This window comes from Microtus oregoni, unplaced genomic scaffold (assembly GCF_018167655.1).
Source record: "Microtus oregoni isolate MIOR12 unplaced genomic scaffold, Mior012 000014F_ref0000157, whole genome shotgun sequence".
Classification (NCBI taxonomy): Eukaryota; Metazoa; Chordata; class Mammalia; order Rodentia; family Cricetidae; genus Microtus; species Microtus oregoni.
The window spans coordinates 43,884,364-44,027,860 of record NW_024543073.1 but is presented as its reverse complement, the minus strand read 5'-3'; the positions used below and the strand labels follow the sequence as shown (position 1 = coordinate 44,027,860).

At 45.4% G+C, this 143,497-nt stretch overlaps 4 protein-coding genes across 9 annotated transcripts in view; all 4 read right to left on the bottom strand.

Moving 5' to 3' along the window:
* The window catches only part of LOC121455985 (DNA replication licensing factor MCM5), a 21,510-nt gene extending 16,769 nt beyond the window's left edge, over positions 1 to 4,741 (bottom strand). Inside the window, exons 1-4 of the mRNA XM_041663789.1 lie at positions 4,507 to 4,741; positions 4,223 to 4,349; positions 4,014 to 4,142; positions 1,009 to 1,181 (exon numbers count right to left, since the gene is read on the bottom strand). Coding sequence (XP_041519723.1) covers positions 1,009 to 1,181; positions 4,014 to 4,142; positions 4,223 to 4,349; positions 4,507 to 4,673 — 596 coding nt within the window. The 5' untranslated portion in view covers positions 4,674 to 4,741. The remainder of the gene's footprint in view (positions 1 to 1,008; positions 1,182 to 4,013; positions 4,143 to 4,222; positions 4,350 to 4,506) is intronic.
* A 5,389-nt stretch (positions 4,742 to 10,130) lies between these two features.
* Hmox1 (heme oxygenase 1) lies at positions 10,131 to 17,706 on the bottom strand. The gene is made up of 5 exons (XM_041663524.1): positions 17,548 to 17,706; positions 15,536 to 15,656; positions 14,029 to 14,520; positions 12,476 to 12,575; positions 10,131 to 10,939 (listed from the first exon to the last, which is right to left on the bottom strand). Exons 1-5 carry the CDS (start codon positions 17,568 to 17,570, stop codon positions 10,803 to 10,805), a joined length of 873 nt encoding a protein of 290 aa, XP_041519458.1. The 5' UTR covers positions 17,571 to 17,706; the 3' UTR covers positions 10,131 to 10,802.
* A 29,059-nt stretch (positions 17,707 to 46,765) lies between these two features.
* On the bottom strand, positions 46,766 to 80,238 carry Tom1 (target of myb1 membrane trafficking protein). Of its 3 annotated transcripts, none has more exons than XM_041663692.1 (15): positions 80,105 to 80,238; positions 69,211 to 69,295; positions 65,746 to 65,824; positions 64,336 to 64,485; positions 63,941 to 64,075; positions 63,702 to 63,848; positions 61,384 to 61,500; positions 58,692 to 58,825; positions 57,723 to 57,756; positions 57,105 to 57,198; positions 55,333 to 55,453; positions 52,891 to 52,966; positions 49,585 to 49,644; positions 47,711 to 47,750; positions 46,766 to 47,617 (listed from the first exon to the last, which is right to left on the bottom strand). In XM_041663692.1, the coding sequence occupies exons 1-15, from the start codon at positions 80,154 to 80,156 to the stop codon at positions 47,463 to 47,465; spliced, it is 1,479 nt and encodes a 492-aa protein (XP_041519626.1). In that variant the 5' UTR covers positions 80,157 to 80,238; the 3' UTR covers positions 46,766 to 47,462. The 3 variants fall into 3 exon arrangements, with proteins under 3 accessions (XP_041519626.1, XP_041519627.1, XP_041519628.1); XM_041663693.1 differs by lacking the exon at positions 80,105 to 80,238 and adding an exon at positions 73,027 to 73,224; XM_041663694.1 differs by lacking the exon at positions 80,105 to 80,238 and adding an exon at positions 71,022 to 71,163.
* Positions 80,239 to 81,718: 1,480 nt separating this feature from the next.
* Positions 81,719 to 137,191, bottom strand: Hmgxb4 (HMG-box containing 4). Of its 4 annotated transcripts, none has more exons than XM_041663507.1 (11): positions 136,757 to 137,191; positions 131,691 to 131,792; positions 130,922 to 131,070; positions 130,738 to 130,816; positions 129,027 to 129,973; positions 93,146 to 93,227; positions 91,228 to 91,292; positions 89,805 to 89,910; positions 88,327 to 88,496; positions 84,016 to 84,138; positions 81,719 to 83,639 (listed from the first exon to the last, which is right to left on the bottom strand). In XM_041663507.1, exons 2-11 carry the CDS (start codon positions 131,719 to 131,721, stop codon positions 83,595 to 83,597), a joined length of 1,797 nt encoding a protein of 598 aa, XP_041519441.1. In that variant the 5' UTR covers positions 131,722 to 131,792; positions 136,757 to 137,191; the 3' UTR covers positions 81,719 to 83,594. The 4 variants fall into 4 exon arrangements, with proteins under 4 accessions (XP_041519441.1, XP_041519442.1, XP_041519443.1 ...); XM_041663508.1 differs by having other exon boundaries at positions 136,876 to 137,190; XM_041663509.1 differs by lacking the exon at positions 131,691 to 131,792 and adding an exon at positions 130,516 to 130,630 and having other exon boundaries at positions 136,876 to 137,182.
* Positions 137,192 to 143,497: the final 6,306 nt, after the last annotated feature.

The window sequence follows — 143,497 nt, the reverse complement described above, 5'->3', positions numbered from 1 at the left end:
ACAGCAGTGAACCAAAAGTCCCTGGTCTAGAAGCTAAGTTCCCATTAGGATTGAAAACTATCTGTATAGTATAATGACATTCAGTAAAAATAGGCAGGTGGGAGGGTGTAAGCACAGGATAAGGAAGAGGATAAGGTAAGAGGACAGGTAAGGAGCCTAAAGAGACAGAAAAAATGTGGCAGCCTGAGGAAAAACCATTTAGGCAGAGAGAACTAGACCCAAGGCAGCCTATGGAAGGGCCAAGTCACTCTGCTCCTGAATAGGGAATAGACTGAGGAGCAGTAAAGCTGGGACATGAGGAGACGGAGGAACTCCTCTGTGGCTGCAGGTGAGGGCAAGCAACAGCCTAGGACAAGGCCAGTATGCCTCAAGCAACGCGGAAGCTGAGAAGAAACCAGAAGAGAAAGCCAAAAGCAGGCAGGATACAAGTAGGGTTCATTGGGTCAGAGTCAAACATTTCCTAATAAGACCATACAGTAAATATTTTAAGTACTGCTAACTGAAAGTCCATTTGTTCTACCACTATAGTGGAACAACATGCAAAATATCAAGTAGGATAGCCATGTTCTCAGGCAGTACAGTGGGCACTCTGGCTCTAGCCCAGCAAGTCAATTTGCTTTAGAAGATTCTATGAGTGGGGTAGTGGTAGCACATGCAGGCAGATTTCTGAGTTCAAGGCTAGCCTGATGTACAGAGTGAGCCGCAGAATAACCAAAGCTACACAGAGAACCTTTCCCCTCAAGATCCCATATAGAATCCATCTCTATGGACTGTTTCCTCTTCAACCTTGCATCTCCCACATAGGTTGTGTGACATTCAGGTGGGGCACCCACATGAAGGAACACCATGCCGGGTCTGACCCAAGGATATCGTGCTACCCAGCCCTTCACAGAAGGCCTAGAACAAGTAGCTACATACAGGCAGTACTTGCCAGGGTTGTAGGCTTTTTGATCTGAAGTGATTCATTCAGGTCACTTCCCCCAGAATCCCTCCCGGCTATACACTCACATATTGCACTTCCTGGGGAGAGCATAGCCCTCCAGTCCTGGACGCATGGCAATATTGGTGAGGGTGTTGTGGCAGCTGCGGCACTGAATGGAGATACGAGTAGCTTTGGCACGAACCGCAGAGGCTGAGATGATGATGCCGGGGATCTTCACCAGGTGTGACATCATGTCTGACTGTAACAGAGACACAAGGAGACTTGATAGTTAAGGAGAACCAGGAGACATGAGAAGGTGTTGAGGAAAGACACGGACAAGATCTGGAGGAGGTGACAAAGCCATGGCTCATAGTTTAGCTCAGACTTTCCAGAGCATTCAATGCCAGGCTACCTGGACACCAGGTTCAGGAGCCTCAGACACAGGCCGGTACTTTCAGGGGCCTCGCAGAACAATGGGAGAGGACTGGAGAGACAAAGGAAACATGAAACACCTTTTATGACAAAACCATAAGACCCAAACTCCAGCTCTAACAGTAACTTCCTGTGCTGTACACCACAGAGAACAGACATGGGGCAGAAGCCCAGGCTCTAGTTCAAGTTCCATCTCCAGCCACTATGGACCTTCTGCCAGCCTTAAGTTCCCCATCGTAATGACTACTGGATACTAACACTAAGTTTTTGGGGGGATAGGGGCGGTTCAAGACAGGGTGGACAGGGTGTCTCTGGAGACTGCCTGGAAATCCTGGTTCCAGGACAGGAACCAAAAGCTACAGAGAAACCCTGTCTCGAAAATCAAAAAAAAAAAAAAAAAAGGCATATACAACATTCAGCTTAAAATTCTTCAGAAATAAACAGGAAAAGGCAGAAAACTAGATAAAATATTAGCATTCAATCTCAGTTAACAGCATATGGAGCTCATTACACTTTTCTCTACACTTCTGTATGTGATAAGTTTCTCACAGTGGGCAGGTAGGCTAGAGATAGCTCAGCAGTTAAGAGCATTGGCTGTCCTCCACAACTCCCAAGTTTGGTTTCCAGCACCCACATGGTGCCTCACGACCACCCGTAATTCCAATTCCAGGGATCCAATGTTCTCTTCTGACCTCCATGTACGCATACATTGTACACACAGGCAAAATACTCATGCACGTAAAATAAACCTAAAACAAACAACAAGCAAAGTTCCTTTTTCCATCTTTCCATTCCAAGTTTTTCTGGAACAAAGGGGCTCCACTGTTCGAAGGAGAAACATAGGAAAAAGTGGCCACCTCTGGGAAATGAGGATGGAGTCACAAAGACCTGCCCAGGCATTACAACCCTTGAACAATCCATATAACAACTTTTTTGAAAATTACCTACAAAGGTGCAGATATCCCATCCCTAGTAGGGGAATCCCTCTAGAATACTGGTTCTCAATCTTCATAATGCTATAACCCTTTAATACGGTTCTCATGTTTTGGTGGCCCCTCCAACCATAAAAATATCTGTTGCTACTTCATAACTGTAAATTTGCTGTTAGGAATCGTAATGGAAAATTCTGGCATACAGAATATCTGACATGTCACCTCCAAAGGGGTGCAACCCACAGGTCAAGAAGTACTGCTCTGGGGCTGGAGAGATGGCTCAGTGGTTAAGAGCATTGCCTGCTCTTCCAAAGGTCCTGAGTTCAATTCCCAGGAACCACATGGTGCCTCACAATCATCTGCTATGAGGTCTGGTGCCCTCTTCTGGCCTGCAGGCATACACACCAACAGAATGTTGTATACATAAGTAAATAAATAAATATTTAAAAAAAAAAAAGTACTGCTCTATAGGGCCAAGTACTCACTGCAACCAGTACATTTGCAGTACGTTTCCCAGAGTGGAAGAGGCATGGCTCTGTACAACCCACCCCGCCCAAACTCCGCCAGAAGAGTTCTCTTTCCAATGAAATAGCAGCCCCCACCCAGACAGATCCAATGCCACCATCAGAGAGAGAACCTACGATGCAGTTCAGTTCTAGACCACGAGACTTGAGAAGAAACCAACAGACACTGTGCAAAGGACTCAGCTGTCTGTGGAAGCGAGGCTGTCCTGCTAACCGAGAACAATTTGACAGGGCCTCCAAAACTGCAGAGCTCTACACGGTCCAAGCAAGATAAATAGCCTTCGGTGTAGTGACACCAAGTCAATGGTGACACCTGGACACTACTACAGAGTACTGCCACATGTACTGTGCCTTTGATTCTCAACAACCCTAAGACAGAACAACAATCAGTGTTGCGTCCTCCTCCCTGCCTGCATTATAAATCCTCTTCTACATAGCAGCTAGAGGGATCTTTTGAACTCGGCATCAGTCTCCGGCTGGAGTTAGATAGAGTACTTCACCAGCCTCAGAGAAAGAAAATGGAATCAGGGCCAGTGAGTAAAGACACCTGCTTGCCTCCAGGAACTGCACATGTGGACGGCACCTGCACACATCCACCTCTTGTTTACCAACATTCAGGCTCAGGGGACTCCAGCTGCACTGCTTTCTCTCCACTCCTCCAAACAGGCGACCATTTTCACCCCTGGGCCTCTGCACCTGCTGCTCTTCCTTGAGCTGGTGGAAAGCCCTTCCAGGTTTTGACCTGGCTGGCTACACACCCTTCAGTTTTAGCTCCAAGATTACTTGCTCAGAAGGATTCTCTCCCAACTCTCCACCCATCTCAGCCATGGCCACGGTGTCCCCCATTTCTTTGGTCTTTTTATTTTTTTTATTTTTTATGTTTTTTTTTTTTCTGAGACTGGGTCTTACTATGTAGACCAGGCTGGCCTCATAGATTTGCTTGCCTCTGCCTGTGAGTTATCGATGGTGTTTACTGGTTTGTCAGTCTCCCCAATGGACAGGAAGTCACTGCTGTTTCTACAAGACTCAACTCTGCCTTCCCTTAGGACATCAATCTACAGAAGTATTTTATACATAAGGACACAGGCTTACTTAAGTGTCCTGCTCAGAGTCACACATCTGGTGCCACAGGCTACCGATGCCAGAGCCTTGTGCACCATATATCAACCACGCCACCCTGACTGGCCCACTCAATAGACCCACCTTCAGAATCCGAATGCTAGATGGGCTGGCATCTGACTTGAGCATGACCTGGATGTCCTGGAGCTGCTCATCACCTGCAGGCCGGGGTCGGGTCACCTCATCTGCTACCTCCTTGGCAGCTTCCTCAAGCTGAAGAAGAGGAAAGGTATAAACTGCTGGTGACGGGACTGGGCCAGGCTACACAAGACTCTGAAACGGGCGCTACTCACCAGTTGCAGGTGCTCGGCTGGCTGTTTGTACAAGTAGTCGGCCAGCTCCTCGTCAAAGCTGGCCAGGTCCTCCATCTCCACCTCGACCCAGTATTCCCCCAGGTTGTAATGCCGCTTCAGTTCATCTCTGCGGTGGCCAACAAGACGGCGAGGAGGAGCCGTCAGCCGCGGTGCCCACGCTACAGCCCTGCCCCCACCTCCCTCCACACCTGACCCGAGGGCGGTCCAGCCTCTACCCAGAGGGTCCTCCCTAGACCTCCTTCGCCTCACGCAAGTGGTCCCACCTGTACTTGAAGGTGAAGCCCGTGCGGTCGGTGCCCACTCGATACTGTCGCAAGAACTCCTTGAAGCGCCTCTGCAGCTGCGACTTGCGGGCCTGGCCGTCGTCGGCGCCCGGGTCGCCACCGAAGCTGTCGCTGTAGAAAATGCCGGGGTCGTCGAAGCCCGACATGACTGCACCTCGGTCCCTCACCTCTCAGCGCCGCGCCACAGGAACCTCGATCCCCTACAAGCCGGCTTTCGCGGGAAAACCAGCCTTGACGTTCGTCCGCCGCGGCGTCTGCGCTCGCATTGGTTATTCGGCCGCTCTGGTCCGTCGAGTCCCGCCCCCCTGCCTGATTCCCAAAATGATTGGCTGTGATTCCTGGGGGGGGGGGGGGTTCGTGCACCACTTCCTTCCGGTCTCCATTTTGTGAGCGGCACGTTTTGGCGCGAAAAATTGTGAAAAAGGTGGAAGCTGTGACTGTGGCGCGAGCCAAGCCACGCAAAGACGGCGGAGCGTCACGGGAGCTTTGTGCTCATTTCTTAAAGTCTGGCGAGGAAGCCGAGCCTGGTGGCGCAGGTCTGTCCGGCCCGCTCCAGGAGGATCGCGGTAAAAAGATGGGCCTGAGAGATGACTCCATGATGAACAGCGGCGCTTTCTGTTCTTACTCCTCGGTTCCCAGAGGGGCTCACAACTGCATCTAACTCCAGCTCCAGGGGATCCAACGTCCTCTCTGGCCTCAGTGGGCACATATACGTGATATAGAGATGCATGTATTTTTTAACTTAAAAAAATGAACTGTTGCAATGGCTCAGCAGTGTAAAGAGCGTATTGCTCTTGCAGAAGACAGTTCCCACACACATGCCCATATCGGGCATCTCACAGGCTTGTAACTCCAGTTCCGGGGGATCAGATGTTCTCGGGCCTCTGCAGGCACGAGCACTTACTACTTGGGCACATATAAATCTCCCACGGGTATACACAGACACGCATAAAGGGTAGACTCCCATGTCACTGAGTATGGTGATTTGTTCTAGCCCTGACGAAAATGAATGAAACTAGGCCTTAAAAGTGGAAGGGACTAGAGAGATGGCTCAGCGGTTAAGGGTACCCTGGTTCAATTCCCAGCGCTCACATGGCCGCTCACAACGGTATGTATTTACAATTCCAAGGGATCCAACACCCTTACACAGACAAAATAAGTTTTTAAAGAATATGCAGATACTGTAAGAAAAATCACCCCTCTCTGAGCTACTGGGAGAAAGTAGTATGCCTGAGAGGTGTTCTTTTGCCCCAGCCCAGCAGGAGACGCCAGAGTACTGTCCCTGGCAGCTAGCTCTTGGTTGGTTTCCTGTGTCTGACAGCTCACCTACCCCTAGAGCCAGATGGTACCAAAACTAAAATAAACTAAAAGGGATTGTTTTCTTTTTTTTTTTTCTTTTAAGATTTACTTATTATGTATACAACATTCCTTCCATGTATGCTTGCATGCCAGAAGAGGGCACCAGATCTCATTACAGATGGTTGTGAGCCACCATGTGGTTGCTGGAAATTGAACTCAGAACCTCTGGAAGAACAGTCAGTGCTCTTAACCTCTGAGCCATCTCTCCAGCCCAGGAACTGTTTTCTTTTATCCAGGTCCAGGTGAATGATGATGACGATGGTAGAAATTTTTTAATTCTTTGGCAATGCTTAAGGTGAAATTCATAAGCATATTTCTAAATTGAAATCTTGAAAAAAATGACAGGTTTGGTAGAGCAACACTGGTTGTGTAATTCCTCTTGGCTGAGTTCCTACCGTGCACATGAACAAGTGGAAACCTGTTCTATGCCACAGCCACTCAAACATGTATTTACAGAGGATAAATATATATATTTTTGTAGTTTATAAAAAATATCAAGTGAATCTAAGGCTTAGTTTTCTCAACATTTCATGGTCATCCCTGTGTGACAAGAGATCTAGCACTTTCTATTTGAAGCTGCTGTAGTCTCTTCTCGACCAAAATCTAGGCTCTGAGTCTGTTCTCAACAGTTGTCACCAACAGCAGAGACGTAATTCCATATGGTTGACTGGAGCCTCCATCAGGTGCAGATGGGATACTTGACTTACTGTACAGAAAAGAATTTTAGGGGGCTAGAGAGATGGCTCAGAGGTTAAGAGCATTGCCTGCTCTTCCAAAGGTCCTGAGTTCAATTCCCAGAAACCACATGGGGGCTCACAACCATCTCTAATGGGGTCTGGTGCCCTCTTCTGGCCTTCAGGCATACACACAGACAGAATATTGTATACATAATAAATAAATAAATATTTAAAAAGAAAAAAAAGAATTTTAGGGTGAGGCAGAGTCAGCAGGATCACTGGTCAAGAAACAGGCAGTATTAGAGAGATGGCTCAGCAGTTAAGAGCACTGGCTGCTCTTGCAGAGAATCCCAGTTCAGCTCCCAGCACATATATAGTGGCTCACAACCATCTGTAACTCCAGTACCAGGGCATCGGATGCTCTCTTCTGGCTTCTACAGGTACCAGACATACATGTAGTGAACATATGTAGATGCAACCAAAACATTCATACACATAAATATAACCTTAAAAATAAATAAATTGCAGAGGGAGGTTGATCTCTGAATTTGAGGCCAGCCTGATCTAAAGAGTGAGTCCCAGTACAGCCAGCATTACACAGATGAATCCTGTCTCAGATAATAATAATAATAAATCTTAAAAGAAAAGAAAAAATAAATGGACAGATGCACTTACAGAGAGCCAAATGAAGGCATAAGTGCTTCAGATCCATTAAACAGACAGCTTGGGGGCTTGGAATTCAACTGTGTATAGGAGTGAACCTATACTCACTCAAGTGGGAGGAGTGAGGAGTGTGTTGGTCTATTCATTTCCTTATCAAAAGATTTTCTCTTTTTGTTTGTTTTGCTTTTTCGGTTTTTTTTTTTTTTTTTTTTTTTTGGTTTTTCGAGACAGGGTTTCTCTGTGGCTTTGGAGCCTGTCCTGGAACTAGCTCTGTAGACCAGGCTGGTCTCGAACTCACAGAAATCCGCCTGCCTCTGCCTCCCGAGTCCTGGGATTAAAGGCGTGCGCCACCATCGCCTGGCTGCTTTTTCGTTTTTTGAGAGAAAGTTCCTCTGTGTAGCTTTGGCTAACTTGGAACTAGCTCTGTAGACCAGACTGACCTCCAACTCAGAGATCCACCTGTCTCTGCCTCCTGAGTGCTGGGATTAAAGGAGTGTGCCACCACCGCTCGACTGTTTGTTTTAATTTTAAGATATCTGTTTTATTTTATCTGTATGATAGTGTTTTACCTGCATGATGGTTTGTGCATGAGAAAGTGTGAGAGACCTGAAATGGATGGTTTGTGAGTCATCATTGAAACTCTTGACCAGTCGGCAAGGCAAGAGACATGAGCCATGTCCAGACAGGTGAGGGTGGCTGGGCTGTTTTCCTGCCTATCCCTGCTTTGCCTCTATCTTAAAAAAAAAAAAACAAAAAACAACAACAACAAAAAAAAACCACTTGAATAACCATTATTATTTGGAATGGTTCAAGGCCATTCTCTAGCCAAAGAAAATGGAAGGTGACCAAATCACCGGCACTGTTTGCTCCACCCAGCCCTGAGGATAGGACCTGTTGCCCAGTCTCTGTAAGAAGATAGAATTTGGACTTTGATAACTGTCTGCTGGCAGGCACAGCTGGCCTCAAAACATCTACATTTACTAACCCTTTGTAATTCTCACTCCCTTAACTCTGGTCAGCCCCTTAACCCCCTTCTAGTTCACAAACCTACCACTAAAGACCCAGGGCAGGCTGGCACTTAACTATTCTTTTGTGGAATTCAAAACTAGTTTTGCTTTGTCCCTTTTTCCTTCCCTTTACTTCCTCACCCTCCAGGTATTATGTTTGAACCCAAGGCATCCCACATGTTAGGCAAGCACTTTGCCACTGAGCTATATCCCCAGGCTTTTTGTTTAATTTTATATGTATGGATGTTTCATGTGCATGTATGTCAGTGCATTACATGTGTGTCAGGTACCCAAGAAGGACAGGAAGAGTGTTTCAGATCCCTTGAAACTAGAGTTACAAACTGTTGTGAGCCACCATGTGGGTGCTGGGAATTGCACTAGGGTCCTTTGTAAGAGCAGGCAGTGCTTTTAAGCACTAAGCCATCACTTCAGGACCTCCCCCTCAACCTTTCTTACTTTATCACAATGAAAATGTTCACAGGTGAGGAAATTGAGCCCACAATAGGAGAGCAATCATTGTTATCTTTGCGTATATCTATACCTCTATCCTGAATTTCATAAAGAATGACTTCCTGACCTGGTTGTATGTATATCTGAACCATCCAGAATGTCTTTCTTGTATGGTGACTCTGGGATCCCACCTCTTGGCAAAGATCTAAGCTCTGTGACTGAGTACCTCCATGGAGTTCTGGAGTTTCTGTGCACAGAATAGTATTTTGACATATTTTAACATTACTGTATTCCTTCATCAGCAGTGAGAGGCAGATGTATTGCTCATCTTTTTCCATGAGCAAATGAGATTTGAAGCAATGTGCCCATGGTTCCAGACTTGGTAATAAAGCCAGTATGAGGGACAAAGATCTGCTAACTTCCAGACCTCTGGTACCAGTGGTCCAAAGTAGGTACTTCGTTCCCTGCTCTACTTCCACTAAACATACAGTGGGAGCTTCCCGTTCAATGTTTGGATGGCTTTCATCACTTGGGCTGAAATCCTGACACTGGCACGTTTGCCACAAGGATATATATCCACACGCATGACAGATGACTCCTCCAGTACAAGAGTCAGAAGACACTGCATAAGAGAGCTGGGTAATGGAAGGCCTTGGGATTGAATGTGCTTCTCAAGACAAGCAGGTGAGGTCAACATCATTGCATTAATGTCACAGGTGGTGAATTTGAGTCCCAGAGAGGTTAAGTGACCAACTCCCAAGTGCAGAAGTAGATGGTTCAGCAGGAAAAGTACTTGCTGCCCAAGTCTAAACTCAACTTCTGGAACCCACATAAAGTGGAAGGAACTGTCTCCTCACACTGACTACAGGGCTATGCCTCCCAACATGCATCACACACACACAATGAGAGAAAAGTTAGAAAGAAAAAACTTGAACCCAGGTATTCATCCTAAGTATCATTCATAGTATTAACAACTTTACCCCCAAATCTGCCCATTTCAGCCTCAGGCAATGTGAGTCTTTGGGCTGAAGAGATTATGTCAGTCAGGCATGGTGCCATGTGCTTGTAATTTTAGGACTGTAGAGGCAGCAACAGGAGGGTCCCTGGAGCTATATATATATTTGGGAGCTAGAGGCCAGTGAGACGCTGTATCTAAAAATCAGGTGGACTGGCCAAGCATGGTGGCCCATGCCTTAGTCCCAGTTGTTGAGAAAGAGGTAAGAGGATCTCAGTGAGTTCAAGGCCAGTTGCTCTACACAGCAAGTTCCAAATCAACCAGGATTACATAGTGAGATCCTTTTAAAATAAGATCACTTCCCCAAATGTCAAGCACAGTCCAATATTGCAGCTACCAACATCACCTGCCCTCCTGCCAGGTACTGAAGAGACAAGAGGGGTAGGGCCCGTTTCATGGGCAGTAGAGACATGAAGACACTTCGGTGACTGTTAGATAATGTCATTTATTATTTCATACAGAAATTCAAGACAAAGGTTACAACTATTAAATACTTCTTTCCCACCCACCCCTCAAAAGACAGCCCAACTTTGTTAGGAAAAAACCAAGACAAAATACCACCTTTCTGGTGGAATTGGGGAAATAATAAAAAAAGACATAAACACTCTGGATGGTGGTAGTGCGTCTTTAATCCCAGCACTCGGGAGGCAGAGACAGGTAGATTTCTTTGAGTTTGAGGCCAACCTGGTCTACAGAGCAAGTTCCAGGACAGGCTCCAAAAGCTACAGAAAAGAAATCTTGCCCACAAAACAAAACAAAACAAAACAACAAACAAACAAAGACAGAAACACAAGACTGAACACCTCTGCACACTGTTATCAAAGTGGCCATGAAACCTTAGGAAAGCGGTCATGGCCAGTTTACACAGATGCCAACAACCAAAGCCTTGGCTCAGATCAGCTGCCACTTAAGGCCACTGGCTGGATGTGCTTTTGGTGAAGGAAAAAAATGCATTGATCATCTTTCTCCATTGCAGAGAGGGGGTTAGGAGCCCCCAAAGCATCTTAGAGGCCCAAGAGAAGAGAGCCAGGCAAGATCTCCCTTATAGAGAGAAGGTTCTTCATGGACAGAGTTCACAGCCCCTGGGGGCCAGCACATTTGCATTTACATGGCATAAATTCCCACTGCCACTGTTGCCATCAGAAAGCTAAGAGTAAGGACCCATCGGAGGAATGGCGCCTGGGATGAGCTAGTGCTGCTGATTCGGGACTTCCCTCTGGGTATCTCTTCAGGGGTAGTGTCTGAAAGAGAAAGATAGACAAGGTCAAACACATGTAGCCTGGGGAATATGACATTAAAGTACACAGTGTAAAGGAGACACAGTGTCTGTCTCTGGTACAGCTCCTGCAATAGCACAGAGTGTCCACTAGCAACTGAGTGAATGAATACCTTCAAAGCTAGGAACTCCCTCCCTCCTAAGCTGTTCATTCTCCTGTGTTCAGCCATGTCATATCAAGGGACAGTCCCAATCAGGTAGCCAGTACCATCAGGACTGGTCACATTTCAGGCACCAGAAGCAATACCATGGGATCCTGTCCCAGTTGGGAGAATGGGAGTACTTTAGGCAAAATGTTAGGATGGCATCGAGCAAAACAGTTTCACATAACCTGCCCTGCCCATCCTCTTGTCACCCACTCCCTGCTGTGGGACAATGCTCTTGCACACAGTAAAGATGTGTCACTTGTATTGGTTTGATAAAATGCTGATTGACCAGTAGCCAGGCAGGAAGTATAGGAGGGGCAACCAGACAAAGAGAATTCTGGGAAGATGAAAGGTGGAGAAAGAGGAAGCAAGATGAGAATGCCTTACTGAGAAAAGGTACCAAGCCACGTGGCTAAATATAGACAAGAATTATGGGTTAATTTAAGTTGTAAGAGCTAGTTAATTTACAATTAATATAAACCTCTGTGTATTTCTTTGGGACTGAATGGCTGCAGGACCAGGCAAGACAGAAACTGTCTACAACTTCCCTGTGCCATACTCTGTCCCAGGGGTGGCAGGCTCAGGAAAGGCACATTTTGTATCACTTTGGTCTTTTTTGGAGTCTTAATATAGGTCCAGCTATCATGTAGGAAGGCACAGGAGAAAGGGGCTGGCACCCAGGGTCCAATAATCACATGCATTCCTAGTGTCCCCTGGAAGATCAGCACTTAAAATAGGTTCCCAAAGGTCTGGAGAGATGGCTCAGTGGTTAAGAGCATTGCCTGCTCTTCCAAAGGTCCTGAGTTCAATTCCCAGCAACCACATGGTAGCTCGCAACCATCTCTAATGGGGTCTGGTGCCCTCTTCTGACCTGCAGGCATACACACAGACAGAATATTGTATACATAATAAATAAATAAATATTAAAAAAAAATAAGTTCCCAAAGCCCTGCCTTATATGGGGGTCTTCCAGAGCCTTTAGTGGGTCTGAAAAAGAAAACACAATCGCAGCTATTCATGAAAGATTGAGGCAGGAGGATTGTTTGTTACCAGGGGTTTGAGGCCAACCTGGGTAACACAGTATAACTGCCTCAAAAACACTTTGGAGGGATGTTCCTAAATGAAAGGATTTCTCTGCCAGTGACTTCTAAGGGATTTCTGTATACCTCAGCCAATGTCCAATGTGGGGAAACTGCTCACCCAGTCACATATTACAGGCTGACCCTGGGTCCTTTTATCTGTACTCTATTTCTAATTTAAAACATTCAGAAAAGAGGAGAATAAAGAAATCCCAGAGACAGACAGCTGTGCCATGTTCCTGCCAAGAAGAGCCGGAGGCGAGAAGGCATCTTTACCTTGCACCAGGCTACCAGAGCGCTGGCGAAGCCGCTCCATCTGTGAGGGGATCTGATCCTTGTGGTCCTGTGTCAGCAGCCCCTGCAGCTCCTCAAACAGCTAGAAGACAAGACATACTGTCATCAAACACCCATGTGTCTTTCACCTACCCTAGGAGAGATATGACAGGTTTAGTTAGCTCTCCTGCCTGTGCTTCCCCAGTGCTGTCTGTACCCCGACCTGGTCCCCACCAGTAACAGCTGTTCTGAATCTGGAATTTCAAGATTTTATGTGTATGCCCACAAGGAGAGCCACTTTGCCTCCTCTGAAATAACACATGGATGTGCGGTGGCTGTGCAGCATACAACCATTCAAACTGCTGTCTCTTCTGAGCTGTGCACTGCTCGGCTCATCCTTGCTAAGAGGCTGCTTGTGCAGGTGAGGAAACCACAGCTCCTGGAGCAGAGCTTGCTCGAGATTGAGCAAGGTAAGGATGGAGACCCAGCTCTCAACTGGGCTGAGGCTTTTTGTTTGTTTTTTTCCAGACAGGGTTTCTCCGTGCAACCCTGGCTGTCCTGGAATTCATTCTGTAGACAGGGCTAACCTTAAATTCAGAGATCCATCTGTTTCTGCTTCCCAGAGAGTGCTGGGATTAAGGGCGCGTGCCACCACCTCCCAGCTTCAAATCCTCAGAAGGATACAAATGGTCTAGATGTGGTTGGATTTAGAGATTTGAAAGGCTAGTTTGCTAACAGGTGCTTGCCTGATGAAGCTTTTAAGGGATCCCAGACTGAAAGCAGGGAGCCAGGAGGATATGAAGTGAAACCCTGACCATCAAAGAACCCCATCAATAGGACACTATACCCTTCCAGCTCTATCTTTCAAACCCTTGCTCAAAATCCACTTTCTTAGAGACTGGGAAGATGGTTCAGAGGTTAAGAGGACCAGCTCTCTAGGGAACCCAAGTTCAGTTCCCAGCACCTACATGGCAGTTCACAACTGCCTGTAACTCTAGCTCCAAGGAATCTGACACCCTCACACAGACACACATGCAGGCAAAAAAACAATGCACATCAAAAAAAAAAAAAATAAAACCATTACAAGACCCACATTTGCAGAAAGTGAGACATCTCTGTGACTACATAGAAAATCTCCTAAAGCAAATGCCACCAGAAGCATTCCAGCCTCTGAAACCCTTACAGTGCCAACCTGGCTATGCATAAGTGCATAACTACCCTGACAGTCACACCACTGCCAGAGGATGCCATCTCCACAACAATCATGTCCCATAACACCAGAGAGCAATGGCATCACAGAGCTTACCCTATACCAGCCCTTCCACAAGGTCTGAACTGTATCCGCTTGCTTGCCCCTCACTCACACCTTGAAAATGGACACTATCATTATCCCTATTTTGCAAATAGAGAAACTGATGAACTGGGAGATGAGATTTGTCCGTGATCACCCAGCTACTAATCAGGCCTCTGGTCCCAAGTCCTTGTACTTAACTGTGACTTCTGGACCCTCCCCCTCTAATAACAGGAGTGGGACTTGGAAGAGCAGTGGGGCTCACCTCGATGTTGAGCAGGAACGCGGTCTTGGCCTCCTCTGTCACCCTGTGCTTCACCTCAGGTGTCATCTCCAGGGTGTTCATGCGAGCACGATAGAGCTGTTTGAACTTGGTGGCATTGTCGATGTTGGGGAAGGTGAAAAAAGCCAAGCCCTCACCAGAGCCAGGCAGGGCCAGGGACTTCTGTGCGATCTTCTTCAGGACCTGGCCCCCGGAGAGGTCACCCAGGTAACGGGTATACGTGTGGGCCACCAGCAGCTCGGGATGAGTGTGCCCCACCTCGTGGAGGTGTCTCACATAGTGCTGTGTGGCTGGAGTGTAAGGAATGGTCTCTTGCCAGTGGGGCCCATACCAGAAGGCCATGTCCTGCTCCAGGGCAGTCTTTCGGTGCAGCTCCTCAGGGAAGTAGAGCGGGGCATAGACAGGGTTCTGCTTGTTGCGTTCTATTTCCTCCTCCAGGGCCGCGTAGATGTGGTATAAGGAAGCCATCACCAGCTGAAACCAGAGCCAGTTTCTCAGAAACCCTCTGTGGCTGCCTACCGGGAGACTCTCTGTCTCCACCACTCTGCAGCCCCTCAATCTCTGCCCAGCTCACAGTGATCTCTACTGTGTGTCTAGTATTTTCTTTTTCTCCTCTTTTTGGCTTTTTGAGACAGGTTTCTCTGTGTAGCCCTGGCTACACAGTCTTGTCTGTAGACCAGAATGGCCTTGAACTCAGAGATCTCCCTGCCTCTACCTTCTGATTGCTGGGATTAAAGGTGTGTGCCACCACTGCCCGGCTGTATCTAATGTTTTTTACTGACATCAGTTTCACAACTGTGCCAGGAAATAGCAGAATCAGAGTCTATTGTGTATGCTGGGTTTCTCAGAAGCACTCGGGAGGCTGAATGAGCTAGACAATCTCACTGTGAGGACAAGACACTGCAGGGCTAATTGGAATTGGGTTAAAGATCTGGGTATGGTGGTACAAGCCTGTGGTCCAAATACTCAGGAGACTGACTCGGGAGCATTGAGCGTTCCTGAACTATGTAGTAAGACCCTATCCAATAATCCAAGGTCAGCGGTTGGTTGAGAAGCTATCCAGCCCATGCAAGGCACAGGGTTAGTCAGGTCAGGAGTGCATACTCTGAAATTAGGCCATCTCTGTTTGGTTTTGGTCTTTTCCACATAATGCTCACTGTGTGGCCTCTTAACCTCTCAGGGCTTTCCCCTTATCGCCTCCTCAAGGCTGAGACAGGAGTATAAAGCGATCAACATAGAGTAGGTGTTCAATTAGCCATCCTGCTGTCCAAGCTCCTCTGTCAGCATCACACAGCAGGCCAAGAACTTGCTGTGTGACCCTCTCCTCTCTTCTCTGAGCTAGTGTCAAAATTAGTAGGATGACTTCCTTCGACAAGCCTTCATCATCCCTGACTCCAACCTCTCCATTCAATTATTGGCCTGAGATCTCTGGGCGTACCTCCTACACCCCCCCCCCCCCAAATGTTCTGGCTAACCGACAGTCACATACCTTAAAGCCTTCCCTGGTCACCTGGCCCTTCTGAAAGTTCCTCATGAACTCAACGTTCTCTGCCTGGGTGTGCACCTCCTTGGTGGCCTCCTTCAAGGTCTCAGACAGATCCTTGGGCATGCTGTGGAGGAAGGGAGGAGAATCAGCAGGGGTTGGATGTGAATGGTTCTTCCCAAGCTAAAGACAGAATGCTGGGACCTCGCACATCCTGCTGGGACCTCACCATCACAGATTGGACCTACAGATAGGTCCAGCCTCCAATCTAGACAAGCCATGGTCTTAACCATGCAAATAATCATCAATCATTAAATACTATGGGATGTAGTTCCCCAAACCACAGGGAAAATTCCAGTTACTCCCAGTGAAGGGGAGAAAAGGTATGGGCTGACCACAGAGAGGAGTCCCACCACTCCATGTTCAAGGTCCATGTTCAAGAACAGATCTTTTCTTTTAATTTGGTTTTTGAGACAAGGTTTCTGTGTGTAGCCCTGCCTGTCCTAAAACTCACTTTGTAGACCAGGCTGGCCTCAAACTCAGAGATCTGCCTTCTGCCTCCTGAGTGCTGGGATTAAAGGAGTGCGCCACCACTGCCTAGCTAAGGATAGATAACTTGATAAGCTTTGCCCAATGTGAAGGCATTTCTTTCAAAAAGTTTCAATTATGAATTTCACAACCAGTTAACTGTGTGTGGTGGTGCAGCCTTTAATCCCTGCACTCAGGAGCAGAGGCAGGCAGATCTCTGGGAGTTTGAAGCCTGGTCTATTTGAATGGTGAATTTCAGGACTATGTAGGAAGGCAGTTGAAAAAAAAAGAAAGAAAGAAATTAAAAGACAGAAAGAAACTTGCACACGCACCCACATTACACGCGAAGTGTCTGCATTAAACAGTGTTTGTAACCCAACTTTACTCAAAGGAGTTCTGCTGCAGGAAGATTTGAGAGTTCCAGGCCAGCCTGAAGGACTCATTTAAGACACTGTTTCTAAAGATAAAAAAGGGCGGTTGTTGTACATTAGTGGTAGAGTGCTTGCCTGGAATGTCTGAAGTCCTAAATTCAGTCCTTAATGCTGAAAGGACAGGGGTCGGGGGTAGACAGTATGAGAGGGCTCTGCCGGTATAGGTGCTTGCCACCAAGTCAGATAACCTCACCTTCCTTGGAATCCACATGGTGGAAGAAGAGCGACCCTCAAGTTGTCCTCTGACCCCTACATGTTTAGTGTGGCACATATGTAGCCACTCGCCATTCTATATGCACAATAAATAAAACATAGTGGCCGTGGTGGTTCATATTTTTAAACCCAGCACTTGGGAGGCTGAGGCAGGCAGGTCGTTGTGAGTTCAAGACCAGCCTGGTCTACAAAGCAAGTTCCACGATAGCCTGGGCTGTTACAGTGAGAAACCCTGCCTCAAAGAAAAAAACAAAAACAAAACAAAACAAAAAACAAAAAAGAGGAGGAGGAAAAGCTAAGTATGGTGGTGTTGTAACTTTATTCCAGCACACTGAAGGCAAAGGGACGAGGATCTGAGTTCAAAGGTTCAAAGACAACCTGGTCTATATATCGAGTTCCAAGACAGCTAGAGAGACTCTGTCTCAAATAAAAAAATAAATGAAATGAAATAAAACAATCCCCCCCCCCCAAAAAAAATCCCAGGTTATAAACACCCACTAGTTCTGCTGTTGCTGCCTCCCTAAGCCTTCATTCTCCCGCGAGGTTGAAAACTGCACAGCCACGGTTATGTACAGCCTGAGACCACTCCACGCCACCAGGAGAGCCAAAGCATCCCCCTAGAATGGTGGTGAGTCCAGGATCCAGGACTCGGCAGTGCGCGATGCCATAAGGACACTCTCATCCCGTCACCCACAGCGTGTCAGAGGGGTGAATCACATTTCCTCCCTCCAGCTGCCCATGGCTACAGGTAGACTGGGCGGCAACTCGTCCGCCGGCCCCACAGCATTCCCAGGCTGAACAGGGAACACGGGTCGCCACACTTCCCGTCCCCACGCAGCTACTTGCCTGTCGGGCTGTGGGCGCTCCATCACCGGGCTGAGCTGGCTCAGGCTGGTTCTGTCTGCTTTAGGCTCCGGGCTATGCTGGAGAGGATTCTGCTCTGGCAGGCTCCACTCAGTAGTCGTGTGCTGAAACTCTGAAGGCGGCTGGCGACTGTGAGCAGCTGCCTAAGCCAGCCCTTTAAGTAAGCAGGTCACGTGGCGGCCGCCTAGCTGAACTCGAGTTCAGGCTCCAGTTGCAACACCACGCCCCGGGGCGGGCTGGCCTGGTCTGCAAGGGGATAAGTCATATGACTCTGGCAAGCTCTGCTACAGGATCTTGGGGGGGTGGGGGTGGGGGAGGAAATCTGAGTGAGTTGCCTGTGGGCAGGATTTGGATTCTTTCCAGAACCCTCTCTACACTACTCAGTGACAGGAGGACAGGAGTAGCCCCTCAAGAATCTTGAAGATTCCAGAACTAAGAGACCTTGCTGATGGGCAACCCCAGGGACTGACCCACGGGACCCTGGGTTCACCTGAATCTGCCTTCCCAGAACTCTGTGAGGACGAGACAGCTGGTTTTCTCAACTCCTTTATGGACACTCAGACCTGCTTGGTTTGCCAGCACCCGCAGAGATTAACTTTTCTGTAGTTTGTCCCTACACATAGTGCTGGGTGGATGGCTCAGGCTTCACAGGTGGGAAAACTGAACAGGAGGATGAGTGGGCTGCCCAGCAGGGAGTCACGGAGAACAGCACCTGAGTGTCTGGTTGCCTTCTCCTCACTCCTAGAACCTGGTCCACACCATGGCTTCCTAATGCTTCCTAAGTCAGGACACATCCACCATCACAGATACCCACTGAGGCTTATCAAGGTAGGGCTTGGACAATCACCCAAATTCTTGGTGATGTGGACCCCTCGGGACCGGACAGAAAATACACAAACATACTGGATGATTACACGAAGCACCCATAATACTTAGTTGTCCTTTTTTGGGTTAAAAGTGACTTATTTAAAAAAAATATGTATTGCTGGGTGGTGGTGGTGCAAGCCCTTATTCCCATCACTCAGAAGGCAGCAGCAGGCAGATCTCTGTGAGTTCAAGGTCTGCCTGGTCTAGAAAGTGAGTTCCAGGACTACACTGAGCAGCTGTATTTCAAAAAAGAAAAAAAAATGAAAATCAAAACAAAAAAAATTATATTTATTTGTGTGTGTGTGTGGACCCAAGTACATGTATATATATTCATGATTCATGCCACATGCATTCAGTTGCCTGAGAAAGCCAGAAGAAAGCATTGGATCCCCTGGAACTAGAGTTACATACAGGTGGTTGTGAGCTGCCCGTGTGGGTACTGAGAACCAACTCGTGTTCTCCAGAAGACCAGCAAGTACTGTCAGCCTCTGAGCCACCCCTCCAGCCTAAAAGTGACTTCTAATGTCAACAAGATTTCATTTTTGTTTGTTTGCTTGTTTGTTTCTTCTTTTTTTGGTTTTTCGAGACAGGGTTTCTCTGTGGCTTTGGAGCCTGTCCTGGAACTAGCTCTTGTAGACCAGGCTGGTCTCGAACTCACAGAGATCCGCCTGCCTCTGCCTCCCGAGTGCGGGGATTAAAGGCGTGCGCCACCACCGCCCGGCTTTCTTCTTTTATTTTTAAGGATATTGTTTAGAAATGGTGGTTGCAAGTCCTCAACTCAGAAGAAAGACAAATGGAGGTTGGCAACTGCCTATCAAGGGTGGACCCCCCTCAAGGGGAGCGGGATGGCCAAGTCTCACCCCCGTGTGCCCAAAGAATCTGTCACACTTGGTCAACTCCCTTGTGTCATCACTGTCCCACTCAGCACAGTGACAAGAGAATAACAGCTCCAGTAACTGAAGACCCACAGCACGTGCACAACTCATCTCTCAAGAACTCCACCAGAAAAGCCCAGGGGCTGACTTTAGAGAACAGGACAGAGGCTTCCGATAGTACGTGAATTCACTGAACCAGGAGGACTCCACATTCCCCGGGAAGCAGGCGGCGGATCTTCTGCCTGCGAATGGTGTAGACAGGACAAGTGGCTATGGCCACTGCCAACCAGCAGGTGCTTCTCTACGTGTTCTGGATGGAAAGCAAGTGGGCCCCGACTCTATCCACTTGGTGCCGTAAATCCCCAGGGCTGGACCTGTGCCTGGCACATGACAGACGGTTAATAATAACTGCAGGGACAAGGTTGCCCAAAGACTCCTGATGAGAACGGGGATGAGGTGATGGTGTTGTTTGGCTGTCGTGGCTCGAAGCTGCCAGGAAGGGCACAAAGTGCAATCCTAGCCAACCTTTGCTCTTGCTGTGTGCAGAGGCTCAGCTAATCCGGGCAGCAGCGTGAGATCTGTGCAACTGCCATCTGCATCTCTTTCGTCTACTGGAGTCTAATGAGGAGTAGTGAAGTCAAGGAAGTTTCTTGTCACTCGGCTATGTTGATGTCGGAATCAAAATTCTTGCCCTGGTAACAGGAAGCTAGGCCTCCCTCCTGACCACCTTACCCCAACCCCTGTCATGGAGGGTCCAGGAGTTTAGGGGGCAATAATGGGAAATATGGGCAATAATAGGGATCTACAGCCTGTTATTCTAAGGACTGCAAAAAATGAAACTCACAACATGAATCTCCTTTTTAACATGGGCATCCAAAGAGAGAGGCATTGACTCAGGCTGTGGCCCCATTAGAGACACAACCTTTGCTTAGCCTTTGTTTCTGACTTCTGGGCACTGGCTTGTTCTCTGGAAGCCCCAGATGTATATAGAAGATAGACTACACAAAATTTGGGGACAGAAGCAGCCAGACCAACCTCCCCCCATTGTGCGCGCGCATGTGAGTGCACACACATGTGTACACACACACATAAACACACACTGCCCATATTAACTCAGGTAGGCATACCAGGCTGTTCTGGTTCCATCCCAGATATCTCCATCCCCCAACACACACACACACACACACACACACACACACACACACCATGCACACTGTGCCCACACTGACTCAGGCAGCCAGACCAGGCTGTTCTGGTTCCTTCCCAGCATTCCCCCACCCCACACCCCACTCCCACGCCCATACTAATTCAACTTCCTTGCTTCCTTTGCCTCATGCACCCAAAAGACCCCAATCCATGCCCTTTCTCTTGCTGCAGTGACTAGCTGAATACCCACCCCTCAAAGATGTCTGACATCAAGACCAGAGAAAAATTCTGAAGGCAGATGTGACACTGCCCTAGACCGTCCCTCAAGATTTAGGGTCATTGTTAGTATCCAGGCACCCCTTGGCCCTGCCCCATGGGAACCCTTGCCTGGATACTAACAGTCATTACAAGTACATGATGGGGGCTGGGCGATGGTGGCGCACGCCTTTAATCCCAGCACTCGGGAGGCAGAGGCAGGCGGATCTCTGTGAGTTCGAGACCAGCCTGGTCTACAAGAGCTAGTTCCAGGACAGGCTCCAAAGCCACAGAAAAACCCTGTCTCGAAAAACCAAAAAAAAAAAAAAAAAAACAAAAAAAAAAAACAAGTACATGATGGGTGCAGAGACAGTTGATAGGTGAGGAAAGATGGAGAGGGACAGGAGACGGGAAGACGCTGTCCTGCCTTCTGCAAAGATGAGGGACACAGCAGCAAATTGACTGACATGCGCAAGCAGCATCAGGAAGCTAGAAACACAAGGAACTCCTGCTACAGGAGTTGCCCACGCCACCCGCTCCCCAGCCCATCTCACAGGCTCCTGCGGTGAATTTCAGGATAGAACAGACGTAAGAGAGCGGTCAGTCATAACTCCTAAGCTTTCCAAACTTTGTGTGTGTGTGTACCTCACATTCAGGCCAGTTTAGTGTGTGTGTGTGTGTGTGTGTGTGTGTGTGTGGTGTGTGTGCGCGCACGCGGGCGCCTTACATTCACGCCAGCTTGAAACGTTTCAAACAGGGCTTTACAATTTAGAACCAAACAAGCGGCTTCTGTACCTTGCTGGAACTTTCATTTCCTCCTGCCTGGGGCTAAAGCTACCCTTTTACCAACTAACTTATTCAGAGGGAAGCTGAAGAAACCGAGAGTGACTCAGCAAAATCTGCCTTCCCTTTGTCTGCAATCTCCCTCCCAACCATGACACAGCATAAAAGCAGCTGCAAAGCAGAGGAAACCACAACTCAGCATGGGAAGAGGGCGGGGTCAGATTTGGGTTTGGGTTCTACTTCCAGTTGCTGTGGAAAACAAGGTCCAGGCTCCGGGACAGGGCGGGGGCGGGGGGGGGGGGGGGGCAGTGGGAAGTGGGGTTGGAGTCCTGGGCCAGGGGTGGAGCTCTTGTGCCTTCTGCCCCAGTTAGATGGCAGAAAGGGGATTTGTGTGGGTATCTTCGAGTAAGAATTCTCAGAGGGCATATTGACTACACCATGCCTGAGACAGTCCAGGAGGGGACGGAGGGCAAAGGACTCTTCAGCCTACATATACTCCCTGATGACATGATGACAGGAGGATCATAAGTGGAAATCGTCTGACAGGCAGACAAATACATGCTGCCACACACTAGGACAGAAAAAGAGCATTCCTAATGAAACAGTTGCCCAAAGCAGAAAGACAGGTCCCTACAACTGACCTCTGGTAGGGAGCTCCATGACAAACCCTCACATAGACAGCAGGTGGACAGCTGGATCAGACGCTGGACCACCATGACATCACTGCACACCCGTGGTCAACACCTGTCAAGGGCTCCCTGCTGTCCCTGGGGTAAAGTACAAGGCCTTTATCCGGGCACAGCTGGCCTTGCAGATCTAGCTGAGCCCACCTCTCCGGCAGTGGAGTCTCACACCCATACACACTCCAAGCATGTCAGACTCAGAGGAGCACTTCCAGTCTGGAACCACCAAGACTGTTATCCTCAGGGTTGCTAGCCTCCCCTAGAATACCACTTGCCAAGAGACTAGTGAGGTACATGCCTGTCACCTAGCACTGTGGAGGTGGAAGCAGGAAGAACAACAAATTCACTAAAGATGTAAGAGTTACTTATGTAAGATTTTTTTTTTTTTTAATTTTTCGAGACAGGGTTTCTCCGTAGCTTTTGGTTCCTGATTTTTTTTATCAGAACCATCAGCTCACAAGTAACAACACCATGATTTATTACTAATTATGAAAGCTCGACCTTAGCTTTTACACTTTGTCCCACTAGTTTTTATAACTATAATATAATTATAACTTAAATTAATCCATTTATATTAATTTATGTTCTGCCATAAAACATTACCTCTCTTCCACCTTATGCCTCCTGTTTCCTCTCCATGTCTTGCTGGAGAATCCACCTTTCTTCTTCCCTGAGTTCTCTCTTTGCCCAGAAGTCCTGCGTATATCTCCTGCCTTGGCTGTTCAGCTTTTATTTATTTTTTTAAAATATTATTTATTATGTATACAAGGGCACCAGATCTCATTACAGATGGTTGTGAGCCACCATGTGGTTTCTGGGAATTGAACTCAGAACCTTTGGAAGAGCAGTGTGTTCAAGATCAGCCTGGTCTACACAGCAAGTTTCAAGATAGGTAGGGCTACACAGAGGGACCCTGTGTTAAGAATTCAAAAAGCAAAAAGGCACTTGCTGTGTAATTCTATTTACATAAGAACATGTATAAAATACATAACTAACAGAAGATAATATATATATATATACATATATTAAACTAACTTAAAAATCTAGAAAATGTCAAGCAAACAAAGTATCATGTTACCTGGTAGAAGGCTGGTCTCACCAAGGTGAGAAAAGCCTTAGGAGTGATGAACATGCTCAGAACCTTGGCGGTGGAGTTGCTTTCATAGATCACGGGGCTTGAACTCACCATACTTTGTACATATGTAAAGTTTGCTACAGTTCAGTTTCAGCTCCATGAAGCTATAGACTCAGCCAAGGCTTTCCTGCTTTTTCCTATATCCAAACACTTTAAAGGGCCTGCCCTCCAGACCTAGTGCCCTAAGACACTCCACTCCACCTAGTGGTAAGCAACCCAATATTGGGAAGCCAGATGACTCAGGCATCACCTTCCTAAGCTAGAGCTTAGTAGCATCACACAGGCAGTGTCTGCCTGCTTAATGTTGGAGGCTTGGAAAGCTGAGCTTAACTCCTACTTTGAGGCCTCATACTCACCTAAAATGTGAAGCCAGGTGTACCTGGTATCCTGCATGTTCCTCTTCAGAGTAACCCGCCAGGCCTAAATACCGAGGGTGTGGATAGAGCCACACCCTTTCAAAACATCATCCAGAGCCGGGCGGTGGTGGCGCATGCCTTTAATTCCAGCACTCGGGAGGCAGAGGTAGGCAGATCTCTGTGAGTTCAAGGCCAGCCTGGTCTACAAGAGTTAGTGCCAGGACAGGCTCCAAAGCTACAGAGAAACCCTGTCTAGAAAAACTAAAAAAAAACAAAAAAAACAAAAAAAAACCATCATCAGCCTCCCTCAGGATGGAGGTCTTCTGTTTGCACACCTAGACCACAAGGACCATATTACCATGTACAACCTGGCTACGCTTGGTTATGCACGAAGGAGGGACGCCCAGGACAGTATAAACGCTAAGGAAATGGACTTCAAGCAAAGGTTTGCAGCTCAAAGCAAGATCCTGACAAATAGCTGTGTCCACTTGAATTCCCTAAGCCTCTATTTCCTCATTTGACAAAATGAGAATAAAAAATTGCATCCACTCAGTGTGGGGGAGGGTTGGGTCACTTAGTATCTATAAGAAGCTCAGCGGAGGCTGAGAGACAGCTCAGAGGTTAAGAACAGCACTGGCTGCTCTTCCAGAGGTCCTGAGTTCAATTCCCAGCACCCACATGGCAGCTCACAACTGTCTGTAAATCCAGGATCCAACACAGACAGGCAAAACAGAAATAAATTAAAAAAAAAAAAAAGGAAGAAGCAGCAGCTGCTCAGAATTGGATGTGGCTTAGGGAACAAACAGAGGAAGTGTCAGGGAGAGCCAGTTCCCCTTTCACCATTCAGACCCAGCTTTTCTCTAGAAATTTCCAAAGGGTTCTCTGACCAACCTTGTTCTCCACCACAAGTTGTGAGCACCAGCTTCCTTCTGTCTCTTTTCAATTGTTTATTTGGCAAGATGGCTCAGTGGATAAAGAGCATGACAAGCGTCTTTGACAACCTGAATCTGATCCCTGCAGACCATGTAAAGATGGAAGGAGAGAGCCAACTCCACGCAGTTGTCCTCTGACCTCCAACTGTGTACCTCTCCGTTCTGAGGTATCCACCACAGAAAACTCCTCCAACATGGATTTTTTAATCAGCCAGTTAACACACTGGCTGTTCAGGATCCCTGTGAGGCCTGAGCTTTCCTCAGGGGGAGCTTTTAAGCACAAAAAATGTACCCTGGATGTGTGTACCACCACTGCCTGGGGGATCCTATACAATTTACTGTAGCTTAGAGGTTTTTTTTTTTTTTTTGGTTTTTCGAGACAGGGTTTCTCTGTAGCTTTGGTGCCTGTCACAGAACTAGCTCTTGTAGACCAGGCTGGCCTCAAACTCCCAGAGATCCGCCTGCCTCTGCCTCCCAAGTGCTGGGATTAAAGGTGTGCGCCACCACCGCCCGGGCTGTAGCTTAGAGTTTTGTCACATATATATGTGTCCGGCTCCACCTGCCCCTGCCCCTCACCAAAGACCATTTTCCTTTACCTTAAATTCTTCACCAAGTTTTGCCTAAGTTTCTTTTCTTTGCTTTTTCTTTCTTTTTTTTTTTTTTTTTCCGAGACAGGGTTTCTCTGTAGCTTTTGGTGCCTGTCCTGGAACTAGCTCTTGTAGACCAGGCTGGCCTCGAACTCACAGAGATCCACCTGCCTCTGCCTCCCAAGTGCTGGGATTAAAGGCATGCGCCACCACCACCAGGCTTAGTTGACAGTTTCTTTGCACTGCTAAACAACTGCAAATATCAGACAAGTCAATTGATAGGGTCCATTATATTGTTAAGCAGAGGCAAAGTGCTTTAGGTACAGAGGTCTTGTCCGGATCTGGGAGTTAACTGAAAAGATTAACAGGGAGAAAGTGTACACATGTATGTAACATGAATGTGTGTGATGGAGGACCACTCAAGGAAGCAGAGACAAGAAATATTTGACAGGCAGTGGTGGTACACACCTTTAATCCCAACACTCGGGAGGCAGTGGTAGGCTGATCTCTGAGCTTGAGGCCAGCCTGGTCAACAAATTGAGTTCTAGGACAGCCAGAGCTACACAGAGAAACCTTGTCTTGAGAAAAAGATGAAAAAGAAGAAGGAGGAGGAGGACAACAACAGCAACAACCATTTGATTTGGAGCCAGGTACTTTTATGTGAAGCACTTATGCTAAGGAGTAAGGGAATCCATAAAAGTCTACAGGATGAACTGAGTAAAGAAGAACCAGTAAGAAACTGTCCATGTACTAGAAAAGACAGATAATAGAATCTGCTTGGCCCTGCTCCCTGACTTCCAAGAGATCACTGCTTTCCTCCTGGCCTGTGGCTGGTTGATTTCCTCCACTCAGAAACTGGATTTCCTGTCTTTGTTGCTGTTTTGTGGGAGGTGTGTGTGTGTAGAAAAGGGGTCTTGTTTTGTAGTCCTGCCTGGCCTAGTTTTCAGGCTACCCTTGAACTTGCTAACTGGTCTTCTGCCATAGACTCCCAATCACTAGGATTAGAGAGGTATGAGTCAACATGCCCTGCCTTAGTACTTCCTTTCTTCCTTCCTTTCTTCCTTTCTTCCTTTCTTTCTTTCTTTTTTTCTTTCTTTCTTTCTTTTAGATTTATCTATTTATATATATTATTATGTATACAATGGTCTGCCTGCATGTGTCCCTGTCTAGAAGTTGGCACCAGATCTTATCACCAGTGGTTGTTAGCCACCATATGGTTGCTGGGAATTGAACTCAGGACCTCTAGAAGAGCAGTCAATGCTCTTAACCACTGAGCCATCTCTCCAGCTCCCTCTTTCTTTCTTTTCTTTTCTTTTTTTCTTTTTTTTTTTTTTTTTTGGTTTTTTGAGACAGGGTTTCTCTGTGGCTTTAGAGTCTGTCCTGGAACTAGCTCTGTAGACCAGGCTGGTCTCGAACTCACAGAGATCCGCCTGCCTCTGCCTCCCAAGTGCTGGGATTTAAAGGCGTGCGCCACCACCGCCCGGCTCCTAAGTTCAATTTCTTTTTTTTTTTAAACATTTTTATGGTTTATTTAACTTTATTTTATGTGCATTGGTGTGAAGTGTCAGATCCCCTGGAACTGATCTTCAGACAGTTGTGAGCCACCATGTGGTTGCTGGGAATTGAACTCAGGACCTTTGGAAGAGCAGGCAGTGCTCTTAACCTCTGAGCCATCTCCCCAGCCCCCTAAGTTCAATTTCTTGAACTCTTTGTAGTGTCAGTACTCTACAAAATACAAAATCATCCTCTGACCTTCATTGACTGACCCTCCAATCAATCAATCAATCAATCAATCAATCAATCTCTCTCTCTCACACACACACAAATAATAAATATAATTTAAAACATTTTTATTTATTTATTTTTTTTAATTTATTTATTTATTAAGAATTTCTGCCTCGTCCCCACAACTGCTTCCCATTTCCCTCCCCCTCCCCCGATCAAGTCGCCCCCCCCCCTCATCTGCTCGAAGAGCAATCAGGGTTCCCTGACCTGTGGGAAGCCCAAGGACTGCCCACCTCTATCCAGGTCTCCTAAGGTGAGCATTCAAACTGCCTAGGCTCCCACAAAGCCAGTACGTGCAGTAGGATCAAAAACCCACTGCAATTGTTCTTGAGTTCTCAGTATTCCTCATTGTCCGCTATGTTCAGCTAGTCTGGATTTATCCCATGCTTTTTCAGACCTAGGCCAGCTGGCCTTGGTGAGATCCCAATAGAACATCCCCATTGTCTTAGTGTGTGGGTGCACCCCTCGTGGTCCTGAGTTCCTTGCTCGTGCTCCGTCTCCTTCTGCTCCTGATTTGGACCTTGAGATTTCTGTCCGGTGCTCCCGTGTGGGTCTCTGTCTCTGTCTCCTTTCATCGCCTGATGAAGGTTAATATTCCTGAGGATGCCTATGTGTTTGTCTTTGGATTCACCTTATTTAGCTTCTCTAGGAACATGAATTATAGGCTCAATGTCCTTTATTTATGGCTAGAAACCAAATATGAGTGAGTACATCCCATGTTCCTCTTTTTGGGTCTGGCTTACCTCACTCAGGATAGTGTTTTCTATTTCCATCCATTTGTATGCAAAATTCAAGAAGTCCTTGTTTTTTACTGCTGAGTAATACTCTAATATGTATATATTCCATACTTTCTTCATCCATTCTTCCGTTGAAGGGCATCTACATTTTTAAAATGCAAAAATGGCATACTTGGCTGCATGGTGGTGCAAACTTGGGGATTGTTTCAATATAATTTATTAATTTAAAGGCAAGGTCTCATGTAATCCAGAGGGGCTTCGAACTGATCCTCTCGGTACCACCTTCTGAGCGCTGGGATTACAAGCCTGTACACCACACTGGGTGCTGGGGATCAAACCCAAGACTTTCTTGCTCACTATGCAAGCACTCTAACAACTGATGCATGTCTTCAGCACTCAAACTCTCCATGTAAAGCCCAGGGATGTTAGTGCAGCTGGATGGTAGAGTATGTGCCTAGCGTGTGTGAGGCCCTGGATTCAATCCACAAGACTGGGGAATTGTTCTTTGGTAATATTCTATAACAACAACAAAAAATTTACATACACACGTTATTTAAGTGCAGACTGTACCCAAATCCTATTCATTTGAGGGACAACTTTGCTGTTTCTGTCCTCTATGCTATCCTAACCTCTGCCTTGTCACCTTAATGTGTTTCAAAAACACAAGCCACAAAGCCAGTGCGGTGGCGGGGAAGAGACAGAAATCTTTAATAAATAAATAAATTAAAAAAAAAAAAACACAAGCCAGCTGTTTTCTTTGTGTTGGATCTGAGCCTGAACCGAGTCCCCCGCGGCCCCCCCCCCCCCCCCCCCCTGCTAAGCAAGCGCTGGGGACGTGCGAGTCAGCACGTCTGCTCTCCTTCCTGCCAGGACTCCTCCTCCAGGAGTTCAGGCCGGAGCAGTTCAAACCATGACTCAGCGCAAACAGACCTCGGGACCGTGACTCAGCACCACGTTGCTGGGACCGTGACTCAGCACCACGCTGCTCCGAACCTTGACTCAGCAGAAAAGGCTCAGTATGGGAATTGGATTGCTTGATCCTAGTGGATTGTTCAGGACTACAGAGCTCGGGGCGGCGCTGGCTCAGGCTGCTGCTGCTCCCTGGGGATAGCTGGCTCACTTTGCACCCTGACCCCTTCTGCTATCCTCTCTGAGTCCCGGAAGCTTGTGTGGTACTTGTCTGGAAACCCTGCTGAGAGCCCCAGAAGCTTAGGAAGCAGCTGCATTTTCTCACACCCAGCGGGATGCTGGAGAGAAGGTTAGTGGTTAAGAGCACTGACCTCTTCCAAAGGACTTGGGTTCAATTCCCACCAGCATCCACATGATAGATTACATCAGTCTGTAATTCCAATTCCAGGGGACCATGGCAAAGCACATAAAATAAAAGTAAATAATTAAGAACAAAACAAACAAGAAACCCTGTACAACAGGCTGGATGTGGTGGCACATGCTTTTTGTTGTTTTTGTTTTTGTTTTTGTTTTTTTTTTTTGGAGGGGGGGTGGTCTTGAGACAGGGTTTCTCTGTGTAATAGCCCTGACTGCCCGGTCCTGGAACTCTTTCTGTAGACCAGGCTGGCTCGAAATCACAGAGGTCTGCCTGCCTCTGCGTCCGAGTACTGGGATTAAAGGAATGTATCACCTGTTAGGTCCAGATCACAGAGTCCTCCCAAAACCAACCTAGGAGACCGAGGTCCTGAATGTAAAAGCCTTTATTCTTTTTTTTTTGTTGTTTTGTTGGTTTTTTTTTTAAAGATTTATTTATTTATTATGTATATAACATCCTTTTTTTTTTTTTTTTTTGTTTTTTCGAGACAGGGTTTCTCTGTGGTTTTGGAGCCTGTCCTGGGACTAGCTCTTGTAGACCAGGCTAGTCTCGAACTCACAAGATTAGCCTGCCTCTGCCTCCCGAGTGCTGGGATTAAAGGCGTGCGCCACTACAACATTCTTTCCATGTGTGCCTGCAGGCCAGAAGAGGGCACCAGATCTTATTATAGATGGCTGTGAGCCACCATGTGGTTTCTGGAAATTGAACTCAGGACCTCTGGAAGAGCAGCCAGTGCTCTTAACCGCTGAGCCATCTCTCCAGCCCAAAGCCTTTATTCTTATACAAGTTTGCAAACTTGGACTCTCTCTGTGTCCATCATATTGGAGTGATCAGAGAGCCCAGAGCTCAGCTGAGGTTGGGTTTTTGTAGGAGCAAACTGGGGGTGAGGGATTTCTAAGATTCAGGACCCCTGATTGGCTGATATTTGTCTAGGGGTGTCCTGGTGAAAAGCATGGGTGTATGCTGGCAGGTGATCCTAGCTCCAGTGGTTGGAATGTTAGGAATATGCTTTGGATGGTCTGTTCCGGAGTGGTCCCTGGGTGGTCTCAGTGTGTGGTCTTTCTTGGAACCAGGGTAAACTGCTGAGACTCAGGCCTCTATCCAGCTTGTCATGGCTGGGTCCTACATCACCATGTTCGGTTGTCGCTCGCCTTTTTAATCCCAGTACTTGGAGGTGGGTCTCTGAGTTTCAGGACAATCTGGTCTACAAAGTGAGTTCCAGGACTACCAGGACTATACAGAGAAACCCTGTCTCAAAAACAAAACAAAACAAAAACCCTGCTCATCTGGAGGAGTCTGGAGACAACATTCGGAAATGATGGAATAAAGGTAAAGGCCGATAGAGATGAGTCCTCTCTGTACGTAGCCATGTGACTGCCCAGGATGTGGCCCAGAGAGGCAAGGAGCTGGGCATCCCTGCCCTGAATATCACTCCATGCCACAGTACCAAGACCCCTGGACTTGGAGCCAAGTCAGCCTTCAGCTCTTGCACACTCAGGCATGAAGATTGGTCAGATTGAGGATGTCACCTCAACCCCTCCGACAGCACTCGAAGGAAGAGGGGTCATGTGGTCACCATCTGTGAACAGGGCTTCTCAAATTATTTTCTAACAAAACCCTGCTCAACAGACTGTTTTCCTTCCACTTACTACTATCCTTGGCTCTTACACCAAAACTTAAGTAGTACATTTTAAAGCATGCACTACAGTCCTTGGTCCATCTCCCATAGAGAAAACAAAACAACAAACATTTTAGACCACTAGTTGTGGAAATGATGCCTAGCGGGCTTAGGAGCAGCCAGCTCAGTGAGTAAGATCCACCTTCTTTGCGAGTGCTAGGATTAAAGGCATGCACCTCCACCGCCCAACTGCCTCCTAATGTCTTATCTTTATGCCCATAGATGAGTGGATCACTCACCTCTCATCAGAGAAGCTTCTTTCGGAGGAAATGGAGATTTACACAGAAGCTAAGAAATGGTAAATGAGCAGAGAAGAAGAGACTGTGGAGTGCTCAGATCAAAGTGGGACCCCCTTTCCCAATCCTGAAACTCAGAGATTGTCTCTGAAAGATTGTTAGAGCCAGAGGGAGTGGATGTCTGTGGGGAAACAGTCCTTGCTGGGCATCACAGCGCAGTCGCAAATGTACAGTCACAGTAGCTGGGACTTGATTTGTACAAGACCAGCCCAGCCCCAAATCCCAGCACAGGCCTGGAAGAAGGGGAATTCATGGAGTCCCACCTGTATCTGGGGATCACTGGAAGCGCTGTGTTGGTTTCATCAGGGCTGTGGTGGCTGATTGTAAACCCGACATGGTTGCCTGTGCTGAGCACACTAGTGATCACCTCCAGGACCTCAGTCCTCGGTCAAACTGTGCTGCTCACAAGAGACTCAGACACAGGCCTGTGTGGGCATGAAGGGCATAGTGAAGGTTCCCGGAGCAGATGGGAGCAATGAGCGGCATGACTAAACACGGGACCTTGTCTCAACCAACCATCCAAACTAACAAACAAACCAAAACCACAACAGAGGAAAAATCAACCTTAGACCCGACTTTGAATCTGTTAGTAATAAACTGTGGGATTAAACTTGACTTCCTCTCCTATTTTACATTTACTTATTTATGTGGAGGTCGTGCGTGCAGAGGCGAAAGGAAAATTGCTGGACTTGGTTCTTCCCTTTCATGTGGCTTCTAGGGACTGAACTCTTGTCAGGCTTGATGACCAGTGCCCTTCCTCAGGGAGCCCTCTCGCTGGTCCCTCTTTCTCCTTTTATGTTGCCAGAACTTGAAACCAAGGCTTTGCTTGGGGTCAGCAGTAGCTTTAGCCCCCCAGAGCCCTAAGCCCTCTACAACTGGCCCCTGATGGAAAGACACAGGCGTGCCCCAAAGCAAAGCATGCTCTTTCCCTCAGTGCCGCACCCTCCCTTCCTCCTCTCTGCTCTTCCTCTTTCTTCCTCAGCCTCACCAGCCCAGCCGCTTTCCCTTCCCCAGACACTGTTCAGCTTCCACAATTTGGCCAGGCAGCCATGGGGGCAGAGATAGTCCAGATCTTGTGTCCATAAACAAGTGTTTATAGATGGTTATCGGGTTCATAAAGCTGGGGCAGAACCCAGGTCAGGATCAACCCCAAGCCGTGTGGATGATGTCATGTGATGAGGTGAGAGGTAGTGACTGTAGTGTCAATCACTGTGCTCTGAGAGGGGACACTGATGGCTGTAGGGGCCTGGGAGATGTTTGGAGGACTTGAGAGGGCGCTCTGTGCCCCACAGAGATTCTGGATCTTCCTAGTCTCAAATGAGTTACTTACTACCTGTGTGACCTTGGGAATGTTGCTTGCGCTCACCAAACTCACCAGTGATACTGGTGATACTGGAATGTTAGATTAGAGTTCAGGGGACTGCAGGGAGGACAGGCCATGTGACAGGTGCTGTGTGCAGGGACTGTGGCCTTATGGAAAACAATGATCCTCACTTCCTAAGATCACTGGAGGGGCTGGAGAGATGTGGTTAAGAGGTCTGGCTGCTCTTCCAGAAGTTCTGAGTTTAATTCCCAGAAACCACATGGTTGCTTGCAACCATCTATAGTGGGATCTGATGCTATCTTCTGGCATAATTTTATACATGCAGATAGAGCACTCATACATAAAAATAATTTTAAAAAAGATGAGTGCTAGAGACTCAGAGTGGCAAAACCAAAGCAGTTTGTTTTTCAACTTTGCAAAATTGGACATCAGCCTAAAGAAAAGACAAAATGGCTAGCACCAGCTTAAAACAAAACAGTGAGTTTTATAGTTTCAAGTCACAAAAAATTTCTTGCTCTCTTTTTTCCATAGGCTGATACTCCAGAGAGTAACAGTCTCTCCCCACCTCAACTCCCCCATTGGGGGTCCAGTTCCCCACTTTCCTCCTTGTGAACTCAGTCATGCAGCTGATTGTAACTTTTCAACTCCAACCTAAGCAAGCAGCATCCCACTGGGGGATGACAGAAGCCTGGCGCCTCCCGCTTCTCCGTTATTCATTGGTGAACTCTAAATGTACATCACGCTGAAAATAGACAGAATGATTTCCTTCTTATGGCCTGATGGAGCTCACATGCTTCAGTTAAAGAAGTAGCTGGATTTCAGCTCAAACAAATTCTTGCCAAGGTCTCACATAACCCAGGTTGGCCTTGAGTTCCCTAGATGGCTGAGGATGACCTTGAGTCTCTGATCCATTTGCCTCTATCAAAGCCAGGGCTACAACCCTAATCTCCCCTTACAGTTTCTCATAAAAACTTAGAAGTCTTCCATATAACACATACAATAGATCGAACTAAAAAAAGAAAGAAACTAGCCGGGTGGTGGCATATGACTTTAATCCCAGCACTTTAGAGGCAGAAGAGGCAGAGGTAGGTAGATCTCTCTTAGTTCTAGATCAGCCTGGTGTCCAGAGCTAGTCAGAGCAGCCAGGGCTGAAAAAAAAAAAAAAAAGAAAGAAAAAGAAAAAGAAAACATATAAACAACAACAAAAAAAAAAGAAAGAAAAAGAAAAGAAAGGAAGGAAGGAAGAAAAGAAGCCCTAAATGACTTGGCATAGCCCAGACTGGTAGAGGCTCTGGGCTAGCCTAGGCCTTACGCTCTCTAGTTGGTTGGTCCTGAGGTGGTGGTGGCTTTGGTTATAACAACTCCTACCACCTGGTCTCTCCTTCAGCATGTGCTGCTCTGTCACCTGACATTCCCCAGAGGCCAATAGAGACTGGGCCTTATATCATCTTGTGCTGTTGTCATCCAAGAAGTCAGGCAGGTCGCCAGGGCCAAAACCTAGGAGGCCAGCATCCCCAGTGATCTTGTGGGATCAGGAACCCTACAGGTTTCTGTCAATAAATCAGTCAATCATTTGATGGATCAGTCATTCATGGGATCAAGAATAGTGACTCTTCCCTGGATACATTCCCAGCACCCAGCACATTAGACCGTGGTGCGGGAGGATGATGGTAGAACAGAAGAGGTGGGAGAGGCCTTCACTGAGTGAGCTCTCTGCCTACTACCCATGGTGCTGGGGATGGAGCCCAGGGCGTTGCCTCTCATTCCTGCAAGCAGGGCAAGCATTCCCCCAGCCTCTGTCAGTCCAGTAGCAGTGCCCTTTAATCCCAATACTCAGGAAGCAGAGGCAGGTAGATCTCTGTCAGCTTCAGACCAGCCAAGCCTACATAGTTAGACAGAGTCTCAAACAAACAAAATAAATAGTAGCCTCTTATAAGAATGCAGCTTGTACATTAGGAAACTTCAGTAAAGAGGCTAGGGAAAAGGTTCTTTTTTTTTTTTTTTTTTTTTTAGATTTATTTATTATGTATACAACATTCTGCCTCAATATATACTTGCACGCCAGAGGAGGGCGCCAGATCTCAGTACAGATGGTTATGAGCCACCATGTGGTTGCTGGGAATTGAACTCAGGACCTCTGGAAGAGCAGCCAGTGCTCTTAACCTCTGAGCCATCTCTCCAGCCCGGGAAAAGGTTTTGTTAGTAAAGTGTACACAGGTTTGGATTCTCAAAACCCTTGTAAAAGTCAGTGCTAAAAAAAAAAAAAAGAAAAAAGAAAAAAGCCAGTGCTAGCTGACAGGGGGAGGCTCAGTGGTCTACAGCCCTTGTGGTTCTTGCAGAGGCCTTGGCTTTGACTCCCAATACCCACATGGTGGCTTACAATTTTCTGTAACTTCATCTCCAGAGGCTCCAATGTCCTCTTCTGGCCTGTTGTGGGCACCAGGCACAAACGTGGTGTACATCACCAATGCAGGCAGAACACTCATAAAATAGAATAAATAAATCTAAAACCAGAAATGTTTTAAAGTCAGTGCTGGGGGTCACAGACAGGAGGCTGACTGGAGCTCACTGGCTGGCCAGTTTAGCCCACTGGTCAGCTACAGGTTTAGTGAGAAGCCCTGTCCTGAAAAGCAAGTGTAGAGTGATTGAATAAGACACTAGATATTGACTTCCAGTCTCCAGGGACGCACATGTGTACATATACAGGAATATACACAGAAATAAGAAAACGTAAAATAAAGGAAAACTTGTTGTAAACACATAATCATACAGTCCATCTCTAGAAATTTCCCATCAGCCTGCACCAGAACTTTATGGACTCCACTAAATATTGCACCAAGTTATCTCTATGGCTTAGTTTGTGGGCAGAGTTGGGGGTTGCTGGGAGAAATGCCCTAACATTGGAGGTGTGCTGATAAGACCTAGGCCTATGATGTCAAGGTTGGCTGTTGTGGTATACCAGCCTGTGACTGTGTGAGTCTCCGCTGGCTGCTCCTGAGAAGATGGTTTTGCTGTAGGGGTGGGTTTTGTGCTTCTCCGGGGACATGTTTTGACCTGCAGCTTCCCTGCATTAAAAACCAGCAGAGCCGTAATCAGGCTTCCTGTCTCCCAGGGCCCCCCCCCCCCCCCCCGGCTTCAGCAGGCCACCTCAGGCCCATGACAAACATGGAGAGCTCATTCTCTCTCCTGGTGATGTCCAATAGCCCTCCCCCTGGATGGGAGGGTGGGTCTGAGAGTGTGACAGATAATACGACAGGCACTGCTCCCAACTGCCACCTCCTCCTCTCCACAATGGACCTCCAATCTGTTTTCATATGGACAATAGATCTGGGGATGGTGGTGCTCAGCCATGAGTGAGTCACACATATCTAAGGTGTAATGCCATCTTACGATCCTTCCATTCATCTTGCTATTGTAATCACAGCGAGTTCCACGATTGTTGGACATCTGGTCAGGAGGTTAGGGATGACTGGGCTGGAGGAGACGACACGCCGAAGGACAGGTGAGATAATTTGTGGGAGGGGCGTGTTTTACAGGGAACAACAAACATCTTATACGGAGACCATAAGGCACAGGAGTTTGAGGCATGTGCGTGTGGAAAACAGTCTGTGTTCTGAGTGTTACAGGGGCCAGATCCAGGAGCAGGAGCCTTGGCCAGACAGAACGTGAGTGAAGGATTTGATTGCTTGAGGTACTGAAAACATTGCTCAAGGCAAGTGAGATGGCCCAGTTCATAAAAGTTCCTACTGCCAAGCCTACTGACTTAGATAACCTGATTTTGATTCCTGGGATCCACATAGCAGAAGGGGAGACCTGAATCCTGAAAATTGTCCTCTGACCTCCCTAGCAGGTAAGTACACATACTCATAAGTAAGTAAATAAATACATCGACAAATAAATGCAATTTTAAAATTAAACATAAACATGGTCAGACTTACATCCTGGGGGTTTAGGAGATAGTTCAGTCATTCTAAGAAGTCACCCTGCACTCCCAGAAGACACAGTTTGGTTCCCATTACCCAGGTTCCACATCAGGTAGCTCACAATTACCTGTAACTCCAGCTCCAGGAAATGCAATGACCTCTTCAAACATACACCGTGCTCTCAAGCACCTATCTATAAACACACATATACACATATATACATATATGCGCTTAATTGAAAAAATTAAAATAGCTGGGCAGTGGTGGCACACGCCTTCAATCCCAGCACTCGGGAGGCAGAGGCAGGCAGATCTCTGTGAGTTCGAGACCAGCCTGGTCTTACAGAGCTAGTTCCAGGACAGGCTCCAAAGCTACAGAGAAACCCTGTCTCGAAAAACCAAAAAAAAAAAAAAAAGAAAAAGAAAAATTAAAATAGATACATACCAATAGAATATATATTTTTTAAAAAGAACATCCTGGCAGCCAGGCAGTGGTGGCGCATGCCTTTAGTCCCAGCACTCAGAAAGCAGAGGCAGGCTAATCTTTGCGAGTTTGAGGCCATCTGGTCTACAAAGTCAGTTCCAAGATAGCTACAGGTGTTAGTTACATAAAGAAACCCTATCTTGAAAAACAAAACAAAACAACAACAACAAAAGAGCATCCCGGCTCTGCGTGGAGGATCTCCTACAGGGAGGTCAGCACCTAGCATCTATGCTTTATCCCTAACAGCAGATGACAGTCCAAGTCCTCCAGGAGACTTGGAGGTGTAGAGGGTGGAGGGAAACTTCTGCTTTTCATGGAGCCCAGCACCCAGTTCTTCACAGGGCTTCCTGTTCTGTGCTGACTCAGGCGTGAACTGTCACCCTTCTCCAGTTCCATAAAGTGCCACTCTTGACAAACATTTGTAGGCAGAGCATCTGGGGACACTGGGAGTTGCTATTAAACTCAGAGAAGAAAGTAACTTGACACGCTAACCCTTCTTCTGGTTGACTTCGGTCTCCTCTCCCGTCCAGCAACTCATCTCAGAGCCTGCAGACCCAGCCTGGTCCCAGATCACTGCTTCTCTCGGTCTCCTCTCTTTTTCTCCTTTCTGGTTCTGTTTGTTTTTGTTTTGTTTTGGTATTGGTTTTTAGAGACAGAGTAACTCTGTGTAGCTTTCGCTGTCCTGGGACTTAAGAGGACCAGGCTGGCCTTGTATTCACAGAGATCTAGCTGCCTTTGCCTCCTGAGGGCTGAGATTAAGGCGTGTGCCACCATGCCTGGTTTCCTTTCTGGCTCTGTGCTCTGATGCCCTTCTTCAAAAGACGGAATGGTCACTGCTCCGTTCCTGGCAGGAGCCTCAGCTCTTCCCTTCTTCTTGGGTTTCCAGATCCGACAGCATGATTCACAATTTGAGCAGACTTGGCTCCATATCATCCACTAGCTGCCCTGGAAGTTGTGAGCCGGTTCCCACTCCTTTGCTTGCTTTTTGACAGTTTGGGCAATGCCACTCACTGTCTTGTTTTGTCCCTTTTATTCAGGAAAAGTTCTAGCCTCGGTCAAGCAAAGTGGATTATGTCTGCATCCTCAATTTAGGTGGTAAAGGAAGAAGGATTGCGAGTTTAGGTCAGCTTCAGCTATACAGGCAATTCGCTGGCTTGGAACTTGTTGTGTAGACCAGGCTTATAGTGATATTTCTTTTGTATTTTAATAAATAAAACTTGCCTGAAGATCAAAGAGGAAAATAGCCGCTCTGGTCAGCCTTACAGACCAGGCAGTGGTGACACACACCTTTATTTTTTTTATTTTTTATTTTTTAAAGATTTATTTATTCATTTATTATGTATAATAAATGAATTATAATGATTATAATTCATTATAATAATGATTATATTATTATTATACATAATAAATATATACAGTGTTCTGTCTGCATGTGCACCTGCAGGCCAGACAAGGGCACCAGATCTCATTACAGATGGTTGTGAGCCACCATGTGGTTGCTTGGAATTGAACTCAGGACCTTTGGAAGAACAGCCAGTGCTCTTAACCGCTGAGCCATCTCTCCAGCCCCTGACACACACCTTTAATCCCAGTAGCCATACTAGTTTGCCATAGAAATTGGGCAGTAGTGGTGCATGACTTTAATCCTAGCCCTACAGAGGAATATAAAACGGGAGGAGACAGCTCTTACTCAATCTCATTCTGAGGATTCCTGGAGGCAGGATCGCCATTTTGGACCAAAGTAGAGGTAAGAGCCAGTGGCTGGCTGTTTGCTTTTCTGACCTTCAGGTTGAACCCCGATATCTGTCTCTGGATTTCTATTAATTGTGCTACACAGGCTGGCCTCGAACTCAGAGATCTGCCTGCCTCTGCTTCCTGAATCCCAGCACTTGGGAGGCAGAGGCAGGCAGATCTCTGAGTTCAAGGCCAGCCTGGCCTACAAGAGCTAGTTCCAGGACAGCTACGGCTGTTACACAGAGAAACCCTGTCTCAAAAAAAAAAAAAAAAAAAAACAAAGCAAAGCAAAATAAAGGTGTCCAGCACCACTGCCTGGTCCTACACAGTCAACTTTAGGCCAACTTTTGCTACAGGAGACCCTGTCTCAAAAAGGAAATTAAACAAACAAACAACAAAACAAACAGAAGACCCCACAGAACAGGCAGGTGTGTGAGATGGCTAATCCTGCAAACACTAGGCCTGCACTCCTGAGGTGGAGAGCAGAGAGAAACCAATTCCCATTCGCTCCTCCCTGACCTCCACATGTTCTGTTGTGCACATGTGCACTCAGGTAAGTGTGTGTGTGTGTGTGTGTGTGTGTGTGTATAATATAATATAATACATTTAATATAATAGTAATCATTTAAAAACTGTTTAAAAAATACAGGGGCTGGAGCAATGGCTCGACAGTTAAGAGCACTGCCTGCTTTATGAGAGTACCGGGGTTGGAGTCCAGGCCTCCACGTGGAGGCTCACCAGACACTTGTAGCTCCAGTTCAAAAGACAAGCCCTCTTTTTTTTTTTGGTTTTTCGAGACAGGGTTTCTCTGTGGTTTTGGAGCCTGTCCTGGAACTAGCTCTTTTTTTTTTTTTTTTTTTTTTTAAATGTGGCTTTTTTTCTCTTTCAAGACAGGGTTTCTCTGTAGCTTTGGAGCCTGTCCTGAAACTCACTCTGCAGACCAGGCTGGCCTCGAACTCACAGAGATCCGCCCGCCTCTACCTTCCAAGTGCTGGGATTAATGGCGGGCACCACCACTGCCTGGCTAAACCATGACTTTTTTTTTTTAATATTTATTTATTTATTATGTATACAATATTCTGTCTATGTGTATGTCTGTAGGCCAGAAGAGGGCACCAGACCTCATTCCAGATGGTTGTGAGCCACCATGTGGTTGCCGGGAATTGAACTCAGGACCTTTGGAAGAGCAGGCAATGCTCTTAACCACTGAGCCATCTCTCCAGCCCCTGGAACTAGCTCTTGTAGACCAGGCTGGCCTTGAACTCACTGAGATCCGCTTGCCTCTGCCTCCCAAGTGCTGGGATTAAAGGTGCGTGTCACCACTGCCCAGTGACAAGCCCTCTTTTGACCTCCATGGGCACTGTATGCAAGCAATTCACAGACATACAGCAGGCAAAAATACCTCTAGACTGGAGAGATGGCTCAGAGGTTAAAAGTTCTTTGCTCTTACAGAGGACACAGGTTCAGTTCCCAACACCCATACCAATGCTCACAGCCACCTGCAAATCCAGTTCCAGGAGTTTCAATTCCCTCCGGCCTCCATGGGCACCTGCACACAGAGTGTACAGAGCTCACAAAGGCACACATGCACATACATAATAAGTAACAAATAAATCTTTAAAAAAAGTCAAACCTTGACAGTTAAACCTTAAATCTCATGAGTACCCTCTTCTTTGCTCATGCAGCACCCCAGGTATGCCTAGAGGGCTCCTGGTAACTGGAGGGTGTGCGGGCCTATGTGCTGACACTACAGCTAAGGTGGCAGCGTGGCAAATGGGCCAAGGCTGAGCCAAGAGGAGCCTGATAGAAGAGGGGGGGTTGGAATGCACCACTGTCCGGATGTGGAATGCTCCAGTCTGTCTCCAAGCCACACTTTGTGCAATACAGGAGAAAGCATAGGTGTCTGCTCCTGACCTGCAGCTAGCTGGTGGACAAGAGGTAGCGCTCCTGGCACAACAGTGACTGAGGAGGGGTGAGGACATGGAGGGGATAACACAGACAATGGCAGTAAAACAAGAAGCCAGTGAAAGGCACAGGCTGCAGAGAAAGAGAAACGCCTTCAAGGACAGTGTGCACTACTGGGGGTTGATGAATGAGCATGTCCACAAGGTTGAGGTTAAGGTTGGCCAAGAGTATCAGAGGCTGTAGCCCAGTGAGTCGGTTATCCTCAACTCCTGTCCTTTAGGGTCAGGGCTTCTGCCTCAGGCAGCAGGGCTGCACAGACTAAGGTTGGGCAGGTAGAGTGTCTCTGATGGGCAATGCAGACAAAACCACAAATGTGTATATCTATACATGAATGTATACACAATGATGTTCCTAGCCTCCATGTAGCCCCATGCACAATCCCAGAATTTAGAACATACCAGCCTAATGCCCTCAGAGTTCCTTCTTTAAAAAAACTTTAAAAACAATGTTTTTATATCATGTGTATTGGTGTCTTGCCTGCATATGTATGTCTTTGTGAGGGAGCCAGATTCCCTGAAACTGGAACCACAAACAGCTGTGAGCTGCCATGTGGGTGCTGGGAATTGAAACTGGGTCCCCTGATAAAGCAACCAGTGCTCTTAACTACCGAGCTACCTCTCCAGCTTCTAGGGTCCCTTCTTGAAATGAGGCAGAAGTGGACCTTGACCTAGCTGGCCTCACCAACCTCATCCCTAGGGCTCTGGTAAGGGCTGCATCCCACAGGAACACAGTTACCTGTAACTCCCTCCATAGTCCCCTTGCTAGGGGTGGGACCAGGGGGCAGGAATGTACTTTAGCCTGAATTTCACTTCCCCCACTTTTTTTTCTTGAGACAGGGTTTCTCTGTATAGCCTTGGCCATCCTGGAACTCACTCTGTAGATCAAGCTGACCTTGAACTCAGACATCTTTCTGCCCCTGCCTTCTGAGTGCTGGGATTAAGGACCTGTGCCACCTCCCAACTGGTCTCTTTCTTTTGAGACCTGCTGGATCTTTTCATCTGCCTGTCCATCCAACCTGCCGACAGATGCTCTCCTCTCTTTGTGGTCTGGTGGGCAGCATAGTCTAACCCTGCTTTCCTGTCTCTACAGATGAAGTGGGTTTCTTGTCTTGTGTTCTCTTCAGCCTTCTCTGTTTTGAGACAGGTATCCTTCTGTAGCCCAGGACAGCCTGAAATAATGTAATCCAGGCTGGCCTTCTATACATGACTTGGGCTTCTTGTGTTCTCTCCAGCCTTCTTTGCTTTGAGACAGGTGATATGAGAGTTCCCTCTGTGTGTTGCTTTTCTTGGTTAATGAATAAAACAAAATGCCTTGACCGGTTGATAGGGCAGAACTTAGGTAGGCAGGGAAGACAGAACTGAATGATGGGAGAGGGAAAGAGTCAGAGAGATGCCATGGATCCTCTGCCAGAGATAGATGTGCTGGAACTTTGCTGCTAGGCCACGACCTCATGGTGATACACAGATTAATAAAAATGGGTTAAATTCAGATGTAAGAGTTAGCCAATAAGAAGTTAGAGCTAATGGGCCAAGCAGTGATTTAATTAATACAGTTTCTGTGTGATTATTTCAGGGCTAAGCTAGTTGGGCAACTGGGAAATGAACAAGCGGCCCCCTGCTCCTACAGACAGGTATCCTTTTGTAGCCCAGGCTAGCCTGAAATAATGTAATCCAGGCTGGCCTTGGACTTGTGAACATGGGGATGATAGGTGTTTCATTCTTTCCTGAAGGGGGTGGAGAAGTTTGAAGGCAGACTGGGAAGAATAGCACAGCGGGTGACACTTCTATGGGTTAATGGGGCAACTGAAGTCATTTGCCTCAAAGCAAACAGTATGATACACGGATGTGTGAGGCAGAAGCTGGTCCTGCTTGTTGACTCCCAGGAGGACTCCAGCCACAAAGCAACTTTCTCGGAAAAGGTAGGCCTGGGGGTCCCCATGCTCTGGCCCCACACTGCCTACCTGGTGCTCACATCTGGGTGGGAGCTGTCTCTTCCCTAAGCTAGGCTGAGACAGTGGTATAGGTAGAGGTCTGAGTCCAGAGGTTGCCTGCCTCCTGATTTTTGTGCTCCCCATGCCTGAGTAAAGATTGCACCAGGGACACATAGTTAGAAACAAACTAGAGACTGTTTATTAAGAATGGACAAACAGCTGTGCATGGTGGCACACACTTTTAATCCCAGCACTAGGCAGGTAGAGGAAGGTGGATCTCAGAGTTTGAGGCCAGCCTGGTGCATAGAGCGAGTTCCAGGACTAGTGAGCAGTGCTAGTGAGCAAGGAAAAGACTTCAAGTCTCCTCAGTAAGTTGGCCTGAGCATACTCCACTCATTGTGTGTGGCCTGGGTGGGGGAGTTTTCCAATCTTTGTCACCTGGCTTTTTTTTTTTTTTTCTGGTCTGTTAATCTTTTTATAAACAAGATGTATTTTATGTGTCTGTTTTTTTTTTTTTTTTTGCTTGCATATATGTCAGTGTTAGGATTATGCTGGCCTTCCCTGTCACCTGGCAGGATGAGCCCCAAACAGTAGCCTTGCACTTTAAGAGACAAGCTCGGCCCACTCCCAATATCTCCCAGGGCAAGCTGCCCCCCCCCCCCCCCTGCCCAGTCCCATTCTTCTGAAGGGGCAGCCTCCTTCTCTCTCTTCTTCCCTCCCTCTCTCTCTCTTCCTCCCTCCCTCCCTCTCTCTCTCTTCCTCCCTCCCCCTGTCTCTTCCTCCCTCCCTCCCTCTCTCTCCCTCCCTCCCCCTGTCTCTTCCTCCCTCCCTCCCTCTCTCTCCCTCCCTCCCTCCCTCCCTCCCTCCCCCCCTCTCTCTTCCTCCCTCCCTCCCTCCCTCCCTCTCTCTCTCTCTCTCTCTCTTCCTCCCCCGTACACCCACCTTTTAATAAAACTTCACTCTCAGCACTCAGTCTCTGCCAGCACGCCGTATTCCCGCCTACGTTCCTAAACCCACCATGGGACCCGCTAGACTTGCACAGTAAATCCGAACACCATATACATGTCTGGGACCCATAGAGGCCCAAAGATAGCTCTAAATTTCCCAGGAACTGGAGCTTGTGACGTTGTAAGCTATCATGTAGGTGCAGCTGTAGGGACTGGAATGCAGGGTGGCATCTGGCAGGGTCAGAGTGCAGAAAGGCTAATCAAGGGGGCGGGGCGGGAGGATGGGGATCCAGATGGGGGTCAGTGAAGTTTGCTTGTTGACTGGTAGGTGCTCCTTTTAAATGGGTAGGCAGTCCTAGTGAGCAGGTAGAAGCCCCAGCCGTACTTTCTGTCTCTTGTTCCAGCTCTGCTCTGGATGGTTCTGGAGCTGGGCCAAGGATGAGCAGTCATTGCAGATCTCCATGAGGACAGGGACGGAAGCAGGTGTTACATGCCACTGCTCTGCACAGTGGAATCTGTGTGTGATAGTCATGGGCAGGATATGTCCTTCCAAATGCATATGTTGAAGTCTTTGGGTGTGACTGTATTTAAAGACAGCACCTCTGAAGAGACTAAGGTTCTATGTGGTCATTGGATGGGGGATAATCCAACAGAGCTATATCTTCCTAAGAGGAGGGTGTCAGGGTGAAGATGGCTATCTCCAAACCAAGGACATCTTTGCCACACCTGAATCTTGGACTTCCAGAACAAATGTCTTTTGTTCAGTCAACTGTGACTCTCTGCTGGGGAACCATGCAAGGGAACTGCACGGACCAAGGATCTCTGTGGAGCTTTCTGATGTTGGAGGTGCGGAGACCTCCTCCAGGGACAATGACAGAACTGCCCAGATGTGGGGGTCTGCATCGACAGTAGGTTGTAGATGTCACTCCACTGTCTGCCCTTTCTCCCCTCTTCTTCCCTTCCTGTCCCAGATGAGTAGCAAGGTGGCCACTGGTAGTGAGGGGACTGCAGTGGCCCAGAGGGAGGACAGGAGCCTGAGCAGAAGTGGTGTTTGGACACAGCCATAGGGTCCAGGGAATGATGGCCTGGAGAACCTCAGATAGGGACAGCAACAGATTGGTGGTGACAGGACAAAGCAAGAAGCAGTAAGAGTGGACCAAGTCACTCATGACATGATGCCCGAAACCACAGCATTCAGAATTTGAGGAGGAAGGTTAGGAAGTTTGTTCAAAAAATGAAAAGTAAGTGGGGTGGTGCCTACCTTTAATCCCAGCATTTAGGAGGTAGGGGCAGGTGGAAATCTGAGGTCATGGCCAGTCTGGTCTTCAGAGTGAGTTCTAGGACAGCCAGGCCTACACAGAGGAAACCTTGTCTTGAAAAAAACAAAAGCAAAAACCAACAAACCAAACAGAAAAATAAAAAGTAAAATGTGCAGTGGGGTTGGTTCCCTTTACTGGAGAAGTTGGGCGCTGGGCTATACCTAGTGCCATTCCTGACTTCCTGCGTGTATAAACAGCTGCAGCTGTCCATGCACAGAGGAGCCGCTGGCCTGCATGTCAGGCTCCTCAGGAGCACTGGAAGATGGGTTCTACCTAGCCACAGCCTCCCTCCAGTCTGCTGCTGACTCCCCACAGTTCAAAAGGCAGGTGGGGTCAAAGCTGAAGGTTCTGGGAATTAAGTCTTTAGCTGAATTTTGAATGAGGAACTTCAGATCCTTCAGCCTCTAGCTCTGTTTCACCAGAGAAGTGAGGGTAGGGGTGGGGAGGTACTTGTGTGTACATATACACTGTGTGTGTGTGTGTGTGTGTGTGTGTGTGTGTGTGTGTGTTCAAGCTGGGGAGGAAGGAGAGTCCCTGTGCTTGTAACACTGCTGCCATCTTGTGGTCACAACGAGACACTGATCCTGAAGCCAGGCCCACACAAGTCAGAGCAAGACAGCCTTCCAGCTATCATGGAGTGGGCAGAGGCTTCATGAAGTGCTGGCCAGAGCAGCAGACCTAGAACCAGAATCTGTGGTCAGTCTCCGCTTCACTCCTATTGCTGGGATCGAGTCAATTGTGACTATCTTTGCAAGGGGCATCCAAGGTGGGGGGTTGGGGGAAGAGCCTGTGCTGCCTTCTAGGTCTCCAGTAGTTGTCCTGAATGGACACATGCTGGGAACTGGGAAGCAACACTGCAGGCTGCACCAAGGACCCAGAACAGCTGTGCGTCAAGCCATGCTGCTGCCAACTGACCACCCTGAAGTCTACAGACAGTGCCTGGTTTCCTGCGAGCATCCCCTCTCCTAGCTGTCTGTATGGCCGCCAGAGAGAGCCCTGTAGTCTCGCCCAGTCTTGGTGGAAACCTGGGGGTTGATCGATTCCCACTTCACAGTTAGTGCAGTGGCCCCTTTATCTCAGATCTATTCTTTACTGTCTCTTCCCTTTATTTACAAGTCCCCAGGCAGGAACATCTGTCACATTCCCACATGTATCCCTCACACTGAAAAGCATGTCTGCCCTACAACCAGCACTTACAACAATACTGAACCCTGAGAACACACAAGATGGTAGCAGTGTCTACTGGTAGGGTCCTAGGCTTCTGGAGTGGTCTGTGGAAACTTCCCTGGGATTTCTAGTTTAGACAGTAAAGCAGCAGCCCTTGGCTTTCATCATTCCAAAGTCAGCTTCCCTAAAGAGGTTCAGATATGGAGAGAATGAAGGAAGCAGGCAGAGAAGTAGACTGGGGTCCCTTTCCTCCATGACTTACTAATGAAGTTACCAATCAAACAAGGCCCTTATCTACTTGTAAACGGTGGTAACACCATGGATGTTGTGGGACCAGGCCAGAGGTGATGGGCTTGGCCTGGACATGCATTCAGCCCATCCCCTGCTGCTTAAAGACAGAACAGTCAGGGGCCATGCATGCTATCCCTAATCTGGTTCCTTCATGCAACTGTCCCTAGAGAGCTGGGTCAGGTCTCAAAGTGCAGGTACCAGACCCTGTGTGCTGACTACTTCAAGCCTTCTGCTCTCTTGCTGCTAAGGGTTGGGTTAGCAGGTACCCACAGCTCAGAACAAGGCCTCTTGAGGGTTGTGTAGAATCAGGGAAGGTCTGGATGCCTCACCTGATATGTATGGTCCAGTGCTGTGTCCTCCCTGTGGCCTGCTACCCCAACATGCCAACACTGTCTACCAATACTAGGCTTCTTCTCTTGACCAATGTGCCACTGTCATAGGATGGGCAGAAGCATGGGGGTAGTAGTATGTGAAAGAACCCAAAGAGGCCAGTGCTGTCCTGTGCAGAGCAGATGGAGGCTGGATTTGTGTGGTGAAACAGGGGCTGTATCTGTGAGTATGGCTGTGTGCTCCACCCTGCTGTGCCGTGAGTGTGGTCTCCAGATGCCCACCTCTCAGATGGCTCAAAGTAGGCCGTGCTCATCAAAATGCTTCCTGCCAGAAGCAGATCACGCTGGCAAGTGGCTTTCTACTTTTATTTGAGGACACAAAAGGCACCTCTTCCTGTCTGTTCCTGAGGACCAACCAACAGACAAGCCTCAGGTGGGTGAGCCCTGCTGGAGGAACAGAGCACAGATGGGGGAAAGGCAGTGGAGGAACTGGGGGGCTCTGGATACTCAGAATCCCCAAGGTCTCATCTTGACACCTGGACTAGTGAGGTCTTGCCTCACTGGGTGCAGTTTCGTACCTGGGACAGTAGGTAGCTTAGCAAGGGCCACCACAGTCCACCCCAACAGCCAGTCAAGGCCTTCTTCTTGGTACAGGGATGGGAGAGGCTGTAGTAATGCCTCCTCTATCACCTAGACTGGAAGTGTGGATTCTGGAGGGCTCCCATGAGCTTCCTTGGGGAAGGAGCCAGGGGGATTTCATGGAAGCAGTCTCACACCAGGACAATCAGGTCACATCAGGTCAGCTTGTCTGAGGCTCCAGGTCTCAGCAAAGTCAGAGTGGGCAGGAGGATGGAGGAGGCAGGACTAGTCAGGATCCCAGTGGAGGGCTGACCCATTCCCCCAGTTCATCCCACTGCTGCCCAGGCTCCAGGAGGAAAGAAGGCAGGTAACACCCCCAAGCAGCCTTAACACCAAGGGAGGGAGGGAGGGGCCCCAGTGGGTATGAGAGTGCCAGGCCATGGGCTGCAGGGTACCAGGCCCTACATTCATAAGGCAAATAGCATGTCATCATCCTTCTCCTGGGTCTTCCTTCGAGGAGCTGTGCCAGGAGAAGGTCCCGGAGGTCTCTCGGCTGAAGGGCTGGCCAGGTTGGGCAGTCGGTCAGCAGCCTTGGCCCGTTCTTCCAGGAATTTGTCAAATTCTAGTGAAAAAGAGTAGGCTTGTAGGCTAGAACTGGGGAGGGACAGGGCTATTAGTTTCAGGGAAAGAGTAGGTAAATAGGGTGGTCTGTTACCTTCGCTGGTGACACCGGAGGGATCCTCAGCACTGTTACCCTGAGGAGGCAGACGGAAAGAGACAGAGGTTAGTACTGCTGGGAGCATGTATAACCTGCCACACAGTGGGCAAAGGCAGGCCCTTGGGAGCAGGACCAGCCTTGGTGTTGTGCTTAAGTTAACCATGGTGTCAGGACATAGGCCTTGGTTCACTCCAACCTGAGTTTCAGGGCTCCAGGTGTTCTAATTTCAATGAACCATGACTTTACTCTCCTTTGAAACAGGGAGGCTGGGGCTTAGCAGCTGAAAGCTCACACTATTCCTACAGATGACCTGAGTTCACTTCCTAGCACACATATAACAGCCTATAACACCAGGTTCAGGGGGAACCAATGCCCTCTTTTGACTTCTGCAGGCACTGCACTCACATGAATAAACACACACACACACACACACACACACACACACACACACACACACTTAAAACATAAAATTAGGGCTGGAGAGATAGCCCAGTGGTTAAGAGCACGTTTTGCTATTGCAGAAGACCCAGATTTTGTTCCCAGCACCCAAATGGCAGCTCACAATCAATTGTAATTCTAGTTCCATGGGCTCTGTGATGCCCTCTTTGACCTGTTCAGGTACCAGGTATGCATGTGATGCATATACATATGTATATTAAGATAAAACATTCATACATATAAAAATAAATAAATCTTAAAAAATTAAATCTTTGAGCCGGGTGGTGGTGGCGCACGCCTTTAATTCCAGCACTCGGGAGGCAGAGGCAGGCAGATTTCTGTGAGTTCGAGACCAGCATGGTCTACAAGAGCTAGTTCCAGGACAGGCTCTAAAACCACAGAGAAACCCTGTCTCGAAAAACAACAACAACAAAAAGAAATTAAATCTTTTTGTGTTAAGAAACAGGAAAAATGGCACATGCCTTTAAACCCAGCACTTGGGAGGTGGAGGCAGGAGGATCTCTGAGAGTTCAAGGCCAGCCTGGTCTACAGAGCTAGTTCCAGGATAGCCAGTACTACTACTTAGAGAAACCCTGTATCAAAACAAAAATAAACGAAGGGAAGAAGATAGAAAGAAGAACCTGCAGCCAAGGCTAAGCTGGTAGATACTGGAAGCTAAACACAGATAGTCAAGCCCTGGTGTGGTACCCTGCAGTACATTCCTTTCCTCCAGGATCCAGAGACAGGGACTGTCTAGCTCTGTGGATGGAGGGTCAGCCCCCACTGGGGCTGTTTGAGCTAAAGCTGTGCCCATGTCTGCTGGAGGTGAGCTACACAGCCCATTAACCACCTGAACATGTGGGGCATGGGGAGCAATGAGGCTTCTGTTCAGTGAGCAGGGCCTGAGTCTTGCCTAGTTCTTGGTCTGATTTGGTTAGAATTAAAGTCTTGCTGCTTATGGGCAGCGGCCCTTGGAAGGGAAGTGCCCAAGCTGTCACTGGATCTTTAGTGTCCACAGAAGTGGGGGGGGAAGCTGGGGAAACACCTTGATGCCAGCTCAGGACTTGTGCCTTCTGGTCCCTTTATAAAGTGGTAGCCAGGAGCTGGGCCCCTTGTAGTTATCAGCCTTTTTGATATGAAATGTGGTGAGAATGATGCCTCCCTGAGTGGATTTAGGTCTCTAGGGGCTACTGTAGGTACACAGCTTTGTATCCCTCTTGGTCTATAACCAATGCCATCTCCTGAATGATGGCGGAGACACACAACGACACACTGAGGTGTGATCTGGGACAGGGAGACTGTTGCCTGGGAGAGGATGGTGGTTAACCAGATGAAGATATTAATACTTATCTCTCTTTACTAGTCATTCACCAGGCCCCTCTATAAGACAAATGGATCTTTGCTTGGTAGGCAAGAGGGGAACCCCAACTTACCACATCTGTGGACAGCCACTGTTCAATGTCCTCCATGATGCGGGCCTGGGTGGCGGGGATCTGGAAGGAAGGTAGTAGTAAGGCAAGTAGGAGCAGTAGTCTGGGTGCTGAGAAGGAAGCTGAATAGTCCTTGGAATTCACTTCCCCACCCGGATCTGAGTTTCCTCTATGTCCTGCTGGGGTATATATCCTAGAATTACCTGTTCCAGCTACTTAGGACAACTCTGCAGTGGGGCCAGGCTGTGGGGGTGAAGGAGTACAGATGCAGAAGAGTAAGGAGGGACTGTGCTCCCAGCAGCTGGAGTAGGCAAGGGGCAAATAGGAGAGAATGCATGTCTGGTCCCGACAATGGGAAGTGTGGGGAGGTATTCCAACTGGAGACGGTTTTATGCCATGATTCAGGACAAAGACAACCCTGATCACAAGTGTTCAGAGCACAGCCAGGGAGGCTCAGTCTCCTGGCACCTTGGCAGAGTTAGTTAATGGAAGAAGCAGAAACAGTAGGATCCAAGAGGAAGGAGGCACTGAGTGCTTCAGAAAGGCCAGGCTGGTGGTCTCAGGGTAGCAAAGGCCAGGCTGGTGGTCTCAGGGTAGCTTTCTAAATGGGCACATTTGACTCTGGGCCCAACACATGATGGCTCCTAAAGGGAACAGGGGCTGGGGTCTTTCCACTGTTAACAGTTTCCACAGTGTCTATCTGGTTGGAGGTCATGAGCACAGACATGGTCTGCTATGGCCCCTGGAGTGACTCCTGGCATCTTACACAATGTTCTGGTTCTTGTCTTCCTGACAAGATGACCACCATTCAGAGTGCTGTCAGGAGGAGGTAAGGCAGGCAGAGAGCCCATACAGAGAAAGGCTGGAAACTCCAAGTTCCCATTTGGCTGCTTTTGCACAGAGGAGAGTTAGAGTTTCTGATCAAACCAGTCTAGGGCCAAGCTTATCACCTAGTGCAGGGGAGAGGCGGGGGCAACTTTCCAGCAGCAGGTGATCTTGGCAGGCCAGGCCTGCCCAGCTAAGTGTTGCCCCTTGACTGTGAGAGGAAGGAGTGGTTAAATCGGAGCCTTAGCCCTCCTCTCTTGGGGCTGCCTAGGGTCATGCTCCCTAGTATCAATTCTGTGGCCTGACAATTCATGTAGGTTCTTTATACGATCATCTCTCAACCCAGGCAAAAAGCCTCACCATGGTGGTGGGTAGTAGCGTTAAGTTCTGGACTAGTGGCGGGCTGGTAGCCACTTCCATCTAGATGTTCATGTGTACATATGTGACTGTGTGCAGGTGTGTGCATACACAGGTATGGCAGCAGAGAGACAAGGGATAAAGGAAGCTACACAGTGTGTCTCACTAATGGGAGAACCATGATGGTAGGAACTCAGAACTTCCAGACTGGGTTAATGTGAAGAACAAATAAAAAAACAATAACTCCTCGCCATTCCCACTGAATCCCAAAGGGTGGCGTGCACACTCTAAACTGAAGAACAGCGCCTGTCAGCCAGATTAGTGACTGGCCAAGGGCTTCTGAGGGCCACCCAAGTTTCAGAAAAAATTGCTTTTCCCACCGCTTTCATAGTGACCAATAGCAAACAGGAAGACTTCTAGGCCCCAGAACAGGTGAGTGGTGGAAGGACTCTGGTCCATTATTCACTGACCTCCCTGTCCACTCTACACAGACCAGTGTAGGCCTAGGCCACCGCTGCATCTCATGAAGAGAAGGAAGAGAATCTGGCCCTTCGTGCAACAATGTACACCACACAAGTTGTGAGTTCTGCTGAGTCTTGGACAAAGGCACTGCCTACCAGCTTCAGTTTGGACTTCAGTCTTGAATCACATCCAGGCAGTCAGTGAATTATGTGGCCTTGACTGACTGCCTGGGAGTGGGTGCTGGCTTGGTCTTCAAAACAGATAGCTGCCCAAGTAAAGGGGAGAGGGCGCAAATGAATGTCATGCTTGTCAGTGAGTGGGGCTGTGCATCTATTTCCTACTGTGGGCTACAGCAAGGTGCTGTGGAAGTCTGGAAACACAACACTGGTCATGCCTGTGGTGGCTGTTTGTCCCGGAAGATGCCCCCATTTCTGGGTGGCAGCAGGAGTGGACTATGTGCCGATTCCTATGAGGGGAACGTGAGGGCTTAATATAGGGCCAAGCATATAGAGCATAGGCTCAAGAGGTGATGGCTCAAAAGCATGGATAGGCACCGAGGCCCAGTGCAGATGTGCTCTGCTCTACCCAGCTGTGGCCCTTAGACTCCATGAAGCCTGCCTCCTTCACTGTTCTGGGCCCCAAGCAAGGAGCTACGAGGCACAGGAGTGCAGATGGAGAGTTCCTGGGAGTCACTAGGTCCTGCTCCATCTGAGCAGGACCTCCTAATGGAGCTTCTGGTTTCCTTCTGGAGTTGAGTGAGGTCCCTCCTGTGCCCAAGGCTTTTAAATGACTTTTTATCTCACCTAGAACAATGTCCATGGTCCTACCCATCCCTTAGACCTCTTCTTCCACTTCTCAGGCCCACTTGGCCTCAGAGTCCACCTGCCACACTCCTCCTTTGTGACCTCCTGGCCCTCCCCTACCTCCTAAGTGGGGTGTGCTGTTTCTTGCTACCCCACCCTCCCAGTGACTTGGCTCACTATAGATTATACTTGGAAATCTTGTCACTGGGAAGGGTGGCCACAGAATTCTCAGTCTGGGCATGTAGCTTCCACTCAACACACAGCCAAGAAATTAACTGGACTTAAAAGAGTACCTGGGAGCCTGGGCAGTGGTAGTGCACACCTTTAATCTCAGCACTTGGAAGGCAGAGGCAGGTGGACCACTGCGAGTTCCAAGACAGGCTCCAAAGTTACAAAGAAATCCTGTCTCAGACAAATAAACCAACAAAAAATGAGTGCCTGGGAATTGCGCCTCTTGTTCTAGGGACTCCATTTTATTCCCCTCTGCCCATGCTCCTGTTAGTGACAGGATGGTGTTTTCTCACAGGCTGCTCTGAACAACTACTGCTGCTAAAAGTTCCAGAAAAGAACATGAAACAGGGCTAGTGGGTTAACTGCCTGATGACCCAAGTTGGTAGGGATGAAGTAGGATGTGAACTAGGACCACACTGGACACCAGTTCCTGAGGAAGAATTGTGTCTGCATCCTTGATGGGTGAGTGCCTCCTTGGCTCTCAACTGGGGAAAACAAAACAAAACAAAAAAACAACAACTGAGAGCCAAAAGGGAAAGGGCTGTGCCAATCCATTGCTGAGCTCACAGTAGGCCCATAGTCCCTTCCTTTTGGAAGGCTATGGGTAGAACAGAACTTTTTTTGTACTTACCGCTCCAGTGTTTTGCTGCCGGGCATCCAGGGCTCCAGCCAGGCCATCTGTGGTTTGGGGGGCTTCATATTTGACCCTGAAATATGGAGCAGCATGGTATCAGATGCTACCTGACCACACTGGGCCTGACAGGAAATTGTGGGACTAGGAGAGTCAGACTTGGGCTGGCCTGGGCAGGAGTGCCTCAGGTCATAGGATGGCCTGACCTGAGGCTCCTCTTCAAGCGTGGGAAAAAGGGGCTCCATTTTCTGCTATTGGGGATTATGCTCAGATATGTGCCCCATAATGATGTGTATCCACCAAGCATGAGAATCTAGGGATGGCATGTGACCAAAAATCAGGAACAAAATCACACATGGCTATGACCACACTGGGCCAAGTTGAGGGACTAGGAAATAGATTCTGACCCAATGCCTATGGAGAATTTTTTTCTTTTCTTTTTTCGAGACAGGGTTTCTCTATAGCTTTGGGGCCTTTGGAGCCTGTCCTAGAACTACCTCCATATACCAGGCTGACTTTGAGTTCATAGAGATCTGACTGTCTCTGCCTTCTGAGTGCTGGAATTAAAGGTGTGTGGGACCACCGCCTGGTGAGAATTTTCATAGGTTCATTTTTGAGCAGTTCCCACTTGAATTTCATCAACTTGGTTCTGTTTAAGAGTATATTTGAATGGAGGAGTCCCTTCTACTGTCAAAATGAGTGTGAATATCTGACATTGGCTCCCTACCTCTCTGATGAATGTGTTGCAGCTCTTCTACATGTCCCCAAAGGGAGGTCAGCCAGGCAGGCAGGTGGAAGGCTAGGGCTGGGAGGGATGGGGTTGGCACCTGGCTGCTAGAACATGAGGACAGGGAATGAGTGTGTGGTGTGGTGTGTCAGAAGTACAGCCTCAGGGAAGTAAGAGGTCACCCTGGAGTGGGAGAAAGGTTAGGACAGCAAGGAAACTATTAGGAGAAAAGGTCATCCAAGTGACCACATGGAAGGATCTATCACAGCGAGAGGGTGGGCTAGCCAGTCAAGAGAACAAAGAGAACCTCATAGCTAGGGCCCAGTTCTGTGTCTGTGGGTACATTCTATAGGGTGGGGACCAAGCATAGTGAGGGGTACAGGGAAAACAAAGGCCTAAGAGGGTACAGAATGGCTATGCTAGTCAATGGGAGGTGCACAGATGCAAATCTGCTAGGAAATGCTTCCTCTGCCCCTGTTGCCCCTATTGCCAACATGAGGTCCTCTAAGTATCTGCTCCCTCTCTCATATGTGTGCCCAGTGAAGGGCCAGAGCTCAGCTCCCTCACCTTGCCTCCAAGCCTTTGCACATGCTGTTTCTAGAACCTAAACCCCTGTCTGGCCTTGAGTCCTTTGAGAGCTACCTGCCCCATCAGTCAAGCACTGCACCACACAATGGTCATGCACACTACTACATAAAGACTGCTGCCCCAAAGGGCTGGCTGCATGTGTGCCTTCCCTGTGGAGGGATGATGGTGCAACATTGCATTCCAGCCATGCTGACAAACCAATTCAGTACCAGGCACTCTCCAGTGTGCCCAGTCGTTTGGTACGCTGGAGTCTACGTGGACGGGCCACACTCTTGAGTGCATGTCCCACTAGACTCATTAGCTTTCATTTGCATAGCAGTCTCAGCAGCATCCTTAACTCCATGGCAATAGTAAGCTGCTAGTCCCAGAGCCTCTGGGCTCGGCATAGTATGGACCTGCTGGCTGCAAACTATCAGGTTATATCTGGATCTGTAGTATACACAGGGATTCCTCTCTGGCCAATTTCAAAGTTCCTAATGACAGAATAGTCACTAAGGAGTCATATGGGAGCAGCTAGGAGGCTTCTAGAACTTTCCTTGGTTGTAAGACCCATAGCTGCCCATAGCTCAGTCAAGGTCGTAAGCAAAGGGATAAGAAAATAGTAGCAAACCTATTTCCTTCAACAAGCCACATGTGGAGAAAGTACGAGATCAGCCAAAGCAGGGAGTGGCCTTTGGAGACCTACTCCATTATATAGGCTCTGACTGACGACATGGCTCCTATGGATAGCCATAGGAAAAGACATACCTTCTCTGGGGATGAGGGTGACTATGGGACAATCGTCAAGACCTGGAAGTCCCTAAGGCTTTGTTAGGGGCCTTTTTTGCCCATGGGGGTTTGGGACTGGCTACACATTACATAACACAGTGAGCCAGCCAGACACTGTGGCTCATGGTCAGCTCTGGTTCTGGTTCTGGTTCTGGTCAGATGCTGACATTCCTTCCCTGCACATCCCTTCCTGTCTGTGGACTACAGTGCTCTCCAGGCCAAGCTGGACTGAATTTAGGGACTGTGTTGTCTTTCCTTATGTCTGCCTACTTCCAATCCAGGTTCAGAGATCCTGAACGATGCTCTCGCCAATGGAGAGCCCCCATCTTCAGGAGAGCAGGACGGAACAGAAAACTTACCCTTTCCTTTGGTCAGCCAGCGAGCTACCCCGAGTCAGAGCAAACATGTCAAAGTCATCTTCCAGGCGACCCGAGGTCTCCAGAGATTGCAGGCCAGCTCTCACACTGCTGGAGCCAAGGTCTGCAGAGACAGAAAGGCCGAGTAAGATATCCACCTGCTCTTCCCATGTCCCATCAGGGTCTAGGGCTGTCTGCTGGAAGAGCATCAGGGCTTAGGTGGTGGGAGTTGGACTTCCTTTCTGTTGAGTATACTCATCTCTAAGGTGGTCACACAATCACCTTCTCCTGGCTGTGGTGAGGATTAGAGAACAGGAAAAACACCTGCTAGAGCAGCAGTTCTCAACCTGTGGGTCACGATGCCTTGGGAAGTTGAACAACACTTTCACAGGGGTTGCACATCAGATATTTACATTACGATTCATACCAGTAGTAAAATTACAGTTATAAAGTAGCAATGAAATAATTGTATGGCTGGGGATCACCACTGCACTAGTGGAAGAGGCTGGCAGCAGGACAGTGATAAGATCTCACTTTTTCCACATATAATGCCAGTTATTCAAAGTGGGAGCTGAATGGATTCTTAGGGCTGGGCATGGAGCAGGCAGTCAACAACATTACACCCAATCTCAAGCAGACCTGGTGGTGCAGGCCTATAATTCCACGTCTAGGGAAGACTGAGGTTAGCCTGGGTTACAAAGCATGTTCTAGGACAGCTCGGGGAACTTTGTGAGGTTGGGATACAGTCCATACAGTTCAGTGGTAGAGCATTTGCTTGGCATACTTGAGGCTTTAGGCTTAATCCTTAGCAATGCACTGTATAAAATAAAACACCAAAGGGGGAAAAAACCCCAAATAACAACAAAAAGATCAGGATGGTAACTGACCACATTTATCAGGAGTATAGTCAGGTGCACTCACCTGTCATCTCAGCATTTACAGAACTAAGGCAGGAGGATGGAGAAAGTTTAAGGCAACCTAGATGGGTTACTAAGCATTTTTAACAACAAAATAGATTAAGCCAGTGGTGGTGCTGCTCACCTTTAATTCCAGCACTTGGAAGGGAGAGGCAGGTGGATCTCTGTGAGTTCGAGACCAGTCTGGTTTACAGAGTGAGTTCTAGGACAGTTAAAGCTACATAGAGAAATCTGTCTTGAAAAACAAAGAAACAAACAAACAGATCCAAAACCATGAAAATAAAATAAAACTTAAAACTATCCACTCTTCTCAAAACAAAACACCAAAAGAAATCAATCAACGAGCTGGGAGCATAGCTCAGAGGCAGAATACTTGTCTAGCATGTGCAAGGTCCTGGGTTCTACCCCCAAGTACCACCAAAACACAGAGTGCTTTCTGGCTCAGCCCTGCTGGAAGCTTGTTTTTGGCAGTGTCTTGTTCTACCCTCTCAACCTTGAAAAAGGGCCCACTCCTGCTTTAAGTAGGAACTGATTACTGAAGCTGAGCAGCAGACTTTCCCAGTGCCCTAAGGTTGTTCAGGTGGGGGTGGGGTGGGGAAGCTATCAGTGCAGATGTATGGTCAGAGCACAGTGGGATTTCTTAGACCCAAGGGGCTTCGGAGCCTTGGTACTACCAAGGCATTCTCACAAATTTTGTCTCAAGTGTTCAACCCTGCAGTAAGATTTGGATTGGGATCTAAGCAAAGTGAGACCTGGACCAATGCATTGCTGTTGGGAGTAAAGAAAGGCACCCCCAGAACTTTTGAGACTACATATGCATTGTAACATACCCTTGGCTGGAGCCCCCAACATACTTACTCATTCCTGCCAGTTGGGATGAGAGGTTGTTGGTGGCTGTGGGGTCAGGACCCATGTCAATCAGGTCAGCGGCTGACTCAGTTTCACTGGAGGTCTGAGAGAAGGGAGATGATCCTTTCTGGATGCATTAATCTGTCTCCAGGCCCCAGCTTCTCTGAATGGGAGTTGGGGAGCTTCTCCCCTTCCACTTGGGCTCCAGTTTGGCTGTACCCCTGGGAGGCTGGGAAGGCCTGAGGTACCAGCTAGTTGTGGCAAAGCTTTATTTCCGTTAAAGGGCAGTGGTATAAGAAGTCAGAAGAGGGCTGGAGAGGTGGCTCAGAGCTTAAGAGCACTGACTGCTCTTCCAGAGGTCCTGAGTTCAACTCCCAGCAACCACATGGGGGCTCACAACCATCTGTAATAAGATCTGGCGCCCTCTTCCGGCCTGCAGGCATACACGCAGACAGAAAACTGTATACATAATAAATAAATCTTAACAAAAAAAGAAGTCAGAAGAAACTTCCCTATGAGTCTAAAATGTATCAGTACCCTGTGCAGAGCTTCAGGGAGAGGGTGAGAACTTCCTTCTCACTTCCTATCAATACAGCACAACCTAGTCCCAGAAGAGATGCCTCTTACCTTGGCTGTCTGGCCTATTCGGAACCGTTCAAACCTACAAGACAGAAAAGACCCCTGTTAAAAATGTCAAACTGACACAGTTCCCAGAGGACCCCTATGAGGGTTTGAAACCACAGGTCACTGGCAGGGTGATGAGACAGATACACTGGTCCTCCCTAATAGATTCAGTGTATACTTGTGGTTCCCACATCACCACTAGCTGAGCCCCTCTTTCACTTGCTCAAGGGCTGGGAGTTATATTTTCAGTTAGAGATCCACCCTGTAATTGTCAGCAAGAAATAAGTTGACAAAAACACAGAGAAAAGAAAGGGACACTAGCAAGAAGAGAAGTGTGCTGTTTTGTCAACTGACTCAGCTACCTGCTCTACACTAGGGATGATCTAACCCTGATCATCGAGGGACTGAGGAGGTGGATGGAGAAGCTCCTGTGCATCCTACTGGAGTTGTGGCTTGGTGTAAAGGACATCACTTCTGAATTCATCTTCTGGTCTGGTATAATGTCTCTGGGTACCTGCCTGCCAGCTAAGGTGATGACTTAGTTGAGAAACTAAGTAGCAGTGGTTGTCACTGGAACAAACAGATGAATTAGAGGTCTGATGATAGGGTACCAGCAGTCTACCACACAATGTACCTCAAGATGGCAAGGTCTTGCATTCTACTGGGCTAATAAACAAGAAAAGCTGGCCCATTGTTGCTCTCAGGGGCCCACCTCTCTCAACTGATTGCACATCAAACAGCAAGTGGGGAAAGACAGAAAAGAGGCACACAGAGCAGGATGTGAATAGATAATAACCCTGTTCCCAGGCCAGCAGAGTGCTTTGCCACCTTCTTTCATGACTCCTCACTACCCAAGCATCTCAGTGACGGGCAGGGAGCTAGAGGCATGTGTCCCTGCTGGTGTCTGAAGAAGGCACAGGGAAAATGACTGTGGAGAAGCCAAGGCCAGGGCCCAGAGTGGGATTGGACTACCGTTCATGACGCAGAAACACATTGTTGAGGTTGTCATTGACCATGAGCAGTTCCTCGGTCAGTTGCTCATTAGAGATGCGTGGAATGAGCTCCAGGACCCGCTGCTGCATGGCACGGCAAGTGCGGTTGAGTTCCTGCGTGGAGAAGTGGGACATTCAGGCCACATGGCAGGACAAGGCTATCCTTCATGGATAGTACTTCATCTGGGCCTGTTGTGGAGGAAGGGTCTTCAAGGTACCACAAAATAGGTTTTGGGGCTCTACAAACCTGTCTTCAAGATCAGTTCTCAGGGTGCTCAATTGCAATTACATTATTTAACTGGGAGATGGGGTCTTACTATATGTTGCCTAGGCTGATCTGGAGCTCTTGGCTTCAAGTGATCCACAGCTTCTGGAGTAGCTGGGACTGTTAGGTTTCACGCTAACATTTAAAGTACAGGAACTCGCCATGTTAGTGATTCTGCTGGCTTAAAGGGACTGCATGTAGACTGAAGAGTCAAGTTTCTGATACCACATTTGCTTCCTTAAAAACCCTCAGACTCCTGGACCAGCTAGTCTGGCACATGTGGTGAAGCAGCACAAGACAGACATTGTCTCAGACATAGTGGAAGGGGAGGACCGACTTCCTAACACTGTTCTCTGACTTCTATATGCATGCTGTGGTGTTCGCATGTCCTCACTCTTACACACATCATACACACAGATGCTCACAAAAGGGAAAAACAAAGGATGATGATGACGATGATGATGGCCATGACAGGTCTGAAAATGGGGGTTGGTGATGGTAACAAGTTGTAACTTCTTTGACTGTTACCCCCACATGCTGTGATTTTGAGTTTTTGACTCATTATTCTCATTAACTGGCCTTTTTTCTTTTAATAAACCTGTTTTGGGATAATTTTTTCAGATTTATTGAAGAGCTGCAATGATGGCTCAGAGTTCCCATGTGCCTTTACTCAGTTTGACATTTATCCAGACTAAGACATTAACACTGGTATTAACTAAACCACATGGTCATGTTTTTACCACCTTTTCTGCTATCTTTTTTCTGTTTCTGGATCCTGCACTGCATTTAGTTATCATGTTACTGATTGGTTTTTAATCACAGTTAAACTTGTTTTGGAAAAATAAAAATATTAAGAGGCTGGGTGTGATGCTATGCACCTGTAACACTGGTAGTCAGTGGCTGAGGCAGGGGGGTAGAATGCTCAAGACTAGCTTTGGTTGCATAATGAGACCTTGATTCAAAGATAAAAAAAATAATAAAACCTCTTTTGGTCTATAGGCAACTGGTAAGACTGGCCACTTCTTACCCAGTACCTGTCACCTGGCTACGGACCATGGTCACATGCCAGCACACTTTCTCTTATGGGGATCAAAGATGAGACTCTGCACTAATCTTTGGCTTCCTGTGGGCCTTATTCCCCACCCACTCCTAGTTCAGGCCTAGGGTTTCTTTATCTGCTCAGGTGACTTTCAACATCCCTGGGCTCCCTTTCTGTGCCTCCCATGATGAAGTATACTTGAGGATTAGTTTGTTTCCTATTGGGCCCCTCTGGACAGCAGAAGAACACAGCTTGAAGCTGTTGCTTCAAGATATGAATCCCAGCTTTGCGACCTATCAGCCATATGCCCTAGACATGTTACAAGACCTCTCTTTGCCTTAGTTTCCTGATCTGGAGAAAGGATGTGGTCAGGGCTATGAGTGACTATATATCAAGTACCTACATAGAGTTTGACACATGCAGAGTGCCCATCATGTGGGCACTGACTCTGGGTCACCCTGCCAGTTGGTTACAGTCTTCTGAGTATCCCAGACTGCACATATCTACGTGAACTTGGCTTGGGACAAATAAAACTAACAACAACCCTTAGTCAACTCCCTTTCTTCATCTAGTTCTCACACTCCAGAGTCTACTCAGCTAAGATACTCCTATTTTACCCTGTCCCTGCCCCCACCAAGTATGAGGATCTCTGAGCAGTCACAGGGGCATAAAGACCTTGTCCTAAACTGCTCTCTGAGGGCTGGTGGGAGAGCGACACATGAACAGCCCACTGAGAATTCTGCACACAAAACATCCTGCCCTCCATGCATTCCAGAGATTCCTAAGCTTTGGCACTTTCCAACTTTCTTATCTCCTCCCTGAATGTCCTCCACAGGAAGGCTGCCTAGCTACCTTCACTCCAGTACCGCACCCCATATGAGGATAGGATCAAGTGAATGTCATTGACAGGAGCAAAATTCAGCATTTCCCACCTGCCTCAGCTCCCCAAGACCAGATATTCACTCTCTCAAAGCCCATGTTGCTCGGTTCTTCTTGCTTGCTCCCCCAAATACTGTGAAAGGTAGAAATCAGCCCTTCCAGATTTTCCCAGTGCTGGTCATGCTATCAGTACTGGGTGTAGGACTAGCTGGTTCACATGTACTATCTCATTTAATTCCCATGCCCCAGTTGTAGCAAAGCAGTCACACAGATGGAGAAAATGAGGGGCTGGTTTGTTCAAACCAGAAAGCAGCAGAATAAGATCTGATTTCCCATCTGATGAAAATCCAAGGCTCCTCTTTGTAATATTTTCTATTGCCTCAGAGTTCCCAGCAAAACCAAAAGAGTGCCATGTGGGCAGGGAAGAAACAGGTATGCATGTACACAGGGTTACCTGGGGCTGAACCTGGAGGCAGGCTCTTTGCTCACCTGCAGTAGTTCCAGGTCTGCAGGCTCTATCTGGGTGGGTACCAGCTCTGTCAGCATCTCCGACATCACCCGTACATTTCCACTCACCATCTCCAGCTCACTGCGCAGTTTCCCAATCTGAAATGGACCAGAGTAAGGGGAGAGAAGGCAGAATCTAGAGCCCATGCTGCCCCCACAGACATATGGCCCAAGAACTGCCCCACCAACACTTTTTCTACACAGCTTCTCTCCTGACTTCTGGGTATGGTCTGTACTCAAGAGTCCCACCACATAGCCCCCTCACAGAGGTGCTACCAACCACTGCCATCTCTAAACCAGGAGTCAGGTGCAGCGGAGAGGCTGAAAGAAGTATGACAATCAGAGAGGAATAAGCCAGTGAGTGTGGTTGGAAGAGCACCAGCATCTCTTTGGGCAAAGATGGCAACTAATGAGGCCCTAGGGAGTGACAGTTCTCAAGGGCGTAGGAAGGTTGTAGGCCCCTTATGTCTGAGAGGACAACGTGCGTTCTGTCTATGTCTTTCCTTCTCTTAAGATAATTGGGAATTTGTCTTGTCTCGGTTCATTTTTGGGCCCAGGCTCATTCAAAAATAAGTCCCAGGACTGCTACCCACTCAAACATGAAACTCAGATCCAGTACTTGTACCTGTGATCAAAGGCCTGGAGACATATAACAATAAAGTTGGTCAGTGTCCTCAAACAGATTAGGTTGTGAGGATCACTGTGCAGTGTCTTTTGTGAACTCCAAGAGACTTCCTATTAATATGCTCATGGGCACTGTATCTACTTTGAATGCTGTGAATCATACAAAGGCTCCCCCAAATGTATCTGGATCAAGACTCACCTTATAATGGGATGGCTCATGAGTCTAATGGTTGGCAGACTACATTTTGGGAAATACTGGTATATTCCAAATTGTATGGCTGAACGAGAGTGAATTTCATGATTATGACAGCAGCTACCATTTACTGACTGGTTAATGAGTGCCAAGCACTGAACAATACCATCATGTAGGCTCAGACACCTTTAAGGAGCTTGGGGATGAAGAAACAAGCATGTAGAGACAAGTACCATATCCACTGAAGCTGACCAACAGCACACCCACAGTGTCAGGCAGAGTGACTCGTTTAATAACTCTCTTGGTGTAAGTGGACAAGCTGCTCATCACCAACTTGCCACATCCAAACCCAAAGGGACCTAACCACAAAGGAGCTAGGAGTTACATCACCACACTGCAACATCTTAACATGCCCCAAGAGGCAATGAAATCAAACAAAAATACTCAGTTTTGTTTAACAAGAACTTTCTAGCACTAAAGTAATCAAGCAGTAATCAATACATAGGCATTAGAAAAACCAATTAAAACTAGAAGCAAGGTAGACAATTCTTTGAATAGCAGGGTAATTTTACAGTTTTGTAGGCTTTAATTACTTGCTTAGCATGCCAGCCATCCCTAGTCGTGTTTGCTATGGTGCATGGTTCCATAATTTGCTATAAGATAGCATAGAAATTTCGCTTTGTGGAGCTGAGACTGTGCACTGCACAAAAGTGGTCAAGAGAACGTTCTTTGGAATGAAGCTTATCTACATCATGTTTGTGAACCTTTACCTCCATCACACTAAGCAGCTAAGTGAAGTATGCTTCACTGATGATGGTCGAAGGTCTGTGAAGACCTCCAGTCCAGCCCCGAACCTCATCTCAAGTGTCTGATGATCTAGATTATAGCCACCTGGTCTGGGGCAGGTAACCCTCTATAGGCTAGGAAAATTTCCCCAGAAGCTAGGCCTCCAAGCTTTTTCATGAGGCATGTGGGAGACCTCACTGCAGTACATATGCACTTTCTCATTCTCTCCCTCTCTCCACCCCACCCTCTTTTTCTGAGATAAGGTTTTGCTATGAAGCTCTGAACTCACACAGAGCCACCTACCTCTACCTCCCGAGTGCTGGGATTGAAGGTATGCCACCAATCCCAGCAAGTATATAGATCCTTTAAGGTTGTCCTCAACTAGAATCTTAATTCCAATGAAATTCTATGTGAGGCTATTACCACAAAAACAAAGTGGAGTGGCCCAAGTGGAAGAGACTGCCTGCCTGCTGGCCATTTCCGCTCCTTGGTGCTGCACAGGAGGCTCCATGGAAGGAGGAATTTGGAGGTACTGACTGACGCCAGTACAGATAAACTGGAACTGGTATCTCAAAGGATTCTGAGTGAACATTATCCTGAACATGGCAAGAATAGTATACATCTGTGGCCTGCTGGGAGGACAAAGAAATCTCCAGTGCTGGGGACCTTATGGTTCTGTCACAGCTTGTCTGTTTACCTGTTCAGGAGTTGGTGTGATGGGTGAGTCACCTGGGAGGACAGCTGGAGTGGGCAGAGGGGCGGCATGTTGGCTTAGGTCTCCTCGCTGACTGGTGTCAGAGACCACAGAGTTCTGTGCAGATGGTGTCTCTGAGTTGAACACAGTCTAGGGGGCAAAATAAAGGGTAAGTGAGGCCTTCTGGAAAGGCACTATCGGCCCCTCAAGATAGCTCCTGCCTCACTCCAAGTTCTCCTTACCCTCTGCGGTGTGTGGATGGGTGACAGCATGTCCAGGTCAGTCATGGGGAACTCCAGACCTTTCCTTCGCAGGTCCTCATAGACAGCAACGACACCTGTCAAATCAGGCGAGCTGCGGAACGCGTCAGCCCAGGACTGAGAGGGGACAAGGACATGGCCGGTAACCACTGCTCACCTTCTTTTTGGTGAGACTGCCCCACCCTGGCACCTAGACAGAGGACAAAAGTGCTTCCCCTTCTTCCTTCTACCTGGTCTTCTAACCCCGTGCACCAGGCTCAGTAGACAGTGATAAGAAGACAGTGATAAGCAGTCACTTAGCTGACAGAGGAAGATCAGCCTCGGCATTCCCTGACTCCTTGAGGTTATTAAGCTACCCACCCTGTCAAAGGGCTCACCTGGATGAGGTTCAACACCTTGTCATGAACAATAGTTGGTGGATTGTTCTTTGGCAGGATGGTCCTCACCAGTACACTCTCCACAAAGTCCTGGCTGGCCACCAGTACATGGAAGCGGTGCCCGCAGTTCTTAACACATGTTTCCAAGACCTGTAGGTCCAGGTGCCCAAGAGAGAGTCCTATCAGAATAGGTGAAATGGCTGCAGCTCCAGTGAGGCTCCTCTTCTATCCCAGAGGGAAGCCAAGCAGAGGAAAGGAGGGTTCCAGAGGGTATCTCCTAGGACATGGGGATGGGAGCATTGCTAGATTCGGGGGCTTGCCACCTAGGAGACTGGGACATGCAGAATGATCTGACAGACAGAACTCCCTTCCAAGTAGGCCAGGGACTACTATAACATAACCCTACTTCCTAGCTCATAGAGGTCTTGATCAGTAGTTCTTAACTTCCTAATGCTACAATGCTTTCATACAGTTCCTCACATGTGGTCACCTCCAACCATAAAAATTATTTTCGTGCTGGGCGGTGGTGGCGCACGCCTTTAATCCCAGCACTTGGGAGGCAGAGGCAGTCGGATCTTTGTGAGTTCGAGGCCAGCCTGGTCTACAAAAACTAGTTCCAGGACAGGCTCCAAAGCTACAGAGAAACCCTGTCTCGAAAAACCAAAAAAAAAAAAAAAATTATTTTCGTTGCTACTCGATAACCGTAATTTTGCTATTTTATGAATCATAATGTAAATATATGATGCAGAGGATATCTGACATGTGACTCCTGTGAAAGGGTCATTAGACCCCCCAAAGGGGTCATGACCCATAGGTTGAGAAGTTTCAGAGGTCCTCCAGTAGGAATCAGAGACAACTTGAGTTTTCCCTATTAGTAGGAGACACTATGACTCAAGGACCAAGCACTGGCCTTCTCTTCCTATACCTAGCCAGAGTTGCTTGTGCTTTGCAGGGTAGTAGGACCATCTGGATCTAAGTACCACCATGGTAGAGGCTAGGACAGGATGTTCTCCTGCCCACTCTTCAGCCAGGCTGTCCTAAAGACAGGATGGATGTCTGGTGCTTGGCCCATGTTGGCCTGGCTCAGTGCTGTGGCCAATGCTGTTCTTAGATATTGGCATTTGTTTTATGTTCATTTTTCAGGGTGCAGTTTTAGAGGGTTGTGGTTCCGGTGTGTCTACCTGCCACGCTAAGGCTAGGAGCTCCTTCTCAGCTCTCTTGCTTTGGCATCCACCTCTACTAGCACTGTGGATGGGAAAGCAATTTCTCCATGGTGTTTTCCTTCCTAGTCCTCAGACGAGAAAACCACGCATGGATAGGAGCCCCACTAGACCTAAGTAAGAAGAAGTAGCTTTCAGACCATGACCCAGCCATGGGAGCGATTATGGAGGGAGAGACAGACAGACTCACCGTGAGGGCCAGCATGACCTCATGGAAATTCTTATTCCCCACGATTCGCTTCTTTACTGCTCGGAAGGCATCTTTGGGGCTGGCAAAAAAAAAAAAAAAAAAAAAAAAAAAAAAAACCAAAAGAATGGTGGGCATAGGTCATAGGTCTAGAACCTTCTTCCCCAACACAGGAGGCTAGGCATCCACGTTGAGGAGACTCTGCAAAGCTAGAGCGGGTAGGATCTTCCCTCCTGCCTCTGCGTGATCTGTGTGTCCTGGTTCTGATCACACCAGGATACTGTTGCCCCACTGTGGCCTTCTCAAGAAAGCCTGATCCCAACACCATGTAGACCCTGGGCCTGCTGTCATAGACTCATGTTGGGCAAGGTGTGAGGGCCTGTCAAAACTACAGACTCCTAGGCCTCAGCTGAGAGGATCAGAACTCAGGAAGTGGGGAAGTCCCAGAATTTGCTATTTCTCATGTACCCCACAGCTCCCAGGGCCTTCTGGGTGTTGGTGTTAAGGACAAATGACCACAGGGAGAGTGTTCTAATCCCATATCTTAGATAGTTCCACTATCTATCTTTCAGTCAAGTCTAGCCAAGCACCTGTGTGTGCATGTACATGAGTGCATGTGTACCTGTGTGCATATACACTACTTCCAAGGGATCTGGGATAACCGAAAGAAGAATCAGTCTTGAGGGAGAATGGGGTAGGGTCTAAAAGACCCTCAAGGAAGCAGTCAACCCTAAAGGATGGGGAGGACAAATGGGAGGATAGCCAGAGAGAATGGGTTCAGGTGCAGGGAGGGCTTGGTGGGGAAAAGCTGCTTTGGAAGGACAAAGGACAACACAGTGTAGAGGTGGAGGGCCAGGAACCTGGACGTGCCTACATACAACAGGTGATCAGAGGGAGCCTGGTGGCCTCCTGTCCTCCCTGTTCCATCTGCTAACTATTCCTCCCTAGCATTGCCAGAGCTGCTCTGCCCTGAAGGCCTCTGTGGGACCCTGTCCATGGTCCAAACCCAAGGGAAGGTCCACGAAGCCTCCAAGGGGTTTTCCCCTCTAGTGTGTCTTGTTATGGAATATCAACCTATCTGGGCAGAGAAGACAGTTCCGAGAGAGCAGGCAGGCAATGTCCTTTAAACAGTGTCTTTCAGAAGAGCTGGTCCACTGCAGGTGGCCTGGCAGAGGGCTTTGAAGTTTATTTTGACTCTGCTTGTCTGTCAGTGCTGACCTTTAAGGGCCACATGGAGACAATATGGGACCCTGGTAAGGTCCTTAGCAGAAGTGAAGGCAGAGGCATACAGTGCAGAGGCCAGGGCAGTACAGGAGCCTGTCCGGAAGGGTGACAACAGTCTGTACTCAAAACCTCAGATAGCTCCCTGCTTTTCCCTGGCCAGTTCCAGAGGTACCTTGGCTTCAAGAGTCCTTGGTGTCAGACTCTTTGGTGTCTGCTATATTGTTTGGATCCTGAGTATCCCCCAAAGGCCCATGTGTTTGAAAACTGTTTTTATGCTCACAGTGGCACTGTTGAGACACTACAGAAATTTTGAGGTGGGGTCTAGGCTGGGGGAATAGCTCAGTGACAGTGCTTGTCAAGCATGGAAGACCTTGGGTTCCACCCCAAGCGTCGTAAATAAATGGAGGGGGGGCGTGGCCCTAGAATCTGCTGGTGGTCTTTGTGCCATCAGAAAGGTTCTAAGGGCACTGTGGAACCCTGGTCCCTGTCACTTTTCTTTGGTTCCTTGACCATGAGGTGTGTGGTTGTAGCTCATTACACATTCTTCATGGTGCGTAACATCAAGACTGTGAGGCAAAATAAAAACTTCTGCTTCAGCTCCAAAGTGAATTTGAGGCTAGTGAGACCCTGTCTCAAAACCAAACAATCAAAAAGTAAACCAAACCAAAACAAAACTGAGATAAAATTTTTTCTTTACAAGCAATTATCTCAAGGATATTGCTATAGTTATAAAAAGGTGACTGACATAGTTGCTGACTTGTAGACCACGTTAGTATTTGTAAGGTACTTATTCCTACTTATGGAGAAAAGGGGGCAGCACTGGCAGTGGGCCATGTATGCACAATAACACAGATAAAGTATATGGGAATGGTATGATTTCAATGAAGACATAAAAGTTTAGATAAGATTAGTGAGGCCAAGAGTCATGCCTGTCATTGCCTACTGCTGGATCCTCAGTGCCCTGTGCTCAGATGAACAGCGGCATAGCCCATGAACTCTGAATACAGTGCTTTCCAAGTTTACCATGGAGATGGGAACACTGCCTGCTAGGCCTTTTCAGAGGCTCAGTAAGCATCTCTGCCTTCTGTCTTCTTTCCTGGTGGTCCTGACACCTGCCCACTTGCATCCCACCCTCACTAAGGTCTAGATGCAGATGTGGGAGTGAGCCACACAGCACAACTGAGGTCTCCCTGTACTTCCCACTGTACTCCCTGTCTCCTGACTGGGAGAATGTTCTAATTTACCAGAGCAGAGGCTCATCCTGCTGTACTCCCTGTCTGCTATGGCTACCCACACTCCATATTCACCCTACTTTCTACTCCACTCAAGGACTTAGACTAGAGCTTTGGCAGTTTGAGGAAAAAGTCCTGGAGAGGTAATGTGATTGTCTATGGTCCCATCACACAGCTGGCTTGCATTAGGTAGAGGAAGACAGGACTCTAACACCTTACCCACAACACACCAAGTGCTCTGGCTAGGCTCAGTATTCTGAGTAAATGCCAGGGCCCCAAGCTTGGTGGCCTGTAGATACCCACTTTGACCTATAGCTCTGTTCTGCTTCACTGACTGCCCTCTCCACGCCCCGGAGGCCCTGCTGCTTTCTAACCTTAGAAAGAGAAAGTGAGGAGATCTAGCTGTCCTAGGACTCCAGCTCTCAGCATGCAGAAAGGCACCAGGAATCTCCCTAGCTTTGTCCCAGGGAGGTGATGCACCAAGGCTGGGGCTCCAGATCTGTGTGACATCTGGGCACAAGTTCAGAGATACTGTGTGTGTCACAGGACCTAGGGGCCAGCTGGCCACACATTGTGCCTTCATTCCCCCCCCCCCCCCCCCGAGACAGGGTATCTCTGGGTAGCCTGGTTGTCCTGGAACTTGTTCTGTAAACCAGGCTGGCCTTGAACTCAGAGGTTTGTCTGCCTCTGCCTCCTGAGTGCTGGGATTAAAATTGTGGGTCACCACCGCTTGACTTACACTGTGTCTTTGAATTTAACATTTCTGAGCTTTCCATCCACCTGGTGAAGGCACTGGACTAGATCATGGTCAAAGTTGTTTAAAATGCCATGTTGTTGTCTAGGCTGGGGCAGGACACTGCATAGCAGGATTAGACTTTGTGACCATAACAGTGGGGGGCTAGGTAGGTCACAGATATGAATTGGTGCTAGTATATGTGTACAGTGTTACAGTTAGCTGTCACAGCCTGTACCACCCCCCCCCACACACACCCCTCCTTCCCAGGGCTCTTACCCTTCCTCGGTCTCGTTGATGATGTCACAGATCTCCATGTTGAGGGCCCAGTCCTCGCTCTGTAGGGAGCCATCTGTAGCTTTCTCTGTGAAGAAACTATGAGTCACAAATGTATGGGGGGGGTCCTAAATAGGCAGACTCAAATTGTGGAGAAGGGAATAGCTAAGACAGAAGATAGTGAGTGCCTGCTTTCTGGGCACCCAGGTTTATACACTGTCCCACTTGTCACTGGATTGTACCAGTTATGTGAGGCCAGAAGTGTCCTTGCTTGTTCATGGGTACTGAAATTGGGGTAATGAAATTGTGGCTCAGAGAGTCATAAGTACATAAAGGGGGCTGAGAACTGAGACAGGCCTGGCCTCAGAGGGCTTGTTTGTAATAGGGCAGCAGAGACCATGTATTGCTTTATTAGTGTAGGCAATACACAACTCTTCACTTCATATTATGCTTTGAGTTGAAAGTAGTCACATGGTTTAAAACATAAAAAGTTACAAAGAGCGGGGCTGGAGAGATGGCTCAGTGGTTAAGAGCATTGCCTGCTCTTCCAAAGGTCCTGAGTTCAATTCCCAGCAACCACATGGTGGCTCACAACCATCTGTAATGAGGTCTGGTGCCCTCTTCTGGCCTGCAGACATACACACAGACAGAATATTGTATACATAATAAATAAATAAATATAAAAAAAAGTTACAAAGAAGTATTCAATGGGGAGAAATTGTCCCTACCTCAGGTCTCATTTCTATAGGCCGCCGCACATGACACTCACACTCTCTTCCACCTCCTGTCATGCCTGGGCTGGCAAAGCAAATGCATGCATTTTTATCACATGTAAGCGGTGGCATGACAGTTTCTTCTATTCTCTTCCAGATGGGACCTGGCTTTCCATACCGCCATGAGGCAGTTTCTCTGCATAGATTGGGCCAATGTAACAGTCTCAAGCTCAGGCAATGTTCAAATGGCATTTTCTCAGAATGGTTATGAATGTTGGCTGGGGATTATTCTGTTCCTACTGGGGCCTGAATGCAGGGTCTCATGCATGGCAGGCAAGGCTTCTACCACTGAGTTGCTTTCCTAGCCCAATTCTTCCTTTTAAATTGATACAAAAGTCATAACACAAAATAACACCTTGAATTGTGTAATTAGCTGGTACAGTCATAATGCTGTGTAACCACTTCCACCCCTCACAGTATTTTCATGCTAGGGTGATCCTTGGGGTAAGCTCTGATGGGTAGATGAGCATGGTGGCATGCATGCATAATCTCAGGATTTGGGAGACAGAGGCGGAGGGACTGAGTGTTCTAGGCCAGCCTGGTGCTACACAGCCAAGTCCAAGGCCAACCTAGGCTACATAATAAGACCTCATCTCAAAGAACATCAGTGGGTGAATGATGAATCCAGGAACAGACTGTCAGGGCTTTCACCAACCCTTCACACACACACACTACCATGTCTATTATTCACACACAACACTCACACTTTGTTCTACCTCCTGTCAGGCTCGGGCTGGCACAGCAGATGTATTTTTACCACAAGTAAGCTGTATGATCGGCTAACATTCAATATTCAGAGGGTGAGATCCTTGATGTCTGCCCAAATTCCCCTCCTCCTTAGCTGCCATGCTGTCTTTCAGACTCTGGTTGTAGGTGGTGTACTGCTGATCAGCCAGTTTGGCTGGTAGTGTCACTTGTCTCACAGGGAAGATTGTCTTTATTGCTGGGTGGTGCTGACAGCTTACCATTGCATAGGTATTTGTAAGCCAGGCCCATTCCAGGCACTGAGATGTCTGGTGGACAAAATGGTACAGTTCTCACCCCATGGTATCCGGAACAGGCCCTAGTATACTCTTAACAGCACGAAGAGAGGATGAGGGTGATCTCCATGTGACCGAGTGGCCCTGCTCCTTTCAGCCTGCAGCAATGCCCCTGATGGGCTGAGTAGGCAGCCGTCAGTTCCACCTTTGGTTTCTGCAGACAGACAGATGCTTGTGTGGCCCAAACATATGACAGGAGACTGAGATAGAAGGGCAGCTTTGCCACTGGCCTATGGCCAGGGGAGGAAGACAGGCCTTTAGAGGGCTGGAGACAAGCCTATTCCTTCCACAAATATCTACTGAGTGTGGCTTTTGTGCTCCACTTCTCATCTTGAGGCCAAGTGTCCCCTTGAGCAGGTTATGACCTGCTACAGACTGCCTGGAAGCAGGGGCTGCTTAAACATGAAAACTTGCTCCCCTTCCACAAGCTACACTCAGTCAGACGGCCAGCAGGTACCGAGCTATCCTTGACCTCAGACCCATCTCTAAGAATCACAGTGTCTTGCCAATCCCACCTCCCAAGTCCATCGCTTCCTCCCCATATCTACCACTTCCATGAAAATGACCATGTCTTTCCTGTGCCTCACAGCTTTTCAGGGTTTCCTAGTCTTTGTCTACAAAACCCTTCTGTAATACTTTAACCTCTTGAGCTATATATTACACAATCACCAGTGTAATTAGCTAGTTATATAAAACACAAGATTTAATTGTCACTCCATGAATTGTATACTACTACCTCATCTCACTAGTGAGGAAACCGAGACAGAGGGGTCAGTCCCTTAAAACAGACACCCAGGCTGGCCACAGTGGTGCTCACCTTTAATCTCAGCACTTGAGAGGAAGAGGCAGGCTGATCTCTGTGAGTTGGAGATGAGCCTGGCCAACATAGCAAGGCCATCCAGAGCTAGTCAGATCCTCTCTGAAAACATCAAAGCCAAGAACGAAAAAACTCAGAACAAAAAAACAAAATACCAGCCATCTTATGGAAAGGTGTGGCTGAAGAAGACAAAAACAAAACAGCAGCCATCCTATGGTGAGGAATGGCTAGTCTTTTGCAACAAACTCACCAGGTTTGCCTTGCTGCCTGGTTCTTACTGGGGTCAGGACATTCCAAAGCATCCTCCTGACCTTCCTGGGGCTGTGTACTCTGCCCTCCCAGAACTCAGTCTTTCAAGGGCCTCTCAGTAGTTCTGCTGCAGCTGGCCACTGACACACCCTGGTAACTGAGCAACTTCTTCTCCTGGGGAGAGAGCTGAAGTTTCAGAAGGGACATAGCTCTGTGGTAAGGCCAGAGGCTGGGGAGGAAAAGCTGGGAAATCACAGGTGGTTATGAGGCAGGGGCAGAAGTCATCTAATTAGTGTGGCAAGGGCACCAGCAAAGGTGAAGATCTGGGTGACAGAGGGGACGGGGACTATGACCTAAACATAAGGGGGAGAAAAAGAGGAGGTGGTGGCAATGGTAAGATCATCTGAGCAGTTTAAGTGGAAGTTGGCTGAAGGATGGCCTGGTGGGTCTGCGCAGGCCACTGCTTCTTAACCCAGGTCTTCTGGGGACTGAGTAGCTGCAGAATCCTGGACTACCTTCTAACGTGTCCTGTAAGTGTGGAATCTGACAACAGTGGTGTCATGTTTTGCTTTTAACCATGAAAATAACTTGCTATTTTTTTTTTTTTGAGACAAGGTTTCTTAGTGTAGCTTTAGCTGTCCTAAAACTAGCTGTGTAGTTCTGGGACTTGAAATCACAGAGATCCACTTGCCTCTGAGAGCCTCCCAAGTGCTGGCTGTGCACCACCACTGCACGGCATAACTTGGCTGGGTGGTGGCACATGCCTTTAATCCCAGCACTTGGAAGGCAGAGTCAGGTGGATCTGTGTGAGTTCAAGGCTAGCCTGGTCTACAGAGCAAGTTCCAGGAGGGCTAGGACTGTTACACAGAGAAACTCTATCTTGAAAAACCAAACTAACAACAACAAAACAAAAAAACAAAACAAAACAAACCCCACTAACCTGGTTACTAGCTCCTAGAGCACAGTAACTGACTCCTTCACCTCCAGCTGCTGGGAGGTGACCTTCCAGGGCTGCTGGGCAATGGCTCTTGTCTTCCAGTTCCTGCAGGTCTCTGCTGTCATTAAGGGCTTGCTAATGCTTAGGGATAGCAGTCCTGTGGTCAGCAGTTTGTCCTGATGCAGGTATGTTCTGTCTAGAGGGTCCTTTGTCTCTTATCTGGCACAAAGGGAACACTCCTCCCTTTATAGTGACTTGATCTGGGCAGTGGCCTGGACCTGCTGGCCATAAACAAATTCACCTATGGGCCAAAATGAGCAAGTTCATGTCTACATGTATCAGATCAGGTTGAACCTGCCCACTTCATGGCAGTGTGGCTTCTCAAGTCAGTTGTCTCATGTCAGGTGATAGCGGTGATGATCACCTGGGTCTGACTGCAACTTGGGCCAAAGGAAAGTAATGAACCACAGCCAAAGGTCATGCACTTGACTGTACCCCAGGCAGTTGCTAGGTGCCTGCCTGCCATCTGTTCCTCGTCAGTGCTGATCTACAATCCCTGGCAGGACAGCTGCCCTCGCGGTACCACAGGGTCCTGCTCTTCTGTCTCTTGGAACTATTCTGTAGGTGCTCAGTAGAGCTACAGACACAATTACAGCTATGGACCATTGCTTTCCTGTTGCCACATCAGTGGTCTTCTCACCTGCACAGGTCAGAAGCTGCCAAATCTCTCATGACAGGCTACCTCTGGACCAGGTGCCATCAGCTGCCCAGGCTGGACTGTCGCCCCCACGTCCTTTTCCTCTAATGCAATTCTAAGCAGCACACTTTTCTGTTGAAAAGTTATCTGTAGCTTTACTACAAGGGTCATAATCCAAACTCTTCAGAGAGTTAGGGAAGCAGTCAATATTGAATCCTACCTTCAGAACCCTTTCTCTTTCACATTCTTGGGTCCTACCTGGAGGCCATCCTTCATGCAGTCAGACAGCCAGTACACACATACATGAAACATAGGACTGATAATGTCCTGCACACAGTGACACTCACTACCTTGAGAATAGGCTAGAACAACTGGGGAAACAGAGAGGTCTGTAACTTGTCCACAGCTGCATGATTGGTAAGCTGCAAAACAGTGATTCACACTCCAAAAGGTCTCCTCCTCAAATCCACTCACTCTTTTTTGTTTAGAGAAAGAATCTTGTTTTAGTATTTTATTGACACTCCTGGAACTTCTTCTGTAGCCAAGGCTGGCCTGGAGCTTTCTCTGTAGAGAGGAATGGCTTAGGACTTACTGTGTAGAGAGGATTGGTTTGGGATTTACTGTGTAGACAGAACTGGCTTGGGACTTACTGTGTAGACCAAAGCTGGCCTTGGATTTACTGTAGAGATAAGGTTGACACAGAACTTACTGCATAGACAGGCTGCCTGGTGCTCACTCTGTAGGCAGGGCTAGCCTGGGATTCACTCTATAGGTAGAGCTAGCCTGGGACTTGTATTGGTCCTCTTGTCTTTGCTTCCCACCTGGATTACAGGCTTAAACAGACCTGTAACCACTATTACATGTCTACCAAATGCCTTGAAATAAGTCCAGGCTCTGGAGGAGACATTGGTGAGCAAGGCCAACAAGGTCCTGCCATTAGCAAACGTATAGTCCAATGGAGGTTATGGTGGGTGAGGCAGACAGTGAGACTGAGTCAGCACATAGGCTGTGGGGCCAGGAGGCAGAAGAGGAAATGAGTCTGCTAATCCACTCCCCACCCTTACTCTACCCACACCCACCATTAACCATCTCCTCAGCTAGCCTCCTGCCGTACCATGAAATCACCAGAAAACAAGATCAAATGACCAGCACTCAAGAATCAAGTGTCTGTGCACGAGCTCCATGACCCTCCTTTCTTGTGTCACCTTGGTGGTGTGTCAGCCAATGCTGAAGGAGACAGGCAAAGTCTGCTTGCTTGCACTAACCCAGAGAGCTGGCTGCTTGCCCTGTCCCCTGAAATCTACTACTACTACTTGCTCAGCTCATAATTCTCCAGGTCCACACTCTGGGTGCCAGAGAGGAGAAAGTCCTTGTTTGTTTGTGCAACAATGTGCTGAGTCTCCATGCTGCCAGGTGTTTGGTCCAGTGCTATAGCCTGGACCTCCTTCCCCCAGTACTGTTTGCTGCATCTCATACCTCAGCCTCCATGCTAATGACAGAGTAGAGCTTTGGTAAGGACAGTATTGAGATGTCAGCCCAGATTTCTTGATAGGTAAACAAGTGGTTTCCTGTTGCCAGAGGCAAGTGGATTAGGATTCCTCTATTGGGACCTATGCCTGGCTTTCCTACTGGCTATGCTGTGGTACCTATAGCATGAATTTGAGCATCCTAGGCTTCCTGGAGTTTGACAGTCAGGACCCAAGCGCTGGGATGGTCTGAACCTTCTCATAGCTCAGCTTCCTAACTGCTGTGTCTGGGCCTTATGGTTCAATTCTTCTGGGACTGTGCCCTTGTTACTTAAGTCAGGTCCTAGGCCCAGCAATAAGGTCAGGTGGTCTTCTGGATACCTTGAGTCCTCTCTGTTTGCTCCTGCACTCAGTGGGCCACCAGCATTTTGCACAGAATATAACTCTTAGTAACTCTCCAAGAACCCAGGTTTGGTCTGTCTGTGCTTTGCATTGGAGTGTGATGCACCTGGAGGCAGGTTAGAGCTCATGAGTCTCCCTGTTCTCTATGGATGATGCCTGCAGGACCTGTTTGCAGTGACTGGATGGTGATGAGGCTACATTTTCAGCATTGTTACCTGTACAGCACTTCAGTGAAGAGAAGCACCACCTCCATTTGACATTCCTTGATTCCTAGTAGCTATTCTTCTCTCCTCTCCCTCCCCTCCTCTTAGTGCTTTTTCATGACAGGGTTTCTCTGTAACAGTCCTAGCTGTCCTGGAACTCACTACATAGACCAGGCCTCAAACTCACCTGCCTCTGTCTCCCAAGTGCTGGGATTAAAGGTCTGTGCCACCATACCTGGTCCAGTTCTTTTCTTGATCTGCCCTTTGACCTAACATCCTTGCCCCTGATGCAAATTGATTCTGGACATAATCCCCACATCAGCACCATCCCAAGTCCAGCCAAGGCAAATCCTTATGTAGACACTGTTTTGAGATAGGGTCTCACTAAGTAGACCAGGCTGGCCTGGAACTCAGAGATTTGCCTGCCTCTGTCTCCTGAGTGCGGCATTAAAGTCATGCAACACCACACCCCCCAACAAGAATAACATTTAATGGTACATGGAAATGACAGGAACTCAAATTCCGTGGCCCATTTAGTTTTATTGGAGATGGCCACGCCCATTCATTTACCTATTATCTCTGGCTACTCTTAGGCAATAAGTGCCTTGTTTAGGTATTTAACAGAGACCATATGGCCTTCCTAAGCCTTGAGGATTGGCTATGTGGTCATTTGTGGAGTAAGCCTGGTCTAGTACACCCTGTCAATTGATGCAAGAGTCCTTTTTCATCAAGAGTGGGCAGGGAGCCGGGCAGTGGTGGCGCACGCCTTTAATCCCAGCACTTGGGAGGCAGAGGCAGGCGGATCTCTGTGAGTTCGAGACCAGCCTGGTCTACAAGAGCTAGTTCCAGGACAGGCTCCAAAACCACAGAGAAACAGTGGGCAGGGGAGCTCATTATAAACAAGATAGCTGGCTCATCTCTGACTTCCTATTGTAATACCACCCTGCCCCTCTGTGCCTTGTAGTGGGGGCTCCTTTGTGTTTCATCACAGACGGGGATGGGAGAGATAGGACTGCACTAGTCAGCAGTAGACAGAGAATGATACCATCTCTTCTAACCCAGCCCAATGACTACAACACGGCCTAGCCTGTGGGTTTCTAGCCCATCTGCTCCAAAGGAAACTCAAGAGCCCTGATGCTGATCATTCACTTCTGATTCCTGTCTACAGGTCCATGGGTAGGCTTTGGAAAGCCAAGGACAGCTCTAACCTGTGTGGGTGTGTGTCCCCTCCCTCTCTCCTCAAATAGCCTGGGTCACTGGCTATGTTCTCCCTTTAATCTACAATAAACTTTCTCTTTCACCATGCTTAGGAGCAGTCATGTCTTTTTTTTTCTTTTTTCTTTCATTCACCCATTCACCTTCTGCTAGGTGCTGAGACAGTAGGAAAGGAAGGGATAGATAGCTCCTGACCTCAAGTCAAGCCCAGCTTGAGGGCAGACTTGCAGGGATAGTGGTGCATCAGTATGGTGGAAGGGGAAACAGTAAATTACAGTAAGGCAGCAGGAGCTGCTGCTCCTCACACCCTCTCACTGTGCAGGCACTCTGCAGAACTGGCTTTCTTACAACCACTCTCAAGCAAGAGAGTTTAAGTTTACAAACCAAAGCTCCCAGAAAAGCTCCACAGGCTGAATGTCTACAACTCTGTGGTTGTGGAGAGTGGAAATGTTGCAGATCTCGAGACCAATTAATAAAAAACTGTGTCCACCAACCCAAGAGTCATCAGCTAGCACCTGAGACGTGCAGCATAGATTTCTGTGCTTTGAGGTAACTTAATTGCCTGATTTCTGGCTTGCTTTGTTCTGCAGTGACAAAAAAAAATATCATGAAACCATTTCCCACATTGGAACATGTTATTTGGGGTGACATGAATCTGTGTTCCTGGGTCACAGCAATTCATATTTGGCTCAGGGATAAACTATCTCTGATTTCCCTTGAGGTGAGAGCTGTGTTGTGCTTCTGGGAAGCACAGGGACAAGAGAAAAAAAGAGCAGAGATTGGAGCAGGAGTTAGGAAAGGCCTCGGGGAGGAGGTGATGGTGCCCGTGTTCTAAGGGATGAGCCCAGCTCACACAGAAACAGACCAGCAAACATCAAGGTGTCTGTGAATTGTGAGGCCAGTAAGGTCCTGATTAGCACCATTTAGTGACGCCGTCCTCTTATGCTGACCATACAAGACTCTCCTTTCAGGGCATGAGGTCAGACCCGAGAAGACACCGTTTTACTCCTGTAGCAAGGAGGTGCCTAGATTACAGGAATATAAGCAGCTAACACCTGGCTGCCGATCATCACGGCCAGCCAGGCCCACTGTACAGGTGCAAGGTCCTTAATACTTGTAAGCTGGTGGGGGAGGACTGCTTAAGTTCATAAATTACAGGCCAACCTGGGCAATACTAAGACTGTCTCAGACAGACAGACAGACAGACAGGCAGACACACACACACACACTTTCAATCTCCAGTACTTCTGTCTACATATGGATGAGTACAGCACACTGATATTGCTATTCAAAATAGGGTACTCTATGTAGTCCAGGCTGAACTTGAACTCAAAATATTCCTGCTTCAGCCTCCTGAGTGCTGGGATTATAGGCCTGCTCCACCACACCTGGCTTTTACAGCCTCTTCAGTAGACCCAGAAGGTCTGTTTCAGTCGTGTTATCAATTCACTGGACTTTTGGGTCTCAGTCATCACCATTTTCCCTTTTTAGAACTCAGTTCCTCCCCTCAGTAACAGGACTGTGCAGATTGGTAGTTTTGTTTTGATACAGGGTCTTACTCTGAAGCTCATACTGCCCTGAAACTAGTCCAGATAGCCTGGGATTTGGTGGCAATCTTCCTGTCTTAGTTTCCCAAGTGCTAGGATTACAGGTGTGAGCCACTGCTTCTGGTGGGAGGTTCTAAAATTCGTGGTCTCCCAGCCAACTGCAAAAAAGCACTACTGGTAATCCCACAGCTGCCAACCTGAATCTCGGATGGGTCCAGCCTATTCTGACATGAACCCCAAGGCAGAGAGAGCCCAGCAGTGATATTTATTTAGTCAGTGCGCTGAGGTACTGATGTAGCAGCATTCTGCCTGTCCAGAAGTATTTCTTCCCCAAGGAAGGCAAACTTTCAGGGCAGGAAGAGATGTTGAGTTCTGAACAACTTTAAGCATACTGAGCCCAAATAAGCTTCTCCAGAAAGTCTCAGGACTTTGTGGCTGGCTTTTCAGACCAGACTAATTTGCTGTGAAGAGGGCTGCCTTCTCTTTCCAGGTCCCAAACAAGGACTCACAATGGGGCTTTTGTGAAGCACCTGGGTTTCGGACACTAGCAGTCTCCTGCAGAGAACTGACGAGAACCTCAAAAGAGCCACTAATTGCCGCAGTGGCGGTTACAACACAGAGCTGAGCTAACGACTTCGGGGAAGCCTTGGCTGCCAAGGCAGGAAGAATGCAAAGAATGATTTAACTAAAAGATCCAGTCTTCCCAGTCTGGATTCAAGGCGAAACGCCACCAAAATTTCACAATGCTGTCGGGATCCTTCAGGCATAAAGTGTGTGTGTGTGTGTGTGTGTGTGTGTGTGTGTGTGTATGTGTGTGTGGTCACATCCAGACCACCCATCTCAGGGGAAACGTCGCCGCCTGCCCTCCGCCCGAGAGTAAGTGCTGGATGTCGGCACCTTCCGACGGGCTTCAGCCCCACGAGGAGGTATAGTGGCAATGACAAGCGTCAGTCATGTGTCAGCAGCATCCTCAGTGCCTCGCGCTTATTAATGTATTTAATGATCAAACAAGTCGAGGAAGGCCGGGCCACCGTCCCTTTACTACAGGCGAGGAACACCACTGGGGCGACGTCACACAAGTCTCCCGACCGCGAGGACAGAGGCGCGGTCGAGCCCAGACACCTCGACGTGCCGGAACGTGAGGGGCCGGCGACGCGGCGAATGACCTGAGCGCGGTCAACCCGGGAGGGGCCCTCAGCTTGCGCGAGCCCGGCGGCAGCGCGGCCCAACGCCTGCTCACCACAGCAGTCCCTTTAACCCAAACTTTCTCCCTCTACTCTGGACCCCAGCACACACGCATTGGCTGAGGCACATCCGCTTGGACCCGCCTTCTCCTCCTACCTACTGGTCACCCCCAGCATCAATCCCCATACGGGCCTTACGATTGGCCCGTGACCTTGTCAATCAGGTGAAACATAGGAGGCGGAGCCAAGAGCGCCGCGCCAGCCTCGCCGCCCTCCTTCCAGCCCTGACTGGGGACTCCGACAGGTCCCAGGGCCGAGGCCAGAACGGCACACAGGGGCGGGACTGCGCGCGGCTCCCGGGACTCACCGATGCGCTGTCCCACCGGAGAGCTGAACGGGTTTCCCAGGAGAAAGTCCATTGCCGCGGCTACGGCTGCCACCAGCTCCCAGAATCAGGTGACAGCAACCGCCGGCGCCGCCGACCCGTCACGTGACCCGCTGGCCGACCCGCAGGGCGGGGGCTCTGGAGCACAGCCACGAGGCCCCGCCCCCTAAGCCACGCCCCTGGAAGCCTTCACATCTGGCTACTGGGTCTCTCGCCAGGGAAATACTTGGGTCAGGTTACACAGGCCCAAGTTCAGCTCCTATCGTGTCTCCCTGCTCCAAGAGCCGCCCTGTGTGTACCCAAGAGAAGGCAAGTGCCTGGGTTTGTGCTTCTTTGAGACAGAGAATGAACTTGGTCTACAAACCACCTCACCGGCCTCTGTTCTTACTTGGCAAATGGGAAAAGTGCTTTTTCTGCATTTGTTCCCCTGCATTGTAAAGGGGGACAATATTCATAATGCTTTGAGAGCATTAAAATCAATAACATGCCGGTGTTATTTCTTCCTTGATGTATCCTTATAAAACAAATTTTAAATTACATTACTCTTTACTGTGTGTGTGTCAGCATCCGTGAATCATCTCACTCCTCATCCCCCCGCCCCCGTTTCTTTGGAGTCAATCCTGCCTCCTGAGTGCCATTATTAAGGCGTGTACCACCTCGGTCCAGCTTCATCCATTTTTTGGCAATGCTGGGCTCATGCCTTTAATATTAGTTTTATTTTGCTACTTAGAATTTTTAACATCTTGAATTTCCACAAACTTTTTTTTAACCATGAAAGGTCAAATTTCCATATATTCAATGCTCATAATATTACCAAACATTCACTTTAGGCAGGCAGGCTTTAGACTCAGAGACAGGGAGGTGATTTCACTTAAAAAAAAAAAAAAAAAAAAGACAAGACTCTGGAAGCTCCTGATACCATAAACTGTATGTTTTCAGCACATGATTTTCATGTAACCCTTACAAAAGACTGATGATACTTAATTTAGGCCAATACCATAATGTACATGGTTTTATTTGCCAAGCATCAGAGCCACAATGATCAGATTCTCTAGTTTTACAATATGCAAGTGATATTTGGGACCCCGAGACCCATGATAGGTAGGAATATGAAGACTTGACCTCTATTTCAGGTTTTGGTTTAAAATTCTTTAATTTTAATTATGTACATGGTGGTATCTCTGTGTGGGTATATGTACTTGTGTGCTAGTGCCTAAAGAGGCTATAGAGGGTGCCTGATACTCTGGAGCTGGGATCCAACTTGGGTCCTTTGCAAGAACAGGAAGTATTCTTTTTTTTTTTTTTTTTTTTTTTTTGGTTTTTCGAGACAGGGTTTCTCTGTGGCTTTGGAGCCTGTCCTGGCACTAGCTCTTGTAGACCAGGCTGGTCTCGAACTCACAGAGATCCGCCTGCCTCTGCCTCCCGAGTGCTGGGATTAAAGGCGTGCGCCACCACTGCCCGGCCAACAGGAAGTATTCTTAACTGCTGAACCATCTCTCCAGTCCCCATCCAATTTTTTAAAAAAAATTACGGTAGAATAGAGTGAATGACATGTTTTACAATTTTATAGCAACTATAATTAACCCAATTAGGGAAAAGACAGCTAAGACTGGACTACAAATATTAAAAATGAGATCTTTAATATAAGTACAAAATTTTGTTTCTTTATACAACTGCAGTATGATTTGCATCAAACCACTAGGATTTATTTAAAAAACAAAATAAAACAATGATATAAAAACAGCAAGAGGGCCTGAATCCAAAGTTTTTCCTCTAATAGTACCAAATACCACAAGTTACAGATTATTATACAAATGTGTACAAATCTTTAATACAAATACAGTAGGGCTAGGCTCCAGAGGAAAACAAACATGCAAAGGCCGGTTCTCACCAGTTCATTGCTGTCTTCTGTAGCAGTGACAATGGAGGACTGACTGGCTGCATCCTGGACCATGTGTCTTCTTGGCCTCTCCTTCACACCATTTCTCAAAGGAAACTTCTGCAGGTTCAAATGAGGTTCTGACCTGTTAACTCAAATTTAAATTTCTGTTCTTCTTGATTTCAGTTCCTGCATATTCCTGTTTCTTTCTCCACTTGCCAGATTAAATCTCAAAACTGTTCAGAGCCGAAAAAGGGAACGAACGTCCAGAACACCTGTGAGACTCTCAGCTGTGAAGCAGAGCGAGGCTATGGGAAGGAACTAAACAGGATGGCAGCTGGCTACATGGTCCAAGCGTTTACTGTTATGCTGCCCTGTTCCATGTAGGCCAGAGGAAGAAAGCATGGCTACCTCAGCACGGTTTTGGAAGGGCATCTCACACCAAGTTTCCAAACAACCCTGGAGTGCTCAACTATCTTCTAATGGGGAAGCAGATCCGGTGCTTTGGGAATAAGGACAGTTGGGAACTGTGACATTCCTATTTCACTTTCCTAACATTATCGAGGGCCATGAAGCTCCTTTTTGAATCATAACACCTTAACATATGGATGACCTGGAGCTTTTAGGCAGACACGAAAAAATGACAAGTCTGTGTGCTCCACATGCTACTGCTGGTGGAGGCTTGTTATTAAATTATATATACAGAAATTTACAGGATAAATTAAAATCTAAAAATTCTAAATAGTTAAATACACATAATTAAAATATAGGCTCACACACAGTTATACAGATATAACCAACTGAGAACCAATGACTCCTTTGTGATCCACATCTGTGTGGGATGCAGAGCACAATCTGCCTGCCAGGGGAACCAGAGCTGAACCAAGAAGCTGCAGATCCAGCTTTGGTTTTTATAGATCATGCTTTCTTGGCCAGCCATAGCAGGTTCCACAGGTGGTACCAACAGTTTTGGCCTCTCCAAAGTATTTCTCTGCTGCCAAGAATCATATGACTGCAGTACCAACAGTTACAATAAAACTGGAGACACAGATACCTGCTTAGTAGGAATTGGAATGAGTCCCCTATCAGTCCAACTAAGCCATCTATCTCCAACTCTCCCGGGTCACTTTGAGTCAAACAGTTTGTAGTCAGCTGGCATCCTCCCATAATCTTTACTATATTTCCAACTATAAGACAGGTAAGGCAAATGGTCAGTGATGGGTCTGGAGGTACAAGCAAGCTTGGAAAAAAAAATCACATTTTAGCTGTCTATAATGAGATACACATGGCACCCAGAATAAGCCCCTATTCCCCAAATTACACTGATTTTTAAGGCAGATATTTTTCACACAAGAAATAACCCCAAGTCCACATTCATGCCAAAGTCCTTTTTAGCTGAATCCTTACCATTTCATAAAATTATTAAAAGCAAAGTAGTTATAATCCTATGTATATATTGTACATTATATATATGTATATATAGATATAAAAATTTAAAACCTACACCCAGAGATCAGTGGAGGATCTGGAACAGTCATATATACATAAACTAGTAAAGGGGTAGACAGGTTTTTGTCCCAGGCATCTTGAAGGTCACAGTCCAGGCATGATGTATGCAATGTTGTCCAGCGTGTTTGACTGCAAAAAGGAGAAAGGGCTCAATTGCGGCACGCCTCAGTGCGGTCCCTGAGACATGTTATGTGCAGGGAGAGAGGGAAAGTGGGCTAGGTGGCTGCTGTCAGCTGTGCCAGAAGCTTCTTTGCTTAGGCCTCACCTTAGACCCAGCAGCAGGAAGAAGTCCCGCTGCTGCCTTTTGAGTTGGAGCCCCTAGACTACACTGCTTCTCTCTAAAGTACTGCTGTGGAAAGGGCAGGTTCTGAGGGACAATGATATGTGACAGATGGGCCACGTGACACCAAGCCTCAGGAGCAGTGCTGGTGTGCTCATTAAGGAGGGTTTTTGGCTCCAAAAGGCCCCAGTCTTAAATAGTTAAGGAAAACAACCATAAACTCACCAAGACCTGTTTGGGACAGCCATTCAATTCAGGTAGTTGTGTGGTCAGGCATGCCAAAGGGCCAAGAGCACAGATAATGGAATCCAGGAGCACTGACAAGCTGCCGGACACTGCTACCATGCCCTGCAAGAAAAGCAGATGGCAACTGAGTTGCACCTTAGTTGCTCTTCCTGTTCAACTCTTGTAAGGTCTTGTTCCTCTTTTCGACCTTCCTGATAAAACACAGCAACAAAAAGCACTGTGGGTAGTCAGCAGAGGATCTGTGAGAGGCTGGACCCACAGGCTACTGGAATTCTCTCCCATGCAATCAATAACTGCTAAGTTTCTGTTGCTTTACTACATTGCTACTGTAGCTTCTCTCCTCAGTGCTGGTCTCTTCACTCACAACCTAAAACAAATTTTCTCTGAAGGTCAAGTAAAAACTACCAGCCCCGCCCTGAAAAAAAAAAAAAGCCTACTTAAAAACCCTCTGCAGTCCTAGAACAGGAAACTACAAATACTTCTATGTATTTGGCTTGGATGCCTGCCTTCTCTTCCCACCTCAACAGTAAGTAGGAAGATTCTTCTAAAGGTCTGCTTAAAATAGGCTGGAGCCTAAAGCCTCAATGGCCCTTCTTCCATCTTCCTCCCCCTTCCCAAGGGGAAGAACCAGGCACCTGCTGTCTTCAGTTCATGTCTCTCCAGCTATCCACCCCACCCTCTTTCACCAGGCCTTTGACTCCCATAACCCAGCACAATGCTTCCTTTCTCTCCTTTGGAGACAGAGACTCACTTTTTAGCTCAGGCTGGCCCAGAACTCAAGTTTTTTTTTTTTCTAAACTATATTTATTTTCCTTTTAAGCATATTGGTGTTTTGCCTATATTATGTCTGTGTGAGGGTGTCAGATCTTGGAGTTATAGAAAATTGTGAGGTGCCACGTGGGTGCTGATAATTGAACACAGGTCCTATGGAAGAGCAGTCTATGCTCTTAACCACCGAGCCATCCCTCTAGGCCCCACAGCAATCTTGCTGACTCAGAAGAACCACAGTTCCATGCAGCACCAATGCCTAGGTGACATTGTTCTTTCTGTCACAATAGTACAGGAGAGCAACATGAGGAGGGGAAGGCCAGGTAGGCACTATTTTTGGTATTAAGAGTTGTATAAAATTGTGATAAGGCTCAGGTATTTAATACTTACACTAATGAACGATATAAATCAATGCTCCTGAAAGTGTGGTATGCAATTTCAGGTGGCATACATATGGACTTTAACTATTTTAATAGTTACTTGGGTTCTCAGCACCCATATGGTAGCTCACAACAATTCTAGCTCCAGCTTCAGGGGAGTGGAATCCTCTTGGCCTCCATGGTCACTGCACACTTGGATCTTAATTACACTCACACACATACACCTTTGGGAAACCAAATGAGTGCTAATGGACTTTGAGTTTCTTTTCTTTTTAAAATATTTATTTATCACATATATATTATATTTATCATAAAATAAATATTATATATATAGTGTTCTGACTGTATGTATGCCTGAAGGCCAGAAGAGGGCACAAGATCTCATTTTGGATAGTTGTGAACCACCATATAGTTGGTGAAATGGAACTCAGGACCTCCAGAAGAGCAGTCAGTATTTTTAACCGCTGAGCCATCTCTCCAGCCCCAGGCTTTGTTTCTTTCTGGGGTAATGATAATGTTTTAGCGATAGTGAAGGACCCAAAACTCTGAAGAGTATTGTCAGTAAATCCTGCACTGTAAAAGGTGAACTTTTGGCATGTGAATCATATTTTTATTAAGGCTGTTACAAATGATAAGCGAACAACAGAATCTATAAACTCTTTCTGGTTATGGTAACCATTCCTTATCTGCAGTTTCCCTTTCCATGGCTGTAGTTACGGAGGTTTTTTGGATGTTTCTTTTGCAGACAATGTTATGTTATGTACTGCAGGCTGGCTTCAAATTTGTCATCCTCCTGCCTTAGCCTCCCAATTTCTGGGGTTACAGGCATGCCCACCACTCAGCCTCAATTCCCAATTCTAAACTGCATTCATGCTGTTGGAATGGCATGATATAAGCTCAGTCCTATGTGGACTGTGAGCTAACTGTATTTAGCACGTTGATGCTGAATGATATCAGATTAATCACTGTACACAGGGGTAAGTGCTAGCTGTGGGTTTGGGCATGTAGCTGGGTGTCTGTTGCCTGTGGTGTAGGCACAAACTCTCAAAACAGCTCTTCACACATGTGTGCATGTTTCTGACTGTTTATTACATAAAATTACCTTCCAATTAGATTTGTAGTAAGCATCCTAAGACAGTCAACAGACATTTAGGTTTTCTACTCTGTAAATTCTTGGAATAATCTCACAGAACTCAAAAATATTATTTGCCAGGTGGGTGATGGTGGCCCACGCCTTTAATCCCAGCACTCAAGAAGCAGAGACAGGTCGATCTCTAAGTTCAAGGCCAGCCTGGTGTACAGTGTAAGTACCAGGACAGTTTGGCTGTTACAAAGAAAAACCCTGTCTTAGAAAACATTTCCAAACAAAAAGTATTTTGGAAAATTTGGACAATGAATGGTGCTTAAGACCGTTTTACTCTCAACTTTTTAGAAAATATAATAGTTAAATGTGAAAATTCAATAATGATAAATTTTATTGGAAATATTTTTTTACCTACTTGGGTATTTGAGCATGTATGAGAAGGCCCATATTCTTTCACTACCTGTTGAATTTTTAGAAACTAGCCAAAGAACTCAGATATAGATTCAACTCCTGGAGCTTTGAATGATAATTTAACATTTGCATAAAAACTAGTCATTAGCTTTTATATTTCTGCACTGCTGTTATTCCAGCCCCTTTCTCTTTTTTCATTTTTTGAGACAAGGTCTCTCTATGTAGCTCTGGGTGTCCTGGAACTCACTGTGTACAGCAGACTGGCTTCAAATTCACAGGAATCTGCATGTCTCTGCCTCCTGAGTTCTGGGATTAAAGGTGAGTGCACAGCTCCTTTCATTCTTTTGAGATTGTAATATAATTACATCATTTCCCCCTTTCCTTTCCTTCCACCAAACCCTCCCACATTCCCCTCTTTGCTCTTTTATCATTAACTGTTGTTACACATGTGCGGATGTCATGTGTGTATTTTTCTCCAAAACACATAAATACAACCTGCACAGCCTCTACAATGTTACTTGGATATATGCTTTCAGGCTGACCATTTGGTATTGGATAATCAATTGGTGTGCTCTTCCCCGGGGAAGACTATTTATTCTGCTCTCAGCATTCCTTACCTGCCTGTAGGTCTTTGTATAAGGTCGAGCCCTGTGAACTTTTTCCTAGGACCCTTTCTTTCTCATGCTATAACTTCTTATTATCTTCCTGCTTCTGGCTCCTGAATACTGGGATTTTCAGAGCATGATGGGAACTCTTCTTATCCCTGTATAATCTTGTCTGATCATTCAGAATTGCAGAAACTGCATTAAAACAATCCCAGCTCTTAGAAGGTACCAGGGTGTCCACTATTTTTTCCACTGCATTTTAATTCACTTGGGCTCATTTTTTTGAGACAGGATTTCAGTCTGTGGTCTAGGGTGATCTTGAACTTGCAACAATTCTCCTGCTTCAGCCTCCCAAATTCTGGGATTATTAGGCTGTGCTGCCATGTGTGGCTTCCACTTAATTTTTTAAAAGAAATTATTTTATATGTATGGGTGTTTTACCCATATGTATGTCTATGCACCACATGCATACAGTGTCTAAGGAGGCCAGAAGAGGGCTCAAGATTTCCCAGAACTAGAGTTGTAAGCAGTTGTGAGATACTTGTGGGTGCTGGGATTTGAATCCTGGTCTTTGGAAAGAGCAACCAGTGTTCTTAACTACAGAGACATCTCTCCAGTTCTTCCACTGAACTTTTCAGAGCCGGGCGGTGGTGGCGCACGCCTTTAATCCCAGCACAGAGGCGGAGGCAGGCAGATCTCTGTGAGTTCGAGGCCAGCCTGGTCTACAAGAGCTAGTTCCAGGACAGGAACCAAAAGCTACAGAGAAACCCTGTCTCGAAAAATCCAAAAAAAAAAAAAAAAAAAAAAAAAAAAGACTAAAACCCAGCTACAGGGTATCTTGACTTCTCTTAGTGCTGTTTATAAAGAATGGTATAATGATATAACTCTGAGAGCCAACAGTCAGACTCTGAATCTTTAGACAGCTTTTCACTATACCATAGGTACTTGACACAGTTTTGCATAAAGTAGTTGTTCACTAAATGAACAAATGGATCTAAATGACATAGGACACAGGAATCCTGCTAGTGAGTACTGTGCTTACCTCTGTCTCCTGCAGGCGGTGTCCAATGAGGCTGAGGGACTCTCCCAACAACTGGAGATGAGCAGCAACATCAATGGGCTCTGTTTCAGGGGCTTTGGCTGGTGAGGCTGGCAAAAGCATTGTGGTGGGTGGGGACTTCTTTTGGGGTGACAGTACTCCCACAGAAGAAGCTGAGAACAGAGGGATAAAAATTTGTCTATTGCCTTCAACATCACACACAAAAAAAAAAATATGATAATTTTCTGCCTTAAAAAACTATACCAGATGGAAGCCGAAGATGGCTCAGAGGTTAAGAGCATTGGCTACTCTTCTAGATGTCCTGAGTTCAATTTCCAGCAGCCACATGGTGGCTCACAACCATCTATAATGAGAGCCGATGCCCTCTTCTGGTGTGCTGGCATGCATGCAGACAGCAGTGTATACATAATAAATAAATATTAAAAAAAAAAAACAAACTATACAAAGCATTAATTAACTTATGTTTGTGAGCTAAAATTAGCTTGACTTCTTTTGTTTGTTTGTTTCAAGACAGGGTTTCACTGTGCAGCTTTGGAGCCTGTCCTGGAACTCGCACAGCAGGTCAAAATGGTCTTTTTTTTTTTGGTTTTTTTTTTTGAGACAGGGTTCCTCTGTAGTTTTGGGGCCTGTCCTGGAACTAGCTCTTGTAGACCAGGCTGGCCTCGAACTCCCAGAGATCCGCACGCCTCTGCCTCCCAAGTGCTGGGATTTCAGAACGTCTTAAACTCACAGAGATCCACCTGCTTCTGCCTCCCAGTGCTGGGATTAAAGGCGTGCACTACCACTGTCTGGCTACTTGGTTAGTTTTGTGCGATCCTTGAGATAAGAATAGTTTTGTTTAAAAATGTTTTATTTACATTTTATTTTATGTGTATGGAGTGTTTGCCTAACATGGAGGTCTATGTACCTACATGTGTGCAGTGCCCAGAGGTCAGAAGAGGAACTGGAGTTATAGTCAGCTGTGAGCAAGGTTGAGGCTGGGGTTTGAACCCTAGTCCTTTGCAAGAGTAGCTAGTGCTTTTAACTGCTGAACCACCTCTCCAGCCCCTAGTTGCATACATTTAAAGCGTTGCAAGAAAAACAAGCAAATAAACAAACAAAACTGCAGGTATGACTGGGAATGCATTCAGACCCTTTATATTTTTTTAAAGACAGGGTTTCAGTGTGGTCCAGACTAGTCTACAATTTGCTATGTAGCTCAGGCTATAGCTTTGAATTTGTCACTCTCCTGCTTGCTGGATTACATGCAGGCAGAAGGCCCCTGCCCTGACTTACTTTCTGGGTCTTTACAGCAAAGTCTCTGACTTCTTACAGTTTCTAAATTTATACTTCTTTTATGCAGCCTGTCAAGGCTTACTTCTATTATAAGCTGTTTGCTCTCCCAACTTCCTAGCAAAGAAGCAGAATTCACAGGGCATTAGAGAAAATCCGTTCAAAGCAGAAGAGAGAAGTGACTGTACCTCTGACTTTCCCGGAACCTTCCGCACTGGACACTTTTCTCTTCACAGTCGTGGCTTCGGCTTTGTTCTGTTTGTGCTGCAGATATTGAGCCTTTTGCTTCCAGATCTGCAACAGATTAGCCACACAAAATTTAAAAAGAAAGGCAAAAGAGGAAGCAGAAAGGGAGCAAAAAGCTGGGAGAAGTTGGAGAGAGAACAGTAACTTAGGATCTTAGGTCACTCAAGTGGGTTCAAGCTGATAAGTCAGTATCTTAAATGCAGGCCTCTAAACATCCACTCTGTAGCGCTAAGCAGCAAGTGGCAGTACCGTTAGAATACTCTAAGGTTAAACGCAGGTCACAGCAAACACCTGGCTCAGTATAATGACCACGTGGCTAACCACTTCCTCTAACCTGCCTGGCAGTGGAAAACAGCAAGCTATCAAGAATAATCTGGGTGGAAAAGAGCTGTATCATCTAAAAAAGTCATTCTTTAAAGGAAGAATTGCAATTCTAGCTCCCACACTACCTTTGTACCAAAGACGGGATGCAACTACAAGTGATTTAGATGTGCTATCATTGTCTTAGTGGCTCTTTTATTTTCCTTTAAAAGAAAAAAACCAGACTTGTTGTATAGCCCAAGCTGGCTTTGAACCCACAACTTTCATGCTAAGTGCTGAGATTACAGGCATGAGCCACCATACCCAGAAGTCTTATTAGCTTCTTGATAAGAGAATACATTGCTAATGGCTAATGAGAATGGAGTCCCAGAATCTGGCTAAGGGAATCCCATGCTTTTCTTATTTAGAGGGTGAGGATCCTCAGTCCCAAGACCATGGCCAATTGGCATTTGCAGTAGGGTGCTGTGACTTTAGATTTTTTAAAAATATTTTTATCAACTTTTTGTTTTACTTAAACATGGTTTTTGGGGAAAAGTAGACAGCAGTAGAAAAAGCCTGACTCAACAGTGACCATGTCCTCTGCTAGCCCCTTCTATGGCTTCTTTCTCTCTATTCTCAGTGTTGTGTTGCAATGGGATGCTTCTGTACATTGTAAATATGTATTGTTCCCATTGGTAAATAATAAAAGCTGTTTGACCAATAGCCAGGCAAGGTAGGGTTAGGTTGAACAATCAAACTGAAGACATGGATGAGGAGGGGCAGAGTGGAGAAAGAGGTGAGCAGCACCCAAGAATCAACATGACAGCAGACCAGTAAAAGCCAAGGCCACGCGGCAATATACATAGGTTAAGAGAAATGGGTTAATTTAAATGTAAGTGCTAGTTAGTGATAAGCCTGAACTACAGGCCAAAGAGTTTGTAATTAATATAAGTTTCTGTGTGATTATTTGGGACCGTGCAGTCAGGAAATGAAAGTACCACCTCCATTTACATTGTGTGGCTGGCAGGCAAAATCAATGAAAACTAGGCAAGAAAACAGACTTACCAGTTTGTCTTTTTCTGGCAACTGCTTCCATACTTCGGCCAGTTTTTTACTAAGTTCCCCAAAATCTGATACAAAAGAGTTAAAACAAAACAAAACAAACAAACAAAAAAAAGCACTGTAAGAAAACAGAAGATTGGGGAAGTAGAAACTGGAAAAGGGTTTGGTGGAGCAGAGTTCTTTTTCTTTTTTCCCCCAAAGACAGGATTTCTCTGTGTAGTCCTCTGTGTAGTTCCATCCTGGAACTCATTTTGTGGACCAGGCTGACCTCAAATTCAGAGACCCTCCTGCCCCTGCTTCCCAAGAGCTGGGATTAAAGGTGTGCTCCACCATGCCTGGCAATGTCTACTTTTCCACAGCACCTTTGTGGCGTGGACAACCACTTTATATATAAGCCCAATGAGACAGAGACATAACATGACTTGTGTAAGGTCAGGGTAGTGTCTGCTCACCTCACTAAGTGCTAACATAGAGACAAGCACCAACACTACAAAATACATGCAAGGGAGCTCAAGGCCTACACTCTTGGAAATAAAAAGCATATTTTGCATACTTATGTGCATTGATGCATTGGGTTTTTTTTGTTGTTGTTGTTTGTTTCTTTTGAGACAAGACCTTGCTATAACTGCCCAGGTTGGTCTGAAACCTGTGATCTTTTTAGATTAGCCCCCTCTCCCCCAAACCCAGGGATTTCAGACATGGGCCTGGATCCTATATCTGTTTAATTTATACCTTAAAAAAAAGGGAGGGGGGTTTCCTGGGCGGTGGTGACACAAGCCTTTAATCCCAGCACTCAGGAGGCAGAGGCAGGTGGATCTCTGTGAGTTTGAGGCCAGCCTGGTCTACAAGAGCTAGTTCCAGGACAGCCAGAGCTAAACAGAGAAACCCTGTCTCAAAAAAAAAAATAAAATAAAATAAAAATTAATCAATCAAACAAACAAAAAATAACCCCAAACAAAACAGAAAAAAAGAAAAAGAGCACTGACATGAAAAGTGTGTGCCACCACCACCCAGCACATTTCCCTCTTTCATTGGTTAGGAAATATACACTGGGACTATGGCTCTATGGACAGAGTGCTTGCCATATAACCACGAGGACCTGAATTTAGATTCCTCAGAACTCATGTAAAAACCAGGTGTAGCAGTGTACATAGAATCTCAGCACTGTAGAAACATGAGGAACTCTGGAGCCCACTACCCATATGGCCTAGCAGAATAGATGAGTTCTAGGTTAAGTGAGAGACCCTGCCTCAAAAACAAAGACGAGACCAATAAAATGGCTCTGAGGATAAAGGCACTCACCTCTAAGCTTGATGAACCTAAGTTTAATCATTGGGAGGGAAAACATGTCAGGGAGAACTGACTCCTACAAGTTGTCCTCTAACCTCCACTGTCATGCATACACACACACACACACACACACGCACACGCACACGCACACGCACACACACACACACGCACACACACCCCTCAATAAGAAGGATCTGGAGAGATGGCACTGCCTGTTCTTCCAGGTCCTGAGTTCAATTCCCAGCAAACCACATGGTGGCTCACAATCATCATGGAATCTGATGCCGTCTTCTGGAATGCAGGCATACATGCAGACAGAGCACTCATACATTAAAAATGAAGCGGAGGCATCTGAAGACCCCTGACATCATCAATCTCTGGAAACTCTTTTGTAGGCAGAGTGAGATAAAGTATTTGCAGACCTGAGGAATTACAATCTGTTTGAGACAGGGGCTTATTCTGTAGCACAGCCCCCCTCAGCCTCCTTGGGGTTGCAGGAACGAACAGCCCAAGCCCACTTAAATTTGTACTCTAATGCTGCATGATAAGCCAATTAATTAAATGCACTGATTCAGAGAGTAGAAAGTAAAAACAAAACAGAACAAAACCCAAAGCTTGGAAAGGTTCTTACCTATACCTGGATGGTCAGCCACAATGGTTATCCGGTACTCTTTACAGAACACCTGGTAGGCAGACATGTTCTTCTTTTTTGGCTAGTGCCACAAAGAAAACAGAATAGGGCAAAAGATGATTAGGACACAAGTAATATATTTTCTATATTCTTCAGCCCCAAGAGTTATATTCTATGATTTTTCAGAACAAAATCTGTATTCAAGTCAGTTCAGCAAGGTAAATACGAGATTCCTTCTCATATTTTATAACTCTCCAGTGAGGGTTATACTGTTGAATATTCTTACCTGGAAATGGACATTAAATATCTATCCAAATCTCCCATTTGTGGATGAAAAACAGCAAACAGAAACAGAGATTTGCTGAAGGTCACGACTGAGTGGGTAGTGTTAGCCCCATAAGGACTACTGTGCAGAGTGGCTACCATGGGTCAAAGAGACAGCAAAGATTCCTCACAGAAAATGGAGCAGTATCACCCTGTAAGGGTATCCTAATGAAGATGTTTTCAAAGTGTCTTTTCTCAACAAAATATCTCAAAAAAACAACCACTACCACAACAAAAAGCCAAACCAAAGAACAGGGAAAAAAAATACACAGATAAAACCCTCTCACTTTCTTTATCTAAATGTTTCAAAAGCTGATAATCCTAAGAGGTCTTTGTGTTCTTATATAGTTAGTATAAAGGATACAACCCAACAATACAAAGCCACTGGCAACTTGTTTGCCTTAAGAGTCTGATTTGGGGACTGCGCAGGTGGACAGCGCAGACTGATACCTCCACAGCCGGCAGGGACCTGCGCGGCAGCAGACACAGGCGGCAGAGACCTGCGCACAACACCGAGAGCAGATTACCCCACTACAATTAAATCAAAGAGGTAGGCCTTTGGTTGGCGAGGTCCCTGACAAAGGAGGAGCCGGGTCCTGTTCCTGAAGACCCTTCTGAGGGGTGAGAGGGATCTTGGCACCAGGCAGGAGCCAGGAAACAGAGCGTTTTGTAAGAGGAACAACTGGCCAGCAGGAAAACCTAATCTGGTTTTAAAAGACCCATTAGATAGCATCGATAGGAGGAGATGGGCAGGCACCAAGGCAAGAATTCACCCAATAATCTGAAAAACAACATGAAAACACTAGAACCCAATGATCTGACAACAGAAGACTTCAACACCGTAACACAGAAGTGGAAAAAATTGACTTCATGAAAGCAATAGAGTCCCTTAAACAACATGTGAAAAATGGCCTTATAGAAACGGATGAGAAGTATAACCAAAAGTTTGAAGAAATGAGTAAATACGTACATGATACCCGGAGAAACCAAGAAAATATGATCAAACAGGTAATGGAAACAGTTCAAGAATTGAAAACTGAAATGGAAGCAAGGAAGAAAACACAAACTGAGGATCAGCTGGATCTGGAAAATCTAGGTCAACAAGCAGAGCCTACAGAAACAAGCATAATCAATAGAATACAAGAAATAGAAGAAAGAATCTCAGATTCTGAGGACACCATAGAGAAAATAAACGCACTGATCAAAGAAAACAGCAAAGCCAAAAAATTCTCATCACAAAACATTCAGGAAATGTGGGACAAAATAAAAAAACCAAACCTAAGAATAATAGGAATAGAAGAAGGAGAAGAGTCACAGCTCAAAGGCCCACAAAATATTTTTAACAAAATTATGGAAGAAAACTTTCCCAACATAAAGAAAGATATTCCTTTGAATATTCAAGAAGCATACAGAACACCAAACAGACTGGATCAAAAAAAAAAAAAATCCCCTCGCCATATAATAATCAAAACACAAAATATACAGGTTAAAGAAAGAATATTAAGAGCTGCAAAGGAAAAAGGCCAAGTAACTTATAAAGGTAAACTGATCAGACTTACACCTGACTTCTCGATGGAAACCATGAAAGCCAGAAGGTCCTGGATAGAAGTACTGCAGAAGCTAAGAGACCATGGATGCAAACCCAAACTACTATACCCAGCCAAGCTATTGTTTACTATCAATGGAGAAAACAAAACATTCCAGGATAAGAACAAATTTAAACAATACATAGCCACAAATCCAGCCCTACAGAAAGTAACAGAAGGAATATCGCAACCCAAGGAATCCAACATTGCCAACACTGCCTACAATAACTGAGGCATCTAGCGACCCTTCACCAGCACAATTCAAAGAAGGGAGACACACAAACTCTACTACCAAAAACAATAAGAATAACCGGAGTTAACAACCACTGGTCATTAATATCACTTAATATTAATGGTATCAATTCACCTATAAAAAGGCACAGGCTAAGAGATTGGATACGAAAACAGGATCCAACATTCTGCTGTTTGCAAGAAACACATCTCAACCACAAAGACAGGCATCTACTCAGAGTAAAGGGTTGGGAAAAAGTCTTTCAAGCAAATGGTCCTAAGAAAAAAGCAGGTGTGGCCATATTAATTTCTAACAAAACTGACTTCAAACTAAAATCAATCAGAAGAGATCGAGATGGACACTTTATACTCATAACAGGAACAATTCATCAGGAGGACGTGTCAATCCTGAATATCTACGCCCCTAATATAAAAGCACCCACTTTTGTAAAAGAATTATTACTAAAACTCAAGGCAGACATCAAACCACACACACTAGTAGTAGGAGACTTCAACACACCTCTCTCTCCAAGGGACAGGTCAATCAGACAGAAACCTAATAGAGAATTAAGAGAATTATTGGAGGTAATGAAGCAAATGGACTTAACAGACATCTATAGAACATTCCACCCAAATAGGAAAGAATATACCTTCTTCTCTGCAGCTCATGGAACCTTCTCGAAAATTGACCACATACTCGGAAACAAAGGAAACCTCCACAGATACAAAAAAATATCAGTGTCCACCTGCGTCTTATCAGATCACCACGGATTAAAGTTAGAAGGCAACAACAATGCTACCCCCAAAAAGCCGACAAACTCATGGAAACTGAACAGTCAACTACTGAACCACACCTGGGTCAAGGAAGAATTCAAGAAAGTAATGAAAATAAAGAGACAACATACTCAAACCTAGAGGACACTATGAAAGCAGTGCTACGAGGAAAGTTCATAGCACTAAGTGCCCACTTAAAGAAAATGGAGAAAGCATACATCGGGGACTTAACAGCACACCTGAAAGCTTTAGAAAAAAAAGAAGCAGACGTGCCCAGGAGGAATACAAGACTGGAAATAATTAAACTGAGGACGGATATCAACAAAATAGAAACACAGAAAACAGTCCAAAGAATCAATGAAACAAGAAGTTGGTTCTTGGAGAAAATCAACAAGATCGACAAACCCCTATCCAAACTAATTAAACGACAGAGAGAGAGAACATGCAAATAAATAAGATCAGAAATGAAAAAGGGGACATGACCACAGACACAGAGGAAATTCAGAGAATCATTAGATCTTACTACAAAAGCCTATATGCCACAAAACTGGAAAATGCAAAAGAAATGGACATTTTTTTAGATAAGTACCATATACCAAAGCTAAACCAAGACCAGGTGAACGATCTAAATAGACCTGTTAGTTGTGAAGAACTAGAAACTGTTATCAAAAATCTCCCTTCCCAAAAAAAGCCCAGGACCAGATGGTTTCAATGCAGAATTCTACCAGAACTTCCAAGAAGAGCTAATACCTATACTCCTTAATGTATTTTACAATATAGAAACAGAAGAGTCATTGCCAAATTCCTTTTATGAAGCTACAGTCACCCTGATACCAAAACCACACAAAGACCCAACCAAGAAAGAGAATTACAGGCCTATCTCACTCATAAATATCGACACAAAAATTCTCAATAAAATACTGGCAAACCGGATCCAAGAACACATTAGAAAAATTATCCATGATGATCAAATAGGCTTCATTCCAGAGATGCAGGGCTGGTTCAACATACGCAAATCTATCAATGTAATCCACCATATAAATAAACTGAAAGAAAAAAAACATATGATCATTTCATTAGATGCTGAAAAAGCATTCGACAAAATCCAACACCCCTTTATGATAAAGGTCTTGGAGAGATTAGGGATACAAGGGTCATACCTAAATATAATAAAAGCTATTTACAAAAAGCTGACAGCTAACATTAAATTAAACGGAGAAAAACTCAAAGCCATCCCACTAACATCAGGAACACGACAAGGAAGTCCACTCTCTCCATACCTCTTCAATATAGTGCTTGAAGTTCTAGCAATAGCAATAAGACAACATAAGGGGATCAAGGGGATTCGTATTGGAAAAGAAGTTAAGCTCTCGTTATTTGCAGATGATATGATAGTATACATAAGTGACCCCAAAAACTCTACCAAAGAACTCCTACAGCTGATAAACACCTTTAGTAATGTGGTAGGATACAAGATCAACTCCAAAAAATCAGTTGCCTTCCTATACACTAAGGATAAGGAAACAGAGAGGGAAATCAGAGAAGCATCACCTTCCACGATAGCCACAAATAGCATAAAATATCTTGGGGTAACTCTGACCAAGGAAGTGAAAGATCTATTTGACAAGAACTTTAAGTCTTTGAAGAAAGAAATTGAAGAGGACACCAGAAAATGGAAGGATCTCCCTTGCTCTTGGATTGGGAGGATCAACATAGTAAAAATGGCAATTCTACCAAAAGCAATCTATAGATTCAATGCAATCCCCATCAAAATCCCATCAAAATTCTTCACAGATCTGGAGAAGATAATAATCAACTTTATATGGAAAAACAAAAAACCCAGGATAGCCAAAACAATCTTATACAACGAAGGATCGTCTGGAGGCATTACCATCCCTGACTTCAAACTCTACTACAGAGCTACAGTATTGAAAACAGCTTGGTATTGGCATAAAAACAGAGAAGTCGACCAATGGAGTCGAATAGAAGACCCTGACATTAACCCACAAACCTATGAACACCTGATTTTCGATAAAGGAGCTAAAAGTATACAATGGAAAACAGAGAGCATCTTCAACAAATTGTGCTGGCAAAACTAGATGTCAACCTGTAGAAGAATGAAAATAGATCCATATCTATCACCATGCACAAAACTCAAGTCCAAATGTATTAAAGACCTCACTATCAGTCCGAATACACTGAACCTGACAGAAGAGAAAGTGGGAAGTACCCTACAACACATGGGCACAGGAGACCACTTCCTACGTATAACCCCAGCAGCACAGACATTAAGGGCAACATTGAATAAATGGGACCTCCTGAGACTGAGAAGCTTCTGTAAAGCAAAGGACACTGTTGCTAAGACACAAAGGCAACCCACTGACTGGGAGAAGATCTTCACCAACCCCGCAACTGACAAAGGTCTGATCTCCAAAATATATAAAGAACTCAAGAAACTAGACCGGAAAAATCTAATCAACCCAATTGTAAAATGGGGCACTGAGCTGAACAGAGAATTCTCAACAGAAGAAGTTCAAATGGCCAAAAGACACTTAAGGTCATGCTCAACTTCCTTAGCGATCAGGGAAATGCAAATCAAGACAACTTTAAGATACCATCTTACACCTGTCAGAATGGCTAAAATAAAAAACACCAATGAGGGCTGGAGAGATGGCTCAGTGGTTAAGAGCATTGCCTGCTCTTCCAAAGGTACTGAGTTCAATTCCCAGCAACCACATGGTGGCTTACAACCATCTTTAAAGAGGTCTGGTGCCCTCTTCTGGCCTGCAGACATGCACACAGACAGAATATTATATACACAATAAATAAATAATTAAAAAAAAAAAAACACCAATGATAGCCTTTGCTGGAGAGGTTGTGGAGAAAGGGGTACACTCATCCATTGCTGGTGGGAATGCAAACTTGTGCAACCACTTTGGAAAGCAGTGTGGCTGTTTCTCAGGAAATTCGGGATCAACTTACCCCTGGACCCAGCAATACCACTCTTGGGAATATACCCAAGAGAGGCCTTATCATACAACAAAAGTATATACTCTACTATGTTCATAGCAGCATTGTTTGTAATAGCCAGAACCTGGAAACAACCTAGATGCCCTTCAATGGAAGCATGGATGAAGAAAGAATGGAATATATACATATTAGAGTACTACTCAGCAGTAAAAACCAAGGACTTCTTGAATTTTGCGTGCAAATGGGTGGAAATAGAAAGCACTATCCTAAGTGAGGTAAGCCAGACCCAAAAAGAGGAACATGGGATGTACTCACTCAAATTTAGTTTCTAGCCATAAACAAAGGACATTGAGCCTATAATTAGTGATCCTAGAGAAGCTAAATAAGGAGAACCCAAAGAAAAACATATAGGCATCCTCCTGAATATTAACCTTCATCAGGCAATGAAAGGAGACAAAGTCAGAGACCCACATTGGAGCACCGGACAGAAATCTCAAGGTCCAAATCAGGAGCAGAAGGAGAGAGAGTATGAGCATGGAACTCAGGACCGCGAGGGGTGCACCCACACACTGAGACAATGGGGATGTTCTATCGAGAACTCACCAAGGCCAGCTGGCCTGGGTCTGAAAAAACCTGGGATAAAACCGGACTCGCTGAACATAGCGGACAATGAGGACTACCGAGAACTCAAGAACAACGGCAATGGGTTTTTGATTCTACTGCACGTAATGGCTTTGTGGGAGCCTAGGCAGTATAGATGCTCACCTTACTAGACCTGGATGGAGGTGGGTGGTCCTTGGACTTCCCACAGGGCAGGGAATCCTGATTGCTCTTTGGGCTTACGAGGAAGGGGGACTTGATTGGGGGGGGGGGGGGTGGGAGGTGGTTGTGGGGAAGAGACAGAAATCTTTAATAAATAAATAAATTAAAAAAAAAAAAGAGTCTGATTTGTGACTAAAACCCAAGTAACAACACATACTTTTGTGTCACTTCACAGAGCTGCTTGTTTGATCAAGAAAAGCCTGACTGTTTTCTGTATTTCCTTGGTCACCAACACTTACCTGAACTATAAATGGTGTATTTGTTGTGAATCTATGCTGACCTATTTGCATGTCTGAAACGCACTTGAGAAGGAAAAACGGGTAACTTGTACAAGTCTGTACATTTCTAAATCTTTCTCTCCAGGAGAACCTATCTCACTGCTAAATATTGAAGATATTAGGAATAATCTGCACATGAAACTTTCATCTCATCTAGACACCTTACAGGCCTTGCAACTGGCATTTAACTATGTTGTCTCAGCCAGGCGGTGGTGGCGCACACCTTTAATCTCAGGAGGCAGAGGCAGGAGGATCTCTGTGAGTTCGAGACCAGCCTGGTCTACAAGAGCTAGTTCCAGGACAGGCTCCAAAACCACAGAGAAACCCTGTCTCGAAAAACCAAAAAAAAAAAAAACAAAAAACAAAACAAAAAAAACCAATGTTGTCTCAAACAAGGTTCAATATTGTTACTTTCCTCCTAGCCCCAAAGCTACTTAGAGCTTAATATCAACTACAGTCTTAAATTAACCATAGTTTTTGGTCAATATCCAAATTCACACACTGAAAGAATAAAGTTCCCCCTACTATAGAGAACTCTGTTCATTATAAAGCAAACAAACTGGTATTTATCAAATAATTATACTTGGTATAATAGAATAATGAACTTGAATCCCAGATCTTACTCACAGGAAGTTAGAACATCAACTGGGTGGGAGTGGGGAAGGGGGATGGAGGAGGGAAAAGATGGGGGAAGGGATGGGACACGATATAGGAAACACATGAACTTTGTCTTTAAAGGTCTACCATCTTATCTCAGTTCTACTACACAGTTGATCTTGAGTAAGCAGACAAGAAATGGGTAGGTAGCTTTTCTGATCTGTGGCAAAAAAAAGTATTTAAACCAGGGTGGGGTGGCTCACATTTATAATCCCAGGACTCAGCACGCAGGTGGATTACAGAGAGTTCTGGGCAAGCACATTCATTATTACAGACCCATTCATTTATAAATATTTACTGAATATCCAGGATTGAGATGCATAATCTAACAGATACGACATACATATTTGGGGGGGGGGGCAGGGCAATAACTGCGCCCACCTTGGGAGGCAGCTGAATCTCTTGGAGGTCAAGGTCTTTCTGGTCTACAAGGTAAATTCCAGGACAGTCAGGGCTGCAGAGAAACCCTGACCCAAAACAAACAAACAAAGCAACATTTGTCAGAATAAAACACAGAAGTTGAAAGAAGGGTGGTTGTGGCATACCCTTTAATCCCTGCATAGAGGCAGAGGCAGGTAGAGCTCTGAGTTGAGGTTAACCTGGTATACAGAGCGAGTTCCAGGACGCCAGAGCTACACTGAGAAACCCTGTCTCGAAAAACTAAAACAACAAAACCCCACAGAATCTGGAGACCAACAGAGAGATCCTGACCAAACCAAACATCAGTTACACAAATGGTTTCATTTTCCTGAGTTTTAGCTTCTTTAAATAAAATGTAGATGGTTGAAGAGGTAGTGTGAGAGCCAAAATTACACCTCTGATCTTCTGCCAAGCCCCTTGCTCAAGGACAGACAGTTCCTGAAATGCTATTGTTTATGGGAGATAACAAGCTAGTTTGACCCATCTGTACTAGATTCACAGGTAGGAATATATGAGGACGTAGTTTGCTTCTGATTGGACTTGATGGGGGAAAACAATTAATTATGGGTTTTCCTTCCTAAACTGCTGTAAAATTGTGACTTGAGGCCATTTCCCAGGATCCTGGGTATGGATCTGGCCAGAGTGCGTCCACCTAGCCAGTATTTAATTAAAGCTTGCTTCAAGGGGCTGGAGAGATGGCTCAATGGTTGCCATTCCAGAGGACCCAGGTTCAATTCCCAGCACCCAAATGGCAGCTCACATCTGTCTGTAACTCAGTTCCAGGGAATCTGACATCTTTACACCAATGCACATAAAATATGATTAAATAAAGTTTACTTCAAATTTGGATCTGATCTTATTCCAATCAGTGGGATTAACAGTAAGTAGCCCAGTGGTGGAGCACTGGCCTAGCATGCAAAGACATCTTGAAACACACCATTACTCAAAGGTGTTCCAGACTTTAGCAAGTGCTCAATGATGTTTTTGTGGTAGGAAGATTTCCAAGATGCCCTCCAAGACAGGCGCTCCCTGATGCGCAGGTCTTGTAGCGCTCCTTTTGTGAACAAGGTGTCGAATAAAGAGACTGGCTCCTGTAAATTATATTACACAGCAGAGGAGATTTTGCAGTCATAACTAAGGCATCTAATAAACTGAATCTGAGTCATTCAAAAGGGAAGTTTTCCTGAATGAGCCCTTTAATTAAAAGAGACAAGACCAGGTTGGGTATTTGATGGTACACACCTTTAATCCTAACACTCTGGAGGCAGAGGCTGGTGGACCTCTGTGAGCTCCAGATCAGTCAGAGCTACATAGTGAGATCTGGTCTTAAAAGAACAAAACAACAAATGAGACAAACCCATAGTTACCACAAACTGAATCAAAGTTTGTATAAAGAGGTACAAGACCGAAAAAGAACCAGCATGGTAATAAAAGGGGTGCCCAAGGGCACTATTCACCACAGTGGTGCAAGCAGTACTGACTGGTACAGGAACACACAAGCACACTGATGGGACACAGCAGATAGTCCAGAAATATTTACAGCAATGTGCTCAACTGATCTTTGACAAACAACAAGGCAACACAACAGAAAAGACAATATTTTAAATGAACCACTAGATAATTACAAACTGGGGGAATGCTGGGCGCGGGGTGGGGGTTGGGGAGTAAAGGTGCTTGCTTGTTGCCAAACCTGAGGACCCGAGCTTGATCCCTGGGCCTACATGATGGGAGGAAAGAACCAATTCCTGCAAGTAGTCTTCCTCCGCCCCTCAAAATAGCCATAAAAAAACTCCTGAAAAGTCTCCATGACCTGGGGTATTTTAGATAAGATGCCAAAGGCTTTGAGCCCAGGAGAAAGAACTGATAAGGACTTCCTTAAAATAAAAATTAATCTGGGTGTGGTGCATGCTTGTCTCAACTTTTAAGAGATCCACTGTCAAAATCCAAAAACTTAAATTTTTTTGTTTTGCAAAAGGCACTATTAGAAGAATGGAAGTGTACAGACGGTGAGAAAGCACTTGTATACACCTATCTGATCAGTACTGTTATCCAAAGTGCACAAAGAACTCTAAAATCAATTAAGTAAATATAATTGGGGTCAAAGAAGCTAAAAGACACCTCACTAGAAAAGATAAAATGAACACAGATGAAAAAGGATCCACATCATGCTCTCAGAGAAACACGTATTACACACTGAGACATTATCAGACCACTGACCATACAGGCGGCTCCTTCAAGGATGTGGAGAGGCAGTACTTCTCAACTGGCAGATGTTTGAGATAATCTTCTTTTTGGATTTGGTAGAAGTGCTGAGACAATTTCAGGTGATCAGAACTTTAGTAAGGATGGCCACCTACAAAGGAGGAAGCTGGGACAGAAGAGCCCACAGACACTGAAGAACAAAGGAAATGCCTTTTAGAGGGGAGGAGGCTTCTAAACTTAGAGGGAGGAGTTTAAATTTAGCATAATAGTAAAGTCTCTAGATTCTATTGTTCTGCCCTGCTTAGGGGTTGCAGCAGGCTAGGTTAGGGAGGGTACTAGACAAGAGTGGCTGATTTCCTACCGAGGAATTGGTGTATGCAAGGGGGTGTGGGTGTGGGGATGTTTGAAGACTGTTAAGGCGGTTTTTTATAAACTAAATATGCCTCATCATACAGACTTTCACTCTCCTTTGTATTTTATTTACCCACTGGAGCTGAGAGCATCTCTTCACATAAAACAGATGCACGGATAGTATCTATAGAAGCTTTTGATCCACAACTGCCCAAACTTGAGAGCAACCCAGGCAGCCTGTACTTGGTGAACAAATGAACTGTGGTTCAACCAGACAACAAAGTACAATTCAAGAGACAAGTTTTGTAAAAGGCAAAATATGGAGACAAAAAAAGGTGAGGTGAAGAGGTGAAGAACTGAGAATTTTATGGTAAAGTACTTTGTGATGCTACCGCAGGAGAGAGAATATTCTTCACAGTCACAGAATGGACAACACTGACAGCACAAACCTATGTACACTATGAAGATGTACCAATCTGTAACAAGTACACTGGTAGGGATGCTTATAGTAGAGGGCCATGCACGGGTGGGACAGGGAATATATGGTATATGGCCACATTTTCTTCTCAATCTTAATGTCATTCCAAAAACCTTTACTTATTTTGTTTTGTTTTCTGAAATGGGGTCTCACTAGGTACACAGCCTTGGCTGGCCTGGTACTCACTATGTAAATCTGGCTGGCCTCAAACTTGCAGCATTCACCCAAACTTTAGAAATTTTGCTCTACTAAAGTAGTCTGAAAAGTTCCTTCCCAGGTGTGGTGACTGCTCACTTAGAAGGCTTAAGCAAGAGTATTCCTAGTCCAAGGCCATCCTGGGCTACAGAAGAAAACTATCTCAAAGAACTTAAGAGTAAAAACCATTAATTGACTTCAGTCTTGTGAGATCCCAAGAACAGAACCCAAGCTTCCACTCTACACAACCGGATGAGAACACAGGGTGCTGGTTTAAATCACTATGTTTGTGATAGTCTACAAGCTATGTTGCAGTAGTAATCAAATAGTTCTTCTCATTCCCTCTGTATATTTAAAAATAGGGACTGGAGAGATGGCTCAGAGGTTAAGAGCATTGTCTGCTCTTCCAAAGGTCCTGAGTTCAATTCCCAGCAACCACATGGTGGCTCACAACCATCTGTAATGAGGTCTGGTGCCCTCTTCTGGCCTGCAGACAGAAGATTGTATACATAATGAATAAATACATATTAAAAAAAAAAAAGCAGTGGCATCCAGGGAGCCAATACAAACTTTTTAAAAGTAGAAACTGTGGTGGGAGGAGGACTGAGTGAAAATGTTTGACCTACTCGACACAAAACAAGGGAGGCCAAGGAGTAATAAAGTTTTCTTTTAAATAGTAAAGTTCACTTGCAGAGGTATTACAGACCTTTATTCTCAGCATTTGGGAGACAAAGGCAGGCAGATTTCTTGAGTACTGGCCAGCCTGATCTAGTACTGAGTTCCAGGCCAGCAAGAACTACATAGTGAGACTGTCTGGAAAGTAAATCTACAAACACTCCCCAGTAATCCTCGGCCCCCTCTGACAAGGCAAACGATCAGGAAGGCTAACAGCACACCTTCCTCTTCCTCAGCTCCTCCAAGTCCAACCCCCAATCTCATTCCAAGCTCTGCAGCAGAGTACCATTGCAGCCCCTCCTCTAGGAGATCACAGGATCCTCTCCGCCTAGCCCCTTCTCCACTCATTCTTTTATTCCAGTCCCAACTCCAGCAGACACTCCCTGGGAACCAATCTACAAGCCACTCTGACCAGGGAAACAAGTAGGCTAACTGCAGATCTTCACCTCTTTCTTCATCTATCCCTTCAACTCTCGCCCCCAGCTTTGAAGTAGACCCCATTCCTAGGGGACTAAGCAGGCCCTGGTGGAACACCCCGCTTTCCTCATTCCTGTGGAACGTTCCCAGCCCCTCCCCATTCCTAACTGTCAGCTCCTAATATTCAAAAACATATTTTACATAAAATCCCTAGTTGCCACACCTTTCAGGACCCTAGAAAAATTTCCTATCAGACAACACAGTCACCACACACTCCTAAGAACCAGGAAGAAAATAGAAACCAAGGAACTAAATACCCAGCCAAAAAGTACAAGACCAGATAACAGCACCTAGAATTACAATCTTCCCAAACCCAGATGCTTAGATGCCTGTGTAAAAACAACCAATAACAGCCAGGAAGGTAAGTCTTCACTAGAGCCCAGGGATGCTACAATAGCAGGCCCTGAGTACTCCCAGATAGCTGAAGCACAAGAAAAAGAAAACAGCTTTTATGAATAGGATAGAGGTCTTTAAAAGAAATCTATGGGCCTGGAGAGATGGCTCAGTGGTTAAGAGCATTGCAAGCTCTTCCAAAGGAGCCGAGTTCGATTCCCAGCAACCACATGGTGGCTGACAACCATCTGTAATGAGGTCTGGTGTCCTTCTGGCCTATAGACATATATGCAAACAGAATAGTGTGTCCATAATAAATAAATAAATATTAAAAAAAAAGAAATCTATGAAAAGAAATAAGTAAAACAGTTGAAGACCTGAAAGTAGAAACACAATAAAGAAAATTGAAACTGAGGAAAATTTGGAAATGAAAAATTTAGGACCTGAACAGGAACTACAGAGGCAAGCCTCACCAACACAAGACAAAGAAGAATCTCAGGCATAAAAGACACAATAGAAGAAATATCAAAGAAAATGTTAAATCCTAAAAACAGAAAATCTGGGACACTATGAAAACAAATCTAAGAATAATAGGAATAGAGGAAGAAAAAACCTGGGCCAAAGGCCTGGAAAATATTTTCAATAAAATCATTTCCCTAACATAAAAAGGAGATAACTATAAGAAGCTTACAGAACACCAAACAGATTAGAACAGAAAAGAAAGTCCCCCCATCACATAATAATCAAAACACTAAACATACAGAACAAAGAATACTAAAAGCTGCAATGATAAAAGACCAATGATAAAACTCACACGGACTTACAGGAATCACACCTGACTTCTCAATGAAGACTTATATAAAAGCCTGGACAGATGTGCTACAGATTCTAAGACACTGCAGACACCAGCCCAGCAAAACTTTCAATCACAATTGATGGAAGAAATAAGATATTCCAGGATAGAAACAAATTTAAGCAGTAACTATTTAAAAATCCAGCTCTAAAAGTGGCACTACAATGAAAACTCCCAACATAAAGAGGTCAACCACACCCAAGAAAACACAGGAAATAAATAGTCCTAGACCAGCAAAACAGCAAATTAAAAGAGAGGAAGAGGGGGCTGGAGAAATGGCTCTGTGGTTGGGAGTGCTGACTGCTCTTCCAGAGGACCCAGGTTCAATTCCTACCACCCACATGGCAGTTAACAGCTGTCTGTAACTCCAAGATCTGACACCCTCAGACAGACATACATGCAGGCAAAACACCAATGCAAATAAAATAAAAATAAACAAATTCTTAGGAAAATAAATATATAAAAAAAATAAGAGAGGAAGTGCAACCTCCACCACCCTCCACTCCCCCTCCCCCCAAAGTAACAGGAATCAACAAATACTGTTCATTGATAGCTCTCAAAATCAATGGTCTCAATTCCCCAATAAAAAGACACAGACTAAAAGAATGGATGAGAAACAGGATCCATCCTGCTGCATAAAAGAAATATATCCTTTTTATTTATTTATTTATTTTGAGATAGGGTTTTGCTATAGCTTTGGAGCCTGTCCTGGAACTAGCTCTTGTAGATCAGGCTGGCCTCGAAATCACAGAATCCACCTGCCTCTGTGAGCGCTGGGATTAAAGGAGTGTGCCACCACTGCTTGGCTAAGAAAAACAACTTAACATGAAGGATAGCCTGATTCACTTCAGGGTAAAAGAAAGGAAAAAGATATTCCAAGCAAATAGACCTAAGAAGCAAGCTGGTATAGCCATTTTAATATCTGACAAAATAAGACTTCAAACCAAAACTAATTAGGGAAGGACACTATATACTCAAAGGAAAAATCCATCAAGAGGACACTGCAATTCTTAACACCTATGCACCAAACACAAGGGGGCAATGTAGTGGTTTAAAAGAAAATTGCCTCCAAAGGGAGTGACACTATTAAGAGGTATAGTTGTGTTGGAGTAGGAACAGTCTTGCTGGAGGAAGTGTATCACTGTGGAGGTGGGCTTTGCTCAAGCCTATGCTCAAGCCACTCCCAATGAGACAGTCTACTTCCTGCTGCCTGCATATCAATTTCTAGCAGCTCCAGTTCCAGTACCATGTCTGCCTGCATGCTGCCTTGCTCCCCACCATGATGATAATGGACTAAATGTCTGAAACTGTAAGCTGCCACTGTTTGGGTCCAGGCTTCACCCCAGCCCCTGGCATTCATAGGTCTGGTGAGTCTGAAATGTTAGGGTGAAACTTTCCATTCCAGACTCTACCTCCGAGAAAGGCTGCCAAACAGTGGCACCTCCCCAGAGAGGGTCAAGACCACTCTCACAGGATATTTAAACTGCCCTCCAGAGACCGAGATGAAGACATGGTCTTCTTGGTCTTCCTTTCCCCTCTCTGTGGTTTCCTGGTCTTCCTGGGGGGGGGGGGGGGCGGCGCGCAGACCTGGAAGGCCACCTGGGAGGGTTGGCATCCATTAAACCTGGGCTTTTCCTAATTCAGTTTGATTTGGTCTGAATAGGATTATTGCATTGGCGGAGAGGTTTATCAGGGCCGTAAAAACTTTTCATCCACCTGAAATTAAATGTTTTCTTTTATAAGAGCTGCCATGGTTATGGTGTCTATTCATAGCAACATAAACTCTTAAATAAGACAGGCACCCAAGTTAATAAAAAAAACCACTATTACAAACACATATTGACCCTACACACTGATGGTAGAACACTATTAATCTGACAGGTCATCTGGTCAAAAACTGAACAAAGAAATGCTAGATCTAAGGCCGGGCACTTTAATCCCAGCACTTGGGAGGCAGAGGCAGGCAGATCTCTGTGAGTTCGAGGCCAGCCTGGTCTACAAGAGCTAGTGCCAGGACAGGAACTAAAAAGCTACAGAGAAACCCTGTCTCGAAAATCCAAAAACAAAAAAAAAAAAAAAAAAAAACTAGATCTAACTGATGTTATAAATCAAATGGCCTTAACATATTTACAGAACATTTCACCCAAACATAAAAGAATATACCTTCTTTTCATCACCACATAAAACCTTCTTCAATACTGACCATATACTTGGACATAAAACAAGACTCAACAGATGCAACAAAATTGAAATAACAACCTACATCTTATCTGACCACCATAGATGAAAGCTAAGTGTCAACCACAGAAACAACAGAAAGGTTACAAACTCACAGGAACTCAACAACTCACTACTCAACAAAAAACAGGTCAAGACAGAAATTAAGAAAGAAATCCAGAACTCAGGAGGCAGAGCCACGCAGATCTCTGTGAGTTCAAGGCAAGTCTGGTCTACAGAGCAAATTCTAGGACAGCCAGTGCTGTTACACAGAGAAACCCTGTTTTGAAAAACCAAAGAAAAGAGAGAAAGAAATGAAAGAGTGTCTAGAATTGAATGAAAATATAACACACATTTATGAGAGACAATGAAAGTAGTTCTTTTTTTTAATATTTATTTGTTTATTTATTATATATACAATATTCTGTCTGTGTGTATGTCTGCAGGCCAGAAGAGGGCACCAGACCTCATTACAGATGGTTGTGAGCCATCATATGGTTGCCGGGAATTGAACTGGGGACCTTTGGAAGAGCAGGCAATGCTCTTAACCTCTGAGCCATCTCTCCAGCCCCCATGAAAGTAGTTCTAACAGGCAAGATCATAGCACTATGCCTACATAAAAAAAATTGGAGAGCTCTCACACTACCAACTTAACAACACACCTGAAAGCTCTAGAGTAAAAAGAAGAAATCTTATCCAAACGGAGTAGATAGCAAGAAATAATCAACTCAGAGCTGAAATTAATTAAATAGAAACAAACAAAAACAATATAAAGAATCAATAAAACAAAAAGTTATTCTTTTGAAAAAAAATGACAAACCACTATCCAAATTAACTAAAAGTCAGAAAGAGAATATTCAAATTAACAAAATCAGAAATGAAAGGGAAGACAAAAACAGACACTGAGGATATTCAGAGAATCATAAGAACATACTTTAAAAACCTGTACTCTACCAACTTGAAAATCTAACAGAAATGGATAACTTCGTTGTACATACTACTTACCAAAGTTAAATTGAGATAAAAAAAAATTTACTGAAACAGAAGCCGTCATTAAGCACCCCCAACAAAGCCTACAGTTAGATGGCTTTAGCACAGAATTCTACCAGACTTTCAAAGAATTCATGCCAATATTCCTCAAATTATCTACCATATAACAAACTGAAAGAAGAAAACATATGATCATCTCATTAGATGTAGAAAAGACCTTTGACAAAATCCAACAGTTCATAAAAAAATTCCTGGAGATATTAGGAATATACCTAAACATAATAAGGGAAGTTTGCAGTAAACTCATAGCCAACATTAACTGAAATGGAGAGAAGGTAATTCCACTAAAATCAGGAACAAGACAAGTTTGTCCATACTTTGCATACCTATACAAAATAAAACTTGAAGCCTTAGCTAGGGCAATAAGACAAGGGCAATCTGACAAGGCAAACGATCAGGAAGGCTAACAGCACACCTTCCTCTTCCTCAGCTCCTCCAAGTCCAACCCCCAATCTCATTCCAAGCTCTGCAGCAGAGTACCATTGCAGCCCCTCCTCTAGGAGATCACAGGATCCTCTCCGCCTAGCCCCTTCTCCACTCATTCTTTTATTCCAGTCCCAACTCCAGCAGACACTCCCTGGGAACCAATCTACAAGCCACTCTGACCAGGGAAACAAGTAGGCTAACTGCAGATCTTCACCTCTTTCTTCATCTATCCCTTCAACTCTCGCCCCCAGCTTTGAAGTAGACCCCATTCCTAGGGGACTAAGCAGGCCCTGGTGGAACACCCCGCTTTCCTCATTCCTGTGGAACGTTCCCAGCCCCTCCCCATTCCTAACTGTCAGCTCCTAATATTCAAAAACATATTTTACATAAAATCCCTAGTTGCCACACCTTTCAGGACCCTAGAAAAATTTCCTATCAGACAACACAGTCACCACACACTCCTAAGAACCAGGAAGAAAATAGAAACCAAGGAACTAAATACCCAGCCAAAAAGTACAAGACCAGATAACAGCACCTAGAATTACAATCTTCCCAAACCCAGATGCTTAGATGCCTGTGTAAAAACAACCAATAACAGCCAGGAAGGTAAGTCTTCACTAGAGCCCAGGGATGCTACAATAGCAGGCCCTGAGTACTCCCAGATAGCTGAAGCACAAGAAAAAGAAAACAGCTTTTATGAATAGGATAGAGGTCTTTAAAAGAAATCTATGGGCCTGGAGAGATGGCTCAGTGGTTAAGAGCATTGCAAGCTCTTCCAAAGGAGCCGAGTTCGATTCCCAGCAACCACATGGTGGCTGACAACCATCTGTAATGAGGTCTGGTGTCCTTCTGGCCTATAGACATATATGCAAACAGAATAGTGTGTCCATAATAAATAAATAAATATTAAAAAAAAAGAAATCTATGAAAAGAAATAAGTAAAACAGTTGAAGACCTGAAAGTAGAAACACAATAAAGAAAATTGAAACTGAGGAAAATTTGGAAATGAAAAATTTAGGACCTGAACAGGAACTACAGAGGCAAGCCTCACCAACACAAGACAAAGAAGAATCTCAGGCATAAAAGACACAATAGAAGAAATATCAAAGAAAATGTTAAATCCTAAAAACAGAAAATCTGGGACACTATGAAAACAAATCTAAGAATAATAGGAATAGAGGAAGAAAAAACCTGGGCCAAAGGCCTGGAAAATATTTTCAATAAAATCATTTCCCTAACATAAAAAGGAGATAACTATAAGAAGCTTACAGAACACCAAACAGATTAGAACAGAAAAGAAAGTCCCCCCATCACATAATAATCAAAACACTAAACATACAGAACAAAGAATACTAAAAGCTGCAATGATAAAAGACCAATGATAAAACTCACACGGACTTACAGGAATCACACCTGACTTCTCAATGAAGACTTATATAAAAGCCTGGACAGATGTGCTACAGATTCTAAGACACTGCAGACACCAGCCCAGCAAAACTTTCAATCACAATTGATGGAAGAAATAAGATATTCCAGGATAGAAACAAATTTAAGCAGTAACTATTTAAAAATCCAGCTCTAAAAGTGGCACTACAATGAAAACTCCCAACATAAAGAGGTCAACCACACCCAAGAAAACACAGGAAATAAATAGTCCTAGACCAGCAAAACAGCAAATTAAAAGAGAGGAAGAGGGGGCTGGAGAAATGGCTCTGTGGTTGGGAGTGCTGACTGCTCTTCCAGAGGACCCAGGTTCAATTCCTACCACCCACATGGCAGTTAACAGCTGTCTGTAACTCCAAGATCTGACACCCTCAGACAGACATACATGCAGGCAAAACACCAATGCAAATAAAATAAAAATAAACAAATTCTTAGGAAAATAAATATATAAAAAAAATAAGAGAGGAAGTGCAACCTCCACCACCCTCCACTCCCCCTCCCCCCAAAGTAACAGGAATCAACAAATACTGTTCATTGATAGCTCTCAAAATCAATGGTCTCAATTCCCCAATAAAAAGACACAGACTAAAAGAATGGATGAGAAACAGGATCCATCCTGCTGCATAAAAGAAATATATCCTTTTTATTTATTTATTTATTTTGAGATAGGGTTTTGCTATAGCTTTGGAGCCTGTCCTGGAACTAGCTCTTGTAGATCAGGCTGGCCTCGAAATCACAGAATCCACCTGCCTCTGTGAGCGCTGGGATTAAAGGAGTGTGCCACCACTGCTTGGCTAAGAAAAACAACTTAACATGAAGGATAGCCTGATTCACTTCAGGGTAAAAGAAAGGAAAAAGATATTCCAAGCAAATAGACCTAAGAAGCAAGCTGGTATAGCCATTTTAATATCTGACAAAATAAGACTTCAAACCAAAACTAATTAGGGAAGGACACTATATACTCAAAGGAAAAATCCATCAAGAGGACACTGCAATTCTTAACACCTATGCACCAAACACAAGGGGGCAATGTAGTGGTTTAAAAGAAAATTGCCTCCAAAGGGAGTGACACTATTAAGAGGTATAGTTGTGTTGGAGTAGGAACAGTCTTGCTGGAGGAAGTGTATCACTGTGGAGGTGGGCTTTGCTCAAGCCTATGCTCAAGCCACTCCCAATGAGACAGTCTACTTCCTGCTGCCTGCATATCAATTTCTAGCAGCTCCAGTTCCAGTACCATGTCTGCCTGCATGCTGCCTTGCTCCCCACCATGATGATAATGGACTAAATGTCTGAAACTGTAAGCTGCCACTGTTTGGGTCCAGGCTTCACCCCAGCCCCTGGCATTCATAGGTCTGGTGAGTCTGAAATGTTAGGGTGAAACTTTCCATTCCAGACTCTACCTCCGAGAAAGGCTGCCAAACAGTGGCACCTCCCCAGAGAGGGTCAAGACCACTCTCACAGGATATTTAAACTGCCCTCCAGAGACCGAGATGAAGACATGGTCTTCTTGGTCTTCCTTTCCCCTCTCTGTGGTTTCCTGGTCTTCCTGGGGGGGGGGGGGGGGGGCGGCGCGCAGACCTGGAAGGCCACCTGGGAGGGTTGGCATCCATTAAACCTGGGCTTTTCCTAATTCAGTTTGATTTGGTCTGAATAGGATTATTGCATTGGCGGAGAGGTTTATCAGGGCCGTAAAAACTTTTCATCCACCTGAAATTAAATGTTTTCTTTTATAAGAGCTGCCATGGTTATGGTGTCTATTCATAGCAACATAAACTCTTAAATAAGACAGGCACCCAAGTTAATAAAAAAAACCACTATTACAAACACATATTGACCCTACACACTGATGGTAGAACACTATTAATCTGACAGGTCATCTGGTCAAAAACTGAACAAAGAAATGCTAGATCTAAGGCCGGGCACTTTAATCCCAGCACTTGGGAGGCAGAGGCAGGCAGATCTCTGTGAGTTCGAGGCCAGCCTGGTCTACAAGAGCTAGTGCCAGGACAGGAACTAAAAAGCTACAGAGAAACCCTGTCTCGAAAATCCAAAAACAAAAAAAAAAAAAAAAAAAAACTAGATCTAACTGATGTTATAAATCAAATGGCCTTAACATATTTACAGAACATTTCACCCAAACATAAAAGAATATACCTTCTTTTCATCACCACATAAAACCTTCTTCAATACTGACCATATACTTGGACATAAAACAAGACTCAACAGATGCAACAAAATTGAAATAACAACCTACATCTTATCTGACCACCATAGATGAAAGCTAAGTGTCAACCACAGAAACAACAGAAAGGTTACAAACTCACAGGAACTCAACAACTCACTACTCAACAAAAAACAGGTCAAGACAGAAATTAAGAAAGAAATCCAGAACTCAGGAGGCAGAGCCACGCAGATCTCTGTGAGTTCAAGGCAAGTCTGGTCTACAGAGCAAATTCTAGGACAGCCAGTGCTGTTACACAGAGAAACCCTGTTTTGAAAAACCAAAGAAAAGAGAGAAAGAAATGAAAGAGTGTCTAGAATTGAATGAAAATATAACACACATTTATGAGAGACAATGAAAGTAGTTCTTTTTTTTAATATTTATTTGTTTATTTATTATATATACAATATTCTGTCTGTGTGTATGTCTGCAGGCCAGAAGAGGGCACCAGACCTCATTACAGATGGTTGTGAGCCATCATATGGTTGCCGGGAATTGAACTGGGGACCTTTGGAAGAGCAGGCAATGCTCTTAACCTCTGAGCCATCTCTCCAGCCCCCATGAAAGTAGTTCTAACAGGCAAGATCATAGCACTATGCCTACATAAAAAAAATTGGAGAGCTCTCACACTACCAACTTAACAACACACCTGAAAGCTCTAGAGTAAAAAGAAGAAATCTTATCCAAACGGAGTAGATAGCAAGAAATAATCAACTCAGAGCTGAAATTAATTAAATAGAAACAAACAAAAACAATATAAAGAATCAATAAAACAAAAAGTTATTCTTTTGAAAAAAAATGACAAACCACTATCCAAATTAACTAAAAGTCAGAAAGAGAATATTCAAATTAACAAAATCAGAAATGAAAGGGAAGACAAAAACAGACACTGAGGATATTCAGAGAATCATAAGAACATACTTTAAAAACCTGTACTCTACCAACTTGAAAATCTAACAGAAATGGATAACTTCGTTGTACATACTACTTACCAAAGTTAAATTGAGATAAAAAAAAATTTACTGAAACAGAAGCCGTCATTAAGCACCCCCAACAAAGCCTACAGTTAGATGGCTTTAGCACAGAATTCTACCAGACTTTCAAAGAATTCATGCCAATATTCCTCAAATTATCTACCATATAACAAACTGAAAGAAGAAAACATATGATCATCTCATTAGATGTAGAAAAGACCTTTGACAAAATCCAACAGTTCATAAAAAAATTCCTGGAGATATTAGGAATATACCTAAACATAATAAGGGAAGTTTGCAGTAAACTCATAGCCAACATTAACTGAAATGGAGAGAAGGTAATTCCACTAAAATCAGGAACAAGACAAGTTTGTCCATACTTTGCATACCTATACAAAATAAAACTTGAAGCCTTAGCTAGGGCAATAAGACAATTGAAGGACATCAGGGGAATACAAATTGAAAAGGAAGAAGCTAAAGTTTCTTTATAGGTAGATAATATGATAGTATACAAAAGCACCTAAAATTTCACCAGGGAACTCCTATAGCTGATAAACACAGTGAGATGGCTGAATACATGATTAAGTCAAAAAATCAGTAGTCTTCTTATATACACATGATAAATGGACTGAGAAAGAAGTCAGAGAAATAATACCTTTGACAATACCCTCCAATAATATAAAATATCTTGGGGTAACTCTAACCAAGCAAGTAATAGACTTGTATGATAAAAAAATTTAATGTCTTTGAAGAAATAAATTGAAGAAGATATCAAAAGATGGAAAGATCTCCCATGTTCATGGATTGATAGGATTAATATAGTAAAAATGACCATCCTACCAAAAGCAATCTATGAATTTAATGCAACCCCCATCAAAATTCCAACATAATTCTTTACAGATTTTGAAAGGCCAATTTTCAGCTTCATATGGGAACATGCACACACACACACACAAGCCAGAAAAACCACAACAATTCCAAATAATAAAAGAACTGTGGGAGGTATCAGTATCCCCAATTTCAAGTTGTACTACAAAGCTATAGTGATTAAACAGTATGGCACTGACACAAGATTCCATTGATCAATGGAATCAAATTGAAGACCCAGATATAAATCCTTGGACACCTGATTTTTGATAAAGAAGCCATAAACCCACACTGGAAAAAGAAAGCATCTTCAACAAATGGTGCTAGTCAAGTGGACAGCTGCATGCAAAAGAAACCAATAGAACCATACTTATCACCCTGTATAAAATGCAACTCCAATGCATCAAAGACCTCAACATAAAACCAGGTCCACTGAACCTGACAGAAGAGAAAGCAGGGGCCTTGAATGCACTGGCACAGCAGACTTTCTGAACAGAACACTGATAGCACAGGGACTAAGATCAACAATTAATAAGTGGGACTTAATGAAACTGAGACCAATAGGGGGCTAATATCCAAAATATATTAAGAACTCAAAAACAAGGTATCAAGAAAACAAATAACCCAATTAAAAAATAGAGCACATACCTTAACAGATTCTCAATAGAGAAAACGCAAATGGCTGAGAAATACTTAAAGAGATATTCAACATCCTTAGTCATCAGGAAAATGCAAATAAAAGCTACTTTTATATTTCATCTCAACCTGTCAGAATGGTGAAGATCAATAAAAGAAGTGAAAGATCATGCTGGCGAAGATGTGGAGTAAGGGGAAAATCATCCATTTGGTGGGAGTGCAAACCAGTACAGCCATGATGAAAACCAATGTGGTGGTTCTTTAGGAAGATGGGAATTGACTTACCTCAAGTTTTAGCTATACACAACCTAAAGAACATTTCATTTTACCATAGAGATATTTGCTCAACCGTGTTCATTGTGGCTCTATTCATAATATCCAGAAATGGGAAACAATCCAGATGTCCCTCAATAGAAGAATGGATAAAGAAAATGTGGTTCATTTACACAATGGAATATTATCAGTCATTAAAAATATCACATCATGAAATTCACAGGTAAATGGATGGAACTAGAAAAAAATCATCTTGCATGAGGTATCTCAGACCCAGAAAAATATTGTACATGTTTACTCATATGTGGGTATTAGCTGTTAAGTCAATGATAATCAAGCTACAACCCACAGATCCACAAAGATTAGGGACAGAGTAAGAGATCCAGGTACAGCAAGATCTCATTAGGAACAGGAAATAGAATAATTATGGAAGGATGGATGGGAGGCTCAAGTGGGGAGGATAAAGGAAAAGTGGGGTGAGGGAGGGAATATGGGAAGAGACAGCTAAAATTCAGGGCAATTTGAGTGGTGGTATGGAAACCTAATATAGTAGAAACCTCCCAAAACATATACATATATTGCAGTGATCCAAACGAAATTGTCAAATAATGGGAGAAACAAAGTACGAATTAGCCATCTCCTGTCATCAAATAAAGCGTCCAGTATTGAGACTGGGTCACATCTAATTGAGTTGTTGGCCAAAGGGGTTCCATGTGAGCCCCCAAACAACCCAGGCTATTGCTATGACTATAGGTTGCTCTCCACAAACTGACATCAAGGCCCCATTGCTGAAGACAACACGTAGACAATGTACTGAACATGGAGAAGTTGAGGTGATGCATACACAGAGCCTTCACCCATACATTCCAGCATCTTTGGTAAAGAAAGGTACTCTAGGCTGGGCGGTGGTGGCCCACGCCTTTAATCCCAGCACTCCGGAGGCAGAGGCAGGCGGAGTTCGAGGTCAGCCTGGTCTAGTTCCAGGACAGGAACCAAAAAGCTACGGAGAAACCCTGTCTCGAAAAAAAAAAAAAAAAAAAAAGAAAGATACTCTACATAGTACAAAGATAAATGCAAACACAATCCCAGCCACAAACCATTTTGATCTACAATGATGATCTGTCTGCAAAATATACTAGGGCAATGGTGGCATAAAGCTTGTGGGAATAACCAACTAATATCTGATTTAACAACTTAAGGCCCACTCCATGAGATGGAACCCACAGCCAGACACTATGCAGATTAAGAGATTTTGGGACAACGTAGCCCTAAGTGGAATCTCCCCATCAAATCCCTCTCCTTAGGATTCAGAGAACCCCAAGAAAAAAGAGGCGGAAAAAGTTTAAGAGCAAGAGGGGATGGAGGACACCATGAAAATAAGGCCTTCTAAATCAACATGATCAAAGCTCAAATGAACTCACAGAGATATGCACAGGGCCTGCATGGGTCTATACCAGGTCCTCTGTGTGTATATATATATATATATATATATATATATATATATATATATATATTAGGGCTTCCAGTTTAGTATGTGATATTAAAGGTACTTGCTACTAAGCTTGATGACCTAGTTCGAACTCTGGGGACCACACTATGAAAGAAGAGAACCAATTCGTTCAAATGTCCTGAGCTCCAGACACAGTAGTAGCATATACATCAACACACATTCTAAGTAACAAAGGAAGAGTAAAGGTTCGTTTCCAGCATTTTTCTAGTGACCTAGACTGCAATGTTGTAGGGGAGCTCTGGGAGTTTCAGTGGCTTCATTTACTTAGCAACAGTCTTACATCCCTAAATTAGGAAAAGACTTATTTTAAATATGTGCACATGTGTCTGTGTGTATGTGCAGTACCCCTGGAGAACAGAGGTTGTCTGCTTCCTTGAAGCTGGAGTTATAAGCAGTTGGGGGAGCCGAATTCAAGTCCTCTGCAGGGAAGTATGTGCTCTTAATGCTGAGCAACTCTCTAGCCCCAATCCTAAATGTGTCTTACCTAAGACCCTTCCTCCTTTCATATGCCATTAAACACATGCGCGCACACACAGAGAGGGGGGGGCTATATCAGGGCATTTGTACACATGATATATGGGGTTGGGGAGAAGAGTCTGATGACCCTGTCATTTATTCTACCCTAAGAATCTATATTTGTACAATTATTGGTGTGTGTGTGAAGTCCTGGATAGTTCAGCACTAAAAACACTGGCTGTTCTGCCCAAGAACCCTGACTGATTAAGTCCTTAACATCTACATGGATGCTCACAACCATCTGTGACTCTACTTCCATGGTATACGATTCCCTATTCTAGATTCCGTGAGCAGTAGGGATGTACAAATGGTGCACAGACAGAAATGTCAAGAAAATACCTACACACATAAACTAGTTAAAATAAAACAAAACTAAGGCTCCCGAGCCTATGCCAATGACAGACATCATATGGCACCAAAAAGAAAACTAGGTTACATTAGGAGATACTCTGTAGATAGAGGATCTACTCATCTTCAAAGTGAAGCCTTCCTAAGGGGTTTTGACAGGAAGTTCTACCTACTACATGATGAAACTGACATGTTGATTTGGAACCTAACTATTGTGTAAGATGCATACCCAGTCTGTGGATCTAAAGTTCAGATTTCCAAGTAAAGGGCTAAGCATTTTCTACAGCACAAGCATTTAGAAATGTAGGAAAGGTGGATGATATTCTCCCACACAAAATGGTTGTATGAGACCCAAATGCAAAGCCAGGCAATCCTCCCAGGGGTTGCTAACAAAGCAAGCTTCAGAGATGGTAAGCAAATCAAAGATGGATATAGGTACTTCGTCCATAAAATGGTAACACTCTCAAAACTTGGATATTAAGTTACCAGAAACAAAGTACTTGTAACAAGCAAACTCACTAAATGTCCTTAGATACAATGTTACGGCAGAAGTCATTTGGTATTTGATGAAGTAAGTCACAATAGGAGGTTTCAAAAACCAGCTTCTTGATCTTGTTTAATAATCCTGTTGAAATTTTTTGGATCACACAACCAAGAAACTGATGAAAGTCCCTCTTCGTAATGGTAATTTAAGAGTCAGTTTCAACAATGAAACATCATGGGGTTAAGACAAAACAAAGGTTAAGAATCTTAAAATTGGGGGTTTGCAGAGTAGTAAAGTGCTTGCCAGGCCAGTGAACTGCAAGTGTTCAATTTCTAGCACACACTCATAGGCACGTGAACACATGCACACAGAAATAGCATGCACATATGCAGAGTTAGCTTTCTTCTGTTAGGAAGGAAAAGTGGGAGTCAAATCCTCTCATTTCCCTAATGTGACTGATGGGGACAGTATCTCTACTGTAGCCAGTGTTAACACTTGCTAGGAAGGAGACACTTAAAACAACTAGATCCATTTAAGCTTTGCTGACCTGAGAGCCAGAGTACTAGACTAGTGGCCAGAAGGCTAGCCTGTGAATACATGAGCTGGCTTCCGGGACACACAGGTATCCTACCCTTGTCTGATCCACTTGACTGAGAACCCAGATCTAATTGAAGGAAAAGAAAGACTGTAAGGAGGTTAGTTAGGTCTTCACACTAAGCCTTCAATTCAGTGGAAATGGTTTTAAATGGACATTATTCTCCATTGCTCTTACAACAAACCCCTGAAAGTATACTAGAAAGAACACAGACCCAAATTCTGAAAAACCTGAATCTAAATTCCTGCTTTGCCATTAATAGGGTAGCATTCTGTGCAGGTTATTTCATGTCCTCTTATATTGTGAGATATATATTGTGGGGGTATCCGGACTTCCTTGGGTCCCAGTAGAAAATTCAAGGGCCTACCACAGATAAAATTAAAATTACAAATCTCAATGCCTACAACACATTAAGTACTCCATGTTCTGTACCTACAGCACATTAAGTAATCCTGGGACTGTGATTTACTACCCACTCAGCTCTCCCTCTCCTTTCATAAGAGGCAGGCCTCACACTGATCCAACTCTTGCCTTCTATAAGTACACTGTAAATTTCTACTAGCTTCAGGCTGGGCATGGTGGTGCATGTCTTTAATCCCAGCACTTGGGAGGCCGAGACTGGTGGATATTTGTGAATTCAAGGACAGCTTGGCACAGTTAGTTCCAGGACAGATAGAGGTGCACCGAGAGACCTTGTCTCAAAAGCCAAAACCAAACCCAAAACTTCTGTTGGCTTCATTTCATGTATGTAGACTTTGGATTCCTCTCAAAATGAAGACACTCACGTCTCAGCATCTTCACCTATATTTTTCTGTTCCCGACCAAAGCGCTTGCTCCTCTTTTCCACCTATTAATTCCTACACGGCTTTAAGGTTTGATTCTGATGACACCTTCCACAAACATGCATCACCACGCCTGGCTGCAGACACAATCTTATTCCTCTCTGTGTCCTTGGCATCAGGCAAGTGTCTGGCACTATATAGTGTTGAATACATCTGTACTCAATGAATACTGGAATCTCAGGAGTGAATAGAAGAGGATAGAGTACAGGGAGCACTACTATCCCACCTTGGCCACATCACACTTCTGTAAGTGAAGGGGCTGGGTGCAGAGTCTTTCTTTTAAAAATAAAGGAACAGCAGAGTGCCCTAGGATCTCTCTCATTCCTTTTGCTGATCATGACCCTCTCTGATGAAATCCTGTGAATTCCTGGAAATATTTATAACACCTACTTTTGCAATTCTACTTCCTTTCTTATTTTTTTTCCCTCCAAACAAACAAGCCATGGCCGACCCTCGTTCCCTCTACACAAGCGCAGTCACCACGAGCCCCTGAAAGCTGTACTCTGACCTCCACGTGTGCACTGTGTCACCTGTAGCAACACACATCTGCATGTGTCACACACATCATTTTTTTTTTTTTTTGGATTTTTTGAGACAGGGTTTCTCTGTAGCTTTTTGGAGCCTGTCCTGGCACTAGCTCTTGTAGACCAGGCTGGCCTTGAACTCACAGAGATCCACCTGCCTCTGCCTCCCGAGTGCTGGGATTAAAGGCGTGCGCCACCACCGCCTGGCACACACATCATTTTTAAGAGTCTTTGTGCTTGCTGGGCGATGGTGGCACACGCCTTTAATACCAGTGGATCTCTGAGAGTTCGAAGCCAGCCGCCTGGTCTACAGAGTGAGTTCCAGGACTGGCTCCATAGCTACTGAGAAACCTTGTCTCGAAAACAAAACAAAAGTCTCTGTGCTTAACCCAATATGTAAAATGAGTGACTGAGCGGTTTTTAAAGTAGATTTTAGGTTTCTGCGGAACAAAGATGACAACCGCCATCTACAGAGCTGAGTTGTATTCTAAACGTACGCGTCTTGGGTTTGGTTCCCTAGCACAGCAAAAGTAGAAGAAAACATAACACTAAAACTAATAAGGTGCTCAGTAGCCATGTAGAAAAGTTTTATGTATAGTGGAAGTATTATAGGCAGAGTTAAGGGATCTGTGTTGGTGATACTGATTAATGACTGATGACTGATAGATAAAAAGAAAGTCTGGCACATGCAGTAACTAAACAGATAGTAATTCTTATCATTTATTCCTGTTTGTTATTCAGCCTTGGTTTAACCAGAGGAACAACTTACACAGCACTGTCCTAGGTCAACTGTATCTTAGAATTTAGTTTATCAGTGGATCAAGAAGTATGCTGGCACCCTCCACCTTCCTGTCCGTCCCCACAGACAAATAAATGACTATAATAAAAGTTTGTTTTTTTTTTTTTAAAGAAAACTTCTATCCTAATGTAATTAGCCTTAATTGGAAATCAAGACATTATTATACAACTTCTCCTCTATTTCATAGAAAGCAGGACTCAAAGTAAGTTATAACTTCCTCTCTTCCTTCTTGTATACAGTACTTACGGGTTAATGGCATCTCCTCTTTCCATTCACACACTTACCTCCTGCACATAATCACCTGGTTTATTCCAGTTTCAACTATTTTCCTAAATTCTGGGTTATGCATTCCATTGCTCCCTGACTGGATGATGATTTTAACAACAAGGATTTATTGAAATGCTAGCCGTAAAGCAAGCTATAGCAAAGACGAAGTTCCTAAAGGTTGCTGGTTCTCAATGGTTTTTGCAGTGCTAGGGATTGAACCTATATTCTGTCTGTGTGTATGCCTGCAGGCCAGAAGAAGGCACCAGACCCTGTTTCAGATGGTTGTGAGCCACCATGTAATTGCTGGGAATTGAACTCAGGACCTTTGAAAGAGCAGGCAATGCTCTTAACCTCTAAGCCATCTCTCCAGCCAGAACCTAAAGTTTTTGGGAATAAAAATGACTGTTTCCTGAGCACTTTCCTTGAGGCTTTCTTTTTTTGGTTTTTCGAGATGGGGTTTCTCTGTGGCTTTGGAGCCTGTCCTGGAACTAGCTCTGTAGACCAGGCTGGTCTCGAACTCACAGAGATCCACCTGCCTCTGCCTCCCGAATGCTGGGATTAAAGGCGTGCGCCACCATCGCCCGGCTCCTTGAGGCTTTCGATGTGGTACTTGTTTTGATTTTTATCATAGCAATCCCAGAAAACAACCTTTTTTAAAATTTTTTTTAAAGACTTCGTTTATTATGTACACAGCTTTCTGCCTGCAGGCCAGAAGAGGGCACCAGATCTCATTACAGATGGTTGTGAGCCACCATGTGGTTGCTGGGAATTGAACTCAGGACCTCTGGAAGGACAGTCAGTGTTCTTAACCACTGAGCCATCTCTCCAGCATCAAAAACAACCTTTTTAAAGGCACCATAATGACCCAAAGAAATGTAGGAGCTGCTGAGTCTGGAAATGACTTGAGATAGTAGTTCTTAAGACACCTAAGCCTTGTCATTGGGGCAGCAACATCCTCTTAAAACACCTAAAACATACCTGAGGCAGACCCCAAGTGAGTTTGCATGAATCATTTTATTTAATAATCCTCAGCAGTCCTACGTGAAGTAGAGCTGTTACCCTTCACAAGTTACAGAACTTGCCTAACATTACACAGCTTCCGCTGTTAAAATAAATTTTTAAATTACATTTATCTGGGGGATAATGTATTTCCTGTTGTGTACACGAAAGTCAGAAGACAACTTGTGTGTGTCATTTCTCTCTTTCCACCCAACACCTGCCCCTTGGATCGAACTCAGGTTGTCAGGTTCCTCCACAAGCAACTGTACCAGCTGAGTCATTTCTGGCCTGACCCCACTTCTAAGGACCCACTCACCTATGTTATCACCTATTGGTGATGCTTGTTTCTCAAAATCTCAATGAAAATTACCATCTGTCAAACTAACTATTCTTCTCATCTTTATTCTTGCTATAGTCCACCACAGAATCTAAGGTGAAGTAGGTCACGGAAGTTTTAGCACTCCTACCAGGTGGCCACCGAGTGTCCACTCATTTCAGACGGAGGGAGCATACCCAAAGCACTTTTCCTATTTCTGGATGAACTTTTCCCTCAACTTATCTTTTTTATGTGTATGTGTATGTGTGCATGTGCAGGTACACAAAGTCTCCAGAAGATGTCAGATTCCTTGTGCAGGAGTTACAGGCAATTACGAGCCACCAAGGTAAGAATATTGGGAACCAAGTGCAAGTTCTCTGCAAGAGATTCACGTGTGCTATCCAGCTGAGCCATCTCTCCAGCCCCCCCCCCCTTTCAGACATGCATTTACTGAGCATGAACGTATGCAGATGTGCATGACAGGCTGCAGTAGAGAGGGCATGGGAAAACTTGCAGGGGTCAGTTCTCTTCTACCATGTGGGCCCCAGAGATCAAACTCAGGTTGTTTAAGCTTGGTGACAAGTGACTTCCTTTACTCTTCCAGCCACTTTCCCTGAGGACAGTTATTTTTTTATACAAAAGTTCAGGAACAGGCTCCAAAGCCACAGAGAAACCCTGTCTCGAAAAACCAAAAAAAAAAAAAAAAAAAAAAAGTTCAGGAAAAGATACATTTTAAACTTCATAGGGAATTCTATGTCTACATCATGTTTAAAAAACATTACATATACATCATAAACATCTGTTGAATAAATGATTCCATTCAAAATAAAACTATTTCCCACTTTATACTTCAGTTATTTGCAGCTTCCCACTTGTAAGATTTTATTATTTATAGCTGGGTGGTGGTGGTGCACGCCTTTAATCCCAGCACTCGGGAGGCAGAGGCAGGAGGATCTCTGTGAGTTCGAGGCCAGCCTGGTCTACAAGAGCTAGTTCCAGGACAGGAACCAAAAGCTACGGAGAAACCCTGTCTCGAAAAATCAAAAAAAAAAAAAAAAAAAGATTTTATTCACATTTCCTTCAGTCTCCTGAATCTATCCCTTCTCTTTCCCTAGGGTTCTATCTCCACTCCTGCAAGCCCTATCTGTTAGCTGTTCCGTCCTAACTTACCTGTCAGACTGCCACAGAGAACATACCACTGTGTGCCTTAGAAACCAGTTAACTGCCTTTTTTCCATTTAAGAGATTCTCCATACTCTGACCCCTTTCTACTTTTTCAATACTATTTTATCTACATACCCACTTGCCTGACAGACAGATAAAAGACAGGCACCAAGGATGATGTCAGACTTAACAGAGAAGAAGAAAATGGAAAAGCCAAGGTGAGGAAAGGAGTTTGGCACTGGGTGAAGGAACTCTCGGGATTGACGGTGATGTCTAGTTAGTTAGCTTAAAGCTGAGTCTGTGCATTTGTCAAAAAAATCATAAAATGGTTTACTTTCCAAATGAGCATTTTGCCCTATGTAATTTTTATGTAAGAAAAAAAATTAAAAAAGATCAGTAGGTCAGTAGGTAAGTGATGATTTTGTTAAAGTCTGACCTTGCTACCTCGCAGTGTGGTCAATAAATTATTATAGCAAAAGAAGGAAAGACAAGGAAAAATCGTTGAAAATGAATGTTCAATTCAAGTTAATGACATACAAGTTGAATCTGGCCAGGGTGGTACACATCTATAATCCCAGCACTCCTGAGGTGGGTGGGTAGAAGAATCATCTCAAGTGCAAGGCCAGCAGGGCTTATGATAATAAAATCATACACAGAGTATCAACCCGGATTTCATCAAACAATTTGCAAATAAACAGAAAAAACCTACCATATCCAGACCTGTGCTCACAATGACTCTTGGATCCAAGGTATGGCTTTTAAACACACACACACACACACACACACACACACACACACACGATGGTAGAGAAAATAACTTAAAACCTACTCTTTATAGACAAGAGATAAAATTCTCATTCCCAAATTATTTTCACTTTAAACTTTGAGATAGTCTTGCTGTGTAGCAACATAAGCTGGCCTAAACTTGATTCTCCTGCTCTTCTTTCCAAGTGCCTGTTACCACATTTGCCTTTTCTGTTTTTTCTTTCTTTTTTCCCTCTCTCCTTCCCTCCCTCTTTTGTTTTGTTTTCGAGATAGGGTTTTTCTGTGTAGCCCTGATTGTCCTGGAACTAGCTTTCTAGACCAGGTTGGCCTTGAACTCATAGAGATCCACCTACTTCTAACTCCTGAATGCTGGGATTAAAGATGCTATTACAATGCCCGGCTGGTTCTTTTCTTTTCTTTTTTCTTTCTTTCTTTCTCTCTTTTTTTTTTTTGGATTTTTCGAGACAGGGTTTCTCCTTAGCTTTTTGGTTCCTGTCCTGGAACTAGCTCTTGTAGACCAGGCTCGCCTTGAACTCACAGAGATCTGCCTGCCTCTGCCTCCCAGTGCTAGGATTAAAGGCGTGAGCCACCACCGCCCGGCTTTCTTCCTTTTTTTTTAATATTTATTTATTTATTTATTTATTATGTATACAATATTCTCTCTGTGCAGGCCAGAAGAGGGCACCAGACCCCATTACAGATGGTTGTGAGCCACCATGTGGTTGCTGGGAATTGAACTCAGGACCTTTGGAAGAGCAGGCAATGCTCTTAACCTCTGAGCCATCTCTCCAGCCCCCCCCCCCCTTTTTTTTTAAAAACAGAGTCTTATGTACCCCAGACTGGTTATAAAATTGTAATTCCCCTGCCTCAGCCTCCCAGATTTTAGGGTTCCAGTCTTCTAACACCAAATGACACCCAAGTTCTAAATATAGTTGGTTATCCTTTTCTTAGTAGTTTTTCTTTCAGATTTTGTATATTTTACTTTGCAGAAATATAAACAAAGAAAATGAAATAGCTGTTTCTAGATGACACAATTATTTGTACTTTCTGTTACTGAGAGAAAAATTGGTAACCTTTTCCTTTAAAGCTCTAGTTAATTCATTTATGGAATACAATTATAATAAGACTTCCATATTTTATTTCTGAGCTTATAAATTTATTTTTTCTTTTTCTGTTTTTTGCTTCTTTATTTTTTGGTCTTATTTACAATGGCTTTGAACTTTTTCTCCTACTGAGGTGCAGACCAAATGACAATCATTGCTTCTTGACAAAGTTCCAGCATTTCAACTTTTTGGATCAGAATTCTCCAGCACCATTTTACTTTCATTTTTAATGATTCTCACCATGTGTTATGGGAGCTCCCTTATGCCTGTCCCTTTGGAAAATTTTGTGAAGCTTTGGTGAAGGATAAAAATGTGTACAATAGTAGCCTCCAAATAATTGTTTGGAAAAAATCCCCACCACATTGGGCTGTAGAGATGGCTCAGCAGTTAAGACTGCTCTTCCAGAGGACCAGGGTTCAATTCCAAGCAACCACAAAGCAGCTTACAACTGTCTGTAACTCCAGTTCCAGGAGCTTTGACACCCTCACACAGACACACATGAAGGCAAAACACCAATGCACATAAAATAAAAACAAATTGTTTAAAGAAAAAAAAAATCCCCACCACTGTGGTACCAGATCGCATGATAACTGCCTATTCCCACACAAGTTAACACCAAGCTGCCACAAAATTTGGATGAGTAATGTATGCTTGATAAATAAGGTATATTTGATTATCCCTTCTTAAGGTCTACTAAGGATCACAGTTTATCTAGCTCCATCTTTGCTCACTTTTAAGCTTTAGCTATTTGGGTAAACTAAGTCATACAAAAAAACTACAATATATTCTATAATGAAATGCCTGACCCCTACTCTCTAAAAGTCCTTTTCCCAGGGTCAGGCACTTAGACAATTCTCCATTACCTCAGGGGCTTACCTTAAGGCTGGTGCCTATTGTCAAGATCAATGTTAGCTTCCTCAAGCCCTGGTCTCAGGGTACACCTCAGTTCACACATCTCTGTTCTCCCATTTAATCCTATATACAACTATAGAGTTTAAATGGTGTATTCTTGCTGGATGGTGGAGGCACACACCTTTAATCCCAACCCTTCAGAGGCAGAGGCAGGCAGATCTCAGTGAGTTCAAGACCAGCCTGGTCTACTAAGTGGGACAGCCAGGACTGTAGCCCAGAAACCCAATCTGGGGGGGAGGGCGACGACGACGACAACAACAGACAACAACAACAAAAGGCAGTCCCATCACAATTCACCTTTAGACCACCTCCTCCCCTCCTTTCCCTCCCTCCACACATCACCTTTGGGACCTGAACACCCCCACCCTACCTCCCACCCCCTGCTACCAAAGCTGGTCTCCTGCTCTCCTGCCTCAGCCTCCTTAGTGTTGGAGTTACCTGAATGGGCGACCGCACCCAGCTGAGTCTACAAGTTCCTAACAAAAATAAGTATTATTTGATAACAGGGTCAAACTGTTTTACCAGTTCCTAAAATACTCCCACCTCTCCAATGGACAGGGAGTTCCCCAAGGACAAGAACTGTGTCTTGGGTTGGAGTGATGATAAGCCGTAAAGAACGTAGACTGCTCTTACAGAGGACACGGGCTCAGTTCTCAGTAACCCATATGTCAGCTCATAACCATGGGTCATTTCAGTTTAGAAAATCTCCTCCAAGATGACCAAAAGGGTACCTTTGCACATTTCTCAACTGCCCTGGCAGACAGTGGGTGCTAAGGGAAAGAAATGGGTGTAGATGCTTCTAGGACTTTTAAGAGTGATGGTGTTTGATCAATAGACTGGAGAGAACAGCCAGGAATAATTACACTGCTGCCACTTTTGCCCCAGACAAATCTAGTCATTGTAATAATTTACTCTTTGTGCCATCCCATCAAATCAACAACGACTTGGCTCAAGGTGACCTCCAACTCAGGGAAAACCTGTTTCATGAAGACCCCTTCTCCTTACCTTTTCTCCCCTCTCTCTCTCTCTGTCCTTCTCTTTCTTTTTTTTCTCTCCATGTCCATCTGAGTGGAGAGCAGGAAGTGGTAGGGTGGGGATACTGGGGGCAGGGCTGGGTGTCACCAAATGCTCCCGAGCAGTGCCATGCTCTCGGGCAGTGCTTGCCGCCAGCCCTGAGCTTCTCTTGGTACGGGAGTGCCGCTTGTCCTTGTGTCTGTCCTTGTCCTTCTTTTTCTTGCTCTTCTTTGACTTCTTCTTCTTCTTGATTTCCCGGTAAGAATCATCTATGATAAGCTCACCGGCTTCCAGTTCCCCACCAGAGGACGACTCCGAGTCTACTAGCATAGGGTCAAGCCCTGTAATATCGAGGTTAGCACTGTGGGGCTCTGGAAGCTGGGAGGCATCAGATCCACAGCCTTCGGGGCCAGGAGACGAATGTGAGTCTGAGGAGGACTTGTGCTTCTTCCTGGCTGTTTTCAGGAGGCTCTGTAGCTCGTGTCCTAGGAGTAAAGCACCTGGCTCGTCCCGAGCCAATTTCTTGGAGGATTTTTTCAGAGAAGTCTGTTGGGCAGGGTACTGAAAAGCCTCCTCCTCCACTGAGCTGCTTCCCTTCTCCTTTGGTGAAAGAATAAGTTTCATCTTTAAGCCATCAGGCTCCCGAAGAGTCAGTGTCTCTGTGTTCACATAGAGTGGCTTCATTTTTTTGGGTTTGTGGGCACTGCTATCCTCCAAGGAGAGCTCCCCACTGCTTCCGTTGCCCTTCTTCTTATGGTGTTCCTTTCTGCTCTCCAAATGGCTTGAAGAACCGGAGGACTTCTCCCCTGCTTTCTTGGAGGACTTGGCACCCGCTGCCAGTGGGGAGGTAATGGCTTTTAGCAGGTCCATTGCTGTGTCGGCAGACTGTGGGCTGGATTTCTTCTTTTTCTTCTGTGATGATTCCAAAGACGAAAAGTCTAGAAACAATCAAGAGAAGTACTGTCAACAGGACCGGAAGTAACTTCTATCAAGTGTCCTCTCTCAACAAAAAACACCCAACTGGCATGAGGAAAAGGCTAATAGGAGCGATTTTGAAGGGAGGTACTTTGGTTCCTAACATTCAGAACCCCTGTGTGCTTCTTGACTTGGTAGATTCAGCCTTTGGCTCTCGAGACCATTCTTGTTGCTAAAGCTGATTCTCTTCCTTGAGTCTTCACAAGAGACAGAGAAAGCATACAGGGAATAGAGCTGTGGGATTAAGGGTAGTTACAATCTAGATTAGATTGCAGATGGAGTGTCACTGGTTCTTGTGCTGAGGACAAACTCATTCTAGTGAGAGGTTAGTCTCATCAGCTACACGTAGAGCACAGCTAAGAAAATGAGTTTTGTGCGTGGATATATGCTGGCTGAGAAATGCCCCATAGATACGCAGAGGGCCCAAGGATTGCATTTGGCAAAGGGATGCTAAATAACAATGGTATAGATAAGTGGATGATTCAGGGGAGAAGGAACCTGGTACCTTGTTTATCACAAATGAAGACTGTTCTTCTATGCTGAATCCTCCAAAATACCAGCCCTCCACCTCTCTCTTCCTTCACACTGGTTTATCGGCACTCAGAACAAGAACCACTGTCCTGTTAAATAGGCCACTGAGTCAGCAATATCTGGGATCCCTTCCCCTACCCCGACTCCAAGAACCAGAGATGCGCATATCCCACCTGCAGCCCATTCCCATTCTCACCTCCATAGTAGTAATCATCAGGGGAGTACTTCCTCTTCTTCCTGTGTGTGTCCGTCCCCAAGAAGAACAATTCACTGTCCTGTGGTTAAAGAGGGAGAAGAATTGGCGAGCAATAAGATGGAGAGGTAACGATTTGGAGCTGCTCTCCTGGGATCCTGGCTTTGGAAAAATACCTGGAACTGACCTTTGACTTCTTCTTGGAGGAACTCCTGACCTGTGCAGCAACCTCTTCTTCTTCCCTTAAGAAGTCTTTGTAAGACCGTTTCTTTTCTCGTTGGCTTCGGCCAGCTGCAAGTCCTATGTCCTCAAAGCTGTGATCACCATCAAAGCAATCTGGGAAGCACAGGTTCATTTAGGAATGGAAATGACTAAAGTACATAAGAAACATAAATGCAACAGTCCCATTTCCAAGTTCAAGTTACATCTCAGTGCAGCCAATGAAATGCATGGCTAACCCGAGTGTCAAGATGACTTCTGATACCCTGGCTTCAAACACAAGACTCAAACCTGAAAACACAATGCTTCCATGCTATGCAAATGCCCATTGTGCGTCCTCAGATATGGTTTCTTAGTAGTGATTTGGCAGGTAGACACAGATTGCGAGGGAAGGCTGAAAAGGGTAAGGATTCATGGGCTGTGCTGCTCTGTGGGGGTCCAGTGTGAGATTCCTAGTCCCAGACTCATGCACACTGGAGCTGGCAAGGACTAAGAGTGCTGTGGGGATCACCCCAATAAACTAAAAGACTCTTATTTCAGACTCTGGTGTAGGAACCCCTGTCCTGGTTTTCATTTCCATGGGCCCAGTCTGGGAATGGTGGAGGCTGTGTCTCATACAGTACTCTGGAGCATCACTTGGTCTAGGCTGTGGTGCCCAGTCTTGGTCTCTACATCCATGGACTGCAGGGAATGAAGAGGTTATGCCCTTTGGAACGCTTCTGAGTAAGGGGTCATACCTTCTTTCTTCATGGAGTCATCATAAGCCATGGTGGTCCTGCAGGGCCTTTGAGAATGTGTTGTCACTGTGTCCAGGCTCCTTCCCGTCTACAGGACAAGGTCTGAGAAACAAAGAAGGAAAACCTTCCTGTAATGTGAAATCACTGTGGAGAAGCAACCTTCCGGGTGGAAATTCCAAGTAATCCAAGGGCTGACTGGAAGGAACACCGGAGTGTCTTCTCACCTCCACAGTCTGTGCATATATTGGAGTTGAACTTGCAGAGAGGATGCTAAGCTTAACTGGATTTAATTCATGTATCAAAGTTGACATATGAAGAAATATATAAAATACTTCTTAGATTAAAAAACTTCCAAAATTAATGAGAATTTCTGGAATGCCAACAGGACTAATGACACTGAGACAGGGTGGAAACTGACATTAAGTCAGAGGCAAGGGTTCAACCATGGTCACAGGATGCACAGATGAAGCCAGATGCCTAGGAAGACAGAGAATATCAAATACCAGAGGACCATAAAATCCTATTCATGAGACTGGTGAGCCATTAGAATCTGTTGTGTCATAATTTAAACAGAATACATACAGATATTAACAATTTTAAAGCTTTGCATTCTGCTGGGCTTTATACACTTGTTCAAATTCACTGAAGTATGAAAATGGACATACTTCTTACATTTGTTGGCTATATGGAAACTTCCAACACTAGCAAGTTTTTTTTAAGGCTAGAAAGTAGTATAGAGAATTGCCATTTATCAATTGATGATGAAATTATGATTAAGATTTTTCACTAATTTATAAGTACTATAATTTTAAAAGTTCTCAGTACTGGGTTTTGTTGAGACGGGGTCTCCTTATGTAACCCCGGCTGGTCCAGAACTCACTATGTAGACCAGACTGGTCCAGAGATCTGCCTATTGAGCACTGGGATTAAAGATGTGTGTCATTTTACATAGTTCTAAATATTGTAGTACTTAGAGCAGTGGTTCTTTCTTTGGGGGGAGGGGAGTATTGGAGACAGGGTTCTGCTGTGTAGCCCTGGCTGTCCTGGAACTCACTCTGTAGTCCAGGATGGCCTCGAACTCACACAGATCTGCCTGCCTTTGTCTCCCGAGGACTGAGAGTAAAGGCATGTGCCACCACACCTGGTAAAGCAGTAGTTCTTAACTAGTGGGTTGGGACCCCTTGGGGGCGGTCAAAGAATTCTTTCATAGGGGTCATATAAGACCATCAGAAAACACAGAGATTTACAACATGATTCATGCCAGGGGCAAGATCACAGTTATGAAGTAGCAATGAAAATAATTTTATGGTTATAAATCACCATAACATGAGAACTGCACTGAAGGGTCACAGAAATAGGAAGGTTGAGCACCACTGCTATAAAGCATTTTGGGACAGTCAAGTTTAGATGTCCACATTAACCTTGAAGGTGGCAGAGTTACAGACTGCACTGTAAAGTAAAATCCTTAAATTACCTTTAGGACAGAAAATCTTTGCAGAATTCTTTTTTTCTTTCTTTCTTCTCTCTCTCTCTTTCCTTTCTTCCTTCTTGGTTTGAGATAGGGTCTCACTATGTAGCTTTGGTTGGCCCAGAACTCACTTCTTTGCAAGATATTTAAAATGATAATTATTTTGAAAATGTTTTCATTCAGTTAGTTAATCTAATTGGTAATTTTATTTTTATGTTCATTATTATAAATCGATTTAGGACTACTCATTATTGAGGATTACACATGACTAAGTCCCTTAGTTTGGTATGGAGAGAAGAGCATATATTTTGGGGGGATGGAAACATTAACTGAATTAATAGGGGAAAGTTTCAAAATTTAACAGTTCAGAATTTTTATAGTGAAGTGTGGTGGTGAATGCCTTTAATTCCTTTAATCCCAGTCCAATCTGGTCTACATGAGTTCCAGGCTGACCAGGGCTTCAAAGTGAGACCATCCTGTCTCAAAAACAAAATGACAATAAAATTTTTTTTTTCTTGTTCTAAAGCCACATAAATTCGATGCACAGCTAGACCAAAGTTGAAAACATGAAGAGGAAAAGCATTGCCAAGGTTTTCTAAGTCTAAGAAATAGAAAATGTGAAGCAAATGAAGCATTTGCTCCAGGTAAGGGAACCCAGAGTGAACAAACAACATGAACTGGATTATTTAGAGTCTGCATACTGCTTGCTCAAAGGGCCTTTACATGAAATAAAGGGTGAGAATGTAGGGTCAGGCCTCATGTAAGAATGTGAACAGACATTCAGTTTTTCCTGTTCAGACATTTAATTACTCAAGTTTCTTAATTAGATACTGTCCTTCGCTTCCCACACATTGGTGAGGACTTAAAAGGGAGTAAAGGTGGGTCACTGGGAATAATATTCATTCATTTAAAAAGGGCATTATCGCCAGGTGATGCACACCTTTATTAATGCCAGCACTCAGAAGGGAGAGGCAAGTAGATGCGTGTATTTGAGGCCAGCCTAATCTACATAGTGAGTTCTAGGGCAGCCAGGGCTATTTAGAGAGATCCTGTCTCAAACAATGGCAATCTTCTCACTAATACAGGACAAGTTTATTAGAAAGCCATACAGGTCACCTTGCCTTTCACAGACTGATACCAAGTAGAATAGCTTGAACTGCAATTTTAGGCTTTTCACACCAGATAAATTTTGGCACAAAATTCCTGAGAAACAATGCTCCTTGCCCACAAATTTCAATAACACTCTTAATTTAACCTTATAATACAGCCATCAGTCCTTGGTCAATACCAACAGACTTGTAAATGTAGGCAAAGGCAGGCCCAGAGACATGTGTAGGCTTTCCCCTTGAGAACACTGAATAGAATTAAGTTGTCTTATTATTGGGAGGGAGACTGGGTTTTTAACTACACATGAAAAAGTTATTTTTCTGACTGCTGTGAAACTAGTAGATATTAAAAAAGACGTTGAAAGGAACATAGAACTAGGAAATGCTCCTGAGGGCAACTTAACACAGACGGCTGGCTTTATGTAGTAGGGTTAGGCCTGATATTGGAACTTTCTCAAAAATACTTAAGAACATTTTACAGGGGAAAAAAAATCAGTGAGCCCTGAACACAAGTCCAGTTCACCAACATGTGAGGCAGTCCAGAACCTGAGAAATACCATGGACTAGTTCATAGGCTGTGTAGACGGACAGGCCCTGAATCGTGGCTGAGGGTTCACAGGTAGCTGAATCACCAGAGAAACACAGTACTGGGGGAAAATGTCTCAAGCAGCAGTGTGAAAGGGAGCAGAGTTCAGGCAATATTTATACAAGATTAGATGAACCCCTGCTATTCCTTCCAAGTCTCAAATAATATCCAAGATAAATTGAGGGTTCAGGGGTTGGAAGCAAACTGGGAGGGTCAATGAGGACAAAAAGAAATTTAGGTTTGATTTTCACATCAGAAAACAGCTACATTAAATGTTGGAAAAACATAAAATAGGTGCTAAAACCCATTCTCTTGAATTCCATTATTTTGGAGTTTACAATATTCAATGTTGTCAACTTCATGAGGCAGGATAATTTTAAAGCTACTATTTGCCCTAGTGCGCAGAGAAATGACAACACAGTAAAAATAAACGCTCATTATTTAATACTGTTTATGCCATTATAAAAAGTGAATGCTTAGGAAACTTGAAAATTGTGAAGTGGCTCTTCTGAGGTTTTTCTTCAGGATTTGAAAAAGATGCAGGCTGCTGTTCCACTTGAAAGTAAAACTGCAAGTCAACCTTCAGGAGCGGGCTTTTTGGATAGCCAAGTAATTATGAAAAAAAAAATCTTCAGAGGTCATATTTTGTTATTTTGGAAGCTCAAACTAACTATGAAAAGAAGTTCCAGAAAATAATTTTTTGGAAGTAATCTTAGTTCCAGCAATCACTAAGATGTATCGTCATCCCAGAATAGATAGGAGAATTGAAAAAGAATACATAAAATCCACCCAGTAAACTGAGCATGGAAGGTCTCCTCCAGGCGGGAGTTTTCTCCAGGGCTGTTTCAGGAACTCAAGATTGCCAGTCCGAGCAGGCAAAGGAAGAAACACATCCAGCTATTTACAGTTTCTGAAATTTTGTTGTTACTTTAGGACAGCGCAGGTGAATTCTTCTTATTTCAGTGAGTTTCCTTCCATCACTAATATCTCTGAATTCTTGCCACACCCTTTTCCAAGGACCTACCTATGCAGCACTCCCAGTCCCTGCCAGCTTTGAACCTGCAGAGATCTCCACAGCCAGGAATGTGCACTGAATCTTCTCATCGCAGTGCAATTAAGCGGCACCACGACCACTGCACAGATTGGCTGACAACACAGTTCCAGGAGACCAGCGATCCAAATTTTGACAAGCCATGTGCAATCAACAGGCTTTACTTCGGATGTAGTTTTTAAATTTTACTTTGCCACAAAGAAATAGAATCGCCAGTAGCTTAGAAATAGGGGTGGGGTGGGTGGTAGACATTTCTTCTCTTCTTTATGATATAAAATAAAGTGAATCTACAAGTTGTGGTTCTGGAGGGAGAAATGGGCCTGTATGGAGGAGCCTCCAACGAAGGCATGCTCAAATTGGGTCGCACGCAAAGAACACACACAATACGAGATTGTTTATCCGCACAGTCCCCAAGACCACCGTTCCGGGGTCCGCGCTGTTACCCCGGCAGGTCTGCTGCAACAGCTGCTTCAACAAACCTCGGCGCAGCGCAGGGAGCTGCCCGTATCCTGCCCGGCTCGCCGCGCGCCCAGCCCTCCCGTCCGCCCAGGGACCTCTCCTGACAGCCCAGACTGCCCCGGTCCGCAGCCGCGCTCCGCCCGCCCCGGGTTCCCGCGTCCCGGCGGCCTCCGGCGCCCCGGAGCGCCCAGACGGCGGCGCAGGGGGAGGGGCGGCACGGGCCGCGGGTCCCCGGGGCGGCCGCACGCCCCCTCCCGGCCCCGCAGCTTTCCCGCCTTCCCCGTTTGAACAGCTCCCGCCGCCTTCCTCCTGCGGCCCGCTCCAGCCCCTACGCCGGGGCGGCTGCGGCCGCTACTCCAGTCCCCGGCTTGGTCCCCGAGCTAGGCCGTAGCGGACCTGGGGAGCCTCCGGGACGGTGTCGCGGGGCCTGAGCGGTGGGCGGAGGCCGGGCGGGGCCGTTGCCGCCACGGGGTGGGGGTCCGGCCCGTCCTGGTGGGGGCTCCGCTCGCCGCTACCTTCACTCGACTCGCTCGGATCCCGCCTCAGCGCCGACGCCCGCCGCCATCTTGGAGAAGGAGAGAAAGCGCGAGAGACCAGGGAGCCTCAGTCGAGCCCAGAGCGCAGACTCCTACTGCAGCGCGGCTTTCGCGCCGGCCGCAGAGCATCGAGTGCATCGAATGGCACTCGCTGAGCGCGGTCGCGGTAGCGTTTGAGAATAAGCTCAGTGCTGAGTTTGGGCTAAAAATCGCTCTCAACATATCACCTCCCAAGTCTTCTAATCAGTTTTCAGTTAAACAAAAAACAGCTTTCTGCAAAGAAATCACAAATAAAAAAAAAAAAAAACCAGGCAACTAGGTTGACTCAGTCATTCAAACACTTTCCCTGACCATCCCTGTAAAAAGTCTTTACAGCTCCTGACGGTCTGTGAAAACAGGGCAGCCGTTCCGAAAGTGTGGAGCTTCACTGTGGACCTTACAGGTTCACTATCAGTTACATTTGTATGCTCTTCTCTAACACATACAAAACCAAAACAAACAAACACCTGAAAACGTACAAAAACAAGCCAAACAAACAAAACACCCGAAAACTCCACATCAGACAACATTAGAAAATCAGTTTTATATTCTCTTTTACAAATTCGTCGTCCTATCTACATTCCCTGGCCTTCCTGGTCACCTAATAGTACCCCTGTTCTCTTTGCCTTCAAGTCTTCTGATTCTTAAGGAAGTGGTTTTTTTTTTCCCCAGTATAATAATCTAGACATTCAAGACATGAAGATAAATAGCAGTATTTATTTATGATTTAACATTTATGTCTGGATATTCGCCTGTGTGAAGTGGAAGAACATACATTTGTAGGGCGCGCTGTAAATTTGTTTTCTCACCAAATCGTCACCCCCTTCCCCCACATGCACACTTAAATTTTCATTTAAATGTTTACAGAACTGGAGAATTGGTTCAGTAGATTAAGGCACTTTACACCAAGCCAATGGGTATATTTTTGACACCAGGAGCCCACATGGTGGAAAGAAAAAACTTATTCACTCATGTTGTGCTTTGACTACCACAGGAGGGCTCTTATTTATTCATTTCCTTATCTCCTTCCTTCCTTCCTCCCTCCCTCCCTTCCTCCCTCCCTCCTTTTTTTCTTCCTTCCTTCCTTTTCTTTCTTTCTTTCTATCCGTTTGGTGGAAAGTTCCAAGCCCCCTCCCGGGGGAGTTGCCACAGTCTAGACTCCACCTACAAGAAAACCCACCAAAAGGTGACCTCTCCCCAGGGAGGGTCAAGACCACTCCCACAGGCTATTTAAACTTCCCCCAGAGAATGAACAGGTGGTCTCCGGTAGTATCCCCCCCCCTTCTTGTTTTCCCGGGGGGGGGGGGCACCCGGGTAGCGCATTGAGTCCCGATATTTGGCATAGACTTGTAAAAACAGACACTTACAATTCGGACACTTACAATTCGAGGCCTGACCTCCAAATGCCCTTGGGCTGCCTTTTATAAAAATCCTTTAAAATTGGGGCTATCTAACACCTAAGGTAAAACTCCAGATTATAACAATTCTGGAAAAATACAAACATGTCAGTAACCTCCATTTTAACCCCACCACCATCTTTTGTAAGAGTACCTACCTGTGCTAGTATTCTTTGACTTACTAAAATATTCCTTTTAATCTTCTTAGATTTAGTAGCATTGGTAAAATACATGTCTAAATTTGACTTATATGTCTAATTTAAATATAACTAACAGGTAATGGTACCCAATTCTCAAGTGTCTTTACAGACCTGAGAGAAGGGATTTAACAAAAGAGCTTCTAACACTGAGACATGCCAGCTCCTGCAGCATCTGATAGCTACTCCAAGAAGATGCATGGTTACAGAAGATCTTCTGCCTGGAGGCTTGCCTTTGTGTATGGCAAAGCCACTCACACAGCAAAAAGTGACCTTCCATCTCATCGACTTCCTGGATGCTATACTGTGTGTGTGTGTGTGTGTGTGTGTGTGTGTGTGTGTGTGTGATCATCTCATCCTGCCAAGACAGATAGACTAAATCTTCCCCCCACAGGAAAATCTTCAGGCCTCTTGTACTCAACAGCACTGCTTCTAAGGCTGGTGTTCTCCAAAGAATAGGGAGAGACTTGGGATTGCCCGCCTAGCTAAAAAATCTATCTAATTTCTGCTCATTTATCCCTCCCAGATCTGTCTAATGGCATTTGATGACTTAAAAGTACTGGTAACTCATTACTTCATTTGTTAAGTTTCCTGCTAAAAATACAGGCAGGTGAGCCTCTTTCACAGTCCAGGATTAACAGGTTTCAGGTGTATCTTTAGAGATCCAGAGCTCCCAATTCCCTTTAATTGTCTTCTAAAATGTTCTTGTTCTAATTGTCTTACAGATACCTGCAGGTTCCTGAAAAAGTTCTGCTGCTGTATCAAAAATCAGGCCTGGTAAAAACTAACAGTCTTCAGAGCCTATTATTTTTTTGTTTGTTTGTTTTTCGAGACAGGGTTTCTCTGTAGCTTTGGAGCCTGTCCTGGCACTAGCTCTTGTAGACCAGGCTGGCCTCGAACTCACAGAGATCCACCTGTCTCTGCTGGGCATTAAAGGCGTGCACCACCACCAACCGGCTTCAGAGCCTATTTTAACCCCACCCATTTTCAAGCATATTTTACAGGTCACTCTTGCTGTCTGGGCCAAGCCCAACTTATAAAAGGCCCTCCAGTTAACACCAACACCTGTACCAACTCCTGGACCTTCTCCACTGGTACTAAGTCTCCTAGCTCAAAATCTGGTTTTAAAGGACATATCTGCTCTGTGTCTCACTTATTCACCCAAGCCTCTCCTGTACAACCAGGACACTTCTCTGTCCCGTTCTTTCTGGCAGTCAATGACCCATCCCATGGCTAGCCCCATTCATAGGACTAGGAATAACAACATATTTTCTTCTCCTAGCCACCTGCCTTCTCATCTCCCTCAAAGAACAGATGTCTGAGGTCTCCAGGATAGCAGTAAACCAGATGCCTCTCCAGCCACACCTCTCGCTGAGCATGAGCCCACCAACTCCCAACACTCCCCTCTCCCATGTCACCCCATGCCTGCAGGAAGTAGACAGACTTGAGCCAGCACCCTCTTTATCCAAAGAGTCTGGAATGTTTGGTTGAAAGCATCACCTCAGCCCCCTGGCATCCATATATACAAGGAGTCTGGAATGTTTGGTGGAAAGTTCCAAGCCCCCTCTGATGTGGGAGTCCCCTCTGTGTGTTGCTTCTCTTGGTTAATGAATAAAGAAACTTCCTTGGCCTGTTGATAGGGCAGAACTTAGGTAGGTGGGGAAGACAGAACTGAATGTTGGGAGAAGGAAAAAGTCAGAGAGAAGCCATGGATCCGCTGGAGATAGACACTGGGAATTTTACCAGGTAAATGTTGCTGGATTTATACCCAAAACAGAAATGTAAATGCCGTGAAAATGGTTTATTACAGCCTCAGCCTCCTCAATTCTCACCCACTGCACAAAAAGATAGTCAATGGGTTTCACAAAAGACAATAACTTGTTTTTCTGGGATGCCGTCCCTGATTTAGGTTTCCATTAGAAGCATTTAAGAACCTTATATTTTATTTTTGTTGTTTAATTCCTGAATGCACTTGCCATCATATTTTCTGTTTTAAGTGATAAAAACCCAGTTTAAAATAGTTAACCAGAATGCTGGGCAGTGGTGGCACATGCCTCTGATCCCAGCACTTGGAGGCAGAGGCAGGTGTATCTCTATGAGTTCAAGGACAGGAGGATCTCTGTGATGAGACCACCCTTGTCTACAGAGTGAGTTCCAGGACAGCCAGGGGTATACACAGAAATCCTTTCTCAAAAAAAAAAAAAAAGAAAGAAAGAAAGAAAAGAAAGAAAAAGAAAAGAAAGAGAAAAAAGTTAACCAGGAAAGGGGAATTTATTGACTTATATTATTTATTGTTGAAATGCCCAGTAGTTTCAGGCACAGCTGGATCCCAGGGGGACTTTGTGTTTTTTCTCTAAGCTTCTCTTTTTGGCTTTATTTTCAGACCTGGCTTAATACAAAGACCCTGTTTTTCTAGCATAGGGTTAGTATAGAATGGGCTTCCATGTGAATAGGTCACTTTCCATCAGTCCAAATGGAAGCTGGTGCCCTAGTTACTGGGAAGGCCCAGCATTCATCTTCTGTACGGCTTGCAATAACTTTAGGGAGGAAGCGGTTTTCTTTTCTCTTTTGCTTTGTTTGCTTTGTCAAAGTCACAGGAGGTAAGTGTGTTTTAGGGGGGTGGGGGCAGGTCTTACTTTATATCCCTGCCTGTCCTGAACTCCCCCTATAGATCAGCTTGTCTGAAACTCACAGAAATCCTCCTGCCTCTACCTCCTGAGCGCTGGGATTAAAATCATGCACCACCATGCTCGTTTGGTCTAGCAGGCTGACTATTTTTCTTTTGAAATTAAGATATAATTACATCACTTTCACTCTTTTCAAACCTTCTTATTTCTTTCAAATTCACGTCCTGTTTCTTTAATTGTTGTTACGTGTGTGTGTGTGTGTGTGTGTGTTTGTGTGTACATACTCGTGGAAGCTGATGAAAATATCAGATACCCTGGAGCTGGAGTTACAGACAGTTCTGATCTGTACAATGTGGGTGCCTGGAACTGAACCCAGGTCTTCTTTAAGAAGAGTATATACTCTTAACCTCTGTGGGTGTCGGGAATTGAACTCAGGTCTTGCATTCTTAACCTGGGAGCCATCCCTTCAGCCTCACAGGCAGTTCTTGATTACATTTATTATACAATATACTTGATCCTAGTCTTGGATCACTGTACATGCATTCACTCATTTATTGAAATGATGCTTATGGAAAGTACGGCCTGTATCAGGTGCTGGGTGCTGAAGTGGGACCAAAGCCAAGGGTACCACTTTGGCTGGGAGTGGAGAGGAAGAAAATACTAAAGATGTGTTATATTCAGTGATGATGTGCTGATTGGTTAAGAACAGTACTTCATGCAGGTAAGGGGAGGCCTGTCTTATAAAATGACTCAGGGGCGATTGTTGTGATGGGGTTTCTGGTGGAGCTGGCCTCACCAGAAGAGGAATCAGAGGTGAGATCCAGGATGTCAAGGCTCTTTGAACAAACTGAAGCTCCCCAGAATCTTCACTGTTTCCGTGAGCATCCTAGCATGACTCTCTGGAATCTGGTGAAAGAAGGTGGAAGAAGAGAGGTGACCCCTCAGAGTTCTCCTCTGACCTCATGAGCATTTGTGAGTGCATGCATGCATACACACACACATACATACTCTTTCTCACACACTATAATAAATAAATGAATGAATTAAAACATACTACTACTAATAAAATTAATGTACTAACATTAAAATCATTGAAAATAAAACAAAAAATCCCAGAAATTGTTAAGAATTAATGTGGGGCTAGAGAGATGACTCTGAGTTAAGAGTACTTGTTTATGCAGAGGACCAGGGTTGGGTTACCAGCATACACATGGTAACTACAATCATCTGTAATTCCAGTTCCTGAAGAGCTGATGTCCTCTTCTGGCCTCCACAGACACTGCATGTGTGTGGTGCACAGATGTACAAGCAGGAAAAGCCCCATACACACATAATAAAAATAAATAAATCAACATAGTGTTAGAACATGGTCAAAAGAATGGTGCATGGTGAACAATGCCTGGAGGACTATGAGAGAGGCCCCAGGGGAAAAGGCAGAGGGACTTTTACCTCAGGTTCATTTTGTTCCCTGGATTGTTCTTGATGTGATTTCGTGCCTCCTGTAGCAAACATTTACATTCATTGATAAGACATGTTTATTCTTGCTGGAGGTCAGAACATAGCTATGGAACCCAATCTGGTGAAAGGGTAACTAAGTACCATCCTCCATGTACCCTAATTCTGGATATTACCTTCTGCCTTGCTTTGTGCTTTCCCAGATATCTATAGTAGGTGCCAGGCAATAGTGTTTAAATTGGTCTGTCCTGAGAATGTTCTGGGAAACGGTTGTTCTGTTAATGTTTACTACTTGCTTAGTGACATTTATTTCCGTGTTCTGATCATGTTGTTCTGAACTCAGACAACCTTTCTTTATTACATTTGTGCACAAAAGTACACTGACATGCACTAAGGTTGGGTACAGCATTAGACTGTAGTCAGCCCCATTCTTCCAGGCCCCCAGATCCCAGGTCTCAGATACAGACCCTCACAGGTTGATGGAATTTGATAACATAGTGTGAGAGACTGGGTAGAGTACATGGTGGGAAAAGGCTAGTACCTACCACACATGGGAGATTTTCATGCAGGCATGGCAGTGCGGCCTTTAATCCCAGCACATATAAGGCAGAGGTAGGCAGATCTCCGTGAGTTATAGGCAAGCCAGTGTTACATACTGAATCACACAGAGCTCCCACTTCTCAGCATTCTCTCATGAAAATGAAAATTTGCATTCACCCCCAAACCTACACATAAGCAGGTATAGGCCTAAGAACTTGTCTTACCATTGGCAAGTTCTATTGCTGTGATGAAACACAGTCCATCCCTGAGGGAACTCAAGGCAGCAACTCAAACAGGGCAGGAACCTGGAAGCAGAGGCCATGGAGGGGTATTGCTTACTGGCTTG

Bases quoted from the DNA above. Each gene is read 5' to 3' on its own strand.
- Hmox1 (XM_041663524.1), bottom strand. From the start codon at position 17,570: ATGGAGCGCCCACAGCCCGACAG. The intron at 14,521-15,535 runs GTATGTGACTGT...CTCTGGTTTCAG, and splicing joins TGACCAGGGAAGGCTTTAAG to CTGGTGATGGCTTCCTTATA. The intron at 12,576-14,028 runs GTGAGCCCCACT...CTTGTCTTCTAG, and splicing joins CGTTCCTGCTCAACATCGAG to CTGTTTGAGGAGCTGCAGGG.
- Tom1 (XM_041663692.1), bottom strand. From the start codon at position 80,156: ATGGACTTTCTCCTGGGAAACCCGTTCAGCTCTCCGGTGGGACAGCGC. The intron at 69,296-80,104 runs GTGAGTCCCGGG...GTTTCTTCACAG, and splicing joins TCCGGTGGGACAGCGCATCG to AGAAAGCTACAGATGGCTCC. The intron at 61,501-63,701 runs GTAAACAGACAA...GGTCCATTTCAG, and splicing joins TCACACCAACTCCTGAACAG to ATTGGGAAACTGCGCAGTGA.
- Hmgxb4 (XM_041663507.1), bottom strand. From the start codon at position 131,721: ATGGCTTATGATGACTCCATGAAGAAAGAAG. The intron at 89,911-91,227 runs GTAAGTCTGTTT...AATCTGTTGCAG, and splicing joins TGCCAGAAAAAGACAAACTG to ATCTGGAAGCAAAAGGCTCA. The intron at 84,139-88,326 runs GTAAGCACAGTA...CTTTTCTTGCAG, and splicing joins ACCGCCTGCAGGAGACAGAG to GGCATGGTAGCAGTGTCCGG.